We start from the raw sequence: 144,179 nt of genomic DNA on the forward strand, positions 1-144,179 counted from the left end.
CAGTTTTGGGATGCTAGGTGACTGCGGGTAATTGAACCTGTGTCCTCAGCAAAACCAAGTTTCAAAGAATCTGAGTCCCTCTTCTGACTTCCACTGCACCAGGCCTGTGTATGGTACTCAGGTACACATGCAAAACCAATGCTCATACACATGAAATATGAATGAATCTTTTGCAAAAATTGAATAACTCAACATCTTCCATACTCGTCTAAAAGTAAAGATTCTATGCATACTTGACCTTCCAGTTCAGTCCCTACCCCCTCCAAAACTGGCTTTCTGATTCCAAGCCAAATCCAGATGTGCATCTAGTTCCAGATTGAAGTTCCCTTGAATACCCAGTGTTTTCTTGGGAATATGTTTTGAGAAATGTAAGACTACTAAATCAATCCATAGGTGATGAAATAGCCAAGTTTGAAAAGGGCAGGAACAATCCTTGGCCTCTAATCAATAAATGAGAAAACATTCCACAAAGCCTGACAGAGGTAGAGCAGACCCATACGCGAAGAAAAAAAAAATCCACTGAACCCAGAGAGTATATAAAGACAAGCAAAGGAGCTGGGGAGTGGAGTGTAGGCACCATCACCAGAAAGTCGTGGTCCTGACAGACAGACAATTCTACTCCCTACCAAAATGAAGCTGCTGCTGCTGTGTTTGGGACTGATCCTAGTCTGTGTCCATGCAGAAGAAGCTAGTTCTATGGGAAGGAACTTTAATGTAGAAAAGGTATGATCAGTGAATTGTAACTTCTGACTCAGAATGTGCTTTGGGGAACTCTTTGATCCAAGTGGGTCCTTTGAGGGGATGGGTATGGTGCCCCAATCTATTAGACAAATGAATGGCTCCAGACCTTGAAGTAAGACCAGCTACTTAGATCTAAAAATGTTTGAGGACCTCTGTTCTCACTGAGAGGTAGGGACAGCATGGTAAGTATTGTGACAACTGGCATGAGATCTACCCCTGTGTATGCTCAGGCCCTAACCCATAGGCTGGATTTCAGGTGGAAACATGCATGTGGTATCCCTGCTTCTTCTCCCTTAACCATTTGCTTATCTATTACAGATTAATGGGGAGTGGTATACTATTATCCTGGCCTCTGACAAAAGAGCAAAGATAGAAGAACATGGCATCATGAGACTTTTTGTGGAGCACATTCATGTCTTGGAGAATTCCTTAGGTTTTAAATTCCATACTGTGTAAGTGAGATGCTCCTAGCTGACAAACAGGAAAGGAAAACCTGGTATGGTCTCTCACCTACAAACACTCAGATAGGGGGAAGAGATGTGTACACACATACTGAGTCTGTATCTAAAACTAGAATGCTCCATGTGACACTGAAACAAGATCTCATAACCAGTTGTTTTTCAAAAGTCAGAGACAAGAATTGGTGACAGGAATTAATTCACTAGGAGTTCTATAGGGAAGATCAGAGACACTTCTGAAACCACATTAATGAGACAGTATATCACAAGTTAAGATTATGTGATTATGAATTAAGTTTTTATTACAAGTTGTTAGCTAAAGAAATCCACCCCTTTCTACTTGCGTTTTCCTGCAGTAAAGGCTATATTACAGAGTGCTAATTTGAGGCAGATGGTGGAAATCTGGCTGATAATCTACACCAATGCCTGAAGTACGGACTGCTGAAACTAGAAAGTAGTGCAGTTGTTCTAAGGATGAGAAGTGATTGTCGTTTTCTTTTTTCAAAATAATAGGCAAATTTGTGATTGCTAAAGCATCAGATATAAAGGAAATAATGTAAATAAAATCCTTTTGCTAATTTTACAAAAATAGTCAAAAGTTAAATGGAATCAGAAACTGGAGATATGTATAGTGTAGTGGGGCAAGAAGCCAGCCAGTTCAAAATCCCTTACGAACCAGCTCACTCTGTTTTACAGTATAGATGAAGAGTGCTCCGAAATATTTTTGGTTGCTGACAAAACAGAAAAGGCTGGTGAATATTCTGTGACATGTGAGTATATAAAATGTCTATATATCTATCCACAAGATGATTAGTAATCCTTAATATCTTTAGTGTGTGTGTCTCTGTGTGTGTGTGTGTTGCTGGAGTCTGAACACAGGAAAATTGCACCTACTAGTCAAGTGAGCGCCATCTAATAGCTAACACCCTGTGGTTGGCAAGAGGCTTAAGTAGGGGGAGAAGGAATCTATTTGATATTGCCTGTTGGCTAGCACTGTTGCCCAGTGCTCAGGGTGTAGCAGCAGATAATTTGATACAACAAACTACAAACTTATGTAAGATAGAAACATGTTGCTTGAAGTTGCTGAGGGAGGTAGGGAAGCCTAGGAGAGGATGAGAGAGTGGTGCTCCTGTGGCTTACTGTTCACTAGTGGTCTGGACCTCTCAGAGTTCCTTTTCTTAAGAGTTACATCTTGAAGTTCAGAAAGCTAAACACAGAAAGGCTCAGACACTTCACCAATCTCTTCCAGGATATGTATTTTAAAGATTTTGTGTTTTGGGTAGAACAATTAAAGGGTATCCATCATTTCCTGCAGAACAAAGAATTTCTGAGCCGTGTCCCATTTCCTCCACAGATGATGGATTCAAAAAATTTACAGTACTTAAGACAGACTATGATAATTATATTATGTTTCATCTCATTAATGAAATGAATGGGGAAACCTTCCAGCTGATGTCGCTCTATGGTAAAGTATTTTCACACAGACACTGATCTTGGAGTGGGAAAAGAAGAACCTTTAGCTTTAATATGGTCTTCCCAGCTTGGTTCAGCCTCTTTCTCACAACCTTAAGATTGATGCTCACCTCCATCATCCCTCGAGCATAGTGATGGAAGCACTCTGAAATCTCTCAGTGAGACAGAAGTATATTCTATGGATGCCAAATCCAGAATAGATCATACCCATGCCTGTCAATCATGTTGCCAACCATTTTCCCATCCTTATGGGGGAGTCTTTGTCCCCTCATTCAGGCTGTGGTCAATGCACACGATGCAGATGCTACACTCACTGTTGCTCTTCTCACAGGCCGAGAACCAGATTTGAATTCAGATATCAAAGAAAAGTTTGTAAAACTTTGTGAGGAGCATGGAATCATTAGAGAGAATATCATTGACTTCACCAAAACCAGTAAGTCAGGATTCATTTATTTTTCTCATCCTGAATATTTTATAATAGAGGAAACAAACCCAGTTGGCTACCAGTCATTTGTTGAGCACTGGAGAGTCCTATTCTTTCTCTGGTGGAAATAAAGTGGACCTGGTACCTGAACATGCTCTTGTTCTCACACTACAGATCGCTGCCTCCAGGCCCGAGAATGAAGAATGGCCTGAGCCTCCAGGTGGGCAATATCCAATGAGAGCAAGGAGGGGGGTTGTTGGTCATGGAGAGGCCCTTCCATAAGTATTAGCGTTGTGTGCCCAAATGACAAAAAAATAGTTTGATAAGGAATCTTTGAGGAAAGCTTGAAAATTGGCTTTGAATTATCTGGATTTGTGAGCTAGTTCTACTTTGAGCTTTGAAGTAAAGTGACCCAATCACTTAGGCAAGAAAACAAGGATGTGAGTTTTACATAGTTGATGTATGCTTGTGTGAAACAGGCTCAGCAATGGGTTCAATGACATTAACAAACAGAATAGCCGGCTGTGATATAGCTGCTCTTCAGTGTCTGTGGTCCCCCTCCATCCCACTCCAGATAATAACATCTTAATCTGAACTCCGTACAACCTTGGCTTCTTACCTGGGAGTAGATGTAACTTATCACCACTTCTCAACCAGTCTGGAGAGCAGATTCCTCTGGCCCTCCCTTCTCATCTAGTCCAAGACTTCACTCATATAATGTGTGAAGTCTTTAATGTAGCCAAGGCTTTTATCATTATTCCACAATTTACCTAACCTTCTTCAGAGCTTCTTATGACAAAGGTTGTGGAAATAAGCCTCAGATTCCATTATGGTCATTTATTCTGACTTTCATCCCTGTTCTGGCAATTAATTCCAGTTAGATTGCAAGGAATGATCCATTGTTCCATGCCCTTTTTTTCTATATGATAGAATGTCTCTCTGTCCAGAAGCCAATCGAAGAAGTACTTAATGAGTTTCTGTATTCTTTCTTCCTGGCTTACACAGTGTTTAGTGGAGAATTCTCACCAGGACTCCAGAATCATCCCTTACTATCCATACAGCATCCTGTGACAAGTTTCTGAGATCTGCCTTTCATCGTGTCTCACAGAGAAGTGCAATCCTGGTTTCTCCAGCATGTTACCTAGGACAACTCATCAAGAATCAAAGACTTTCTTTAAATTTCTCTTTGGCACACCCATGACTATTCTCCTTGAATTTCTTCTTTTTCCTGTTCAATAAATGATTACACTTGCATTTAAATATATGTCTCTGTGTCCAGAAAAAAATGTGGGGCTGATAATGAGTGAATGAGTGTACTGAGTTCTGATCCTTCCTTCTGGCCCAGAATGTAACCTGAGTTTCAGGACTGCCTGCTCTTTAGCTCTCCTGATTTAGTGCTGTCTGAGGACCATGGAAGCATGACACTTGCTGCATGATTCTTCCATCCATAGTCTCTTTTCCAACAGAGCTTAGGAGAGACAAGGATTTCTAAGGCTATGCTTGCTCAGTATGTTTCATGACATGGCGAGTGGGTGTGCTACAGTCGGAGAGGTTTGGTAATTACAGTCCCATTGGATACAGAGAAAAAGGTGTCTAGCTTCCCATAGCATACTCTGGCCCCTAGATCAAGAGATTAAATTGGTTCAATTAAGGACACATGAAATGAGTTCTTGCTATAGTTTGCTAAAAGATGGCAAAACACTATTGAGAAACCCAAGCTTTTATGATGAAATACCTCCCTCCCCCCAACTGTCCTGATGGTTGGGTCCAAGTCATTCTCTGACCAAAGCCTCCTAAGAGGCTTCAACTATATCCATGTACTACCAGATTTCATTTTTATTCCTGGCAAAAATTTAAGAGACAAAAAAAAAATTGTTCACAAACTAAGCTATCGTTGGGAATCCTTATATAGTTAAGTAACAGTTCCAATACAGTACTCTGTTGAATACACAAAAGGCTTGACAATGCTACCATACCTCAAAAGACCACAACCCAGAGAAAGGTACAGAAAATATTTGGTTATACCCAGGTCAACATGGCAGGTTGTGATCACCCTAAATCCTCTCCCTTTCAACACCCAACTCTTTGTAGGAATGAGACGTGAAATAGTGAAAACATTCAAAGCCAAGGAAGGAATTTGAAACCTCAGACAGAGCAATCCTATTGTAAAGGAAGAAGACAGGGAAGAGGTGAGGGTTGATACAGTAGAACTTTACAATGCTTTGTGATCTGGGAGTAGATTACAGCTAAGGGAACATAGAGGGTTGGGGACAACTGTTACAAAGGTCAAAGAATGCCACTCTAGCATGTACACTCAGAGGAACAAGGGCTGAAGCAGAGTGATTATTTGAGGAAAGATCCCCACTCTTATATGACATCCACCAAGAAGACAACTATCTGTACCTGCAGAAGTGACAGGACCAACCATTCTAAAGTTCAAAGCAGCTGGTAACACCTAAGGACTGGCCTGACTGCTAGATCTAGGAGTTTCCACTTGCAAAAGCTGGCTTGATGCTCATGGTTGGCCCTAATTTCTTATCAGGAATAAATAACCTCACAAAACATCAACATTAGGCACCATCCTCCTGAGATTGCAAACATAGGATCATTTTGCCATCTAAAATGCTGTCTGTCCTCTGGCTAAAATCAGTGACAGGTACTTCTTTACAAATTGCAGAGTTAGCTTTACGTTTGTGTCCACTTATTATAAATAGGATATAATGGGCTATTTAATCACTGAGGTGTAATTTCCAACTGCACCCAACTTAGAGCTTCCTGAGACATCCCTGAACCCTATAGGAGTTCCTTGCTTCATTCCTTTTATAAAGAGTGTCAGGTGTGCACAGGCCCAGACAGCAAAGAGCTGTTCTCTCAGGAGTGCTTTTTATTTATTTTATTTTATTTTTTAATTTTTTATTAGGTATTTTCCTCATTTACATTTCCAATGCTATCCCAAATGTCCCCCATACCCTTCCCCCCAATCCCCTACCCACCCACTCCCCCTTTTTGGCCCTGGCATTCCCCTGTACTGGGGCATATAAAGTTTGCAAGTCCAATGGGCCTCTCTTTGCAGTGATGGCCGACTAGGCCATCTTTTGATACATATGCAGCTAGAGTCAAGAGCTCCCGGGTACTGGTTAGTTCATAATGTTGTTCCACCTATAGGGTTGCAGATCCCTTTAGCTCCTTGGGTACTTTCTCTAGCTCCTCCATTGGGGGCCCTGTGATCCATCCAATAGCTGACTGTGAGCATCCACTTATGTGTTTGCTAGGCCCTGGCATAGTCTCACAAGAGAGAGCTATATCTGGGTCTTTTCATCAAAATCTTGCTAGTGTATTCAATGATGTCAGCGTTTGGAAGCTGATTATGGGATGGATCGCCTGATATGGTAGTCTCTAAATGGTCCATCCTTTCGTCACAGCTCCAACTTTGCCTCTGTAATTCCTTCAATGGGTGTTTTGTTCCCAATTCTAAGTAGGGGCAAAGTTTCCACACTTTGGTCTTCGTTCTTCTTGAGTTTCATGCGTTTAGCAAATTGTATCTTATATCTTGGGTATCCTAAGTTACTGGGCTAATATTCACTTATCAGTGAGTACATATTGTGTGAGTTCCTTTGTGATTGGGTTACCTCACTCAGGATGATGCCCTCCAGGTCCATCCATTTGGCTAGGAATTTCATAAATTCATTCTTTTTAGTAGCTGAGTAGTACTCCATTGTGTAAATGTACCACATTTTCTGTATTCAGGAGTGCTTTTACTCCTCGGCTAGGAGGTGAGAAGAGAGAATCTCAGGTACAGAGATACCATAGAAAACATTGACACAATAGTCAAAGAAAATGCAAAATGCAAAAGATCCTAACTCAAAACATCCAGGAAATCCAAGACACAATGAAAAGACCAAAACTAAGTATAATAAGAATAGAAGAGAGCAAAATTACCAACTCAAAGGGCCAGTAAATATTTTCAAGAAAACTATAAAAGAAGAGTTCTCTGACCTAAAAAATAAAAAGATGCCCATGAATACACAAGAAGCAGATAGAACACCAAATAGATTAGACCAGAAAATAAATTTCTCCTGTTGCATAATAATCAAAACACAAAATGCACAAAACAAAGAAGGAATATTAAAACAGTAAGGGAAAAAGGTCAAGTACCACATAAAGGCAGACCTATCTGAATTACACCAGACTTCTCACCAGAGACTATGAAGGCCAGAAGGTCTTGAGAAGACATCATACAGACCCTAAGAGAACACAAATGCCAACCCAGGCTACTATGCCCAGCAAAACTCTCAATTACCACAGATAGAGAGACCAAGATATTCCATGATAAAAACAAATTTACACAATATCTTTCAAAAAATCCAGCTCTTCAAAGGACAATAATTGGAAAACTCCAACTAAAGGAGGGAAACAACACCCTAGTAAAGTCAAGAAAGTAATCTTTTAACAAACCAGAAAGAAGATAACCATCTCAACATAATTCCACCTCTAACAACAAAAATAACAGGAAGCAACAATCAGTATTCTTTATTACCTCTTAATATCAATGGACTAAATTCCCCAATAAAAAGACTGACAGACTGGATACTTATAAAGGACCCAACATTTTGCTGCATAGAGAAAACCCACATCAGTGACAAACACAGACACTACCTCAGAGTAAAAGGCTGGAAAACAATTCTCCAAGCAAATGGTCCCAAAAAGAAAAAGCTGGAGTAGCCATTCTAATATCAAATAAAATTGACTTTCAAACTAAATTTATCAAAAAAGATAGGAAGGACACTTAATATTCTTCAAATAAAAAAAATCTGCCAAGAAACGTCTCAATTCTGAATTTCTATGCTCCTAATGCAAGGCCACCCACATTCATAAAAGAAACTTTATTAAAGCTCAAGGCACACATTGCAACTCACACAATAATAGTGGGAGACTCTAACACCCCACTCTCATCAATGGACAGATCTTGGAAACAGATACTAAAGAGAGACATAGTGAAATTAACAGAAGTTGTAAACCAAATTGATTTAACATATATCTGTTAAACATTTTATTCTAAAGCTAAAGAATATACCTCCTTCTCAGCACCTCATTGTACCTTCTCCAAAACTGACCATATAATCAATCAAATAAGAGGCCTCAACAGCTACAAGAAGATTGAAATAATCCCTTCCATCCTATCAGGTCATCACGGACTAAGGCTGGTCCTAAATACTAACAAAAACAGTGGAAAGCATACATACACATGGAAGCCGATCAACACTTTACTCAATGATAACTTGGTCATTAGAAAGAAATTAGAGAGTTTTTAGAGTTTAAAGAAAATGAAGCCACAACATAACCAAACTTATGGGACACAGGGAAAGCAGTGTTAATAGGAAAACTCATAGCTCTGAGTGCCTCCAAAAAGAACCTGGAGAGAGCATACACTTCCAGCTTGACAATACCCCTGAAATATCTAGAACAAAAAGAAGCAAATACACCCAAGAGAGTAGACAGCAGGAAATAATCAAAGTCAGGGTTAAAATCAACCAAGTAGAAACAAAAAGAACTATTCAAAAGTCAACCAAACCTAGAGTTGGTTCCTTTAGAAAATCAACATGATAGATAAACCCTTAGCCAGACTAACTAGAGGGCACAGAGACAGTACCCTAATTAACAAAACCAGAAATCAAAAGGGAGACATAACAACTGAAACTGAAGTAATCAAAAAAAATCCTCAGATCCTACTTAAAAAAAAAACCCCTATACTCAACAAAACTGGCAAATCTTGGTCAAATGGATAATATTCTAGACAGATACCAGGTACCAAAGTTAAATCAGGATCAGATAAATGATCTAAACAGTCCCATATGCCCTAAAGAAATAGAAGCAGTCATTAATTGTCTCCCAACCAAAAAAAGCCCAGGACCAGACAGGTTTGGTGGAGAGTTCTATCAGACCTTCAAAGAAAACCTGATATCAATACTCCTTAAAGTATTCCAAAAAATAGAAACAGAAGGAACACTACTCAATTTGTTCCATGGAGCCACAATTACCTTGATATTTAAACCACACAATGATCCAACAAAGAGAGGGAAATTCAGGCCGATGTTCCTTATGAATACTGATGCAAAAAATACTCAATAAAATCTCAAAAACCTAATCCAAGAACACATCAAAATCATCAACCATCAGGATCAAGTAGGCTTCATTCCAGGATGCAGGGATGGTTCAGTACATGGAAATCTATTACGTATTCTACTATATAAACAAACTCAAAGGAAAAAATACACATGATCATTTCATTAGATGCTGAGAAAGCATTTGACAAAGTCCAACACCCCTTCATGATAAAAGTCTTGGAAAGATCAGGAATGCAAGGACCATACCTAAACATAGTAAAAGCAGTAAACAGCAAACCAGTAGCCAAAATTTCATAAATGGAGAGAGACTTGATGTGATCCCACTGAATTCAGAGAGGAGACGTCTCCCCTCTCTCTCCCTACCTATTCAATATAGTGTTCCAAGTCCTAGCAAGGAAATTAGACAACAAAACGAGGTCAAAGGGATGCAAATTGGAAAGGAAGATGTCAATATATCAGTATTTACAGATAATAAGATAGTATGCTTAAGTGACCACCCTCCCCCAAAGCCCCACAAGAATTCTCCTATAGCTGATAAACAACTTCAGCAAAGTGGCTGGATACAAAATTAACTAAAAAAAATCAGTGGCCTTTCTCTACTGAAAGGATAAACAGACTAAGAAAGAAACTAGAAAAACAACACCCTTCACAATAGTCACAAAATATAAAATACCTTGGTGTGACTCTAACTAAGCAAGTGAAAGACCTGTATGACAAGAACTTCAAGTCTCTGAAGAAAGAAATCAAAGATCTCAGATGGAAAGATCTCCCATGCTCATGAATTGGCAGGATTAATACAGTAAAAATGTCCATCTTGCCAAAAACAATCTACAGATTCATTGCAATCCCATCCAAATTCCAACTCAATTCTTCATAGAGTTAGAAACAGCAAGTTGCAAATTCATCTGTAACAACCTGAGAGAACTATGGGAATGAACATCTCTGACCTCAAGGTTTACTACAGAGCAATTGTGATAAAAACTGCATGGTATTGGTACAGTGACAGGCAGGTAGATGAATGGAATAGAATCGAAGACCCAGAAATGAATCCACACATCTATGGTCACTTGATCTAGACAAAGGAGCTAAACCATCTAGTGGAAAAGACAGCATTTTCAACAAACCGGGCTGGTTCACTGGCAGTTAGCATGAAGAAGAATGCAAATCAATCCATTCTTATCTACTTCTACAAAGCTCAAGTCCAAGTTGGTCCAGGACTTCCACAAAAACTAGATACACTGAAACTAATAGAAAAGAAGTGGAGAAGAGCCTCAAGCACATGGTCACTTGGGAAAATTTCCTGAACACAACACACATAGCTTATGCTTTAAGATCAAAAATTGACAATTAGACCTCATACACTTGCAAAGCTTTTGTAAGGCAAATGACACTGTCAATCGGACAAAACAGCAACCAATAGATTGGGAAAAGATCTTTACCAATCCTACATCTGATAGAGGGCTAATATTCAATATATACACAGAACTTAAGAAGTTAGATGCCAGAGAACCAAATAACCCTATTAAAAATGGGATACAGAGCTAAACAAAGAATTCTCAAGTGAGGAATACCTAATGACTGAGGAGCAACTAAAGAATGTTCAACATCCTTAGTCATCAGGGAAATGCAAATGAAAACAACCCTGAGATTCTCACACCACTCAGAATAGCGAAGATCAAAATTTCAGGTGCCAGAAGATGCTGGTGAGGATGTAGAGAAAGAGCAACACTCCTCCACTGCTGGTGGGATAACAAGCTGGTACAACCACTCTGGAACTCACTCTGGAAGTTTCTCAGAAAACTGGACATAGTATTACCTGAGTGCCCAGCTAAACCACTACTGGGCATCTACCCAAAAGATTCTCCAACATAAAACTAGGACACATGTTCCACTACATTCATAACAGTCTTTTTTATAAAAGCCAGAAGCTGGAAAGAACCCAGATGTCCCTCAACAGAGGAATGAATACAGAAAATATGGTACATTAACACAGTGGAGTACTACTCAGCTATTAAAAACAATGAATATGTAATTCTTAGGAAAATGGTTGGAACTAGAAAATATCATCCTAAGTGAGGTAATTCAATCACAAAGGAACACACATAGTATGCACTCACTGATAAGTGGATATTAGCCCAGAAGCTCAAAATACCCAAGATACAATTCACAGAACACATGAAGTTCAAGAAGAAGTAAGACAAAAGTGTGGATACTTTGGCCTTTCTTAGAAGGAGGAACAAAATACCCATAGGAAGAGTTACAGAGACAAAGTGTAGAACAGAGATTGAAGGAAAGGCCATTCAGAGACTGCCTTTCTTGGCATCCGTCCCAAATACAGTCACTAAAACCAGACACTATTGTGGATGCCAACAAGTGTTTGCTGACAGAGGCTCTAACAGTGCCTGACAAATACAGAGTTAGGTGCTCTCAGTCAACCATTGGACTGAGCAGTGTCCCGAATGGAGGAGTTAGAGAAAGGACTGAAGGAGCTAAAGGGGTTTGCAACCTCACAGGAGGAACAACAATATGAAACAACCTGTACCCCAAAGGTCCCAGGAACTAAACTACCAACCAAAGAGTACACATGGAGGGACCCATGGTTCCAGCCTGTATGTAGCAGAGGATGGTCTTGTCAGCCACCAATGGGAGGAGAGGCCCTCGGTTCTGTGAAGGCTCTGTGTCCCAGTGTAGGGGAATGCCAGGGTCAGGAAGCAGGAGTGTGTGGGTTGGTGAGCAGGTGAGAGGGGAGAGGATAGGGGGATTTCAGAAGGGAAACCAGGAAATGGGATACCATTTGAAATATAGATAAAGAAAATACCTAATAAAAAAGAATATACATAGAAAATAAAGTAAAAAAAATAGATTGTCATATGTTTGTGTGTGTGCATACCTGTGTATGCAGGTGCATGTGCACCTGTGCATGTGTATATGTAGAAGCCAGATGTTGATGTCAAGTGTCTTCCTCTCTCATTCTCCCCCTAGTTTTCTGAGACAGAGTCTTTCTGTTCACCAAGAGCTTATGAATGTGGCTAGACCTACTGGCCAGCAAACCCCAGGATCTCCATGTTCCCCAGTGCTGGGATTACAGGACTTTCGTCACTAGCCTTCTTCTGTGGATGCTGGGGATCCAAAGAGAAGACCCCAGGCTTTCATGGAAAACATGTTAGCAACTCAGTTACATTCCCAGCTCAGGTTCTTTCTGAGAGGTCCCATGCTGCCCTCAGGTAGTACTGGTTCCAACATCAGTAGTACTAGTAAACCCAACTTTACTTTACTTACAAATCTGCTCCTCGTGACCTTCCATGGAGTGATAAGAAAATTTGAAGATAAACAAAGATTACTCCATGACTTGGGAGCAACAACCTAAGCCACAAATACAATACTTGGTTTGAGGCTGTAGGTTTAGTAGGGGAGAGAAACAAGGAAGTGTTTACATTAAATCTGAGCTATGAGAGTGAATAAGAGGGTTGTTACATCTCCAAGTCTCTTGGGAGCATAGGGAGGAAGGAAAGGTCCCAGTTTCAAACATTGAAGTATTCAGCTAGACTGACTGCTGTATAAAAAAGGACCCAGGGCTGGGATGACATCTCAACTGGTCAAGAGCTTGCTGTGCAGTGTGAGGTCCTGAGTTTGATCCCCAGATCAAAAAAGGAGTTGAGCTTGGTGGAGCACAGTGGAACATAGTGTCTCATGATTGTAATAGCAGTACTGGGCAGATGGAGACAGGCAGATCTCTAGGGCTCAGCTTGCCAGCTGGTCAGCCCAGCTTTGTGTTTATCCTCCTGGGTTTCAGGCAAAGGACACACCTGGTTTCCAAATACAGTGGACAGACTCTGGCCAAGAACATGAAAGGTTCATATCAGGCCTACACATAAACACACACACACACACACACACACACACACACACACACAGGCACACACAAGCACAGGCACACACAAGCACACACACACAGTCCCAATCATAATCTAATATGGGTCAATGAGGATGAAATTAATTTCTCTTTTCCTATACTCATTCAAACCCTGGTTCTTTTTCCAGTGATCCCTCAGACATGACCCCAGCCACAGTGAAGAGCATGAGAAGATACAATGAAAGATACAATGTTCTTTTCAGTTCACCCTTGGCTCTGAATCCAGGTTCTGCTTCATTTATTATTTCATTTATTATCTTCCATAGCTGATCCCCACTTCCTGTTTGCTCCTATTCAGGGTCAAATGCCTAGTAAAGGGCAGACATGAATTTCTTTTGGCAACACAAATTCTTCTAACACTAACCCTAAGACTAAACCTAAATTTAACCCTAACCCCAAACTCTAACCCTAACCAAACCAAACTTTGTGGAAATTAGATGGGAAATAGTGAAAAAATTCAAAGCCAAGGAAGAAATTAGAAACCTCAGACAGAGCAATCCCTTTGTAAAGGAAGAAGACATGGAAAAGGTGAGGGTTGATACAGTAGAACTGTATAATTCTTTTTGATCTGGGCGTAGATTACAGGTAAGGGAGCATAAAGGGTTGGTGACAACTGTCACAAAGACCCAAGGATGCCACATGAGCATGCACCCTCAGAGGAGCATGGGCTGAAGCAGAGTGATATTGAGGACAGATTCCCAACCTTACATGACATACAGAAAGAACACAACTGCCCTCGGGTTTAGAAGTGACAGGAACACCCATTCTAAATATCAAAGCAGCTGCTGACACCTTAGGGCTGGCCTGACTGCTAGATCTAGCAGTTCCCACTTGCACAAACTGGCCTGATGCTCATGGTTGGTCAGAGTGCCTTATCTGGAACAAATGACCTCACAAAATATGAACATTAGACACCATCATCCTGAGATTGTCATCACAAGATCATTTTGCCATCTAAAATGGTGCCTGTCCTCTGGTTAAAACCAGTGACAGCTACTTCTTTACCAATTGCATAGTTAGCTTTATGTTTCTGTCCACTTATTATAAATGGTATCTATTGGGCTAATAAATCATTGAGGGGTCATTTCCCCATTGCACCCAACCTAGAGCTTCCTGAGACCTCTCTAAATCCTACAGAAGGTTCCTTTCTTCATTCCTTTTATAAAGATTGTCTTGTGTTTGTGTGTGTGTACATTCATGTGTATGCAGGTGCATGTACATTAGTGTACGTGTATATATAGAAACCAGATGTTGATGTCAAGTGTCTTCCCCTCATTCTCCCCCTAGTTTTCTGAGACAGAGTCTTTCTCTTCAACAAGAGCTTATGAATGTGGCTAGACCTACTACTGGCAATCAAACCCCAGGATCTCCCTGCCTCTGTTTCCCAAGTGCTGGGATTATAGGACATACATCACTAGGCCTCTTTTGTGGATCATGGCATCCAAAGAGAGGTTTTCAGGCTTCATGGCAAATACCTTAGTAAGTCAGCTACCTTCACAGCTCAGGTTCCTTCTGAGATGCACCAGGCTGCCTTGAGAGGGTTCTTCCCAACTTCAGTAGTACTAGTAAACCCACAAATGCAGTGCTTGCTTTGGGGCTGTGTATTTGGTAGGGGACAGAACCAAGGAAATGTTTACATTTTAATCTGAGCTATGAGAGAGGATAAGAGAGTCATTATTTCTCTAAGTCTCTTGGGACCTTAGTTTTAGGGAGGAAGGAATGGTCCCAGTTTCAAACATTAAAGTACTCAGCTAGACTGACTGCTGTATCAAAAAGGGTCCAGGGCTGGGACTACAACTCAACTGGTCAAGAGCGTGCTGTGTAGTGTGAGGTACTGAGTTTGATCCCTAGAATCCACATAAATCACAAGAGTTGAGCTTGGTGAAGCACAGTAGAGCGTAGTCTAAATTCTATATAAATCCTAATCTTGTTCTTCTGGTGTGTTGGTGTATCTAGAACTTGCTGTGGTGGGATAACTGGATTAGATATTGAAACTTTAAAACTTTAACTTCTTTACAGAAGGTTGTGAGCCATTGTGTGGGTGCTGAGATTTGAACTCAGGACCTCTGGAAGAGGTCTGCTCTGGAAGAGCAGTCAGAGCTCTTAACCACTGAGCTATCTCTCCAGTCCCAAAAGTTTAACTTCTTAAAAAACAAAGTAGAGGAAAATTGTATCCCTGTGCATACTATTTAGTGCATTCCCATGCACACTGTTTAAATCATACCTTTATATTTCAAATTTTGAAATTTAAATGTCAAAGAATTTAATAAATGCTTTATAGCATCTTAAAAGGATCTACTTATTGGCTTATAGATTGATGCTAAACAGCTACCTTATTAGGGAAGGGAAAATCAGGTTCTCTCCACAGAACACCACAGAAGCATGATGGTTAATTTGTGTGATGAGCTGGCAGGGACATTGACTCAGTGCCCTGATTGAAATGACTAAGAAACTAAATTAGATTTGTGTTTTAGATCCATCCTTGCTTACCATTTTTCCAGTTTAGACTAGCTTCAAGCCTTTTAACTTTATGGCAAAAGAACATCAGAAACTGTATATTCTGATTTAGTAAGATTAGTCATTTAAGAGAGTCATAATGATTTTTCTCTTTTCTTCAGTGTGACCAGTCATTCTAACTCAATCTTAGACTGGTCTAATATTTAGTCCAATATTAGAGATTCCTATTGTAGATAACTACATTCTTAATTACCTAGCAAAGTTAATTCAGAACACATCCCCCACTTCCAGAGAGTCTCTGGCCTTTTTACTATTCTAAAACCAGCCCAGAGACTGAGCTTGAGCCTTGCTAATTTGCAACTGAATAAAGTACCTGAACTTCCCCAAAAGAAGCTTTGTGATGTTACTCTTCTATGTTTAAGATTTTGTTGTTCAAGCAGGTCAATCAACACCTTCAGGGGGACTGCAGTGAGCGTGCATCCCTGCCCCCTAGAGCATGCTCGACGCAGCTGTTATTTTCATTCTAAAGACGTATTGTGGCTTTAGGTCTGATTTGAGATTTAGGTTTAGTACGAGGGCTAAAAAGGCAGAAATTTCAAATATTAGAAGAGATTAGTTTTTATTCTGATAGATGGGCTTAGTCCCTTAGCTGGTCTCTGGTTTTCCACCCTTGCTGTTTTTGCAAGGTCCCCTTAGTTCCTCAGGCTGTGGGAATAACAGAGATGAGGAGGGTGGCCTCCAGCTCCTAATATAGCCTAAGAGCCACAAATTGTGGTGTTACTAGTGACATAATTCTTGTCGAGGCCTTGCTAAATTTGAGGTTGACAATTCTCCTTTAGGAGCTTCACAGTACTCAGAACTGTGCATACTGATTCGTGATCATATGAATACAGTATGGGTACCACTTGGGTGCAGAAATTTACTGTAGGTGAAGGTCCAGCTTGACCATTTCTGGGTTCCCTGTGAGATACACCTGGTTTGGATGGAGGTTGGTATCAAGTTCCAGTTACAACCAAAATATCTTTCTAAGGCTCTGCCTCCCCTCCCCAAAAGATACCAAGAGCCACAAGTGTGGGTCATGTCAGCACCCACGGGAGGAATCAGGTCAATTTCCCCCCAAGCCATGGTTAAAGCCCACTCATCTATGGATGAGAAAGTAATTTGATCACTTCAGTTAAGCGTGGCCTTATTAAACTTAATTAATAGGGTGGGGGGAGACGTTGGAGATTTTACCTTCAGAAGGGTAAGCCCTTCACAGCTTCCCACCCTAAAAAGCCAATTGGCCTTGTACTAGGGAGCCGGTTGTCACCTCCCTCCTCCCTGTTCCCCACCTGTCATCCAAGAATGTGGAGGAAATATCCACAAACTCTCCGTCAGTGTTATTCATAATAAAGTGCCTTTCAATTTCGTACAGTCAGCCTTCGCCTGGGTTCCAATGCCCTGTAGATGACTATATAAAAGTCAACTAAGAAGTTACCTATTCAGTACTAATTAGCATTATAAAGTCAGAGCCTACAGCTCAGGGCTAATCTGCTAGTAGTTTACTAGGACAGAAAGGACAGTCTTATCCAGATATGGTTTACCATAAGAAAAGTTAAGAAATCCCACTGAGACAGGTTTTTTCATTAGGCCCTAAAATTCAGGCAGAACTATAGAGCAGAAATAAATTTTATGCCTCAGCCCAGCCCTTTCTTTTTTATATTAACAACAGGGAGGAGATGTAGCCTCCCCTCCCCAGCCTGAACCTGTTTGCTCAGGTTTCAGTATTAGAGAGCATTGGGGCAGAACTTCTCGCCCTATCGTCCTGCCACTCCCACTGCCGCTGCCTGGCAACTAGCTGTTCTGGACCTATCACGTGTGTACCTGCAACTTTACTTCAAGATGATTTGGCGAGATTTGGTTCCCTTCCCCTGCTTCATAACTGAGTGTCAGAAATAGTAAAATTGAAACTTGAACAGAGCCTTGTCTTGGTTCTGTCTTTCTCTCGTGCCGCCTAGTCCCCCCACCCCTTTCTCTTCCAGGTTTCCAAGATGCCTTTCCAGACTAAAACCCAGACATGTGAGCTGCTGGCCGGACACAACACCAAGTAGCTTTGGTTTCTGTTTTAAGTTGTTGCACTTGCCATTAGCCATCTGGTTATCTCTGGTGTTGGCTGTTCTTGCTGTCTTTGACTGTTGCTTGTCCCTCCTGCAAGTCTGTGTGTTAGTACTCCTGGGAAACCAGTTCTCTCCAGGAGGAATTTGGGTATAGAAAACTGTGACACAGTTTCAGCTTGTGGGTGCAGACAGAAACCAGAAGGATCCTGTCCTCCACCGTTCCATGGTTCCTGTGTCCTGTTGGCTCTGGGTGGGTCCTTCTTGGACCAGGAATTTGAGCAAAACTGTTGGTCTTACCTGTGTTCACAGGTGTGTCAGTATTCCTGGGAGACCAGGTTTCTCCTGGCAGGATTTGGGTATGGAGTGCGGTGGCACAGGGTGAGCTCTGGAGTCTTCTTTTGTTTGGGATGGGAGACTTTTAATGACTGCTTCTATTTCCTAGGGCCTATAGGGTTATTTAAATACTTTACCTAATCTTGATTTAACTTTGATAAGTGATATCTATCTAGAAAGTCATCCATTTCAGTTAGACTTTTCAATTTTATGGAGTACAGGCTTTGTAGGTCTGGCCGAATGATTCTTTGAATTTCTTCAGTGTATGTTGTTTTGTCTCCCTTTTTATTTCTGACTTTGTTAATGTGGATACTGTCTCTTTGCCTCTTAGGTGGTTAGGCTAAGAATTTGTTTATTTTCGTTGAATTTTTCAAAGAACCAGCTTTTGTTTTCCTTGATTCTTTGTATTCTTTTCTTTGTTTCTAACTTATTGATTTCAGCCCTGTTTGATAATCTCTTACCAACTACTCCCTTTGGGTATGCTTGCTTCTCCTTTTTCCATGGAACTTTCAGGTGTATTTTTAAATTGCTAATATGAGAATTCTTTTCTTTATTTCTTCCTTGACTCAAGGATCATTGAGTAGAGAATTGTTCAGTTTCCACGAGTTTGTGGGCTTTCTGTTGTTTCTGTGGTTGAAGTCTAGATTTAATGCATGATAGTCTGATAGGATACTAGGAGTTATTTCAATGTTCTTGTATCTGTTCAGATACTATGTGGTCAGTTTTGGAAAAGATTCAATGAGATGCTAAGAAGAAGGTATATTTTTTTTGTGTTTGGGTGAGATGTTCTCTAGATATGTTTTAGGTCCATTTGATTCATAGCTTCTGTTAGTTTCATTATTTCTTTGCTTACTTTCTATCTCAATGGCCTATCCATTGTTGAGAGTGGGGACCTCTACCTATTTGATTGTATCTTACTGTATTTCCTTAAGGGAATTATTCATTTTTTCTTTAAAGGCCTCTATCATCTTCATAAGATTGAGTGAATGTCATTTTCTTGTGCTTTACTTGTGTTAGGATATCCAGGGTTGCTGTAGTAAGATAGCTATGCTCTGAAAATGGCATATTTCAGTTGATCTTGTTGGTTATGTTCTTATGCTGGCCTTTAGTCATCTGGTTGTCCCTGGATTTTATAGGTGTAGCAGGTATCAGGAGATTTGACCTAACCTGGATATTCCTGGTGCAGCAGGCCTCTGGTGGGTAGCCTTGGACTGAACTATGGAACTCATTGGGCAGGCTCAGAGCAGCTGGTTGTGCCCAAGGTGACATAGAGGGCAGGAGATTTGGGGCAGGATAAAGGGTCTATCCTGTATATTCCAAGTAGAGCAGGTCTGGGTGAGGCCAGTGGAGCAATGGCTGGACAATGGAGCTGGGGTTGGGGTTGGGCGGCACACAGCTCAAGGCAACTGGGTATGCACCAGAGGAGTCCACCTTGTATTTTGTTAAGAATGTGTTTGTACAGATTTTCATGGTTTGTTTCATTGGCATATAATATCAGAACAATTAAAAGATTATCAGTGGTTGTCATATTTAAATTATGAGATATCAAAGAATGTCCCTTGGGTGGACATTATAAAATTTATAATGCATTTATGGTTGTATGAGGGATATTTATATCATGTTGTGCACAATTATGACTCTGTTAAATATATAATGCTTTTGAGATTGTCCATGGGATAGTTATATAGGTACAATTATGACCTGGCTATTATTTCCATTTGGAAGGTAAGCATGACAAAGGGATATATGAATGTGTGTCTAGATGACAAGGGGTGGGCTTGTAATCGCTATTGTTGTTGTTAACCTCATCTGGAATCAACTAAAACTTTAGCAGGTCAGTACACCTTTGAGAGATAATAAATCAATCTCTTTGAGAAATAAAAGTCAATTGAAGATGGAAAGACCCACCTTTAATACAGATTTTTTTGAGGATCGAAGATACACCTAAAACTGGGTCAGACCTTGTTTTGGCAGCCTATACAAAAGACATGGAAGAAGGAAGTTCCCTCTAGAGAGCTTCCCCTTACTCTTGCTAGCAAGTCTATTCCTTCATGAGCATTAGGGCCTACTTTTTTTCTTATTAGATATTTTCTTCATTTACATTTCAAATGCTTTCCCAAAAGTCCCCTATACCCTGTTCATGCTCTGCTCGCCAACCTACCCACTTCTGCATGCTGGCCATAGCATTCCCCTGTACTGGGACATATGATCTTCACAAAACCAAGGGCCTCTCTTCTTATTGATGGCCAACTAGGCCATCGTCTGCTACATATGCAACTAGAGACACAGTTCTGGGAGGTACTGTTTAGTTCATATTGTTGATCCTCCTATAGGGTTGCAGACCCCTTTAGCCCCTTGCTTCCTTTCTCTAGCTCCTTCATTAGGGGCCCTGTTTTCCATCCAATGGGCCTACTTCTTTGGAATTCTGACATATACTGAAAAACAGCTAAGACATCCAACCTTGAGAACTGAACAATTAATTAATTCTTGGTATTTCTGTTAGTAGATTAGCTGAACTATACAGTCTGTAAGCCATTCTAATAAACAATTCACATACACGCTGTAAGGTTTTCTCTTCTAGAGAACCCCACCTAACACAATACCACAGAGGAATTTACATTTGATTTGGAATGGGTAAGAAGTAATGAAGGCATTTGGAAAGGAACTGGAATAGAAAAAATGTGTGATGCCACATAAGATGAGACAAAATGTCTAAACCAAAAGGACCAAGAACAGTTTCCTATGGAGAAAGAGCTCAGACTATCTAAGGTAACTTCAGTAGAAGAATCTAAGCTTGGAGATAGGGCTTTAGCCTGCTGGCAGTGAGTGGTAACTTGGTTACCGTGACACCATAGGTTCAATCCTTAGCACTTGAAGAACAAAAGAATATAACTCATAGGTTAAAAGACTAGTAACCAAAGGTTTTTATTGGAAGGTTAGATTGAAACATTTGTAATGAAAGATGAGACTTTCTTTTAATGTAGATTAACAATGGATCCTTTGGAGCTGGAGTTACGGATGGTTGTGAGCCACCATGTGGGTGCCATAAACCAAACCTAAGTCCTCAGAAGGAACAGCCTGTGCTTTAAACTGATGATTCATCTCTCCAGTCCCCTGATTTGTTATTTATATTTATTTGCTATTTATACATTTTTAGATTTATTTTATGTGTATAAATGTTCTGGCTGCATGTATGTCTGTTCATCATATATATGACTCATGCCTGAGGAGGTCAGAATAAGGTGTCAGACTTTCTGAAACTGGAGGTGTAGATGGTTGTGAGCTATCATGTGTATGCTGGAAACTGAATTCAGGTCATCTGTGAGGGCATCAAGTGCTCTTAAAACTGAGCTACCTCTCCAGACTCAAATTTTTGTATTTTTAAAAGGGACTATAATGAGCACATGTTCTGTGCTATAACTCTCCAGCTACTGGCTTCAAATTATACATACAAATGCAATATACATACAAATGTAATATGTATACATAGAGCACAAACCTAACAGGCACAAACAGAGGATGCCCCTGCAGTGGGGCTGTAGGAGACAGCGCAACACTCAGCTTGGCCAGTAGAGGGCAACCGTGCCTTTGCTACACTTGCAGTGTGAGTGCTCAACCAATTTCTTAAGCTTCATCATAGTCCAGGTGTCTACTGTGGTTAAGTTCTTTCTCTTTCAGACATAGATGAGCTTGACAGAGCTATGCATGCATAGATACAAAGGCCATGGTGTGGTTGTTGTGTCTGTCCCATTATCTCCAGAGTTTCAGTCCTTATCTTTTCAGTTGTATTTGACAGGCACTGTTCATGTCTTTATATATCTAATTACTGCCTAGTGGATGGATCAAACTGCATGAAACTAAGCTGAGTACCACAACCAGGTAGCATGGAATGTCAGACACATTGGAACTTCTCTGCACTATAGAGCTTATTTAGTCTTTTTGTTATTTACAAACAAATGTCTAACACTAGATTTATAGTGTATTTGAATATTGGATTTGGTTGATTCTTTTTAAATATCCATTTCAAGCAGGTCCATTCCCTATAGTCATCCCAAAACTATTTAAATTTTCTTTGCATCTAAATAAAATCAAAGTGATCATCTCTCCAGAAAACCAATTGTCAAGCTTACAAAGAAATTAATTCTGAATTGCTATTTATCAAATTAATTACAAGGGACAAAGTCAGTGATTGCCTTATCATCCACATAGAAGCATATAATAAGTCCATTTTAAGCATTTATTTTGCTGTGTTTTTAAACAATAATTTGTGTGTGTGTGTGTTCATGTGTGTGTATGTGTGTTTGCAGGTGCATGCAGAGGCCTGACAGGGCCCTTGGCTGACAGCTGATAGCTGCTTGACATAGCTGCTGGAAACTTCCGTTCATCTGGTCCTCTGGAAGCATTGTCTGGAGATAGTATTAGTGACTGAGGTGCCTCTCCAGCCCTAAGCACTTCTTTAGCATTCACTTTTAAAGTTTTCACATCCGTGGCTAAAGCATTTTTAGATTCTGTAATTTTAAACCACTAATCATGCTTCAGATAAAAAATAATTTACTCCTATTATCCGTAGGTTTGGTCTTTTCATTGTGTTCTGGATTTCTTGGATGTTTTGAGTTCAGATCTTTTTGCATTTTTCTTTTTCATTGATAGTTCTGTCCTATGGAATCTTCTGCACCTGAGATTCTCTCTTCCATCTCTTTTATTCTGTTTCTGATGCTCACATCTATGGTTCCTGATTTCTTTCCTAGGGTTTCTATCTCCAGAGTTGTCTCCCTTTGGGTTTTCTTCATTGTTTCTACTTCCATTTTTAGATCTTGGATGGTTTTGTTCAATTACATGGCCTGTTTGGTCGTGTTTTCCTGCAATTCTTTAAGGGATTTTTGTGTTTCTTCTACTTGTTTAGCAGTGGTGTTCTCCTGTAATTCCTTGAGGGACTTTTGTACTTCCTTTTTAAGGGCTTCTACCTCTTTAGCACTGTTCTCTTGTATTTCTTTAAGTGAGTTATTAATGCCCTTCTTTAAATCTTCTACCACCATCATGAGATATGATTTTAAATCCATGTCTTGCTTTTCGGGTGTGCTGGGGTATCTGGGACTTGTGGTGGACATACTGGGTTCTGATGATGCCCAGTGTTCTTGGTTTCTGTTAGTTAGATTCTTACCTTTGCCTTACGCCATCTGGAAATCTCTGGTGTTAATGATCAAGCTGTCTCTGGTTGGAGCTTGATCCTTCTGTGATTCTGTTAGCCTCTGTCAGCACTCCTGGGAGTCCAACTCTCACCTGAGTTCCGATGGTCAGAGTACTCTCTGCAGGCAAGCTCTTCCCTTGCAGGGCAGGTGTCTAGCAGTTTGGAGCACTGATACTCCTTCTGAGTTCTGGGGTCAGAACCCTCCCTGTAGGCCAACTCTCCTCTGGCAAGGAATGTGCCCAGGGGTCTGGGTCTCAGCTCTGCCTCCTGGCTGAGGATGAAGGCCTGAGGGGACCTTTACAAAAAGCTCTGTTGCCTCTATCGGCCATGTGCTCTCAGGTGATCAGGAGTTCCTGGGTGTGCTAGGGGTCCTGTTGTGTGGAGAGTCCTCTGGTGCCCTAGATGCCCTTTGCCATGTTCACTCTGAAGATGGTGGGGCTGGCCCTGATCTGAATGGATCCCAGCCTCTGGTCTGGCGGGGTTCTTTAGCCCCTGTTCCTGCAGGTACAAGACCCTCCACGATTCTTTGGAGCTGATGTTGTGTTTCACTCACCCGTTTTCCCGAAGTGATTCCGAGTTCCTGCAGCATGGAGAGCACTCTGGAGCCCTTAGCAGCCTCTGCTGGGCTCAGAAGGAATATTGCTGGGAGTGGCCTCAACCAGAACAGATCCCCGCCTCTGGTCTGGCAGGGTTACTCCGTCCCTTTTCCTGATGGCACAATACCCACTGCGATTCTTTGGAGCTAATGTTGTGTTCCACTCACCCGTGATCCCGAGGTGATCCTGAGGTTCTGAGGTGTGGAGAACACTCTGGAGCCCTTAGTGGCCTCTGCTGGGCTCAGAAGAAAGATGGCTGGAGTGGATAAGAATGGATTGATTTGCATTCTTCTACATGCTAACTGCCAGTTGAACCAGCACCATTTGTTGAAATTGCTGTCTTTTCCACTGGATGGTTTATTTCCTTTGTCAAAGATCACATGACCATAGATGTGTGGGTTCATTTCTGGAATGATAAACGTAATCCACTACATAAACAAACACAAAAATCCCTTAAAGAATTACAGGAAAACACGACCAAACGGGATGAAATTGAACAAAACCATCCAAGATCTAAAAATGGAAGTAGAAACAATGAAGAAAACACAAAGGGAGACAACTCTGGAGATAGAAGCCCTAGGAAAGAAATCAGGAACCATAGATGTGAGCATCAGCAACAGAATACAAGAGATGGAAGTGAGAATCTCAGGTACAGAAAATTCCATAGGACACAACTATCAAAGAACAAGACCCTCTACGATTCTTTGGAGCTGATATTGCGTTCCACTCACCCGTTTTCCGGAAGTGATCTGGAGGTCCTTCGGCATGGAGAACACTCTGGAGACCTTAGCAGCCTCTGCTGGCCTCAGAAGGAATAGTGCTGGGAGTGGCCTCAACCAGAATGGATCCCAGCCTCTGGTCTGGTGGGGTTCCTCCGTCCCTGTTCCTGCTGGCACAAGACCCTCTTCAATTCTTTGGAGCTGATGTTGCATTCCACTCACCCGTGATCCTGAGGTGATACTGAGGTTCTGAGGTTTGGAGAGCACTCTGCAGCCCTTAGCGGCCTCCCTTGGGCTCAGAAGTAAGATGGCTGGAGTGGATAAGAATGGACTAATTTGCATTCTTCTACATGCTAACTGCCAGTTGAACCAGCACCATTTGTTGAAAATGCTGTCTTTTCCACTGGATGGTTTATCTCCTTTGTCAAAGATCAAGTGACCATAGATGTGTGGGTTCATTTCTGGAATGATAAACGTAATCCACTATATAAACAAAGTCAAAGACAAAAATCACATGAACATCTCATTAGATGCTGAGAAAGCATTTGACAAAATCCAACACCCCTTCATGATAAAAGTCTTAGAAAGATCAGGAATTCCAGGCCCATACCTAAACATAATAAAAGCAATATACAGCAAACCAGTAGCCAATATCAAAGTAAATGGTGAGAAGCTTGAAGCAATCCCACTAAAATCAGGGACTAGACAAGGCTGTCCACTCTCTCCCTACCTATTAAACATTGTACTTGAAGTCCTAGCCAGAGCAATTAGACAACAAAAGGAGATCAAGGGGATACAAATTGGAAAGGAAGAAGTCAAATTATCACTTTTTGCAGATGATATGATAGTATATATACATGGCCATAAAAATTCCACCAGAGAACTCCTAAGCCTGATAAACAGCTTCAGTGAAGTAGCTGGATATAAAATTAACTCAAACAAGTCAATGGCCTTTCTGTACACAAAGGACAAACAGGCTGAGAAAGAAATTAGGGAAACAACACCCTTCACAATAGTCACAAATAATATAAAATACCTTGGTGTGACTCTAACTAAAGAAGTGAAAGATCTGTATGACAAGAACTTCAAGTCTCCGAAGAAAGAAATTGAAGAAGTTGTCAGAAGTTGAAAAGATCTCCCATGCTCATGGATTGGCAGGATTAATATAGTAAAAATGGCTATTCTCCCAAAAACAATCCACAGATTCAATGCAATCCCCATGAAAAGTCCAACTCAATTCTTCAATGAGTTAGAAAGGGCAATTTGCAAATTCATCAGGAATAACAAAAAGTCTAGGATAGCAAAAACTATTCTCAACAATAAAAGAACGTCTGGGGGGGAATCGCCATGCTGACCTCAAGCTGTACTACAGAGCAATTGTGATAAAAACTGCACTGTACTGGTACAGTGACAGATAGGTAAATCAATGGATGAGAATTGAAGACCCAGAAATGAACCCACACACCTATGGTCACCTGATCTTTGACAAAGGAGTTAAAACCATCCAGTGAAAAACGACATCATTTTCAACAAATAGTGCTGGCACAACTGGCAGTTATCATGTAGAAGAATGCAAATTGATCCATTCTTATCACCTTGTACAGAGCTCACGTCTAAGTGGATCAAAGACCTCCACATAGAACCAGAGACACTGAAATTTATAGACGAGAAAGTGGGGAAATGCCTCAAAGACTTGGGCACAGGAGAAAAATTCCTAAACAGAACAGCAGTGCCTTGTGCTGTAAGATCAAGAATTGACAAATGGGACCTCATAAAATTGCAAAGCTTCTGTAGGGCAATAGATACTATCAATAAGACAAAAATGCCACCAACAGATTGGGAAAGAATTTTTTCCAACCTAAATCTGATAGGGGACTAATATCCAATATATACAAAGAGCTCAAGAAGCTGAACTGCAGAAATTCAAATAACCATACTAAAATGGGGTACAGAGCTAAATAAAGAATTCTCAACTGAGGAATACCGAAGGACTGAGAAGCACTTGAAAAAATGTTTAACATCCTTAATCAGCAGGTGCCATGGCACTCCGGTGGAGTCAGCCTGTCAGGCAGAAATGCCTAAAAGTTGTTCACGAGGAAAAGAATTTCAAGGAGGCTCTCCTCATGGGGTCTGACGAAAGCCAGCTCTCCAGTTGGGTCATTTTGACAGGCGAAAGCCTGGAAGCTGCCCACGAGGAAAAGAGTTCCACGGAAATTCCCTCCTGGAGTTTAGCGTTTCCCCTAACCCATAAAATTAATTTTCCGCTCCCGCTTTAGTCTAGTGTATGGATCCATGTACTCTCTATTTAGTATTATTTTATTGTAAATGCCTTTTTAAGATTGTATTCTGAATTAGCAAAAGCCTCTCCCAGTGTTCCAAGATCCCAGATAGCAGCAAGGAGTTTAACCTATTCAGTAACTAATTAAGCATCACAATAAATCAGAGCCATTATCTGTCGTAAGAGCCTGGGAGTAAGAGCCTGGGAGTCTCACTGAGATAGAAATCTTTTCCTACAGGCTACATTCCGTGCCAAGAGCAAGTTGATATACTATCCTGATAAAGGGGGAACTCTCTAGACAGGATAAAGTTTTACAAGACCTAAGAATTTAGAGCTCCGTGATAACACATTACTCTTGAGTCCTGTCAAGAGTTAACAACCCCCTGGTGCTATTAACACTAAAGTGTGAAATTCTTGCCTGGCATTAGGCTGATCCTAGGCAGGGCTTGTTATCCCTAATGTAAACATTTAATTAGTCCCTGCAAATTCCTTTCTGCTGTAACTGGTGAATTTCAGTGTATCTTGTGATTTGTAGCTCCTGATAATTCGCTGTAATATGCTCAACCAGAAGATTACATTCAGATCCAACACCTCTCTTGTGTGTGCATCTGTTTGTCAAATCCTACACTTTGCCCATCTGTTCCACGCAGACACAGGGGCCCAGAGGGTCTGTGGCAAGCAGGTAAATGCAAATCAAAACCACCCTAGATTCCACCTCACACCAGTCAGAATGGCTAAGATCAAAAATTTTGGTGACAGCAGATGCTGGCGAGGATGTGGAGAGAGAGGAATACTCCTCCATTGATGGTGGGATTGCAAGCTGGTACAACCACTCTGGAAATCAGTCTGGCGGTTCCTCAGAAAATTGGACATAGTATTACTGGAGGATCCCGCAATACCTCTCCTGGGCATATATCCAGAAGATGTTTTAACTGGTAAGAAGGACACATGCTCCACTATGTTCATAGCAGCCTTATTTGTAATAGCCAAAACCTGGAAAGAACCCAGATGCCCCTCAACAGAGGAATGGATACAGGATATGTGGTACATTTACACAATGGAGTACAACTCAGCTATTAAAAAGAATGAATCTATGAAATTCCTAGGCAAATGTATGGACCTGGAGGGTATCATCCTGAGTGAGGTAACTGAATTACAAAAAAAACTCATATGATATGTACTCACTGATAAGGGAATATTAGCCCAGAAACTTACAATACCCAAGATACAAGTTGCAAAACACACGAAACTCAAGAAGAATGATAATCAAAGTGTGGTCACTTTGCCCCTTCTTAGAATTGGGAACAAAACACCAATGGAAGGAGTTACAGAGACAAAGTTTGGAGCTGAGATGAAAGAATGGACTGCCGCACCCAGGGATCCATCCCATAATCAGCCTCCAAACACTGACAACATTGCATACACCAGCAAGATCTTGCTAAAAGAACCCTGATATAGCTGTCTCTTGTGAGGCTATGCAGGTGCCTGGCAAACACAGAAGTTGATGCTCACAGTCAGCTATTGGATGGAATACAGGGCCCTCAATGGAAGAGCTAGAGAAAGTACCCAAGAGCTAAAGGGGTCTGCAAACCTATAGGTGTAACAACAATATGAACTAACCAGTACCCCCAGAGCTCGTGTCTCTAGCTGCATATGTAGCAAAAGATGTCCCAGTTGGCCATCATTGGGAAGAGAGGCCCCTTGGTCTTGCGAACGTTATATGCCTCAGTACAGGGGAACACCAGGGCCAAGAAGTGGGAGTTGGTGGGTAGGGCAGTGGAAGGGGGGAGGGTATGGGGGACTTTTGGGATAGCACTTGAAATGTAAAATAGAAAATACCTAATTAAAAAAATTCAGGTGACAGGAGATGGTGGCAAAGATGTGGAGAAAGAGGAACACTCCTCCATTGCTGGTGTGATTGCAAGCTTGTACAAACACTCTGGAAATCAGTCTGGCAGTTCTTCAGAAAACTGGACATAGTACTACTGGTAGATCCAGCTATACCACTCCTGGGCATATACCCAGAAGATGTTCCAACTGGTAATAAGGACACATGCTCCCCTATGTTCATAGCAGCCCTATTTATAATAGCCAGAAGCTGGAAAGAACCCAGATGTCCCTCAACAGAGGAATGGATACAGAAAACGTGGTACATTTACACAATGGAGTACTACTCAACTATTAAAAACAATGAATTTATGAAATTCTTGGGAAAATGAAAGTATCTGGAGGATATTATTCTGAGAAAGGTAATCCAATCATAAAAGAAGGCACTAGATATGCATTCACTGATAAGTGGATATTAGCCCAGAAACATAGAACACCCAAGATACAACTTCTAAAACACAAGAAAATCAAGAAGGAAGACCAACTCATGGATACTTCATACCTCCCTAGATTAGGGAATAAAATATCCATAGAAGGAGTTGCAGAGACAAAGTTTAGAGCTAAGACGAAAGGATGGACCATCCAGAGACTGCCCCAACACTATTGCATACACCGGCAAGATTTTGCTGAAAGGACCCTGATATATTCGTCTCCTGTGAGGCTTTGCCAGTGCCTGGCAAATACAGAAGTGGATGCTCACAGTCATCTATAGGTTGGAACACAGGGCACCAAATGTAGGAGCTAGAGAATGTACCCAAGAGCTGAAGGTGTTTGCAACATTATTGGTCTAACAACAATATGAACTAATCAGGACCCCCAGAACTCGTGTTTATAGCTGCATATGTAGCAGAAGATGGCCTAGTTGGCCATCATTGGGAAGAGAGGCCTCTTGGTATTGCAAACTTTATATGCACCAGTACAGGGGAAAGCCAGGGTCAAGAAGTGGGAGTGAGTGGGTAGGGGAGCAGGGTGGTGGGGAGAACATAGGGGACTTTTGGGATAGCATTTGAAATGTAAATGAAGAAAATATCTATTAAAACAAGAAGTATAAAAAAAGAAACTAAAAAAGAATTTACATCCATAGAAGATTCTCCAGTGTTGTGGTGAACTGTATCAACTGCCAGCACAGTCATTTTACATCTATAAAATGGCATTTATATATGGTTCCATTCAATGCATGTCAACGGGGAAGTCCTGAGCATAATATATAAAGCTATTTGCAGCATGACAAACAGAAAATTATGAGTAATTATCCCGAGCTTTTGTCCCCACCGGCAAGAACACACTCAGGACAACCGGAATCTTCTGCGGCAAAAGCTTTATTGCTTACTTCTTCAGGAGCAAGAGGAGAAGAGGGGCGAATGGCAAAACCCTGTCCCTTTTATGGAGGATTGTCCTCTGCCTCGGACGTGTCGCTCCCTGATTGGCTGCAGCCCATCGACCGAGTTGTTGTAATGGGGAAGGCAGAGCACATGGAGTGGAAAATTACCCCGGCACATGCGCAGATTATTTGTTTACTACTTAGAACACAGGATGTTGGCGCCATCTTGTAATGGCGAATGTGAGGGCGGCTCCTCACATCTCCCCTTTTTCTTTTATTTAAGAGCAATATGCCACCCATTCTAATGAGAGTGGAGATAGAGGTCAAATCCCCAGTGTGCAGGTAAAGGAGCCGTACACAAAACCTCCTTCTAGGCTCATCACCGGGAGGGGTCCTGGTCTGTTCCTGTGTCCTTTTTCCTGGGGGAAGGACACTTGGACACTCAACCTTCTTGAAAGATGACATGTCTCCCTAGAATAGGCTCATATATGCCGCAGAGCCCTTCTACTGCAATGCTTAGCCGTGCAACTCTCTCGGGCGGCTGAAGCACACTCACTCTATCCCGTGCAATGAGACCAGTCTCGTGGGAAGCAAGAGCTGAGCGACCAGCGACCTATTGCTTAAGCATAGATAACCATATATCAGGGGAAGCACCATGTTCTAGTGCTGCAAGCGCCTGGGCAATAACCACCTTTTCTCTCCTAGTTTGGGCCTTAAGCCTACAGACCAATCAGAGAAGCAACACTAATCCACAGCAAAGTATAGCTCCAAATAATCCCACCCCCATCCATTCTTTAAAGAAGGAAAATGTTGAGGAGATAATCCTTTGGTCAGGGACAGGTCCAAGTACGTGGAGTTGACCTGAATGATGGCAAGTCTCAATTTTCGAAGGGTCTGTTCAAATTTAGCCGTCCAATTCTGTATCTCCCAACGCTGCTCTCCCTTTGTTGTTGTCGCCCTGGACATCACCAAGACGAGGGACATCAGTATTTCCTTGGTCAATCTGGATTTTTCGGGTGAGTCTTCCTGGTATCCAAAATGGGTTGTCTTCATTCTGTGGAAAAACACAAACAGCTCCCCTGGATCTTATTAAAATAGGATCTAGTCCTTTCCATTTGTTACTTAAAACATCTTTCCATTTAACCGTCTCTTTAGGCCTAGCTGGCTCTGAACAATGACGTTAAGCCGCAGTATGGCCATGAGCATCAAGATTTAAAAAATTGAGTGTAAAGAGTGCCCTAGACACAGACACTCTTGGTACTTGGGGTAGAGCCTCCTCGACTCCCCCTTTCTGTTTTATTAGATAGGATTTGAGGGTGCGATGTGCACAATCAACAATACCCTGTCCTTGAGGGTTGTATGGAAGTCCAGTCAGGTGGGTCACATCCATCTGACGGCAGAACTGCTGGAATTTTTGAGATGTATAAGCTGGTCCATTATCAGTCTTAAGGAGTTTGGGTTTCCCCCAAGCACTCCATGCCTCAAGGCAATGTTGAATCACATGTGAGGCCTTTTCTCCGGTTAAAGGAGAGGCAAACATAATGCCAGAGCATGTGTCAATGGACACATGGAGATATTGAAGTTTTCCAGAGGAAGAAACACGTGTAACATCCATTTGCCAGACCTGTAGAGGTCGAATACCGCGTGGGTTAATTCCCACATGAGGAACTGGCAAGAACTCACAGCAGCTTTGACATTGAGTAACAATGTCACGGGCTTCCTTTCTGGTCAAGGAGAAACAACGGCGTAATGTTTCAGCCGTCACATGAAAATTGTTATGAAAATTTCTTGCAGCCTCTACCGGGGATGATAGGGCAGCAGCCACCACTTTAGTGGCCTTATCTGCCAAATCATTTTCCAGAGCCATGGGGCCAGGTAGGCCTGAATGGGCTCTAACATGAGTAATATAAACAGGAAATCTTCTAGATAACAAAACTAATTGTATCTGCTGAAAAATATTGGCAACTTTACTGGAAGGCTTAATCACTCCAGCCACTTCTAAAAGATTTACTGCATTAACCACATAACAGGAATCTGACACAATATTAAGGGGTTCTAAAAAGGTTTTTAAAACTTCTATAACCACTAAACATTCTACCAATTGAGGTGAATTTTCATTATATTGTTTGGATACTACTTTACCATTAGCCACATAGGCACTTATGCCAGTTTTTGATCCATCAGTATATACCACAACCCCATTTTTAAGTGGGTTTCTTACTGTTATTTGTGGAAACACAACAGATTGATTTTGGGCAAACTGTAAAATTGGATGTTTTAGATAATGGTTATCTATTTGTCCTGAAAAGGAGGTAACTAAAACTGCCCAATCATTATATGTGACTGCCAAGGTTTGAACCTGTGCAGTGGTATAATGTACAATTAAAAGATAGTGACTTCGTCCAAAATGGGTGATTGCTGCTTTTAGGCCTTTAAGGGCAAGCTGTGCAATTGCACCAGGATACCAATCTATTATTTTAGCTGGGGATACATTTGGATGGATCCACAACAATGGCCCATTCTGCCACAAAACTGCGGTTGGCAATTGTGCTGTCTTAAAGACACACAAACTAAAAGGCTGCGAATCCTCAATACGTTGTAATTGTGCATTCTGTAAGGCATTTTCCACCTTTTGTAAGGCCTGGTTAGCAGCTAGAGTAAGAGCCCTAGGGGAGGAGATATGAGAATATCCTTCTAAAATATCAAACAAAGGCCTTAACTCAGCGGAAGGAATCTTCAAAAAAGGTCTGAGCCAATTAATATCTCCCAACATCTTCTGAAAATCATTTAAGGTATGGAGGTGATCTCTTCTTATCTCTACCTTTTGGGGCACAATCTTATTTGGGGACACCACAGAGCCCAAAAATTGTCCTGTATCAGAAATTTGGACCTTTTCTATGGCTATCTGTAAAACCCACTGACTTAAAGTTTTAAGTAGAAAAGGATATGCCTTTTGTAGCTTGGTAAGGTTTTTATGGCACAGGAGGATGTCATCCATGTAATGGAGCAAAATTAAAGAGGGGAATTGTTCCCTCACTGGCAAAAAAGCTTCTTGCACATAAAGTTGGCACATTGTAGGACTATTGGACATTCCCTGTGGTAAGACCTTCCATTGATACCTCTTATCAGGTTCCATGTGATTAATAGAGGGGATGGTAAAGGCAAATCTGGGCCTATCCCTTGGACACAAAGGTCTAGAAAAGGAACAATCTTTAATATCTATAATAATTAAATTCAAGCCACGTGGTAAGGCGGAAAGTACAGGGAGACCCCTCTGTACCAGGCCAAATAAGTTCATTTGCTCATTAATGGCTCTGAGGTCATGGAGCAGTCTCCACTTTCCTGAATTTTTCTTAATTACAAAAATTGGAGTATTCCAAGGTGAGGTAGATGGTTCAATATGGATGGCCTAGTTTTAATTGTTCCTTTACCAGTTGAGTCACAGCTTCCAGTTTTTCAGAGGATAGGGGCCACTGAGGAACTCATACTGGATCCCCTGTTTTTTATGGTATGGGTCGTGCTGCCCCAATGGCCCCTAGAAAAAAACCCAGACCCTGTCTGTCTTGGTTTCCATTAGGTGAGATGGGCTCTATCCTTCCTTGCTCTTGACGTCCTAACCCTTCTCCTTCTTTATAACCCATCTTTGCCATGATATTTTTTGCTTTAGCTGAATACCCTCTTGATGGGGCATTCTCATTGGACAAAATAAGGCCCAAATGCTGCATAATATCCCTTCCCCAGAGGTTAACCGGGAGTGGGAGCACATAAGGTATGAATTTCCCTTGCTGCCACTCGGAGGATTCCCATGTCAAGGCAACGGAGCCTATAGTGGGACACGATTGATATCCTAGGCCCTGTAATGAATGAGATGACTCTGTGGTGGGCCATGCTTTGGGCCACCAATGTGTAGAGATTATACTTTTATCTGCTCTGGTATAAAGGATGCCTTCAAACTCTTTTCCGTTGATCTTAAGGCAGAGCTTAGGTCTATCATTCAAAGATACAACCAAATAGGCAGAATCATTTCCGGAGGAGCCCATTTTCTTTATCTCAGGTCCTGCAGATTTCTCCCTGGTATTATCAGGGAGGAGCAGCAGCTGAGCTATCCTATCTCCTTTGCTAATAGAAAAAAAAAAAACGCCCTTAGGGCTTGAGCACAGGACCTGTATTTCAGGGGAATGTTGACAATCCATAACTCCAGGGTGGAGTACTAAGCCCTGCAAGGTGAGTGAACCCCGGCCGAGAATAAGGCCCAAGGTTCCAGGGGGCAAGGATGGTATAGGCTCCACCAGCACCGGCTGAATACTCATTTGAGGCATTAGTAGGAAGTCGGAGGCGGCACGCAGGTCCACCCTTGTGGGTCTTCCTGGGTCGCCTCTCTGACTGCTTCCTGGGTCCTGACAAACCGATTCCCATATCTTTGAGGGCCCTGGGACCGAGGGCCCGATGGCCCGTTTTTTTGACACATCAGCTGGTTGGTTATCAGGCGGGGAAAGGAGTCTGCCCTTTTTATCCCTCACAGAGTGACACTGGTCAGCTCTATGATAGCCCTTGCCACACTTAGAGCAAAGAGTGAGGGTCCCCCCCCCTTTTGTCTGGAGCTCTGCAATCTTTCTTAAGAGGCCCAAGCTTCCCGCAGTTAAAACATGTCCTCCGATCATTTCTGCCAATGGAGCGTTTTTGGGATTGGAGGATGGTGGCCGTGGCCGCTAAGCCTACATTGGTGAGAGGTCCCCCGAGCTCCTGACAAACCCTGAGCCAGTCTTGTAAGCCTTTGTTCTTTCTTGGGGCTATGGCCGCTCGGCACTCCTGTGTGGCTTGCTCATAAACGAGCTGTTCTACCAGAGGTGCGGCTTGCTCTGAATCTCCAAAAATACGCCCTGCTGCCTCTGTCATTCTGGCCACAAAATCTGAGAAGGACTCCTGTGCACCTTGAGTAATCTTGGTCAAATGCCCACTTGCCTCTCCCTTCTGAGGTAGTGCTTTCCACGCCTTAACAGCGGCAGCTGGGATCTGAGCATATGCTCCCCAATGATAATTTGTCTGGTTAGCAGCGTGTTGTCCCTGACCTGTAAGTAATTCAAAAGTCCATGTTCTTTGATCCCCTTCCATGGTGGCATTGGCCCTTGCCTGCGTCTGGCAGGAGTCCTGCCACAAGGCTTTTGACTCAAGATACATTCCCATACTGGGGGCTACAGCTTTTACTACAGTCTGCCAATCACCAGGAGTCATAGCGTGATTCGCAAGCCTTTCGACTTGTGCTATAGTGAAATTAGCACTGACTCCATAGTTACGGACCGACTTGGCAAGCTCTTTAATCTGTATATACTCTACTGGAGCGTGAACACGCCCTCCCTCGGCTCCTTCAAAAACCGGAAATGCCTGTTGTATTTTCCTTTGTTCCTCCTTTGGAATGAATGAGTCTGCGCATTGCCTCTCTGCCCATTGCCTCTCTGCACAGGGCTGACGCACTACGCAGGGCGGGGGCTCCGCATAGGGCGGAGGTGCACTATGACCTTGAAGCTGACTGCCCGGAGGCCGAGCAGCAAGCTGGCCTTCGCCAGCCGCTTTTGGCTTTTTTCTTGACTGATTAGCTCACATTTTATCTGGCTGGTACGTTACTCTCTCATAACAAGCTGCTTCCTCCTCCAAGTCTGTTTCCTCAGAGAGGCTAATTTCTTCATCTGATTCAGAGCTACTAAGAGCTAGCTCCTTAAACTCATCTTTTTTCTCCTCTTTCCTTCCAATCTCTTCACAGGTATTCTTCCCTGACATTAACTTTTCCTCGGGTTCAAGACCTGTGGAAAGGCCTGTATACTTATTTGGTGCACCATGTTTCCTCTTTGCTCCTACTCTCTCTCCCCGCTTTACTTCTGATAGACTGTCTTGAATTTCGTTCAGAATTCTCTGCCCTGCCTTAACCACTTGTTGACATGTGAAAAGGAACAAAAGGGCTTCTAACACTAGAGAAAGTTCAAGGCCATACATACCTCGTAAAGCTGTAATGTGTCCCGCAGTTCTGGTTCCGCCTTGCGAACGAGGGATCTCCCTTGCGCCGGTGTGATGGTAGTTCCCGGATTTCGGCACCACTTATCCTGAGCTTTTGTCCCCACCAGCAAGAACATGCTCAGGACAACCAGAATCTCCTGCGGCAAAAGCTTTATTGCTTACTTCTTCAGGAGCAAGAGGAGAAGAGGGGCGAATGGCAAAACCCCGTCCCTTTTATGGAGGATTGTCCTTCGCCTCGGACGTGTCGCTCCCTGATTGGCTGCAGCCCATCGACCGAGTTGTCGTCACGGGGAAGGCAGAGCACATGGAGTGGAAATCTACCCCAGCACATGCGCAGTATATTTGTTTACTACTTAGAACACAGGATGTCGGCGCCATCTTGTAATGGCAAATGTGAGGGTGGCTCAACACAAGTAATGAAGAAAGAAGACGAAAAGAAAGACAGAAGCCAGATGTGCCTACATCACAAAGGTTTAAAACAGCATCTTTATGTGTGTATCATAGTGGCAACTCTCATGTATCCAGCATCTGTATATATCAGTCAACAGTACATCAGATGCCTTCATACCCACTTGTACATAGGGATATAGACATCAGGTTTCAAAATATTGGCCAGAGGCGTTATTTTGATTGTTTCTCATGTAGAGTTGTTTTTGTTTTGTCTCCCCCACCCCCAGTATTAGTAAATTTCCTGGGCAATTTTTATTTTTGTTTTTGTTTCAACTTGACACAGGCTAGAGTTATTTGGAAAGAGGCACCCTCAAGTGTGAAAATGCCTCTATAAAACTGATTAAGGAGGGCCCAGCAAACAGTAAAGAATATCCCTCCATGGCCTCTGTATCAGCTCCTGCTTCCTGACCTGCCTGAGTTCCAGTCCTGACTTCCTTCAGTGATGAACAACAGTATGAAAGTGTAAGCTGAACAAACCCTTTCCTCCACAACTTGCTTCTTGGTCATGATGTTTGTACAGGAATAGAAACCCTGACTAAGACAATGTGTATGCTGGAAACTGAATTCAGGTCATCTCTGAGGGCATCAAGTGCTCTTACCACTGAGCTACCTCTCCAGGATCAACTTTACTATTTTTTAAAAAGGATCATAATGAGGACATGTTCGTGCTCTAACTCTCCAGCTAGTGGCTTCAAATTATACATACAAATGTAATATGTATACATAGAGCACAAACCTAAGGAGACCTAACAAGGCACAAAAGAAAGGAAGACCCAGGAGTGTGGCTGTAGGAGACAGAGCAAAACTAAGCTTGGCCAGTAAGGGGAAACCGTGCCCCTAGCTGCACTTGCACTGTGAATGCTCAACACCAATTTCTTGAGCTTCATCAGAGTCCAGGTGTTTACTGCGGTGAAGTTCTTACTCTTTCAGACATAGATGAGCTTAACAGAGCTATGCATGCGTAGTTACAGAGGCCATTGCACGGTTGCTGGGTCTCTCCTATTATCTCCAGATTTCAGTCCTTGTCAGTAGTATTTGACAGGAACCATTCATGTCTTTATATATCTAATTAAAATTTCCTGCCTATTGTATGGGTTAAACTGCATGAAACTAAGCTGAGCACCATAACCAATTAGCATGGAATGTCAGACACATTGGCACTTTTCTGCACTACCAATCTTATTTAGTTATTTTGTTATTTATAAACAAATGTCTGATACTGGATTTATAGTTTATTTGAATATTGGATTTGTTTGATTCTCTTTAAATATCTATGTCAAGCAGGTCCATTCCCTATAGTCATTCAAAAACTATTTAAATTTTCTTTGCATCTAAATAAAATAAAAAAGATCATCTCTTCAGAAAACCAATTGTCAAACTTACAAAGAAATTAATTCTGAATTGCTGTTTACCAAATTAATTACAAGGGATAAAGCCGTATCATCCACATAGAAACATATAATAAGCCCATTTTTGGTTGCGAGCCTAGCCTTTAATGGCTGAGCCATCTCTCTGTGCCTGGACCACTACTAGCGAGAACAATAGCTCGGGACATAATGGCGCCGAAACCCGGGAACGCCTCACCATCGCTGGGCGCCAAGGGGGCCCCCCACTCGTGGGGAAGGATCCAGAACTGCAGGACTTGAAGGTAAGCTCTGAGAGACATGTGCAGCATGTCAGAAACAGAGCGGGGTAAAAGATTAAGAGCTCAGAGAAAATAATTAAGAAATAAGGCCCTTCCAAAGACCTTGGATCCGAGGAACTGAGAGAATTGGGGAAAGTACGCCCCTGAGAGAGGATAAGGAAAAGAAGGAGAAAGCCCAAAAAAGACAAGAGTAGCTGGACACAAAAGTCAGCTCACTGCGCGGTCTCCGGGCCCTCGACTTCTGGGTCCTAGTGCACCTCTGCCCTATGCGGAGAGGTACCATTCAGAGCCCCTCGAGCCAGCTGCCACTCCTGCGGACGTGGGGGAAGAGTGCTGAAAAGAGGGTGGACGGACCTGGGTCCCCCAGCCCCTCCTCGACTTCGCAATGGCTACCAGCCCCACCGACCCCTTGGGGGTGGTGGGGACAAAAGAAGAAATAGCTGTAATGTGGGGGAGGGAGCAGCGAAAGCTTCACACATCCTTTATTACATTTTATGCTAGCGGCGAGTGTGGGCGGCCTCTGAGACAGGACTGGCGGGAGGGAAGTGCCCGACTGGCTTCCTAGAGCAGCCACACTTCATTTGGCTCCTCTCAGAGTCTGCGCACGCTGCCGCCTCCAAGGGCTCGAGCCAAGCCAGGCGGGCGGTTAGTGCAGCAAGCACCGGGGGTCTGTCAAGTGGTTAAGTCGCAGCCTCTGCCACCTTCCCCCTTCCCTGCCAGTGTTTGTGGTTATTAACTGCTTTCACTGTGGGGCGCGTGGGCTGGGCGCGCGGGTGGGTCTGGCAGCAGCCTGGGCGCACTTTAAGATATCTGTGTTCCTTTGAGACACCAAATTATATTCTCTGTCTGTCTATTGTCTATTTGTTGGTGCACCAAACTGTCCTTAGGTCTGTCAATTCATGTTTGTCTTTGTTTTGTTGTATGAATGATGATTGTCCTGTGTTTTATGTTGAAAAATAAAGCTTTATCTGCTGGCTGTCTCAATTTACACAGCAAAAAGCCCTGTGGCTGGGAGTCAGCTACAGCTCTTAAAGGGGCAGGCAGCCTTTTGCTTGTAACAGAAAGTTAGCTTAAAATTGGGAACTCGGGTTGGAGTCATTCTAAACAACAAGAAACAGGTCATGTGCATTAACAGTGTACAAAGGTTAGAAAGATTAGGTTTAAAAAGAAATTACCAGACATTTGCTCAAAATGTGGGAAATGAAGACATTGGGTAAATAAATGCAGATCAACCAGAGTGGTAACAGGAAGGCCAATACCTCAGTTTAAAGTACAACAGCCAAAAAACCCAAATGTATGGGGCACTTCAGACCACAGTGTCCATGAGGCCACCCAAAGACCTAGGAGAGAAGTCCCTTACAGTGGGCCTACTAGTAGTTGGGTAGGTCCTCTTCTGCCTTGAAATACATCCCAGAGTTATAGACTCAGATTATGAGGAACAAGTTAAGATTATGTGTTCTGCACCCCGAGGTATTGTGGAGATTTGGATAATCGTCCCACTTTACAATTACAAATAAAAAGAAAAACCTTTCAAGGTATATAGATACAGGAGCTAATAAAAGCATTGTATCCAGTAAGTGGTGGCCTGTTAATCAATCATCACATAGCTTATAAGGATTAGGATATGAGGCTACCCCAACTATAAGTGCAACATCCTTACAATGAAAAGATATAGAAGAAAGGACAGGGCTTTTTCAATTTTATACTGACTAATGATTACTCTCAGAAAAGCAAGGAAATGATGAAAGAAATGGGATATATACCTGGACTAGGTCTTAGAAACAACTTACAAGGTAGAGTTTCTCCAGTTAAAGCCACAGAAAAAGCAGATAAAAAAGGGCTGGGTTTTTTCTAGGGGCCACTGAAAAGCCTTTGTCCATTCTGTGGCGTGCCTCAGTGACCTTTACCCTCTGAGAAGTTAAAAGCAGCTAAGAGTTAGTACAAAAACAATTAGACCTGGGACATGTGGAACCCACGCAATCACCCTGGAATATCCCTATTTTGTTGTAAAAAAGAAGTCAGGTAAATAGAGATTGTTACTTGACCTAAGAGCTATTAATGCACAAATTTAAGTTATGGGTCCTGTACAAAGAGGACTCCCCCTACTCTCAGCTCTACCTAAGGATTGGAGAATTATAGTGGTGGATGTTGAGGATTGTTTCTTTTCCATTCCATTAAGTGGAAAAGATGAACCTAAATTTGCATTTACCTTGCCTTCTATTAATCATATGAAGCCTAATTAAAGGTATCAATGGTGAGTATTGCCCCAAGGAATGGCGGGTGGCACTGCCATATGTCAGTTATATGTGGGAAAGGCTTTGCAGCCAGTTGGAGATGGTTTCCCCTCTTTAAAGATATGTCACTATATGAATGATATTGTAATTTGTGGACCTAAAGAAGAAAGTATACAGCAAGCTTATGGTTTGCTTAATGTAACTTTAAAAATTAATGGCTTGATTATTGCACCAGAAAAGTACAGCAGTCTAATGTTAGTCATTTTTTTAGGAGCTGCCATTACTTTAAGGTGTGTCAACCCACAAAAGATTAGTATAAGAAAAGATCATCTAAAGACATTAAATGATTTTCAAAAATTATTAGGAGATATAAATTGGATTAGACCTTATTTAAAGATCCCTACTTCAGAATTAAAATCTTTATTTCAAATTTTAGAAGAATCACATATTACCTCATTGAGACAATTAACACCTGAGGCTTCTGATGTTCTTAGGAAGGTAGAAAAAGTGATCCAAACAGCACAGTTACATCGTATAAATGAGCAAGAACCTTTGTGCCTATGCATATTACGCACCATCAATTTGCCAACTGCTGTGTTATGGCAAGATGGTCCTTTAGTATGGATACATCCACATATATCCCCTAATAAGACTATAGAGCATTATCCCACCATGGTAGCAAATATGGCTCACAAAGGTATAAAAACTTCAATTACTCACTTTGGAAAAAATGCCTGATAGCATAATTGTTCCTTATACTGTCGCACAAATGCAAATATTGTGTGCTACTATAGATGAATGGGCCATTTTTAGATGCTGTTACTCTGGTTTAATTAATAGTCATTATCCTAAACATCCTTTATTACATTTTATGCTATTGCATCCAGTGATTTTTCCAAAGGTGACAGATAATACCCCTATAAAGAGAGCTATTGATATTTATACAGATAGATCCAAAACAGGAATTAGAAGTTATGTGATTAATGGAAAAGCTGTAAGGTTGCAATTTACATCAAGAGCCCCTCAATTGATGGAATGTTTGCTAGTTTTAGAAGTTTTTAAAAGGTTCCTTATGCCCATAAATATTATCTCTGATTCTGTTTGTGTAGTTAATGCTGTATTAGCATTAGAGACTGCCAGAAAATTTTAAGCAGTCTAGTTCAGTATCTGAAATTTTGATGAAAATAAAAGATTGTATTTTAATGTGTGAGCATCCCTTTTATGTTCAACATATTAGAGCACATACATCTTTACCTAAACCTATGGTTAAGAGAAATACAATTGCTGATTCAGCCACCAGAGATATGTTTCCTATCACAAAGTTCTATAAAACGTGCTAAGAATTTTCATCAACTTTATCACATCCATGCTTCTACACTGCGACAGAAGTTTAAGCTCACATGAACAGAAGCTCGAGATATTGTCCTACAGTGTGGTAAATGTGTAGAATTTATTAATGCACCTTCCGTGGATGTTAATCCTCGCAGATTGCCACCCCTAGATGTTTGACAGATAGATGTGATGCATATCCCAGGTTTTGGTAAATTACAGTATGTACATGTGTCCATCGATACCAGCTCTGGTGTCCTATATGCCTCTCCCTTGACAGGGAAAAAAGCAGTTCATGTCATATCTCTCTGCTTAGAGGCTTGGGTTACATGGGACAAGCCCCTAGTGCTCAAGACAGACAATGGTCCTGCATATACTTCTTCTAAATTTAGTCAATTTTGCAAACAAATGCAAGTAAAACATATTACTGGATTGCCCTATAATCCACAGGGCCAAAGAGCTCATCATACTTTGAAACAATATTTGCAAAAACAAAGAGGGGGAATAAAGGTTATGATACCAAAGATGGCTCTATCCCTTGCAATATTTACTCTTAATTTCTTAAAATTGGATGATGCTGGGAGATCACCAGCTGAAAGGCACGGACAATGGCTTCAATCGCCCAATGAAATGGTCAAATGGAAAAATGTCCTTGGTAATAAATGGTATGGCCCGGATCCTATCTTAATCAGATCCTGGGGAGCTATTTGTGTTTTTTCCACAGGGTGAAGAAAATCTACTTTGGGTCCTGACCCAACTGACAAGGACCGTGAGAGAGCAAGATGAACCCCAAGATGATCCTGTTTCTCCCAATGATTGAGACCAGGGTAAGTATACCCTTGTGGGCCATAGTAAGATCATGGCCAGTACCTGTACTGGTACATCCCTATTCTTTTACCTTGCCTTTATTTTTTGCAAAGGAATGTTTTTGGATGTGCCTTATGCACGATAAATTCCTCAAGAGCCACGGGTGTATAAGAGTACTAGTTTATAAACCTTTTACACCCTGTATATTTTTAAAGAAAAAGATTATCTCTATTTGGGCAGATCCCATTAACCAAAATAAAGTGAGCTCTGGAGTGTTATTTAATGCTTTAACACAAATTGCTCAAGGAGCACAACCAAGATCAGGTGATATTGTTAATAATGTAACTTCACCTATAAACATCACCACTATTATGATAAAGGGAAATGTGACTATTCCCAAAAGATCATGATAGCCTGTTGGCACTGCTGCTGCTACACACAGCATGCCTTAGTGCCATCCAGACCTTGCATTTCCTATAGTTTTTTCACCTTGTCAATCAAACGTTTTTCCTCAGAAAGAGTTAGCAAAGGGTTTTGTTTTGTCACCACCATTAGATTATGCTGTAATGTATGATAAAGTAGATGCTACAGGGAAAGAAAATATTTGGCCATATTACCAATAGATTTTAAGTAATGAGGCAGGTGCTAATACCAGTTTGTCAGCCTTTGCACTGCTGACTGGAACCTTTCATGAGATATTGAATGTTTCTGCTACACTTTTCAATATCTCTACTCATTTAGATAACATGACATCTAATAGAGTTATCAGAAATATGACTACTCCTCCAGTAGAAGTCTGTGTCAATCCTCCATTTTTCTTTATTTTGGCTGAATTTCAAAATAATACAGAATGGTTAGATTGTACAAATGTCACTTGTTTTTTGACACAATGCTGGAATGGAACTAATTTCTTAGCCTTTGTGGTACATTTATCAACCTTTGTCCCTGTGCCTGTTGAGGCAGATCCAGAGAAGTTCCCAATCATGAGTCTTGTCTGGTGGAAGAGAGATTTTGGAATCACAGCCGCCATTGTTACTGCCATTGCAGTGTCTGCAACATCAGCGCAGAAATTGCTATGGCCTATCAAGTCAATAGTGCTGATACCATGAGTCAGATAACAGAAGATAAGTCTGAGGCATTGCTTACCCTGCAAAGGGTGGATTCTCATATTGCCTCAGGACTAACGTTAGTGAATCAAAGAGTAGATATTTTATAACATAACGTGGAACAGATGATGGATGTCATACAAATGAGTTGTGTGGCATCAACTCTGCATATGTGCATTACTCCTGTTAGGTATATTAATAATTCTTTTATTAAAAGTACAGATTTATCGAATTATCTGAAGGGGAACTGGTCGCAGGAGCTGGAAAGGTTGCAGACGAAGCTGCAGATACAGATCCTGAACCTTAATGGAACCAGAGTGGAACCAGTGACTCTTGGAGACTTCACCTCTTGGCTTACCTCTGCATTTTTCTTACTTCAAAGAATGGTTGGGGGTGGCTCTGTTTGGCGCAGCCCTGTGTTGTGGATTAGAGTTCATGCTATGATTGGTTTGCAAACTCAGATCTCAACATAAACGTGACAAGGTCGCGCTCACTCAAGCACTTGTGGCCATTGAACAAAGGGCCTCCCCTGAAATTTGTTTATCTATTCTAAATCATTTTTTGGCTGGCCTCTTTTGTAGAGTTCGCCCTAGGTCATTTAGCAGTTACTGTCACATGGTACTGTGGTATCCAGAGACGGGCAACTTTCCTCATGCACAGACCAACCTAAGACATGGGGCCCAGTGGCCCAGTGGCGATAGGGTTACCCTATGACGGGTAAGGCTGTGACATTAGAGGAACGACCTAAAACAGGAGCCACAGCAGATGGACATAACTGCAGAGGCCTAGACCAGCCTCGTTTTAATAAAATAAAAAGGGGGAGATGTGGAGAGCCGCAATAACATTTACCATCATAAGATGGCACCAGCTTTGCAGTGCCTTATACCACCTAAACAAAGATCAAGCTATGTGCGCATGTGCAAGGAGTGAAAGCACGCCAAGTCATAAGCCCATCCCCGGGGCGTATGAGATCGTGGGTAAAGCAACCATTTAGGCGTGGACACGCCACACCAGGGGGAATTTAAGCAGTGCCTTTCTAAGGCTTCTTTGTCTTCTTCATCAATATGTAATAATATTTGGCTGCAGAAGGTTTCTTGTGTCCCGTGTGCGTTCTTGCTAGCGAGAACAATAGCTCGGGACAAATGGTGTCATTGTTTGGAGATTGATTATGGGATGGATTCCTGGATATGGCAGTCTCTAGATGGACCATCCTTTTGTCTCAGCTCCAAACTTTGTCTCTGTAACTCCTTCCATGGGTGATTGTTCCCAATTCTAAGAAGGGGCAAAGTGTCCACACTTTGGTCTTCTGAACAACATTTTGAATTGGGCTATTTATATTCCTGGATCCAGCTTCTTGAGCTCTTTGTAGATATTGCATATTATTCCCCTATCAGATTTAGGATTGGTAAAAATCCTTCCCCAACCTGTTGGTGGCCTTTTTGTCTTATTGACAGTGTCTTTTGCCTTACAGAAGATTTGCAATTTTATGAGGTCTCATTTGTCAATTATCGATTTTACAGCACTAACCATTGCTGTTCTGTTTAGGAATTTTCCCCCCTGTGCCCCTATCTTCGGGACTTTTCCCTACCTCCTTCTCTGTTAATTTCAGTGACTCTGGTCTTATGGGGAGGTCTTTGATCCACTTAGACTTGAGCTTTGTACAAGGAGATAAGAATGGATCAGTTCGCATTCTTCTACATGATAACCACCAGTTATGCCAGCACCATTTGTAAATGCTGTTTTTTTTTCCACTGGATGTTTTAGCTCCCTTGTCAAAGATCAAGTGAAAATAGGTATGTAGATTCATTTCTGGGTCTTCAATTCTCATCCATTGATCTACCTGTCTGTCACTGTACCAGTACCATGACTTTTTATCACAATTGCTCTGTAGTACAGCATAATGCCACTCATGTTGTTTCTACCAGAGGTTCTTTCATTGTTGAGAATAGTTTTTGCTATCCTAGGTTTTTTATTTTTCCAGAATAATTTGCAAATTGCCCTTTCTATATCAGTTAAGAATTCAGTTGGAAGTCTGATGGGGATTAAATTGAATCTGTAGATTGCTTTTGGCAGTATAGCCATTTTGACTATATTAATCCTTCCAATCCGTGAGCATGGGAGATCTTTCCATCTTCTGACATCTTCTTCAATTTCTTTCTTCAGAGACTTGAAGTTCTTATCATACAGGTCTTTCACTTTCTCAGTTAAAGTCACACCAAGGTTTTCTATATTATTTGTGAATGTTGTGAAGGATGTTGTTTCCCTAATTTCTTTCTCACTCGGTTTATTATTTGTGTAGAGAAAGGCCATTGATTTTTTTTGAGTTAAATTTATATCCAGCTACATCACTGAAGCTGTTTATCAGGTTTAGGAGTTCTCTGGTGGAATTTTTAGGGTCACTTATATATACTATCATATCATCTGCAAATAGTGATATTTTAACTTCTTCCTTTCCAATTTGTATCCCCTTGATGTCCTTTTATTGTCGAATTTCTCTGGCTAGAACTTCAAGTACTATATTGAATAGGTAGGGAGAAATTGGGCAGCTGTGTCTTCTGTTCTGTTGTTATGTTTCCTTGTTCATTTTTGATTTTGTTAATTAGGATACTGTCCCTGTGCCCTCTAGTTAGTCTTGCTAAGGGTTTATCTATCTTGTTGATTTTCTTAAAGAACCAGCTCCTGGTTTGGTTGATTCTTTGAATAGTTCTTTTTGTTTCCACTTGGTTGATTTCAGTCCTGAGTTTGATTATTTCCTGCTGTCTACTCCTCTTGGGTGAATTTGCTTCCTTTAGTTTTAGAGCTTCTAGGTGTGTTGTCAGGCTGTTAGTGTATGCTTTCTCTAGATTCTTTTTGGAGGCACTCAAGGTTATGAGTTTTCCTCTTAGGACTACCTTCCTTCTATCCCATAAGTTTGGGTATGCTGTGGCTTTATTTTCCTTAAACTCTAAAAAGTCTTTAATTTCTTTCTTTATTTCATTCTTGACCAAGGAATCATTGAGTAGAGTGTTGTTCAGTTTCCACGTGAATGTTGGCTTTCTATTATTTATGTTGTTATTGAAGTTTAGCCTTAGCCCGTGGTGATCAGATAGGATGAATGGAATAATTTCAATATTTTTGTATCTGTTGAGGCCTGTTTTGTGACCAATTATATGGTCAAATTTGGAGGAGGTACCATGTGGTGCTGAAAACATTTTATCCTTATTTTTAGGATAAAATGTTCTGTAGATATCAATTAAATCCATTTGTTTCATAACTTCTGTTAGTGTCCATGTGCCTCTGCTTAGTTTCTGTTTCCAGGATCTGTCCATTGGTGAGAGTGGGGTGTTGAAGTCTCCCACTATTATTGTGTGAGGTGCAATGTGTGCTTTGAGCTTTACTAAAGTTTATTCAATGCATGTGGCTACCCTTGTATTTGGAGCATAGATATTTAGAATTGAGAGTTCATCTTGGTAGATTTTACCTTTGATGAGTATGAAGTGCCCCTTCTTGTCTTTTTTGATAACTTTGGGTTGGAAATCAATTTTATTCGATATTAGAATAGACATTTGGTCCAACTTGTTTCTTCGGACCATTTGCTTGGAATATTGTTTTACAGCCTTTCACTCTGAGATAGTGTCTGCCCTTTTCCTGAGGTGGTTTTCCTGTAGGCAACAAAATGTTGGGTCCTGTTTGTGTAGTGGCCGCAGACCCTCTGGGTCCCTTTGTTTGCTTAGAACAGGTCTCTAGTTGCAGATGGGCAAGGAATCAATGAATGACAGACAGAAGCAACACAAGAGGTTGTGTAGAATCTGAATGTAATTTTTCAAATTGAGCATCAAACTTTTTATACAGAAGAAAATAGGGAAGTTAGGTGACACATCAGCAAGGTACAAATGAGGTTACTGGATGCTTAATGACTCTTACAGTAAACAGAGGAATGTAAACACAAAAACTGGCAGGAACTGGGCAATAAAACAACTGAGACAAAGTCAGCTCTATCTCAGGTTAGCCATAGTCTTACAAGCCAGGTGTGAGATCTTTACACTCCTAGGGCAAGGGCTTTCACACCCAAGTCATGGTTCTAATTAGGGAGTTCCGCTCTAGCTAACCATCTCATGAAAAATGCAATAGTCTAAAACCATACTCCGCTCTACTTCCTGAACCATTGTAAATTCCTGTATATGGGAGTGACTTGGCTTTATTCTACATGATAGTGTAATACTAGAGGCAATTATGAATGTTGCTGAATAGGCAACATTCTTACTGAATTCCAAGCCCATGGTCAGCTCAAGGACTTTCTAGGACGTTGGGACAGTGGCGAAGGCTTGGCTATGTCAGAATTCAATCTTAAAGTCGTGTATATTAAAATAATACTAAAAGAGAGCATGTGGATCCATACACCAGACTAATTCGAGGATAGGGTATGAGTATACAGGTTATGAGAATGCCAAAGTTCTAGGAGCTGAGTTTCTGTGAAACTCTCTGCCTCGTGAGTGCTCCCAGGCCTCTCGTTCTGCCAAGCAAACTTCACTGGATTGTGCGTAGCATGTAGTCAGTCTATTAGTCTATGTCTTTTTATTGGGGAATTGAGTCCATTGATGTTAAGAGAAATTGAAAAGTAATATTTGCTTCCTTTTATTTTTGTTGTTAAATTTGGAGTTCTGTTCTTCTGGCTGTCTTAGGTTTGTTGAAGGATTACTTTCTTGCTTTTCTAGGGTATAGTTTCCATCTTTTGTTGGTGTTTTTCCTTTATTATCCTTTGAAGGTCTGGATTCATGGAAAGATATTGTGAGAATTTACTTTTATCATGGAATACTTTGGTTTCTCCATCTACGGTAATTGAGAGTTTTGCTGGGTACCGTAGCCTGGGCTGGCATTTGTGTTCTCTTAGGTTCTGCATAACATCTGTCCAGGCTCTTCTGGCTTTCATAGTCTCTGGTGAGAAGTCTGGTGTAATTCTAATAGGCCTGCCTTTATATGTTACTTGACTGCTTCCCCTTACTGCTTTTAATATTCTATCTTTATTTAGTGCATTTGTTGTTTTGATTAAAATATTTTGGGAGGAATTTCTTTACTGGTTCTGTCTATTTGGAGTTCTGTAGGCTTCTTGTATGATTATGGGCATGTCTTTCTTTAGGTTTGGGAAGTTTTCTTCTATAATTTTGTTGAAGATATTTGCTGGCCTTTTAAGTTGAAAATCTTCATTCTCATCTACTCCTATTATCTGTAGGTTTGGTCTTCTCATTGTGTCTTGGATTTCCTGGATGTTTTGAGTTAGGACCTTTTTCATTTTCCATTTTCTTTTGTTGTTGTGCCCATATTCTCTATGAAATCTTCTGTACCTGAGATTCTCTCTTCCATCTCTTATATTCTGTTGCTGATGCTCACATCAATGGTTTCAGATTTCTTTCCTAGGGTTTCTATCTCCAGCATTGTCTCTCTTTGGGTTTTCTTTATTGTTTCTACTTTCCTTTTTAGGTCTTGGATAGTTTTGTTCAATTCCATCACCTGTTTGGTTATATTTTCCTGTATTTCTTTAAGGACTTCTACCTTTTTAGCAGTGTTCTCCTGTATTTCCTTAAGTGAGTTATTAAAGTCCTTCTTGATGTCCTCTACCAGCATCATGAGATATGATTTTAAATCTCAGTCTTGCTTTTCGGGTGTTTTGGGGGTATCCAGGACTGGCTGAGGTGGGAGTGCTGGGTTCTGATGATGATGAGTGGTCTTGGTTCCTGTTAGTAAGATTCTTACCTTTGCCTTTCACCATCTGGTAATATCTGGAGTTAGTTGTTATAGTTGTTTCTGGTTGGAGTTTGTTCCTCCTGTGATTCTGTTAGCCTCTGTCAGTAGACCTGGGAGTCTAGTTCTCTCCTGAGTTTCAGTGGTCAGAGTACTCTCTGCAGGCAAGCTCTCCTCTTGAAGGGAAGGTGCAGAGATATCTGACATTCGGACCTGCCTCTTGGCTGAAGATGAAGGCCCGAAACAGGGCCTGTCCCAGAAGCTATGTACACTCTCACTTGTGCAGACTGGTCTCTGAGGGATGGTTTCCCCACCTGCTCTAGCAGAGCATTTCCTGGGGGACACCTCTCCTCTGGCAGGGATGTAGCCCAGATGTCTGGAGCCCAAAACGGGGTCTGTCCCAGAAACTCTGTTGCTTCTGCCTGTCCCAGAAACTGTCACTTCTGTAGTCCTCCCTTTCACCTGTGCAGACTAGTCTCTGAGGGATCCGGGACACAAGATGGCTCCCCCACCTGCTCAGGCAGAGCCCTCCCAGGTGGACACCTCTCCTCTGGCGGGAATGGTGCCTGGAGGTCTGGGGACCAAAACGGGGTCTGTCCCAGAAGCAATGTTGCTTCTGTAGTCTGCACTCTCACCTGTGCAGACTAGTCTCTTCAAATTGTTCCTTTTTTAGATACTGCAAATTCTCAAAATTTGCAACTGTTTATGCACATACAACTCAAGTTAAGAGAAAATACTGTTTCTTTAAAGGAGTGTCCTTGGGGTGAACTCCAAGCTATACTGACTCTTGATGTCTGGCATTCCAATATGCTATTGAACACAGACAGTCTTTTCCTAAGAGGTCTTGATTCCTCTCTTCAATAGGTATCTGTCTTAGAAACATTTCAATATAATGATATTTACCTCAGGGGAACATGTAATCTGAGGTCAACACTATTTGTACACATTACAAATCCTCAGCACTGTCAGCACCTTGGCAGTCACAGAGTTAGCATTCAGTCACTAAATGTTGAATAAGGGAAAGCAGGATGACACGGGAGAGGGAGAGGCTGGAGCGATGACTTCTGGTTAAGAGCAGTTTCCTGTTCTTTTAGAGGACCTGGTTAAATACCCACCACTGACATAGTGGCTCACAGGAATCTATAACTGTAGTTCCAGGGGATCTGACACCCTAGGTGTGCACTGCATATATGGGGCACACAGACATACGCATAAACAAAATACTCACACACATAAATAATCTATTAAAATAGGAAAGAATTAACCAGACAAACAGGAAGTGGGCAGAGGGCTGTCTAGGGCATGGAGAGTGTACACACATGCAAAGGACATGGCAAATAGGAACATAAGTAGTTCAGAGAGCCAAAGGAAACCTTGCAAGAACACATCAAGCACAGGAGTTATAAAGTGAGTGTAGGCTACAAAGGGGTGTGTGTCAGTTTGCTGGGGCTGCCCTTAGGAAGTCGTGCAGTATGGGTTTCTTCAACAGCAAAAATTGAACTTTCTCATTTCTAGCAGCTAGATAGAACTCTGAGAGCAAGGTGTTCAACGTGCCTTGCTTCTTCTGAGATCTTTTTCATTGGTTCAGTCATAACGGAAGGCCCTTGGTCTTGGGAATATAATATGACCCAGTTTAGGGGAATGCCGTGGCCAGCATGCAGAAGTGGGTGGGTTGGGGAGCAGGGCACGAAGAGGGTATAGGGGACTTTTGGGAAAGCATTTCAAATGTAAATGAAGAAAATATTTAATAAAAAAAAGAAGTAGGCCCTAATGTTCATGAGGGAATAGACTTGCTAGCAAGAGAGAGGGGAAGCTCTCCATAAGGAGCTTCCTTCTTCCATGTCTTTTATATAGGCTGCCAACATAAGGTGTGGCCCACTTTAAAGGTGTTTCTTCGATCCTCAACAATATCTGCATTAAAAGTGGGTCTTTCCATCTTCAATTGACTTTTATTTCTCAAAGAGATCGATTTATTATCTCTCAAAGGTGTACTGACCTGCTAAGGTTTTTGTCAATGCCAGATGTAGTTAACAACAAGAATAGTCATTACAAGCCCACCCCTTGTCACCTTGACACAAAATCACATATCCCTTGCTATGCTTATCTTCCAAATAGAAGAAATAGCCAGGTCATAATTATACCTGTATAACTATCCCATGGACAATCTCAAAATCATTGTATATTTAGCAGAGTCATAACTGTGCACAACATGATATAAATATCCCTCATACAACCATGAATGCATTATAAATTTTATAATGTCACCTCAAGGGACAATCTTTGATATCTCAAAATTTAAATATGACAACCACTGATATTCTTTTTATTGTTCTGATATTATGTGACAAAGAAAGAAAACATAAAAATCTGTACAAACTCATTCTTAACAAACTACAAGGTTGTGCATATCCAATTGCCTTGAGCTATGTGCTGTCCTCCCCCTACCACAGCTCCATTGTGCAGCCACTGCTCCCTGGCCTCCACCAGAACTGCTGTACCTGGAATATACAGGTAATAACCTACTTCCTGTCCCCAAATCCCCTGCCCTCTATGTCACCTGGAGCACAACCAGCTCCTCTGAGACTTGTCCAGCTCATGGCTTCCCATAGGAGACCTGCTGCACCAGGAATATCCAGGTTAGGCCCAATTTCCTGATACCTGTTACATCTATAAAATCCAGGGACAACCAGGTGAGTATAAGAACATAACCAATAAGAGCCACTGAAATATGCCATCTTGAGAGCATAGCTATCTCAGTACAGCAACCCTGGTTATCCTAACACAATTAAAGAACAAGAAAATGACATTAAATTCAATCTTGTAAAGATGATAGAGGTCTTTAAAGAAGAAATGAATAAATTCCTTAAAGAAATACAGGAAAATACAATAAAACAGGTAGAGGTCTTCATCTCCCCACTCTCACCAATAGATAGGTCAAATTCCTGGCCCAAGAAGGACCCACCCAGAACCATCAGGACAGAGGAACCAAGGAATGGTGGAGGACAGGGTCCTTCTGGTTTTGGTCTGCACCCCTAATCTGACCCTGTGCCACAGTTCTCCATACCCAAATTCCTCCGGGACAGAACTGGTCTCCCAGGAGTACTGACACACAGACTTGCAGTTGGGACAGGCAACAGTCAAAGACAGCAAGTCCAGCTAACACCACAGATTACCAGATGTCTATTGGGCCTCCCTGCTTTATAAGCACATTCTCTTAGTAGACTCTCGGGCCTTGATCAGAGAAAAATTTATCTTGCCTCGTTCTTTTCTTGCTGTCTAGTCTTTTTCAGCCCCAGCCTGCCTTTCAGGAATACCTGGTTCATGTAAGCCACGGGCGGCTTAGTGTTACAGCTATAGGCAAGTTCAAGAATCTTAAAACAGAAACCAAACATCAGAACCCAGCTCTCCCACCACAGCAAGTTCTAGATACACCAATACAACAAAAAAGTAAGATTAGGATTCAAATAGGATTTAGACTATGGTCTACTGTGCTTCACTAAGCTCAACTCTTTTATTTGCATTCTGGGGATCAAACTCAGGACCTCACACTGCACAGCAAGCTCTTGACCAGTTGAGTTGTTGTCCCAGCCCTTGACCCTTTTTGATACAGCAGTTAGTCTAGCTGAATACTTTAATGTTTGAAATTGGGACCTTTCCTTCCTCCGTAAAAGTATGCTCCAAAAAGACTTGGAGAAATGACAACCCTCTTATTCTCTCTAATAGCTAAGTTTAACATGTAAGCACTTCCTTGGCTCTATCCCCTACCAAATACAGAGCCCCAAACCAAGTATTGGCTTAGGTTGTTGCTCCCAACAACCTAACATGGAGCATCCTCTCTTTGTCTTCAAATTTTAGTATCACCCCATGAAAGGCCACTAGGAGCAGATTTGTAAGTAAAATAAAGTTGGGTTTACTAGTACTACTGATGTTGTGAAGAAATACCTGAGGGCAGCCTGGGGCATCTCAGAAAGAACCTGAGCTGGGGAGGTAGCTGGGTTACTAAGGTGTTTTCCATGAAAGCCTGAGGACCTCTCTTGGATCCCCAGCAACCACAGAAGATGCCTAGTGATGCAAGTCCTGTAATCCCAGCACTGGGGAAACAGAGGCAAGGAGATCCTGGGGTTTGCTTGCCAGTAGGTCTAGCCACATTCATAAGCTCTAGGTGAAGAGAAAGACTCTGCCTCAGAAAACTACGTGGAGAATGAGAGAGGAAGACATTTGACACCAACATCTGGCTTCTACATATACACATGCACAGGTGCATATGAACCTTCACACATATGCACACACACACACACACACACACACACACACACACAAGACAATCTTTATAAAAGGAATGAAGAAAGGAACCTGCTGTAGGATTTAGGGATGTTTCAGGAAGCTCTAGTTTGGGTGCAATGGGGAAATGACCCCTCAATTGTTAAATAGCTCAATAGATCCCATTTATAATAAGTGGACAGAAACATAAAGCTAACTCTGCAATTGATAAAGAAGTAGCTGTCATTGGTTTTAACCAGAGGACAGACACCAATTTAGATGGTAAAATGATCTTGTGATGACAATCTCAGGATGATGGTGCCTAATGTTCATATTTTGTGAAGTCATTCATTCCAGATAAGGCATTCTGGCCAACCATGAGCAACAGGCCAGTTTGTTAAAGTGGGAACTGCTAGTTCTAGCATTCAAGCCAGTCCTAAGGTGTCAGCAGCTGCTTTGATCTTTAGAATGGATGTTCCTCTCACTTCTGCAGCTACAGGCAGTTGTGTTCTTTCTGTATGTCATGTGAGGTTGGGTATCTGTCCTCAAAATCTCTCTGCTTCAGCCCTTGCTCCTCTGAGGATGCTTGCTTATGTGGAATGCTTGGGCTTTTGTGACGGTTGTCCCCAACTCTCTATGCACCCTTAGCTGTAATCTACAACCGGATCACAAAGAATTGTACAGTTCTACTGCATCAACCCTCACTTCTTCCCTGTCTTCTTTCTTTACAAAGTGATTGCTCAGTCTGCGGTTTGAATTTCTTCCTTGGCTTTCAATGTTTCTACTATTTACCATCTAATTTGCACAAAGTTAGGTTGGATTAGGGTTAGAGTTAGGGGTTAGGGTTAGATTTAGGTTTAGGCTTAGGGTTAGTGTTAGAAGATTTTGTGTTGCCAAAAGAAATTTATGTTTGCAATTTACTAAGCATGTGACCCTGAATCAGAACAAACAGGAAGTGGGGATCAGCAGTGGAAGATAATAAGTGAAGCAGAACCTGGGTTCAGAGCTAAGGGTAAACTGAAAAGAATACTGTATTTCTCATTGTATCTTCTCTTCTTGTTAACTGTGGCTGAGGTCATGTCCCGGGAGTCATTGGAAAAGAGCCAGGGTTTGAATGCGTATAGGAAAAGAGAAATTAATTCCATCCTTACTGAAACATATTATATTATGATGGGGACTGTGTGCTTTTGTATGTGTGTGTTTGTATGTACACACATGTGTGGGTGTTTATATGTTTGTGTGTATTCTTGCAGGTGTGTATATTTACGTGTGTGTGTATGTGTGTGTGTGTGTGTGTGTGTGTGTGTGTGTGTGTGTGTGTGTGTGTAGGCCTGATATCAACCTTGCGTGTTCTTTGCCAGAGTCTGTCCACTGTATTTGGAAACCAGGCGTGTTCTTTTCTTGAAACCCAGTAGGATAAGCTATAGGCTGGGCTGGCCGCTGACAAGCTGAGCCCTAGGGATCTGACTGTCTCCATCTGCCCAGGGCTGCTATTAATGCTCCACCAAGCTCAACTCCTTTATTGATCTGGGCATCAAACTCAGGACCTCACACTGCACAGCAAGCTCTTGACCAGATGAGATGTCATCTCAGCCCTGGGCCCTTTTTGATACAGCAGTCATTCTAGCTGAGTACTTTAATGTTTGAAACTGGGACCTTTCCTTCCTCCATAAAACTATGCTCCCAAGATACTTGGAGAAATAACAACCCTCTAATTCTTTCTCATAGCTCAGATTTAATGTAAACATTTCCTTGTTTCTCTCCCCTACTAAACCAACAGCTTCAAACCAAGTATTGCATTTATGATTTAGCTTGTTGGTCCCAAGTCATGGAGTAACCTTTGTTCATTTTCAAATATTAGTATCACAACATGAAAGGATACAAGGAGCAGATTTTTAAGGAAACTAAGGTTGGGTTTACTAGTACTACTAATGTTGGAAAGAAACACCTGAGGGCAGCGTGGGGCATCTCAGAAAGAACTTGAGCTGGGGAGGTAGCTGAGTTACTAAGGCATTTTCCATGAAAAACTGGGGACCTCTCATTGGATCCCCAGCATCCATAGAAGAAGCCTAATGATGCAAGTCCTGTAATCCCAGCACTGGGGAAGAGGGAGATCCTGGGGTTTGCTTGCCAGTAAGTCTAGCCACATTCATAAGCTCTTGGTGAAGAGAAAGACTCTGTCTCTGAAAACTATGTGGAGAATGAGAGAGGAAGACACTTGACATCAACATCTGGCTTCTACATATACACATGCACTGGTACACATGCAACACAGACAAACACAAAACAATCTTTTTTTTGTACTTTATTTTATATGTATTGTCTTTTTTATTAGATATTTTCTTTATTTACATTTCAAATGGTATCCCATTTCCTGGTTTCCCCTCTGAAAACCCCCTATCCCCTCCCGTCTCCTCTGCTCACCAACACACACTCCTGTTTCTTGTTCTTGGCATTCCCTTCCACTGGGGCACAGAGCCTTCCCAGGAACAAGGGCCTCTCCTCCCATTGGTGACTGACAAGACCATCCTCTGCTACAAATGAGGGCTGGAGTTCCATGTGTACTCTTTGGTTGTTGGTTTAGTCCCTGGGAGCCCCGGGGATACAGGTTGATTCATATTGTTGTTCCTCCTGTGAGGTTGCAAACCCCTTTAGCTCCTTCAGTCCTTTCTCTAACTCCTTGATTAGGAACCCTGTGCTCAGTCCAATGGTCACCTGAGAGCATGTACTTCTGTATTTGTCAGGCACTGTTAGAGCCTCTGTCAGCAAGCACTTGTTGGCATCCACAGTAGTGTCTGGTTTTGGTGACTGTATTTGGGATGGATGCCAGGAGGGGCAGTCTCTGAATGGCTTTTCCTTCAATCTCTGTTCTACACTTTGTCTCTGTAACTCCTCCTATGGGTATTTTGTTCCCCCTTCTAAGAAGGGCCAAAACATCCAAACTTTTGTATTACTTCTTCTTGAGCTTCATGTGGTCTGTGAATTGTATCTTGGTTATTTTGACCTTCTGGGCTAATATCCACTTATCAGTGAGTGCCTAATATGTGTGTTCTTTTGTGATTGAATTATCTCACTTAGGATGATATTTTCTAGTTCTAATCATTTTCCTAAGAATTTCATAAATCCATTGTTTTTAATAGCTGAGTAGTCCTCCACTGTGTTAATGTACCACTTTTTCTCTATCCATTCCTCCATTGAGGGACATCTGGGTTCTTTCCAGCTTCTGGCTATTATAATTAAGGCTGTTATGAAAATAGTGGAATATGTGTCCTAGTTATATGTTGGAGCATCTTTTGGGTATATGCCCAGTAGTGGTATAGCTGGGTCCTTACATAATACTATTTCCAGTTTTCTGAGAAACTTCCAGAGTGAGTTTCAGAGTGGTTGTACCAGTTTGAAATCCCACTAGCAATGGAGGAGTAATCCTCTCTCTCTACATCCTCACCAGCATCTGTTGTCACCTGAATTTTGATCTTTGCTGTTCTGTGTGGTGTGAGAATCTCAGGGTTGTTTTGATTTGCATTTACCTGATGACTAAGGATGTTGAACTTTTCTCTAGGTGCTTCTCAGCCATTCGGTATTCCTCAGTTGAGAATTCTTTGTTTAGCTCTGTACCCCACTTTTAATAGGGTTATTTGGTTCTCTGACATATAACTTCTTGAGTTCTGTCTACATATTGAAGCCCTCTGTCAGATGTAGAGTTGGTAAAGATCTTTTCCCAATCTATTGGTTGCTGTTTTGTCCTATTGACCGTGTCATTTGCCTTACAAAAGCTTTGCAATTGTATGAGGTCCCATTTGTTAATTTCTAATCTTAAAGCATAAGCTATGGATGTTCTGTTCAAAAATGTTCCCATGTTCCCATGTGCTCGAGGCTCTTCCCTACTTCTTTTCTATCAGTTTCAGTGTATCTAGTTTTATGAGGAGGTCCTTGATCCACTTGGAATTGAGCTTCGTAGCAGTAGATAAGAATGTATTGATTTTCTTTCTTCTACATGCTAACTGCCAGTTGAGCCAGCACCATTTGTTGAAAATGCTGTATTTTCCACGGGATGGTCTAGCTCCTTTGTCAAAAATCGTGTGACCATAGGTGTGTGGGTTCATTTCTGGGTCTTCAATTCTATTCTATTGATCTATCTTCCTGTCAATGTACCAATACCTTGTAGTTTTGTTTTTGTTTTTGTTTTTTTTTTTAATCAGAATTGCTATGTAGTGCAGCTGGAGGTCAGAGATGTTGATTCCCACATAAGTTCTCTTATTGTTGAGAATAGTTTTTGCCATCCTAGGTTTTTGTTATTATAGATGAATTTGCAAATTGCTCTTTCTAACTCGATGAAGAATTGAGTTGGAATTTTGATGGGTATGCATTGAATTTATAGATTGCTTTTGGCAAGACGTTCATTTTTACTATATTAATCCTGATCATGATCCAATTCATGATCATGGGAGAACTTTCCATCTTCTGAGATCTTTGATTTCTTTCTTCAGAGACTTGAAGTTCTTCTCATATAGATCTTTCACTTGCTTAGTTAGAGTCACACCAAGTTATTTTATATTTTGTGACTATTATGAAAGGGTGTTGTTTCTCAACTTTCTTTCTTAGCCTGTTTATCCTTGGAATAGAGAAAGGCCACTGATTTGTTTGAGCTAATTTTATATCCAGCCACTTTGCTGAAGTTGTATATCAGGTTTAGAACCTCTGTGGTGGAATTCTTGGGGTTAATTAAGTACACTCTCATATCATCTGCAAATAGTGATAGTTTGACTTCTTCCTTTACAATTTGCATCACTTTGACCTCCTTTTGTTGTCTAATTGACCTGGCAAGGACTTCAGGTACTATATTGAATAGGTAAGGAGAGAGAGCGGACCCTTGTCTCATCTCTGATTTCAGGTGGATTGCTTGAAGTCTCTCTCCATTTAGTTTAATGTTGTCTACTGGTTTGCTGTATATTGCTTTTACTATGTTTAGATACGGGCCTTGAATTCCTGATCTTTCTAAGACTTTTATCATGAAGGGGTGTTGGACTTTGTCAAATCCTTTCTTGGCATCTAATGAAATGATCATGTGTATTTTTTTCCTTTGAGTTTGTTTATATAGTGGATTACATTGATGGGTTTCCATAAATGAACCATCCCTGCATCCCTGTGATGAAGTCTACTTGATCCTGATGTTTGATGATTTTGAATTGTTTTTGGATTAGTTTTTCGAGAATTTTATTGGGTAGTTTTGTATCGATATTCCTAAGGAACATTGGCCTGAATTTCTCTTTCTTTGTTGGTTCTTTGTGTGGTTTAAATATGAAAATAATTGTGGCTCTATGGAACAAATTGGGTAGTGTTCCTTCTGTTTCTATTTTTAGGACTACTTTAAGGAGTATTGGTATTAGGTCTTCTTTGAAGGTCTGATAGAACTCTGCACCAAATCCATCTTATCCTGGGCTTTTTTAAGGTGGAAGACAATTAATGGCTGCTTCTATTTCTTTAGGGAATTGAACTGTATAAGATCCTGATTTAACTTTGGTACTTGGTATCTGTCTAGAAAATTGTCCATTTCATCCAGATTTGCCAGTTTTGTTGAGTATAGGTTTTTATTTTTTTAAAGTAAGACATAATGGTTTTTTGTTTTGTTTTGTTTTGTTTTGTTTTTTTTAGAATTTCTTCAGTTTCAGTTGTTATGTCTCCCTTTTCATTTCTGATTTTGTTAATTAGGGTACTGTCTCTGTGCCCTCTAGTTAGTCTGGATAAGTGTTTATGTATCATCTTGTTTTCTCAAGGAACCAACTCTAGGTTTGGTTGACTCTTTGACTAGTTCTTTTTGTTTCTACTTATTTGATTTTAGCCTTGAGTTTGATTATTTCCTCCTGTCTTCTCTCTTGGGTGTATTTGCTTCTTTTTGTTCTAGATCTTTCAGATGTACTGTCAAGCTGGAAGTGTATGCTCTCTCCAGTTTCTTTTTGGAGGCACTCAGAGCTATGAGTTTACCTCGTAGGGTAGGACTGCTTTCATTGTGTCCCATAAGTTTGGTTATGTTGTGGCTTCATTTTCATTAAACCTAAAAATCTCTAATTTCTTTCTTTGTTTCTTCCATGACCAAGTTATCATTGAATAGAGTGTTGGTCAGCTTCCATGTGTGTGTATGCTTTCCATTGTTGATGTTGGTATTTAAGACCAGCCTTAGTACATGGTGATCTGATAGGATGGATAGGATTATTTCAATCTTCTTGTAGATGTTGAGGCCTGTTATTTGACTGGTTATATGGTTAGATTTGGAGAAGGTACTGTGAGGTGTTGAGAAGAAGGTATAATCTTTAGCTTTAGGATAAAATGATCAACAGATATATGTTAAATCAATTTGGTTTATAACATCTGTTAGTTTTACTGTGTCACTGTCTAGTTTCTGTTTCCAGGATCTGTCCATGATGAGAGTGGGGTATTAAAGTCTCCCTCTATTATTGTGTGAGTTGCAATGTGTGCTTTGAGCTTTAGTAAAGTTTCTTTTATGAATGTGGGTGGCCTTGCATTAGGATCATAAAAGTTCAGAATTGGGACTTTTCTTGGTAGATTTTTTTTCTTTGATGAATATGAAGTGTCCTTCCTTATCTTTTTTGATAACTTTAGGATGAAAGTCAATTTTATTTGATATCAGAATGGCTACTCCACCTTGTTTTTTTTTTGAGACCATTTGCTTGAAGAATTGTTTTCCAGCCTTTTACTCTGAGGAAGTGTCTGTGTTTGTCACTGATATGTGTTTTCTGTATGGAGCAAAATGTTTGGTCCTTTTTAAATATCCAGTCTGTTAGTCTATGTCTTTTTATTGGGGGAATTGAGTCCATTGATATTAAGATATATTAAGGAATAGTAACTGTTGCTTCATGTTATTTTTGTTGTTAGAGTTGGAATTATGTTAAGATGGCCTTCTAATTTTTGGTTTGTTAAAAGATTACTGTCTTGAGTTTTCTAGGGTTTAGTTTCACTCCTTTTGTTGCAGTTTTACATTTATTATCCTTTGGTGAGCTGGTTTTCTTGAAAGATACTGTGTAAATTTTTTTTTTTATATCATGGAATATATTGGTCTCTCTGAGGTAATTGAGTATTTTGCTGGGCATAGAAGCCTGGGCTGGCATTTGTGTTTTCTTAGGGTCTGTATGATATATTTCCAGGATCTTCTGGCTCTTATACTCTCTGGTGAGAAGTCTGGTGAAATGCTGAATGGTCTGACTTCATGTGGTACTTGACCTTTTTCCCTTACTGCTTTTAATATTCTTTCTTTGTTTTGTGCATTAGGTGTTTAGATTATTATATGACAGGAGGAATTTCTTTTCTGGTCTAATCTATTTGGTGTTCTCTCTGCTTCCTGTGTGTTCATGGGCCTCTTTTTTTTTTTATTATTTTAGGTCAGGAATGTTTTCTTTTCTAATTTTGTTGAAAATACTTACTGGCCCTTTAAGTTGGGAATTTTTGCTCTTTTCTATACCTGTTATCCTTAGGTTTGTTCTTCTCATTGTGTTCTGGATTGCTTGGATGTTTTGAGTTAGGAAGTTTTTGCATTTTGCACTTTCTTTGACTGTTGTGTCAATGTTTTCTATGGTATCTTCTGTACCTGAAATTCTCTCTTCAATTTCTTGTATTCTTTTGCTGATGCTTGAATCTATGACTTCTGATCTCTTTCCTAGGATTTATATCTCTGAAGTTTTCTCCCATTGTGATTTCTTTATTGTTTCTACTTCCATTTTTAGATCCTGGATAGTTTTGTTCAATTCTTTCACCTGTTTGGTTGTGTTTTCTTGTAATTTTTTAATGGATTTTTGTGTTTTCTCTTTAAAACCTTCTCCCTTTTAAATCTGTTCTCCTGTATTTTTTCAAGGGGGTTATTAATATCTTTCTTAAAATCTTCTATCAGCATCATGAGATGTGATTTTAAATCCAAAACTTGCTTTTCTAGGTGTTGGGGGTATCAAGGACTTGCGGTGGTGGGATAACTGGATTCTGATGATGCCAATTATCGTTGGTTACTGTATGTAAGGTTCTTGCCCCTGCCTTTTGCCATCTGGTTACCTCTGGTGTTAAATGGCCTTGTAGTCTCTGGCTCGAGCTTGTCCCTTCTGTGCATCTGTAAGCCTGTGCCTATACCCCTTGGAGAACGCTCTATCCTGGCTGAACTTGTGTACAGAGGGCTGTGGAACAGCCCAAGCTCTGGGAGTAGATGGTGACTGAAGGGATCCTGTCCCAGCTGCTCCACTGTTTCTGTGCCCTGCACACCCTTGCTGGTCATTCCCTGGAGTGTTAATGGAGAGAAAGTGTCTACTTCACCTCCCAGCCCTTGAGTGAAAGCACTCCTGGGAGAACAGTTCTTTCCTGTGCTGGCCTTTGCACAGCTGATAATCTTTATAAAAGGAATGAAATAAGGAACTCCTATAGGGTTAAGGAATGTCTCAATAAGCTCTAGGTTGGGTGTAATTGGGAAATTACACTTCAGTGATTAAATAGCCCATTATATCCTATTTATAATAAGTGGACACAAACATAAAGCTAACTCTGCTATTGGTAAAGAAGTAGCTGTCACTGATTTTAGCCAGAGGACAGACACCATTTTAGATGGCACAATTATCTTGTGTTTCCAATCTGAGGAGGATGGTGCCTAATGTTGATATTTTGTGAGGTTATTTATTCCTGATAAGACATTTGGGCCAACCATGAGCATCAAGCCAGCTTTTGCAAGTTGAAACTCCTAGATCTAGCAGTCAGACCAGTCCTTAGGTATCAACAACTGCTTTGATATTTAGAATGGTTGGTCCTGTCACAGCAGCTACAGGTATTTGTGTTCTTTCTGTATGTCATGTAAGGTTGGGCATCTGTCTTCAAATTCACCCTGCTTCAGCCCTTGTTATCTGTGGGTACATGCTCATGTGGCATCCTTGGGCTTTTGTGACAGTTTTCCCCAACCCTCTATGTTCCCTTAGCTGTAATGTATTCCCAGATCACAAAGAATTGTACAGTTCTACTGTGTCAACCATCACTTCTTCCCTGTCTTCTTACTTTACAAAGGGATTGCTTGGTCTGAGATTTTGAATTCCTTCCTTGACTTTGAATGTTTTCACTATTTCAACTCTTATTTCTACAAAGTGTTTGGTGTTGAAAGCGAGAGGATTTAGCTTGAACATAACCTGCAGTGTTGGTATGGAATAACCAAAATTTTTTGTACCTTTCTCTGGGTTGTGTTCTTTTGAGGTATGGTAGCATGGTCAAGCCTGTTTTTGTCCTCTTCAGAGTCTTGGATTGGAACTGCTTCTTAACTATAAAAGGATTCCCATTGATAGCTTATTTTGTGAACACTTTTTTTGTCGATTAATTTTTTGTCAATTCTAAAAATGAAAAGCTAGGCATGGTAGTCCATGGATGCAGTTGAAGCCACTTAGGAGGCTTTGATCAGAGAATGATTTGGACCCACAAATCAGGGCAACGGTGGGGCGGGAGGAATTTCATCATAATTGCTTAGGTTTCTCAATAGTGTTTTGCCATCTTTTAGCAAACTACAGGAAGAACTCCTTTCATGTGTCCTGAGTTGAACCAATTTAATCTATTGATCTAGGGTCCAGAGTATTCTATGGAAAGCTAGAAACCTTTTTCTTTTTATCCAATGTTACTCTAATTACCAAACCTCCCCCCTCACTATGTCCTGAAAGTTATTGAGCAGGCATAGCCTTAGAAATATGTGTCTCTCCTTTGCTGTGTTGAAAGAGAAACTATGGATGTAGGAGTCATACAGCAAGTGTCATGCTCCCGAGGTCCTCATAAATCACTAAATCAGGAGAGCTAAAGAGCAGGCAGTACACATCAGGGCTTGGGATTTCTGCAGGAAAGCCAAAATCCAGAAACTCAGGTTACATTTGGGATCCAAAGGAAGGATCTTGGTTACAGGACATAGGAGGTCCCCTCATTCACTCACTATCAGCCCCACATTTTTTCTGGACACAAAGACATATATTTAAGTGCAAGGGTAATCATTTATTGAACAGGAAGAGGAAGAAATTCATGAAAAATTTTCATGGGTGTATCAAAGAGAAATTTAAAGAAGTCTTTGATTCTTGATGAGGTATCCTAGGTAACATGTGGATAGACTGGAATTGGACTTCTCAGTGAGACAGGATGGAATGCAGATCACAGAATTTATACTGGGGATGCTGTATGGATAGGAAGGGATGATGGTGGAGTCCTGGTGAGAAGTCTCCACTCAACACTGTAAGCCAGGAAGAAAGAATACAGAAACTCATTAAACACTTCTTGGGTTGACTTCGGGACAGTGAGACATTCTATTATATAGAACAAAGGGGATGAAGAAATGGATCTTCCCTTGCAATCTAACTGGAATTATTGGCCAGAACACAGGGATGAAAGTCAGAATAAATGACCGTAATGGAAGATCTGAGGCTTGTTTCCACAACCTTTGTCATAAGAAGCTCTGAAGAATGTTAGGTAAATTGTAGAATAATGATAAAAGCCTTGGCTACTTTTAAAGACTTCACACATTATATGAGTGATGTCTTGTACTATGTGAGAAAGGAGGGCCATAGCAATTTGCTCTCCAACCTGGTTGAGAAGTAGTGATCAGGGACCTCCACTCCCAGGTAAGAAGCCAAGGTTGTACAGAGTTCAGATTAAGATGTTATTATCTCGAGTGGGATGGGGGGTTTCCACAGACACTAAAGAACAGTTATACCACAACCTGCCATTCTGTCTGTTAATGATATTGAACCCATCGCTGAGCCATTTTTATACAACCATACATCAACTATGTAAAACTCAAATCCTTATTTTCTTGGCTAAGTCTTGGGTCACATTACTTCCAAGCTCAAAGTAGGACTAGATCACAAATCCAGACAATTCAAAGCCAATTATCAAGCTTTCCTAGAAGATTCTTTATCGAACTATTTTTTAATGTAATTTGGGTGCACAACATTAATACTTTGGGAAGGGCCTCTCCATGAACACCAACCCACTCCTTGCTCTCTTTGGATATTGCCCACCTGGAGGCTCAGGCCATTCTTCATTCTCGGGCCTGGAGGCAGCGATCTGTAGTGTGAGAACAAGAACATGTTCAGGTACCAGGTCCACTTTATTTCCCCAAGAATAAGGATAGGACTCTCCAGCATTCAAAAATGACTGGTAGCCAACTAGGTTTGTTTCCTCTATGATAAAATATTCAGGATGAGAAAAATAACTGAATCCTGACTTACTGGCATTGGATAGGTCAATGATATTTTCTCTAAGGATTCCATGCTTCTCACATAGTTGTGCAAACCTTTCCTTGATGTCTGAACTCAAATCTGGTTCTCGGCCTGTGAGAAGAGCAATAGTGAGTGTAGCAGCTATATTGTGTGCATTGACCACAGCCTGAGTGAGGGGACAGGGACTTCCCCATAAGGATGGGAATATTTTTTGCCAACACAATTGACAGGCATTGGTATGATCTATCCTGGATTTGGCATCCATAGAATATCTTTCAGTCACACTGAGAGATTTCAGAATGCTTCCATTACTATGCTCAAAGGTTGATGGGGAGAGCATCAATCTTCAGGAGGTTACAAAGAGGTAGGCCCAAGCTGGGAAGACCATATTAAAGCTAGAGGTTCTTCGTTCTTTTCCCATCCGAGGATCAGTTTCTGTGTGAAAATACTTTACCATAGAGCCCCATCAGCTGGAAGGTTTCCCCATCCTTTTCGTTAATGAGATGAGCCATAAGAAAGTTATCATAGTCTGTCTTAGGTATAGTAAATGTATTGAATCCATCATCTGTGGAAGAAATGGAACACAGCTCAGAAATTTTTTGTTCTGCAGGAAATTTTGGATACCCTTTTCTTGTTTTACCCCAACATAAAATCAGTAAAATACATATCGTGGAAGAGATGGGTGAAGTGTCTGAGCCTTTCTGTCTTTAGTTTTCTGAACTTCAAGAAGTAACTCCTAAGAAAAGGGACTCTGAGAGGTCCACACCACTAGTGAACAGTCAGCCACAGCAGCACCACTCTCTCATCATCTCCTAGGCTTACCTCCCTCCCTCAGCAGCTTCAAGCAACATGTTTCTATCTTTTATAAGTTTGTTGTATCAAACATCCACTGCTACACCCTAAGCGATTAACACCAGTACTAGCCTCCAGGCAGTATCAGATAGATTCCATCTCCCCCTACTTATTCTACTTTCCTGCCACAGGGTTTTAGCTATAAAGATGGCACCAGTTTTACTAGTAGGTGCAAGTTCCTGAGTTCAAACTGCAGCAAAACACACACAACAATAATAACAACAACAACAACAACAACAACAACAACAAAAACAACACACACACACAGACACACACACTAAAGGTATTAAGGTTTACTAATCATCTTGTGGATAGATATATAGATTTTATGTACTCACACGTCACAGAATATTCACCAGCCTTTTCTGTTTTGTCAGCAACCATAGATAATTCGGAGCACTCTTCATCTCTTCTGTAAAACAGAGTGAGCTGGTTCGTAAGGGATTTTGATCTGGATGGATTCTGGACCCTGTACTCTGTACCTATCTCCAGTTTCTGATTCCATTTAACTTTTGACTGTTTTTGTAAAATTAGCAAAAGGCTTTTATTTACATTAATTCCTTTATATTTCATGCTTTAGCAATCACAAATTTGCCTAGTATTTTAAAAAAAAGAAAACAACAATCCTTATTACAACTGCAACTACCTCCAAGTTTCACCAGTGCCGGGCTTCAGCCAGCGGTGTAGATTATCAGCCAGATTTCCACCATCTGCCTCAAATTAGCACTCTGTAATGTTGCCTGATGTGGTTCCCAGTACCACAGAGGAGAATTATTATTATCGCCTTTACTGCAGGAAAACGGAAGTACAAAGGGGTGGATTTATTTGGCTAACAACTAGAAAGAAAAATTTGATTCATGATCACATAATCTTAACTTGTGATAAACTGGCTCAATAATGTGGTTTCAGAAGTGTCTCTGACCTTTCCTTAAGGAACTCCTAGTGAATTAATTCCTGTCACCAACTCTTGTCTCTGACTTTTGAAAAATCCCTGGTTATGAGATCTTGGTTCAGTGTCAGATGGAGCGTTCTGGTTTAGGATACAGACTTAGTATGTGTGTACAAATGTGCATACTGAGAGGCATCTCTTCCCCCAGTCCCGAGTGTTTGTAGGCATGAGACCATACCAGGTTTCATTTCCTCTTTCTCAGCTAGGAGCATCTCACTTACACAGTATGGACTTTAAGAACTAAGGAATTCTCCAAGACATGGATTTGCTCCAGAAAAAGTCTAAAGTTGCCATTATCTTCTATCTTTTCTCTCTTGTCAGAGGCCAGGATAATAGTATGCCATTCCCCATTAATCTGTAATAGATAAGCAAACGGTTAAGGGAGAAGAAGCAGGGATACCACATGCACATGTGTCCACTTGAACTCCATCCTATGGGTTAGGGCCTGAGCATACACAAGGGTAGATCTCATGCCAGTTGTCACAATACTTAGCATACTGCCCCTGCCTCTCAGTGAGACTAGAGGTCCCCCAACATTGTCAGTTATGAAGAGCTGGTCTTACTTCAAGGTCTGGATCCATTCATTTGTCTAAGAGATTGGGGCACTATACCCATCCCCTCAAAGGACCTACTTGGCTTCAAGAGTTCCCCAAAGCACATTCTGAGTCAGAAGCTACTATTCAGTGATCATACCTTTTCTACATTAAAGTTCCTTCCCGTAGAACTAGCTTCTTCTGCATGGACACACACTAGGGTCAGCCCCAAACACAGCAGCAGCAGCATCTTCATTTTGGTAGGGAATAGGATTGTCTGTCTGTCAGGACCACGTCTTTCTTGTGATCGTGGCTACACTCCACTCCCCAGCCCCTTTGCTTGTCCTTATATACTCTCTGGGTTCAGCGGGTTTTTTTTTTTTTCCCTCTTCCCGTATGGGTCTCCTCTACCTCTGTTAGGCTTTGTGGAATGTTTTCTCATTTATTGATTAGAGGCCAAAAATTGTTCCTTGCCCTTTGCAAACTTGGCAATTTCATAACCTATGGATTGATTTAGTAATCTTATGCTTCTCAAAACATATTCCCAATAAAACAGTGGGTGTTCAAGAGAACTGCCAACTGGAATCAGATGCAACTTTGGATCTGGTTTGGAATCAGAAAGCCAGTTTTGGAGGGAGTACAGACTGAACTGGAAGGACAAGTATGCATAGAATCTTTGCTTTAAGATGAGTATGGAAGAACTTGAGTTACCCAATTTTTGCAAAAGATTCATTTATATTTCATGTGTATGAGCACTGGTTTTTCATGTGTACCTGAGTACCATGTCCAGGCCTGGTGCAGCGGAGGTCAGAAGAAGGAGTCAGATTCTTTGAAACTTGTTTTTACTGAGAACCCAGGTTCAATTACCAGCACTCCCATGGCATCCCAAAACACACTCTAACTTCAGGAACAGGAAATCACATACTTTCGACCCTTGTGGCCTCCTCTACAAATGTGGTGCATACAAACTCATTCAGTCACATGCAAATAAAATAGTAAATCTTAATTTAAAAAATTATCAAGAAAAGTCTTCCAAGGCTATGGGGATAGCTGCCTGAAAGGCTTCATCCTTTGTACAGATAGCACTGACCTCAGAACCAAAGTGGTGTCAGTAGCCAGGTTTCATCAACTGTTTACTTTCGAGAACATTGGACTTCACCTGACAAGACATAATCTCATCATTAATGAAAAATACAAGTGTTGTTCAAAGTCATATTTGGTGATGGATGTCCAAGTAGAAATCATGCTAAAAATCATGTTTCCAAAGACATACAGTTACAAAGGGAACATATTTTGTATCAGTAGACATTTCATTTACACTGGAACTAGAAACATAAACTAGTGTTTGATGTGAGGAAATAAAGACTTCAAGAAGGAGGCAAGTATGTGATATGCTTTGTTTCAACTTTGCTTCAGCTTTATATGGTATGTACTATTTTATTCTTCGTACCATAGTATTAGTTAAGACTCACAAAGATGATGTAACTGTATAATGTCATTTAGCCAATCAACGTGAGAACTTAGATTTATTCCAAGACTCTCTAACTCAGGAGCCTTTGTTCTTATTGACTCTACTACACAGGTCACGATATTTTTACCATGAATGGGGAATGGTTAAACAGGCAAACGAGGAATAAACAGTGTTGGAGAGTTCCAAACAAGTCAGACTGGCTGGTAGTAGCAAAGAAAGTACACATGTGATTCTTTAAAATATGGAGGAGTTGGTGTGGACCGAGAATGAATGAGGTATGGCAACTGACTCTCTCTAGGTCTACAAGTATTTGGAGGAAGCTCTTCTAGGGGATTATCACATTTTTCCTTCCTCCCTTCCTCCTCCTCCTCCTCCTCCTCCTCCTCCTCCTCCTCCTCCTCCTCCTCCCCACCCTCATCTACCTCCTCCTTCTCCTCTTCCCACATTCTTCTTTTTGGTTGATTATGGTGTCTGCACACATGTGCACATGCTTGTGCCTTTGCTGCTATATGCAGAAGTCAGCAAAGGACACCAGTTGTCTCCCTTTATGTCTTTTTAATTCATCCGCTTGAGACAGGGTCTCCCTCTGAATCTGGCAATTAGTGTATTTCAGATAGGCTGGCTGGCCGCTAAGTCCCAGCAATCCTCCAGTCTCAGCCATCTACCTAGTTCTGGGGTTAAAAGCAGCCATGACCAGCTTTTTAATGTGAGCTGAGCTAAGCTTGAGCTTACACTGAGGGTCTGAATGGTCTTAGATCTTTGACTATCCTCCTGCTCCAGCTTCCTGAACTCTGGGATTATGGGTTGTAGCACCTCATCTGGCTATGGATTATTGCTTTTCTAGTAATGAACTAGAAGTTGCTTCTACAGCAGAAAGCAACAATGAGTTCCCCCCACTCCCGGCTTCAACTCAGGCACCTTCCCTGTCACTAAGCATGTTAACACTCCTTAGCATGTGTAGACTGTTTATGTGACTGAAAACCTGAAGTAGTCAAGAAATGACTAGACAAAGTGTGTGGGTAAGGGGTTTAAGGACTTTACGTGAAACCAACTTACATTCCAGTTGTAACTAGCTAGCATTTCTGAAACTAATAGGAAAATGATTTAATCACTTTGATCTTTGTTTCACCCTCAAGTAACTGAACAAATAACTCTTTCAGAAAGCTTGTGGACACATACAAGCCACTTATATGATGCCAGGGTATATTTGGGGCTGAGAAGAACATCAATGAAAACAGGCTTATTTGATTCATGTCCCAGAGAGGAAATATTCTGTTGTCTCTCTAGCAGCCAAAGTGATAGTGCATACAGCTGACCCTGGCTCAACATCAGTTCTGAAACACCTGCTGTGTCAGTGTCAGAGTGATCCCCACCAACCCCCAGCCTTGAGCTGGCTGAACAAGTTTGCAATACTGGAGTCTCCTGTCTTGCTTTAATACAATTATACCATCAGTCAGACAACTGAGAACTGCCAACCCTCAGAGCTGCTGAAGAGCCCACTTTGCAACTCAATCCAAATGAAACAAGCAACAGAACTCAGCTGAAACAAAGGGATGGGACTTTGGGTTTTCCCATATATATCCAGTGCCATACATTAAAGATTGAGCCTTAATTAGAGAACTTTGTCTTGGCTTGTTATTTCTCTTGCTGTCCTTCCCATCCATCCCCAGTTTTCCTTTCAGGAACCCAGTAACCTGTGTCTGCTGTTGGCCACAGGTGACACTGGATTCAGAGACCTGAATATGGAAAAACCTACTGAGGGACACTGTCATGGTGGGGCGCTACAAAAAACGGAAGATGGTATCCTGCATGGTAAGCAACATACAGCTTTAATGTTAGTGCTATAAGTTTTATCTTTTGAAGGCTGTTGATTGCAAGGGTGCAAAAAGGATACAGGCTAGACTGAGTAAGATTGGACCCAACAGTAATATCAGTTAGGGGTTGACAGTGGAAAATGGGTCTGGAAAATTCTAAAAAGGCCTTCGTCCACAGTCAAGAACTGCATCAGAGAAGAGGAGTAGGCTAAAAATAATAAAATAAAATAAAAAGTTGAAAAAACTATACACACAAAAAAGAGAAATGCTAGATATGCAAACGACATGAGAGAGAGAGAGAGAGAGAGAGAGAGAGAGAGAAGGAAAATGGATTTTAGAACTCTCCCAGGGACAGAAGGACATCAGGAGATGTCCTACAGGAGACATCCTTAGTTCTGGTTACACCAAGTTTTCTATCCTCTCTGTATTTTCTGTGTTTCTTGCAACCATCTGTCCACATGTCAACTCATGACTGCTTCTGTTTCGTTGTCTGAATGACTGCTGTTCTTTTGCTTTTTTGTTTGTTTTTTCAAGACAGGGTTTTCTTGTATAGTCCTGGCTGTCCTGGAACTCACTTTGTAGACCAGACTGGCCTTGAACTTAGAAATCTGCCTGCCTCGCCTCCCAAATGCATGACTGTTGTTCTATGTTTTGTGTTGGGAGGAAAAAAATGGTTTAAACTTTATCTGCTGGATCTCCATCTCTTGATTCAGTTTCAGTTTGCACAGTGGTGGCTGATTTAAGTTGCCCTGCACCCTTAGCCAGGAGTCAAGTGCAGCAGGAGAAGCCCTGCTGGAAAGCTGTTTTTTAGAGGGGCCAGCAGCTTCTTAGTTCTAAGGAAAAGAAGCTGATAGGTTTTTTTCCCCAGAAAAAATCTCTGCAATTATGATTACTTGGTTCAGCATATGACAATGTGCTTTTTCTCTTGAAATTATTCCAAGAAAAGTAAAAATTCTTTGATTGGTACAAATGTATAAGATTCAAGAAGCTGCTTCATTTGTTTTCTGATTGGTCTTAATGGTATAAATATACTCTGCATGTCTTGGTCATAGAGTATTGGCTTATAAGTTATTGGGTATGATTTAAAAAGTGTAACACTGGTAACAAGAAAGTTAGCTTAAAACTGGTAACTCAGGGTTGTAGTCATTTTAAACAACATGTGGCATGAATCAGCCCAGGAAATCAGGCCTCTTAAGATACTTCTAAATCGGGATAATATTTTATGTAACTCTTATCCAAGAAACTAGACTCATAAGAGATAAGATTTAAAACAATGTCTCTTCAAAGAAGTATTAAAAGTTGAAATGTCATGCATTCATATATAAGAATTGTTAGCGAAACTTTATAACATGAAAGTAATCCTTTTGGTATTAATTTTAAAGACAATGGATTGCTTCTAGTTGGGGTTTGCTTTCCAAAATTTATGGTTATGCTCTAATATTGAAAAGAACTTAAAAATTATGGTTATAATTGCCAGTGTTCTATTGGCTGCACTTTGCAGTTTGATTGCAAGCTCAGGATTCTTAACTCACCCATATTTTGTAATTAGGATGGATGCAAGAGTAATAAAAGTTAAAAACAGCTGTGGCCAGTATGAACCTGCTGCTCCTTTTACACAGCTTTATTGGATACAGTGGTAGAAGCAAAATTTAAGTCCCCAAGATTGGAAAGGAGATCTAAGTGATAATTTATTTGGTATCAAACAGGTTCCTGATTAACATTTTCATGATTTTGTGGATATGTTACTAAAAACAGCTAGCAGGATTTTTAGAGAGTCTCAATTCAAGCAGGGGTTCCTTTTTTTTTTCTTCTTCTCACAATTGTCTTATGAGAATGCTAATGCAGCTCTCTGTGGATATTCAGCCACATGAAACAAAGACAGACTTATCTGGATATATTTGTCCTTGTGCAGAAAATTGGAGCCTCATATAATCAGTGTTTGCTTATTATTGCTGTCTTGCAGGGGATTATAATACAAGCAATGTTTTCACAACACTAAGATTATAAGGTATGTTTTAAGTATAAATCATCTTAGGAAAGACTGTCCAAAACTTTGAAGCACAAACAGACAGTAGAATTGCTCCCCTGGAATCTTTTTGCTGTAGGAGGGGTAGTCATTGGGCCAGACCACAGGAAAATGGCTCAGATTAAGAAATATTTTCATTTGAGTTAATGAAAAGCTCAGAGCAGCCTTAGTGAGGATTGTGTGGCCTGCCTGCCTTCCTGCCTTCCTGCCTTCCTTCCTTCCTTCCTTCCTTCCTTCCTTCCTTCCTTCCTTCCTTCCTTCCTTCCTTCCTCTCTCTCTCTCTCTCTCTCTCTCTCTCTCTCTCTCTCTCTCTCTCTCTCTTTCTTTTTTTGCAAACCGTCCCCAGGGAAGTTGTTGGGGCCTCACCTCTCCTTGCCTTTAGGGAATGATTTTTAAGCCTAAAGGGCATAATTACAGGCTTATCCAGGTGTTGTTCAAAATAAAGTTTAAACTTAAGATTTATAAAAGGTTAATGAGGCTGTGGAACTACTAAGGGCATTACAATCTGCATTGCCTACTCCATATAGTATTATTATGGTTTTGGAAGTTTGTGTTTTCCTTGCAACCTGATGATTTTAAAGGGTTTGCTTGTAGTGAGCTTGTGATCATTGGAAAGTTTTGCCTCTAGGTATGCCTAATAGCCTTACATTATGTAAATTAAAAAATAATAATTTTTTTGTCTCTGGTTCAATACAAGAAGCTAGGACTTTAAATCTTTGAGTTCATATTGTTTATTATATGGAGAGTATTATATTAACTATTCCATCTTAAGGGAAATTGACTATAAACCTTTGCTCTTACACAATGAGCTTGAAAAATTTTGGAGTAGTTGTCACTCCAGAAAAGATTCAAAAGGCAATATCTTTTTCAATATTTGGGCTCTCAGTTATATCCTAGAAAACTATGGTAGAGAAAATTCAAGAAAGAAAAGATGATTTGCTTCCTTCAAATTATTTTCAAAAGGTTCCAGGAGATGTTAATTGGCTAAGACCTCACTTTAGGCTTACCACAGGAGGACTTAAGCCTTTGTTGGATGTTATCAAGGGAGAAGCAAATTAACTGGTGATAAAATAAAGCTATTCAGAAAATAGAGGAAGCTTTTGTAATCAATTGTTATCAACTGTAATCAATGGTGGTCGAATGATAACTGCTTATTTTAGTTATTGTTACTCAATGAGCCCACAGCAATTCTTTGGTAAAGGAAGTATTAATGTGAAATCATCTTTCTTCATCTCCAAGTAATGTTTTAACATCCTGTTATGAAGCTGTCATGGTGTTAATAAAATATTGTAGGATAGAATCATGAAGGTAGTTTAGAAAAAAAAAAATCTTAAAAACCTGACAAGACATCTATAACTTGTTTCAAATAGCAATTAAATTGTTTTCGCAGAATATTGATATTTGGCCTATTGCATAGTAAACTTTTGCGTAAATTGATAAACATTATCCAAAGACAAGTTAAAATTTACTTCTATGCATGCCTTTGTATTTCCTGTAAATTGATGTATGCATCCCATAAAGAAAACACCTAGTGTATTTATAAACTGTCCGTCTATGGGAGAGAAGTATATGTGATTGGATCACATGTTTATTCTTTTGAGGTTCCTCCTGCTTCAGGACAGATAATTGAATGTGTGCTGTAGCCAGTGTTTTGAAATGTTGGAAAAAAAACCAAGCTTTAATTTTTAATTTTTATTTAATATATATAGGCTAATAGTTTCTTGAAAGAGTTTCTTTTTTAGATACTGCTAATTCTCAAATTTTGCAACTGTTTCTGCACATACATCTCAAGGGAAAATATTGCTCCTTTAAAGGACTCATTGCACCTTTAAGAACTCATTGAGGACTGCCCGGAACAGACCCCTTAAGGCAATGGCACAGCAGATTTTTATCCCAGGAAGATTATAGGCCTTAAACAAGAACAGTTGGCCATATTATCTCATTTTTTTATATCCTCAAAATAGTAATGGCTTGATATAATAATTTGGTATTTTTAGAGAATGCACATGTCAAATTGTAAAGACTTGTTCTCAGAAACCTCAATTTTTATCTGTTCCACCGAATGGTATTAAAATCTCAATGACTTATACTTAATCAATTATTGCAAACTGATACTCATATTTCTGATCTTAGAAAAATAAAATATTTACATGTGACTATTGACACCTGTTCAGGCTTTATGGTTGCAATTTCTTTAACAAGAAAAGCAAATATTAATGTAATTAGTCATTGCCTACATTAACTTTTTTTAATGCTTGGTGTTCCAAATCAGATTAAAACACAAAATGGAAGTAGCTATTACATTCAAGCATTTGAGATGTTTTGGTAACAATTTAATATTACCCTTGATACTGGGATTTTATATAATTCTCAAAGACAAGGCATTGTTGAACTTTCAAACAATATGTTCTTAAAAAACAAAAAATGGGGGAATTGTGGCTGAGTGTGGTGGCACATGCCCTTAATCCCAGCGCTCAGGAGGCAGAGAGGCAGGCAGATTTCTGAGTTCGAGTTCAGTCTGGACTACAAAGTGAGTTCAAGGACAGCCAGGGCTAAACAGAGAAACCCTGTCTCAAAAAAGAAACAGACAAACAAACAAACAAACAAAAAACAAACAAGAGAGGGGGAATTATATCCCTGTGCACATTATTTAAATTATGCAGTTTATTTTTAAAATTTTATATTTTGGATGCCATGGAACTCTTTGCTGAGTGTCTACAGCATCCTAAGGCTAGGCATACTTATGCCTAGGTGAGATGGAAAGATCTACTTATCAGTATAAGGCATGATCCTAATCAGATATTTAATATGAGCAAGAGGGTATGTTTGTATTTATTCTGCCAAATGCTTCATGATCATGCTTGCTGCCAGAGTGATCGGTGTGGCATGAGGACACAAAAGGATAATACTGACCTGTGAGCTTGCTGAGTGCCCTGACAATATAACAGGAAAGCTGTAGTGGGTGTATGTTCTTGACCAACCTTAGCTTGAGTATGTTTCAGAATACACAATCTGCCTGGCTTCAAGTTTTTACACCTGGTGGGACAAAGAACATAGAGACTGTGGAAACTGACTTAGAAAAATTAATTGAAATGAGGAGTTATGATTTTTCTCTTTCCTATAATGTGACCAGTTATTCTGATGCAATGAAAGACTGGCCTAGAAATAAATCCAATTTTGGATATTCTAATTATGAAGATAGCTAAAAAAAATCTTTATCATCCAGCTTACCTGACTCTTAAAACTATTTACCTGAGGAGTAACAGTTTTTTTATTTTTTATTTTTTTTCTGTTGTTTCTCAAAGCCACCTCCCTCACACTAGGAGGCCAGACCCTGGGAAGTATCTTTGCTAATTTGAACTGAATCGAGTGCCTGGGACATCCCCACAGAGAACTTTAATTCTGTTCCTTTTAACTTTTGACTTTGTATTTTAAGCAGGTTGGTTATTTCCATACATTCTCACCTTCAGCAAAGCTCACATATGGCAGTTATTCATCGCTATGAAGAGATGCATTGAGAGCATATTGTGGCTTTGGTCTGAATGGGAAAAAGGCGTGCTATGAGGTCCAGTAGCCAAAGACGGGCCACTGATGAGTCTATGACTCTTATCAACCTAAGGCAGAGGCATGTGCCAAAAGGCCATGTTTGTTCATTATAAACACTGAAAAGCCATGCTTGTGTAAATAAACACAAATTGCACGTGTACTCCAGGGAGGATGAAAAGGAGTCTAGACATTCAGAATCAAGGCAGGCACAGCCACCAGCCACCATTTTTCCCACACAGGGCCATGGAGCATAAGTAAATTCTATGCTTCAGTTCAGCTAATTTTTAATCAAGAAAAATGGAGGAACTGGACTCCCTAAGTCTATGCCACTGGAGCCAGGCATCTGGCTCTATACATTTACATGTTTCTGCTAGAGAACTGAGATCTGCTTGACCACTGAGCAGCTGAAGAGCCTACTTTGCAACTCAATCCAGCTGAAACAAACAACAGAACTTAGCCAAAACCAAGGGACAGGTATTGGGTTTTCTCATATATATTCAGGGACTTACATTAAAGACTGAGTCTTGATCTGAGAACTTTGTCTTGGCTCATTATTTCTCTAGCCATCCTTCCCATCCATCCACAGCTTTCCTTTCAGGAACCAAGGAACCTGTGGCCACTTGTGGCTACATCAAAGGATGCTTGGACTAACTGGAATCTACCTGCTTAGCTCCCCAAACCTATCATGGTCCCCTGAAAGCCAGAGGTAGAGACAGAATTAGGGGGCAAACAGATTATTGGCCAGTAATTCATGAAGGATGAAGGGAGATAGAGGGCAGCAGAATCAACAAAGGGAAGTGGTCCTGTGTTAGTCAGAAATGCTATGACATAGTTTTGTTCATTCATGGGGGAAGGATGGCATACCCCAAATAGGCCAGCATCTCAGCTCAAAGACCAGAGAGTCTACTGAAGAGGTTAACAGCTGGGACTGCTTGCTGTTCCCACCCCTCACAACCAAGCAGTCTTTTCTTCAAGGTTGGGGGTGGACTCCAAACTATACTGACTCTTGATTCTGGCATTCCAATCTGCTATTGAACACAGATAGTCTTTTCCTAAGAGGTCTTGAGTCCTCTCCTCAATAGGTATCTGTCATAGGGACATTGCAATACAAAGTTATTTAACTTAGGGGAATCTATCATCTGAGGTCAAGAACAGTGTTTACACGAAAGGTCAGCACACGGCAGGCACAGAGTAGCAATCAGTCACTAAACGTTGAACAAGGGAAAGCAGGATGACAACAGAGAGGGAGAGGCTGGAGAGATGACTCCTGGATAAGAGCACTTGCCTGTTCTTTCAGAGGTCCTGGGTTAAATATCAACCACTGACATGGTAGCTCACAGGAATCCATAACTGTAGTATCAGGGGTTCTGACACCCTAGGTGTGCACTGCAGGCATGTGATGTACAGACATATGTGCAAGCAAAACACTCACAAACATGAAATAATCTATTAAAATATGAAAGCATTAACCAGACCACCAGGAAGTAGGCAGAGGGCTATCTAGGGCATGGAGAGTGTCCACACATGCAAAGGCCATGACAAATAGGAGCACAAGTAGTTCAGAGAGCCAAAGGAAACCTTGCAGGAGCACAGCAAGCATAGAAGTTATGAAGTGAGTCAAGGCTAGAAAGGGGGTTGTGTCAGTTTGCAGGGTGTGACTTTACGAAATCATGCAGTATGGGTGACTTCAACAGCAAGAATTGAACTCTCTCATTTCTGGCAGCTAGAACTCTGAGAGTAAGGTGTTCAATGGGGCTAGACCCCTATCTCCAAACTTAGATTCTTCTACTGAAGTTATTTTATATAGTCTGAGCTCTTTCTCCATAGGAAGCTGTTCTTGGTCCTTTTGTGTTAGACAGTTGTTCTCAGCTTATATGGCATCACATATTTTTCCTATTTTAGTTCCTTTCTAAATGCCTTCATTACTTTTTACCCAATCCAAATCAAATGTAAATGCCTCTGTGGTATTTTGTTAGGTGGGGTTTTTTAGAGGAATAAAACCTACAGCATGTAAGTGATTTGTTTGTTAGAATGGCTTACAGACTGTGTAGTTCAGCTAATCTACTAACAGAAATTCCAGGGATTCTTTAATTGTTCATTCCTCAAGGTTGGATGTCTTAGCTTTTTTTCAGCCACCTCCATGAACAGCCAGGGCCACACACACAGGCAGACAGACAGACAGGCCTGTGTAGCCAGGCCTGGAGCACAAGGAGCCACCTCCATGCGCAGCCAGGGCCACAGAGACAGCCAGCCAGCCAGCCAGACACTTAGATCTTAAATAAAGACAGTTAAAGCTCCTAGGACGCTTTGCTGGCTGTGTGTGTGTGTGTGTGTGTGTGTGTGTGTGTGTATGTGTGTGTGATTGTGTGTGTGTGTGTCTATGTGCAGAGGCAGAGGCATAGAGATGTCTGAGTTCTAGCACAGCCTGGGTCACACAGTGAGCTCCAGGACAGACAGACAGACAGACAGACAGACAGACAGACAGCACTGTGTAGCCAGGCTTGGAGTTCAAGGAGCCACAGCCATGCACAAATAGCGCCATAAAGACAGACAGCCAGACAACCAGACAGCCAGACAGCCAGACAGCCAGACAGCCAGACAGCCAGTCTCATGTAGCCAGGCCTGGAACATAAGGAGCCATCTCCATGCACAGCCAGGGCTACACAGACAGACAGATAGACACTGAGATCTGAAATAAATACATTTAAAGCTCCCAAGATGCTTTTCTGGCTCTGTGTTTGTATGTGTGTGTGTGTGTGTGTGTGTGTGTGTGTGTGTGTGTGTTTGTGTGTGTGTGTGTGTGTGTCTGTGTGCAGAGGCAGAGGCAGAGGCAGAGGCAGAGGCAGAGGCAGAGGCAGAGGCAGAGGCAGAGGCAGAGGCAGAGGCAGAGGCAGAGGCAGAGGCAGAGGCAGAGGCAGAGTCAGAGGCAGAGGCAGAGGCAGAGGCAGAGGCAGAGGCAGAGGCAGAGGCAGAGGCAGAGGCAGGGCGATTTCTTAGTTCAGAGCCAGCATGGTGCACACAGTGAGGGTCACAGGAAGTGTTTATGGGGAGAGGGGTTTCATGGCTCTAGTGTGTTGTGTGAAACAGCTACACGAATCTTATAAATTTATACCAATTAAAGAATTTTTACTTTTCTAGGTATAATTTCAAGAGAAAAAGCAATTTGTCATTTGCTGAACCCAGTAATCATAATTGCAGAGTTTTTTTTTTTTTTAGGAAAAAAAACCAAACCTATCAGCTTATTTGCCTTAGAACTAAGAAGCAGCTGGCCCCTCTAAAAAACAGCTTTCAGCAGGGCCTCTCCTGCTGCACTTGACTCCTGGCTAAGGGTGATGGGCAACTTAAATCAGCCACCACTGTGCAACTGAGACTGAATCAAGGATGGATAGCCAGCAGATAAAGTTTTAACCAGGTTTTTCTTTTCAACATGAAACACAGAACGACAGTCATTCAGACAACAAAACAAAAACAGACATGAGTTGACACGTGGACAGATTGGTGCACCAAACACAGACAATACAGAGAGGGTAGAAAACTTGATGTAACCAGAACTAAGGATGTCTACTGTAGGGACCAGAAAGCAGAAGCAGGACATCTCTTGATGTCCTTCTATCCCTGGGAGAGCTTAAAATCCATTTTCCTTCTCTCTCTCTCTCTCTCTCTCTCTCTGTCTCTCTCTCTCTCTCTGTCTCTCTCATATCATTTGTATATCTTGCATCTCCCTTTTGTGTGTATTCAGTATTTATTTTATTTTATTTGTTTTAATTAGGTTTTATTTTATTTTATTATTTTAAGCCCTACTTCTCTTCCCTGATGTAGGTTTTGACTGTGGACAAATGTCTGTTTAGACATTTCCAGTCACATTTTCCACTGTCAACCCCTAACTGATATCAGTGTTGGGACAACTCTTACTCAGTCTATCCTATATCCTTTTTGCAACCTTGCAGTCAACAGCCTTCAAAAGATAATACTTATAGCACTAACATTAATGCTGTATGTTGCTTCCCATGCAGGATACCATCTTCCATTTTCTGTGCAGCCCCACCAAGACTGTGTCCGTCAGTCTTTCCGTATTTAGGTCCCTTGTTCAGGCGCCAACTGCACTGACAACAGTCACAGGTTACTGGGTGCCTGAAAGGAAAACTTGTGGTGGATTGGAAGTTCAGTGAGAGAAATAACAAGCCAAGACAAAGTTCTCTGATCAAGGATCAATCTTTAATGTAGGGCACTGGATATATATGTGAAAACCCAAGGACCTATCCCTTTGTTTAGGCTGGGTTCTGTTGCTTGTTTCAGTTAGATTGAGTTGCAAAGTAGCTCTTCAGCAGCTCAGCGGGTGGGCAGTTTTCAGTTGTCTGACAGGAAGATATAATTGTAGCAAAGCAAGACATGTAGCTCCAGTGTCAGAGACTTGTTCAGCCAGCTCAATGCTGGGGGTGGGGGATGTCAGGAGTCAGACACTGACACTGACACAGCAGGTGTTTCAGAACTGATGTTGAGCTAGGGTCAGCAGTATGAACTCTCACTCTGGCTGCTAGAGAAACTACAGAATATTATCTCTCTGGGACAGGAATCAAATAAGCCTGCTTTCATAGATGTTCTTCTTGGCCCCAAATATACCCTGGCATCATATAAGTGGCTTGAATGTGTCCATAGGCTTTCTGAATGAGCTATTTGTTCAATTAGTTGAGGGTAAGACACAGGTTAAAGTGATTAAATCATTTTCCTATTGGTCAGTTTCAGAAATGCTAGCTAGTTACAACTGGGATGTATGTTGGTTACATGTAAAGTCCTTAAACTCCTTACCCACACACTTTTTCTAGTCATTTCTTGACTACTTCAGGTTTTCAGTCAAGAGTGTTAACATGCTTAGTGACAGGGAAGGTGCCTGAGCTGAAGTTGGGAGTGGGGGGAACTCATTGTTGCCTTCTGCTGTAGAAGCAACTTCTAGTTCATTACTAGAAAAACAATAGTCCATAGCCAGATGAAGTGCTACAACCCATAATCCCAGAGTTCAGGAGGGTGGAGCAGAAGGATAGCCAGAGATAGAAGACCATTCAAATCTCAGTGTAAGCTCCAAGCCCACCTCAGCTCACATTAAAAAGCTGGTCATGTCTGCTTTTAACCCCAACACTAAGTAGATGGCAGAGACTGGAGCATTGCTGAGACCTAGTGGATAGGCAGCCTATCTGAAACACACTAATTCCCAGATTCAGAGGGAGACCCTGTCTCAAGGGGATGAAGTAAAAAGAGATAGAGGGATATATTGGTTTCCTGTTCTGACTTCTGCATATACTAGCAAAGGCATAAGCATGTGAACAGGTGGGCAGACACCATAATCAACAACAACCAAAAAAAGAATGAGGGAAAGAAGAGAAGAAGGAGGAGAAAATGGTTAGGAAAAGAAGGAGGAGGAGAAGGAGGAGAAGTAAGAGGAGGGAAGATCCTGATATTCCCCTAGTATCCAGCAAACACTTGTAGACCAAGAGAGAGACAGTTGTCATGCCTCATTCAGTCTTGGACCACACCAATGCCTCCATATTTTAAAGAAACCCATGTGCAGTTTCTTTGCTAGTACCGGCCAGTCCAAAATGTCTGAAGCTGTACAGCAGTGTTTATTCTTCTTTCTCCTATTAATCATCCCCCTTTCATGGTAAAAAACATCCGGACCTGTATAGTGGCATCAATAAGAACAAAGGCTACTGAGTTAGAGAGTCTTGGGTTTAAATCTAAGTTCTCACATTGACTGACTATATAACCTTATACAGTTACTTAATCTTTCTGAGTCTTAACTAATACTATGGTAAGAAAAATAAAATAGTACATACCATATAAAGCTGATGTAAAGTTGAAATGAAGCGTATCGAGTACTTGCCTCCTTCTTGAATTCTTTATATCCCCACATCAAACACTAGTTTATGTTTCTAGTTCCAGGGTAAATGAAATGTCTACTGATACAAAATATGTTCCCATTGTAAGTGTATGTTTTTGGAAATATGATTTTTGGCATGATTTCTACTTGGACATCCATCAGCAAATATGACTTTGAACAATACTTGTATTTTTCATTAATGGTGAGATTATGTCTTGTCAGTTGAAGTCCAATGTTCTCAAAAGTAAACAGTTGATGAAACCTGGCTACTGACACCACTTTGGATTCTGAGGTCAGTGCTATCTGTACAAAGGTTGAAGCCTTTTTGGCAGCTATCCCCATAGCCTTGGAAGAATTTTCTTGATAAGTTTTTTAAGTTAACATTTACTGTTTTTATGTGTATGTGCCTGAATGAGTTTATATGCACCACTTGTGTACAGGAGGCAACAGGGATCAAAAGAAAGTGTATGGTTTCCTGTTACTGAAGATAGAGTCAGTTTTAGGATGCCAGGTAAGTGAGGTAATTGAACCTGTGTCCTCAGCAAAAGCAAGTTTCAAAGAATCTGATTCCTTCTTTGACCTCCACTGCACCAGACCTGTGCATGGTACTCAGGTACACATGCAAAACCAATGCTCATACACATGAAATATGAATGAATCTTTTGCAAAAGTTGAGTCATTCAACTTCTTCCATACTCACCTTAAAGCAAATATTCTATACATACTTGTCCTTCCAGTTCATTTCCCATCCCCTCCAAAACTGTCTTTCTGATTCAAGGCCAGATTCAAAGGTGCCTCTAGTTCCAGATCACAGTTCCCTTGAACACCCACTGTTTTCTTGGGAATATGTTTTGAGAAATGTAAGACTACTAAATCAATCCATAGGTGATGATATTGCCAAGTTTGAAAATGGCAGGAACAATCCTTGGCCTCTCATCAATAAATGAGAAAATATTCCACAAAGCCTGACAGAGGTAGAGTCGACCCATACAGGAAGAAAAAAAAAACCCACCACATCACCAGAAAGACGTGGTCCTGACACACAGATAATTCTATTTCAGACCAAATGCAGCTGCTGCTGCTGCTGCTGTGTTTGGGACTAACCCTAGTCTGTGTCCATGCAGAAGAAGCTAGGTCTATGTGAAGGAACTTTAATATAGAAAAAGTACGATCAGTGAATTGTATGTATGATCAGAATGTGCTTTGGGGAAATGTTTTAGCCAAGTGGGTCCTTTGAGGGAATGGTTATAGTGCCACAATGTATTAGACAAATGAATGGCTCCAGACCTTGAAGTAAGACCAGCTACTCAGATCTAACAATGTTTGGGGACCTCTGTTCTCACTGAGAGGTAGGGACACTATGCTAAGTATTGTGGCAACTGGCATGAGATATACCCCTGTGTATGCTCAGGCCCTAATGCATAGGCTGGAGTTCAAGTGGAAACATGTACATGTGGTATCCCTGCTTCTTCTCTCTTAACGATTTGCTTATCTACTACAGATTAATGGGGAATGGTACACTATTATCCTGCCTTCTGACAAAAGAGAAAACATAGAAGAACATGGCAGCATGAGACTTTTTGTGGAGCACATTCATGTCTTGGAGAATTCCTTAGCTTTTAAACTCCATACTGTGTAAGTGAGATGCTCCTAGCTGAGAAACATGAATGGAAAACCTGGTATGGTCTCATGCCTACAAACACTTGGGATTGGGGGAAGAGATGCCTCTCAGTATGTACATGTGTACACACATACTAAGTCTGTATCCAAATCTAGAATGCTTCGTGTGACACTGATCCAGGATCTCATAACAGGTTGTTTTTCAAAAGTCAGAGACAGGAGTTGGTGACAGGAATTAATTCACTCCGAGTTCTATAAGGGTAGATCAGAGATACTTCTGAAGCCACATTAATGAGACAGTATATCACAAGTTAAGATTATGTGATTATGAATTAAGTTTTTATTAGTAGTTGTTAGCCAAATAAATCCACCCCTTTGTACTTCCGTTTTCCTGCAGTAAAGGCGATAATAATAATTCTCCTCTGTGGTACTGGGAACCATATCAGGCAACATTACAGAGTGCTAATTTGAGGCAGATGGAGGAAATCTTGCTGATAATCTACACCACTGGCGGAAGTCCAGCATTGGTGAAACTTAGAAGTAGTTGCAGTTGTTCTAAGGATGAGAAGTGATTGTCGTTTTCTAGTTTTAAAATAATAGGCAATTTGTGATTGCTAAAGCATCAGATATAAAGGAAATAATGTAAATAAAATCCTTTAGCTAATTTTTCCAAAATAGTCAAAAGCAAAATGGAATAAGAAACTGGAGATATGTATAGTGTAGTGGGGCATGAAGCCAGCCAGCTCAAAATACCTTACTCACTCACCAGTTCACTCTGTTTTACAGTATAGATTAAGAGTGCCTCAAAGTATTTTTGGTTGTTGACAATATAGAAAAGGCTGGTAATATTCTGTGACATGTGTTTATATAAAATGTCTATCCACAAGATGATTAGTAAACCTTAATACCTTTAGTGTGTGTGTGTGTGTGTGTGTGTGTGTGTGTGTGTGTGTTGCTTTAGTCTGAACTCAGGAACTTGAACCTACTAGTCAAATGAGCACCATCTAATAGCTAACACCCTGTGGCCTGCAAGTGGGATAAGTAGGGGGATATAGAATCTATTTGATGCTGCCTGGTGGCTAGCACTGTTGCGCATCGCTCAGGGTTTAGCAGCAGATAATTTGATAAAACAAACTTACGAAAGATAGAAACATGTTGCTTGAAGCTGCTGAAGGAGGTAGGTAAGCCTAGGAGAGGATGAGAGAGTGGTGCTGCTGTGGCTTACTGTTCACTAGTGGTCTGGACCTCTCAGAGTCCCTTTTCTTAGATATTACTTCTTGAAGTTCAGAAAGCTAAACACAGAAAGGCACAGACAGTTTACCAATCTCTTCTAGGATATGTAATTTAATGATTTTGTGTTTGGGGTAGAACAAGAAGAGTGTATCCATTAATTCCTGCAGAACAAAGAATTTCTGAGCCATGTCCCATTTCCTCCACAGATGATGGATTCAATACATTTACTATACTGAAGACAGAATATGATAATTATATTATGTTTCATCTCATTAACGAAATGAATAGGGAACCCTTCCAGCTGATGTTGCTTTATGGTAAAGTATTTTCACACAGACACTGATCTTGGAGTGGGAAAAGAAGAAAGAACCTCTAGCTTTAATATGGTCTTCCCAGCTTGGTCCTGCCTCTTTCTCATGTACTTAAGATTGATGCTCACCTCAATCATCCTTCAAGCATAGTGATGGAAGCACTCTGAAATCTCTCAGTGTGACAGAAGGATATTCTATGGATGCCAAATACAGGATAGATCATACCAATGCCTGTCAATCATGTTGCCAACCATTTCCACATCCTTACGGAAAGTCCCTGTCCCCTCACTCAGGCTGTGGTCAATGCACAAAATACAGCTGCTACACTCACTATTGCTCTTCTCACAGACCTAGAACCAGATTTGAGTTCAGACATCAAGGAAGAGTTTGCAAAACTATTTGAGGAGCATGGAATCGTTAGAGAAAATAGCATTGACCTATCTAATGCCAGTAAGTCAGGATTCATTTATTTTTCTCATTGTGAATATTTTATCATAGATGAAACAATCTCAGTTTGCTACCAGACATATTTGAAAGCTGGAGAGTCCTATCCTTTCTCTTGGGGAAATAAAGTGGACCTGGTACCTGAACATGTTCTTGTTCTCACACTACAGATCACTGCCTCCAGGCCCTAGAATGAAGATTGGCCTGAGCCTCCAGGCGGGCAATATCAAATGAGAGCAAGGAGTGGGTTGGTGGTCATAGAGAGGCCCTTCCAAAAGTATTAGCATTGTGCACTGAAATTACAATAAAAATAGTTTGATAAGGAAACTTTGAAGAAAGCTTGTAAATTGGCTTTGAATTGTCTGGATTTGTGTCCTAGTCCTACTTTGAGCTTTGAAGTAAAGTGACTCAAGCACTTAGGCAAGAAAAGAAGGATTTGAGTTTTGCATGACTGATGTATGCTTGTGTGAAACAGGCTCAGCAATGGGTTCAATATCATTAAAAGACAGAGTAGCCCGATGTGGTATAGCTGCTCTTCAGTGGTCCTCCTCCATCCCACTCGAGATAATAACATCTTAATCTGAACTCCATACAACCTTGGCTTCTTACCTGGGAGTGGATGTACCTGATCACTACTTCTCAACCAGTCTGGAGAGCAGACTCCTCTGGCCCTCCCTTCTCATCTAGTCCAAGACTTCACTCATATAATGTGTGAAGTCTTTAATGTAGCCAAGGCTTTTTTCATTATTCCACAATTTACCTAACCTTCTTCAGAGCTTCTTATGACAAAGGTTGTGGAAATAAGCCTCTGATTCCATTATGGTCATTTATTCTGACCTTCATCCCTGTGTTCTGGCAAATAATTCCAGTTAGATTGCAAGGGAAGATCCATTTCTTCATCCCATTTTTCCTATATAATAGAATGTCTCTCTGTCCAGAGGTCAATCTAAAAAGTACTTAATGAGTTTCTGTATTCTTTCTTTCTGGCTTACACAGTGTTGAGTGGAGACTTCTCACCAGGACTCCAGCATCATCCCTTCCTATCCATACAGCATCCGTGACAAGTTCTGTGATCTGCTTTCCATCATGTCTCACAGAGAATTGCAATCCCTGTCTCTCCAGCATGCTGCTAGGATAACTCATCAAGAATCAAAGTCTTTCTTTAAATTTCTCTTTGATACACCCATGACAATTATCCTTGAATTTCTTCTTCTTCCTGATCAAAAAATGATTACACTTGCATTTAAATATATGTCTCTGTGTCCAGAAAAAATGTGGGGTTGACAATGAGTGAATATGTGGACCTCCTGAGTTCTGATCCTTCCTTTTGGTCCAGAATGTAACCTGAGTTTCAGGATTTTGCCTCCACTGCAACAATTCCAAGCCCTGATGAGTACTGCCTGCTTTTTAGTTCTCCTGCTTTAGTTCTGTCTGAGGACCATGGAAGCATGACACTTCCTGCATGATTCTTCCAAGCATAGTCTTTTTTCTAACAGAGCTTAGGAGAGACATGGATTTCTAAGGCTATGCCTGCTAAGTATGTTTCATGACATGGTGAGTGGGTGTGCTACAGTGGGAGAGGTTTGGTAATTACAGTCCCATTGGATACAGAGAAAAAGCATACTCTGGCCCCTAGATCAAAAGATTAAATTGGTTCAACTAAGGACACATGAAAGGAGTTCTTGCTGTAGTTTGCTAAAAGATGGCAAAACACTATTGAGAAACCTAGGCTTTTATGATGAAATACCTCCCTTCCCCCAAATGCCCTGAGGTTGGGTCCAAGTCATTCTTTGACCAAAGCCTCCTAAGTGGCTTCAAGTACATCTATGGACTACCATGCCCAGATTTCATTTTTAGTCTTGGTAAAAATTTGAGACAAAAAAAAATTGTTCGCAAACTAAGCTATCATTGGGAATCCTTATATAATTAAGTAACAGTTCCAAACAAAGACTCTGTTGAATACATAAAAGGCTTGACAATGCTACCATACCTCAAAAGACAACAACCCAGAGAAAGGTACATAAACTATTTAGTTATTCCCAGGTCAACATGAGAGCTTGAGGTCACCCTAAATCCTCTCCCTTTCAACACCCAACTCTTTGTAGAAATGAGACGTGAATAAATTTGCAACCTCAGACAGAGCAATCCTATTGTAAAGAAAGAAGACAGGAAGAGGTGAGGGTTGATACAGTAGAACTTTACAATGCTTTGTGATCTGGGAGTAGATTATAGCTAAGGGAACATAGAGGGTTGGGGACAACTGTTACAAAGGCAAAAGAATGCCACTTTAGCATGTACACTAAGAGGAACAAGGGCAGAAGCACAATTATTATGTAAGGAAAGATCCCCACCCTTACATGACATCTACCAAGAAGACAACTATCTGTACCTGCAGAAGTGACACGACCAACCATTCTAAAGTTCAAAGAAGCTGGTGACATGTAAGGACTGGCCTGACTGGTAGATCTAGGAGTTTTCACTTGCAAAAGCTGGCTTGATGCTCATGGTTGGCCCTAATGTCTTATCAGGAATAAATAACCTCACAAAATATCAACATTAGTCACCATCCTCTTGAGATTGCAAACACAGGATCATTTTGCCATCTAAAATGGTGTCTCTCTTCTGGTTAAAATCAGTGACAGGTACTTCTTTACAAATTGCAGAGTTAGGTTTATGTTTCTGTCCACATATTATAAATAGGATATAATGGGCTATTTAATCACTGAGGTGTAATTCCCCAGATGCACCCAACTTAGAGCTTCCTGAGACATCCCTGAACCCTATAGGAGTTCCTTGCTTCATTCCTTTAATAAAGAGTGTCAGGTATGCACAGGCCCAGACAGCAAAGAGCTGTTCTCTCAGAAGTGCTTTTACTCCTGGGCTGGGAGGTGAGAAGAGAGAATTTCAGGTACAGAGATACCATAGAAAACATTGACACAATAGTCAAAGGACATGCTAAATGCAAAAGATTCTAACTCAAAACATCCAGGAAATCCAAGACAGAATGAAAAGACCAAAACTATGAATAATAAGATTGGAAGAGAGCAAAAATTACCAACTTAAAGGGCCAGTAAATATTTTCAAGAAAATTATAAAAGAAGACTTCCCTAACCCAAAAAATAAAAAGATGCCCATGAATAAACAGGAAGCAGACAGAACACCAAATAGATTAGATCAGAAAAGAAATTCCTCCTGTCACATAATAATCAAAACAGCAAATGCACAAAACAAAGAAAGAATATTAAAATAGTAAGGGAAAAAGGTCAAGTACCACATGAAGGCAGACCTATCAGAATTACAGCAGGCTATGAGAATTACACCAGACTTCTCACCAGAGACTATAAAAGCCTGAAGATCCTGGTAAGACATAATACAGATCCTAAGAGAACACAAATGCCAACCCAGGCTACTATGCCCAGCAAAACTCCCAATTACCACAGATAGAGAGACCAAGATATTCCATGATAAAAACAAATTTACACAATATCTTTCAACAAATCCAGCTCTTCAAAGGATAAATAAGTGGAAAACTAAAACAAAAAAGGAAACTATACCCTAGAAACGTCAAGAAAGGAATCTTTTAACAAACCAGAAGGAAGATAGCCATCTTAACATAATTCCACCTCTAACAACAAAAATAACAGTAATAATAGTCTTTATTACCTCTTAATATCAATGGACTAAATTCCTCAATAAAAAGATATAGACTAACAGACTGGATACTTATAAAGGACCCAACATTTTGCTGCATAGAGAAAAATCCCACATCAGTGACAAACACAGACACTATCTCAGAGTAAAAGGCTGGAAAACAATTCTCCAAGCCAATGGTCCCAAAAAGAAAAAGCTGGAGTAGCCATTCTAACATCAAATAGAATTGACTTTCTTCCTAAAGTTATCAAAAAAGATAAGGAAGGACATTTCATATTCATCAAAGAAAAAATCTGCCAAGAAACGTCTCAATTCTGAACATCTATGCTCCTAATGCAAGGCCACCCACATTCATAAAAGAAACTTTACTAAACCTCAAAGCACACATTGCAACTCACATAATAAGAGTGGGAGACTTTAACGCCCCACTCTCATCAATGGACAGATCTTGGAAATAGATACTAAAGAGAGACACAGTGAAACTTACAGAAGTGATAAACCGAATTGATTTAACATATATCTGTTAAACATTTCATTCTAAAGCTAAAGAATATACCTTCTTCTCAGCACTTCATTGTACCTTCTCCAAAACTGACTATATAATGCATCAAATAACAGGCCTCAACAGCTACAAGAAGACTGAAATAATCCCATTCATCCTATCAGATCGCCATGGACTAAGGCTGGTCAAAATACCAAGAAAAACGTTGGAAAGCATACATACACATGGAAGCTGAACAACACTCTACTCAATGATAACTTGGTAATGGAAGAAACAAAGAAAGAAATTAGAGAGTTTTTAGAGTTTAAAGAAAATGAAGCCACAACATAACCAAACTTATGGGATACAATGAAAGCAGTGCTAAGAGGAAAACTCATAGCTCTGAGTGCCTCAAAAGTGAACCTGGAGAGAGCATACACTTCCAGTTTGACAATACACCTGAAATATCTAGAACAAAAAGAAGCAAATACACCCAAGAGGGTAGACAGCAGGAAATAATCAAACTCAGGGCTAAAATCAACCAAGTAGAAACAAAAAGAACTATTCAAAAGTCAACCAAACCTAGAGTTGGTTCCTTGTGAAAAATCAACATCATAGATAAACCCTTAGCCAGACTAACTAGAGGGCACAGAGACAGTACCTTAATTAACAAAACCAGAAATCAAAAGGGAGGCATAACAACTGAAACTGAAGTAATCCAAAAAAATCCTCAGATCCTACTTAAAAAAAAAGAAACAAAAAACAAAAAACCTATACTCAACAAAACTGGCAAATCTTGGTCAAATGGACAATTTTCTAGACAGATACCATATAGCAAAGTTAAATCAGGATCAGATAAATGATCTAAACAGTCCCATATGCCCTAAAGAAATAGAAGCAGTCATTAATTGTCTCCCAACCAAAAGAAGCCCAGGACCAGACTGGATTGGTGGAGAGTTCTATCAGACCTTCAAAGAAAACCTGATATCAATACTCCTTAAAGTATTCCAAAAAATAGAAACAGAAGGAACGCTACTCAATTTGTTTCATAGAGCCACAGTTACCTTGATAGTTAAACCACACAATGATCCAACAAAGAGAGGGAAATTCAGGCCAATGTTCCTTATAAATATCGATGCAGAAAATACTCAATGAAATTCTCAAAAACCTAATCCAAGAACACATCAAAATCATCAACAATCAGGATCAACTACGCTTCATCCCAGGGATGCAGGGATGGTTTACTATATGGAAATCTATGACATATTCTATTATCTAAACAAAGTCAAAGGAAAAAACTACACATGATCATTTCATTAGATGCTGAGAAAGCATTTGACAAAGTCTAACACCCCCTCATGATAAAAGTCTTAGAAAGATCAGGAATTCAAGGCCCATACCTAAACATATTAAAAGCAGTATACTTCAAACTAGTAGCCAAAATTTAATAAATGGAGAGAGACTTGATGTGATCCCACTGAACTCAGAGAGGAGACAAGTCTCCCCTCTCTCTCCCTACCTATTCAATATGGTGTTCCAAATTCCTAGAAAGGGAAATTAGACAACAAAAGGAGGTTAAAGGGATGCAAATTGGAAAGGAAGATGTCAATATATCAGTATTTACAGATAATAAAACAGTATGCTTAAGTGCTCCCCCCCAAAACCCCACAAGAGTTCTCCTATAGCTGATAAACAACTTCAGCAAAGTGGGTGGATACAAAATTGACTCAAAGAAATCAGTGGCCTTTCTCTACTGAAAGGATAAACAGCCTGAGAAAGAAAGTAGAAAAACAACACCCTTAACAATAGTCACAAAATATAAAATACCTTGGTGTGACTCTTACTAAGCAAGTGAAAGACCTGTATGACAAGAACTTCAAGTCTCTGAAGAAAGAAATTAAAGATCTCTGAAGATGGAAAGATCTCCCATGCTCATGTATTAGCAGGATTAATATAGTAAAAATGGCCTTCTTGCAAAAAGCAATCTACAGATTCAATGCAATCCCATCCAAATTCCAACTCAATTCTTCATAGAGTTAGAAACAGTAAGTTTCAAATTCATCTGTAACAACCTGAGAGAACTTCTATGGGAATGAACATCTCTGACCTCAAGGTTTACTACAGAGCAATTGTGATTAAAACTGCATGATATTATTATAGTGACAAGCAGGTAGATGAATAGAATAGAATTGAAGACCCAGAAATAAATCCACACATCTATGGTCACTTGATCTAGACAAAGGAGCTAAACCATCCAGTGGAAAAGTCAGCATTTTCAACAAATTGTGCTGGTACAACTGGCAGTTAGCATGAAGAAGAATGCAAATCAATCCATTCTTATCTACTTCTACAAAGCTCAAGTCCAAGTGGATTCAGGACTTCCACAAAAACTAGATACACTGAAACTAATAGAAAAGAAGTGGGGAAGAGCTTCAAAGCACATGGTCACTCAGGAAAATTTCCTGAACAGTACACCAGTAGCTTATGCTTTAAGACCAAAAATTGACAAATAGACCTCATACACTTGCAAAGCTTTTGCAAGGCAAATGACATTGTCAATCAGACAAAACAGCAACCAATAGATTGGGGAAAGATCTTTACCAACCCTACATCTGATAGAGGGCTAATATTCAATATATATACAGAACTCAAGAAGTTAGATGCCAGAGAACCAAATAACCCTATTAAAAATGGGGTACAGAGCTAAACAAAGAATTCTCAAGTGAGGAATACCTAATGACTGAGGAGCAACTAAAGAATGTTCAACATCCTTAGTCATCAGGGAAATGCAAATGAAAACAACCCTGAGATTCTCACACCACTCAGAATAGCGAAGATCAAAATTTTAGGTGCCAGCAGATGCTGGTGAGGATGTAGAGAAAGAGCAACACTCCTCCACTGCTGGTGGGATTGCAAGCTGGTACAACCACTCTGGAACTCACTCTGGAAGTTTCTCAGAAAACTGGACATAGCATTACCTGAGGACTCAGCTAAAACACTACTGGGCACCTACCCAAAAGATTCTCCAACATAAAACTAGGACACATGTTCCACTACATTAATAACAGTCTTTTTTTATAAAAGCCAGAAGCTGGAAAGAACCCAGTTGTCCCTCAACAGAGGAATGAATACAGAAAATATGGTACATTAACACATTGGAGTACTACTCAGATATTAAAAACAATGAATATATAATTCTTAGGAAAATGGTTGGAACTAGAAAATATCATCCTAAGTGAGGTAATTCAATCACAATAGAACACATATAGTATGCACTCACTGATAATTGGATAGTAGCCCAGAAGCTCAAAATATCCAAGTTACAATTCACAGACCACATGAAGCTCAAGAAGAAGTAAGACTAAAGTGTGGATACTTTGGCCCTTCTTAGAAGGGGGAACAAAAGATTCATAGGAGGAGTTACAGAGACAAAGTGTAGAACAGAGATTGAAGGAAAGGCCATTCAGAGACTGCCCCTCCTGGCATCCATCCCAAATACAGTCACCAAATCCAGACACTACTGTGGATGCCAACAAGTGTTTGCTGACAGAGGCTCTAACAGTGCCTGACAAATACAGAATTAGGTGCTCTCAGTCAACCATTGGACTGAACACAGTGTCCTGAATGGAGGAGTTAGAGAAAGTACAAAGGGAGCTGAAGGGGTTTGCAACCTCACAGGAGGAACAACAATATGAAACAATGTGTACCCCAGAGGTCATAGGAACTAAACCACCAACCAAAGAGTACACATGGAGGGAGCCATGGTTCCAGCCCATATGTAGCAGAGGATGGTCTCGCCAGTCACCAATGGGAGGAGAGGCCCTTGATCCTGTGAAGGCTCTGTGTCCCATTGTAGGGGATTCTCAGGGAAAGAAACAGGAGTGTGTGGTTTGGTGAGCAGGCGTGAGGGGAGAGGATAGGGGGATTTCAGAAGCAAAACCAGGAAATGGGATACCATTTTAAATATAAATAAAGAAAATATCTAATAAAAAAGAATATACATACAAAATAATGTACAGAAAAAGATTGTCATATGCTTGTGTGTGTACACGCCTGTGTATGTAGGTTCATATGCACCTGTGCATGTGTATATGTAGAAGCCAGATGTTGATGTCAAGTGTCTTCCTCTCTCATTCTCCCCCTAGTTTTCTGAGACAGAGTCTTTCTCTTCACCAAGAGCTTATGAATGTGGCTAGACCTACTGGCAAGCAAACCCCAGGATCTCCATGTTCCCCAGTGCTGGGATTACAGGACTTGCTTCACTAGCCTTCTTCTGTGGATGCTGTGGATCCAAAGAGACGACCCCAGGCTTTCATGGAAAACATGTTAGCAACTCAGTTACATTCCCAGCTCAGGTTCTTTCTGAGAGGTCCCAGGCTGTCCTCAGGTAGTACTGGTTCCAACATCAGTAGTACTAGTAAACCCAACCTTACTTTACTTACAAATCTGCTCCTCATGGCCTTCCAAGGAGTGATAAGAAACTTTGAAGATAAACAAAGATTACTCCATGACTTGGGAGCAACAACCTAAGCCACAAATACAATACTTGGTGTGAGGCTGTAGGTTTAGTAGGGGAGAGAAACAAGGAAGTGTTTACATTAAATCTGAGCTATGAGAGCGAATAAAAGGGTTGTTATATCTCCAAGTCTCTTGGGAGCATAGGGAGGAAGGAAAGGTCCCAGTTTCAAACATTAAAGTATTCAGTTAGACTGACTGCTGTATAAAAAAGGACCCAGGGCTGGGATGACAACTCAACTTGTCAAGAGCTTGCTGTGCAGTGTGAGGTCCTGAGTTTGAGCCCCAGATCAAAAAAGGAGTTGAGCTTGGTGGAGCACAGTGGAACATAGTGTCTCATGATTGTAATAGCAGTACTGGGCAGATGGAGACAGGCAGAACCCTAGGGCTCAGCTTGCCAGCTGGTCAGCCCAGCCTCTTGCTTATCCTACTGGGTTCCAGGCAAAGGAAACACCTGGTTTCCAAATACAGTGGACAGACTCTGGCAAAGAACATTAAAGGTCCATATCAGGCCTACACACACAAACACACACACACACACACAAGGACACACACACAGTCACAATCATAATCTAATATTGCTCAGTGAGGATGAAATTAATTTCTCTTTTCCTATACACATTCAAACCCTGGTTCTTTTTCCAATGATCCTAGGAAATGTCCTCAACCACAATGAAAAGCATGAGAAGATACAATGAAAGATACAATGTTCTTTTCAGTTCACCCGTGGCTCTGAATCCAGGTTCTGCTTCCTTTATTATCTCAATTATTATCTTCCATAGCTGATCCCCACTTCCTGTTTGCTCCTATTCAGGGTCACATGCTTAGTAAAGGGCAGACATGAATTTCTTTTGGCAACACAAATTCTTGTAACACTAACCTAAGCCTAAACCTAAATTTAACCCTACCCCCTCACTCTCACCCTAACCCAACCTAACTTTGTGGAAATTAGATGGGAAATAGTGAAAAAATTCAAAGCCAAGGAAGAAATTAGAAACCTCAGACAGAGCAATTCCTTTGTAAAGGAAGAAGACATGGAACAGGTGAGGGTTGATACCGTAAAACTGTACAATTCTTTGTGATCTGGGTGTAGATTACAGCTAAGGGAGCATAAAGGGTTGGTCACAACTGTCACAAAGACCCAAGGATGCCACATGAGCATGGACCCTCAGAGAAGCACGGGGTGATATTGAGGACAGATTCCCAACCTTACATGACATACAGAAAAAACACAACTGCCTGTGGGTTCAGAAGTGACAGGAACACCCATTCTAAATATCAAAGCAGCTGCTGACACCTTGGGGCTGGCCTGAGTGCTAGAACTAGCAGTTCCCACTTGCACAAACTGGCCTGATGCACATGGTTGGCCAGAATGCCTTATCTGGAATGAATGACCTCACAAAATATGAACATTAGACACCATCATCCTGAGATTGTCATCACAAGATCATTTTGCCATCTAAAATGGTGCCTGTCCTCTGGTTAAAACCAGTGACAGCTACTTCATTACCAGTTGCAGAGTTAGCTTTATGTTTCTGTCCACTTATTATCAATGGGATCTATTGGGCTATTTAATAATTGAGGGGTCATTTCCCCATTGCACCCAACATAGAGCTTCCTGAGACCTCCCTAAATCCTAAAGAAGGTTCCTTTCTTCATTCCTTTTATAAAGATTGGCTTGTGTTTGTGTGTATGTGTGTGTGTGAGTGTGTGTGTGTGTGTGTGTGTGTGTGTGTATGTGAGTGTGTATGTATGTGTGTGTGTGTGTGTGTGTGTGTGTGTGTGCATGAGTGTGCAGGTTCTTGTGCACCTGTGTGTGTGAATATGTAGAAGCCAGATGTTGATGTCAAGTGTCTTCCTCTCTCATTCTCCCCCTAGTTTTCTGAGACAGAGTCGTTCTCTTCACCAAGAGCTTATGCATGTGGCTAGACCTACTACTGGCAATCAAACCCCAGGATCTCCCAGCCTCTGCCTCCCCAGAGCTGGAATTATAGGACATACATCACTAGGTCTCTTTTGTGGATCATGGCATCCAAAGAGCTTTTCATGTTTCATGGAAAATACCTTAGTAAGTCAGCTACCTTCATGGCTCAGGTTCTTTCTTTGATGCACCAGGCTGCCTTGAGAGGGTTCTTCCCAACTTCAGTAGTACTAGTAAACCCACAAATGCAGTGCTTGCTTTGGGGCTGTGTATTTGGTAGGGGACAGAACCAAGGAAATGTTTACATTTTAATCTGAGCTATGAGAGAGGATAAGAGAGTCTTTATTTCTCTAAGTCTCTTGGGACATTAGTTTTAGGGAGGAAGGAATGGTCCCAGTTTCAAACATTAAAGTATTCAGCTCGACTGACTGCTGTATCAAAAAGGGCCCAGGGCTGGGACTACAACTCAACTGGTCAAGAGCTTGCTGTGCAGTGTGAGGTACTGAGTTTGATCTCCAGAATCCACATAAATCACAAGAGTTGAGCTTTTTGAAGCACAGTAGAGCATAGTCTAAATCCTTTATAAATCCTAATCTTGTTCTTCTGGTGTGTTGGTGTATCTCGAACTTGCTGTGGTGGAATAACTGTATTAGATATTGAAACTTTATAACTTTAACTTCTTAAAAGACAAAGAAGAGGAAAATTGTATCCCTGTACATACTATTTAGTGCATTCCTATGCACACTATTTAAATCATACCTTTATTTTCAAATTTTGAAATTTAAATGGCAAAGAATTTAATAAATGCTTTATAGTATCTTAAAAGGATCTTCTTATTGGCTTATAGTTTGATCCTAAACAGCTACCTTATTAGGGAAGGGAAAATCAGGTTCTCTCCACAGAAGGCCACAGAAGCATGATGGTTAATTTGTGTGACAAGCTGGCAGGTAAGTTGACTCAGTGCCATGATTGAAATGACTAAGAAACTAAATTAGATTCATGTTTTAGATCACTCCTTGCTTACCATTTTTCCAGTTTAGACTAGCTTCAAGCCTTTTAACTTTATGGCAAAAGAACATCAGAGACTGTATATTCTGACTTAGTAAGATTAGTCATTTAATAGAGTCATAATGATTTTTCTCTTTTCTTCAGTGTGACAAGTCTTTCTAACTCAATCTTAGACTGGTCTAATATTTAGTCCAACATTAGAGATTCCTATTGTAGATAACTATATTCTTAATTACCTAGCAAAGTTAATTCAGAGCACATCCCCCACTTCCAGAGAGTCTCTGGCCTTTTTACTATTCTAAAACTAGCCCAGAGACTGAGCTTGAGCCTTGCTAATTCGCAACTGAATAAAGTACCTGAACTTCCCCAAAAGAAGCTTTGTGATGTCACTCTTCTATGTTTAAGATTTTGTTTTTCAAGCAGGTCAATCAACACCTTCAGCCAGACTGCAGTGGGCATGCATCCCTGCACCCTAGAGCATGCTAGAGGCAGCTGTTATTTTCATTCTAAAGAGGTATTGTGGCTTTAGGTCTGATTTGAGATTTAGGTTTACTACGAGGGCTAAAAAGGCAGAAATTTCAAATATTAGAAGAGATTGGTTTTTATTCTGATAGATAGGCTTAGTCCCTTAGCTGGTCTCTGGTTTTCCACCCTTGCAGTTTTTGCAAGGTCCCCTTAGTTCCTCAGGCTGTGGGAATAACAGAGATGAGGAGGGTGGCCTCCAGCTCCTAATATAGCCTAAGAGCCACAAATTGTGGTATTACTAGTGACATAATTCTTGTCGAGGCCTTGCTAAATCTGAGGTTGACAATTCTTCTTTAGGAGCTGCACAGTACTCAGAACTGTGCATACTGATTCGTGATCATATGAATACAGTACGGGTACTGCTTGGGTGCAGAAATTTACTCTAGGTGAAGGTCCAGCTTGACCATTTCTGGGTTCCCTGTGAGATACACCTGGTTTGGATGGAGGTTGGTATCTAGTTCCAGTTACAACCAAAATATCTTTCTAAGGCTCTGCCTCCCCTCCCCAAAAGATACCAAGAGCCACAAGTGTGGGTCATGACAGCACCCACGGGAGGAATCGGGTCATTCCACTACATAAACAAACTCAAAGACAAAAATCACATGAACATCTCGTTAGATGCTGAGAAAGCATTTGACAAAATCCAACACTCTTTCATGATAAAAGTCTTAGAAAGATCAGGAATTCAAGGCCCATGCCTAAACATGATAAAAGCAATCTAAAGCAAACCAGTAGTCAACATCAAAGTCAATGGTGAGAAGCTGGAAGCAATCCCACTAATACCAGGGACTAGACAAGTCTGCCCACTTTCTCCCTACCTATTCAACATTGTACTTGACGTCCTAGCCAGAGCAATTCGTCAACAAAAGGAGATCAAGGGGATACAAATTTGAAAGGAAGAAGTGAAAATATCACGTTTTGCAGATGATATGATAGTATATATAAGTGACCCTAAAACTTCCACCAGAGAACTCCTAAACCTGATTAACATCTTCAGTGCAGTGGCTGGATATAAAATTAACTCAAACAAGTCAGTGACCTTTCTGTACACAAAGGATAAACAGGCTGAGAAATAAATTATGGAAACAACACCCTTCACAATAGTCACAAATAATATAAAATTGAAGATGTCAGAAGATGGAAAGATCTCCCATGCTCATGGATTGACAGGATAAATACAGTAAAAATGGCTATCCTGCCGAAAGCAATGTACAGATTCAATGCAATCCCCATGAAAATTCCAACTCAATTCTTCAACGAATTAGAAAGGGCAATTTGCAAATTCATCTGGAATAACAAAAAGCGTAGGATAGCAAAAACTATTCTTAACAATAAAAGAATCTCTGGGGGGAATCACCATGCCTGACTTCAAGCTGTACTACAGAGCTATTGTGATAAAAACTGCATGATACTGGTACAGAGATAAATAGGTAGATCAATGGATGAGATCTGAAGACCCAGAAATGAACCCACACACCTAGGGGTCACCTGATCTTTGACAAGGGAGCTAAAACCATCCCGTGGAAAAACGACATCATTTTCAACAAATAGTGCTGGCACAACAAGCAGTTATCATGTAGAAGAATTCAAATTGATCCATTCTTATCACCTTGTACAGAGCTCAAGTCTAAGTGGATCAAAGACCTCCACATACAACCAGAGACACTGAAATTTATAGAGGAGCAAGTGGGGAAATGCCTCAAAGATATGGGCACAGGAGAAAAATTCCTAAACAGAACAGCAATGGCTTTCGCTGTAAGATCAAGAATTGACAAATGGGACCTCATAAAATTGCAAAGCTTCTGTAGGGCAATAGATACTGTCAATAAGACAAAAAGGCCACCAACAAATTGGGTAAAGATCTTTACTCATCCTAAATCTGATAGGGGACTAATATTCAATATATACAAAGAGCATAAGAAGCTGAACTCCAGAAATTCAAATAACCATATTAAAATGGGGTACAGAGCTAAACAAAGCATTCTCAACCGAGGAATACCAAAGGACTGAGAAGCACTAGAAAAAATGTTTAACATCCTTAATCATCAGGGAAATGCAAATCAAAACCACCCTGAGATTCCACCTCACACCAGTCAGAATGGCTAAGATCAAAAATTTTGTTGACAGCAGATGCTGGCAAGGATGTGGAGAGAGAGGAACACTCCTCCATTGATGCTAGGATTGCAAGCTGGTACAACCACTATGGAAATCTGTCTGGCAGTTCCTCAGAAAATTGGACATAGTATTACCAGAGGATCCTGCAATACCTCTCCTGGGCATATATCCAGAAGATGTTTTAAGTGGTAAGAAGGACAGATGCTTCACTATGTTCATAGCAGCCTTATTTATAATAGCCATAAGCTGGAAAGTACCCAGATGCCCCCTACCCCCCCAACAGAGGAATGGATACAGAAAATGTGGTATATTTACACAATGGTGTACTACTCAGGTGCAGCATGTGCAGGCCCGCACTTTCGCCACGGTAGCACAGGCTTTTGCCACAGTGGAGGCGGGACAATCTCCTCAGATTCGGTTTGCCACTGTAAGGAAATAATGCTGCGTTATGCCATAGGTTGCGAGGCTAAGCACTGCACAGAGGATAGCTTGCTGTTGGCATCCTGTGGAAGGCACATCTGATTGCATGAAGGTTCAGTGTCCTAGTTCCCTTCCCCCAAGAAAAACGACACGGGAGCTGGCCAAGACCTCTCTGGGTGATGAGCCCAAGCAATGGTTTTGTGTAGGGCCCCCATGCATGCACACTGGGGATCAGACCTCTACCTTCACCCATGAGGCTTGCTTGCATCAATCAAGATCTGGCCATAGATTAATCAGCATCCTGGCCTTCTGATGCACTTGCCGCATGCAAACAGGACAATCTCCCCAAGTGTGGCTTGGCATGATAGAGAAGTAGTCAGTGACGGATAAGACTCCCTGGGCATGTCACCAACCTAAGACAGGGATCAAACCAATGCTGTTTGTCTGCCAAGGACGGGTAAGGGGCATTGCTGCAGGGGGCAATATAAGACAGACATTCTCTCTGCCAAAAAAGAAAAAAGGGGGAAATGTGAGGAGTGGGTGTGGCAGCAGTCCCAAGAAGGCACCAGGGACTGCAGCTAAGTATTATGACTTGCACCTGACTTCCTCATACACCTGAAAGTAAGCTACAACCATCATGAGACCTGTGCAGGTACACCAGGATACTGGCGAATCTATTTTTGTGGAGACATGCCCCTGCTTCCCTGATTAGTTGAAGCTGCGTGCCTGGTGAGGTGATGTGGCCTGCCATGAGTGGATGAGGGCTGAGAGTATATAAGAGTGAGAGGCCCGGGTCAGAGAGAGAGAAAGAAGGAAGAATGAAAAAGATGAGAGAGAAAGTTGAAGCGAGAGAGATTAAGACTGAAGTGGTCCTGTCGTTCTTGGTGGTCGAGAGCAGACTCAACACCTCAGTACAGGGGAAACCAGGGCCAAGAAGTGGGAGTGAGGGTGGGGGGAGGGTATAGGGGACTTTTGGGATAGCATTTGAAATGTAAATAAAGAAAATATCCATTAAAAACAAGAAGTATGGGGCTGGTGAGATGGCTCAGCAGGTAAGAGCACCTGACTGCTCTTCCAAAGGTCCAGAGTTCAAATCCCAGCAACCACATGGTGGCTCACAACCATCCGTAACGAGATCTGACTCCCCCTTCTGGAGTGTCTGAAGACAGCTACAGTGTACTTACATATAATAAATAATAAAAATAAAATCTTAAAAAAAAACAAGAAGTATAAAAAAAGAAACTAAAAAAGAGTTTACATCCATAGAAGAATCCCCAACATTGAGGTGAACTTTATAAACTGCCAGCACAGTCATTTTACACCTATAAAATGGCAGTTATAGATGGTTCCATTCAATGCATGTCACGGGGGAAGTCCTGAGCCTAATATATTAAGCTATTTGCAGCATGACACACAGAAAATTATGAGTAATGAAGAAAGAGGAAGGAAAGAAAGACAGAAGCCAGATGTGCCTACATCACAAAAGTTCAAAACAGCATCTTTATGTGTGTATCATAGGGCAACTCTCATGCATCCAGCATCTGTATATATCAGTCAACAGCAGTTCAGATGCCTTCATACCCACTTGTACGGAGGGATACAGACATCAGGTTCCAAAGCATTGCCCAGAGGCGTTATTTTTATTGTTTCTCATGTAGAGTTTTTTTTCCTTTTGTCTCCCCCCGAGTATTTGTAACTTTCCTGGGCCATTTTTATTTTTGTTTCAACTTGACACAGGCTAGAGTTATTTGGAAAGAGGGACCCTCAAGTGAGAAAATGCCTCTATGAAACTGATTCACGAGGGCCCAGCAAACAGTAAAGAATATCCCTCCATGGCCTCTGCATCAGCTCCTGCTTCCTGACCTGCCTGAGTTCCAGTCCTGACTTCCTTCAGTGATGAACAACAGTATGGAAGTGTAAGCCGAATAAACCCTCTCCTCCACAACTTGCTTCTTGTTCATGATGTTTGTACAGGAATAGAAACCCTGACTAAGACAATGTGTATGTTAGAAACTGAATATAGGTCGTCTCTGAGGGCATTAAGTGCTCTTATCACTGAGTTATCTCTCCAGACTCAACTTTACTATTTTTAAAAGGAATATAATGAACACATGTTCTGTGCTGTAACTCTCCAGCTACTGGCTTCAAATTATACATACAAATGTAATATGTATACACAGAGCACAAACCTAAGGAGACCTAACAAGGCACAAAAGAAAAGAAGCCCCAGGAGTGTGGCTGTAGGAGACAGAGCAAAACTAAGCTTGGCCAGTAGGGGGCAACTGTGCCCCTAGCTGCACTTGCACTGTGAATGCTCAACACCAATTTTTTGAGCTTCATCAGAGTCCAGGTGTTTACTGTGGTGAAGTTCTTCCTCTTTCAGGCATAGATGAGCTTAACAGAGCTACGCATGCGTATTTACAACGGCCATGGCGTGGTTGCTGTGTCTGTCCTATTATCTCCAGAGTTTCAGTCCTTATTTTGTCAGTTGTATTTGACAGGCACCCTTCATGTTTTTATATATCTAATTAAATTTTCCTGCCTACTGTATGGATTAAACTGCATGAAACTAAGCTGAGCACCATAACCAATTAGCATGGAATGTCAGACACATTGGAACTTCTCTGCACTACAAAGCTTATTTAGTTATTTTGTTATTTATAAACAAATATCTGATACTGGATTTATAGTTTATTTGAATATTGGATTTGTTTGATTTTTTAAAAATATCTATGTCAAGCAGGTCCATTCCCTATAGTCATTCAAAAACTATTTAAATTTTCTTTGCATCTAAATAAAATCAAAGTGGTCATCTCTTCAGAAAACCAATTGTCAAACTTACAAAGAAATTAATTCTGAATTGCTGTTTACCAAATTAATTACAAGGGATAAAGCAAGTGATTGCCGTATCATCCACATAGAAGCATACAATAAGACCATTTTTAGCTTTTCTTATCTGTTTTTTGAAAAGATTAATTTTAATGTGTGTGTGTGGGCGTTTGTGTACAGGTGCACACTGACAGGGGCACTTGGCTGACAGGCACTTGTGAGCTTCTTTACATGGCTGCTGGAAACTTCCATTCATCTGGAAGCATTGTCTAGAATTAGTATTAATGACTGAGGCGCCTCTCCAGCCTTAAGCACATCTTTGGGCATTCAGTTTTAAGGTTTTCACATCTCTGTCTACAGTATTTTTACCTTCTGAAAATTAAAACCACTAGTCAGGTTTCAGATAAAAAAGATTTACATCCACAGAAGGATCACAACCATTGAGGCGAACTGTATCAACTGCCAGCACAGTCATTTTATACCTATAAAATGGCAGTTATATATGGTTCCATTCAATGCATGTCAAGGGGGAAGTCCTGAGCATAATTTATAAAGCTATTTGCAACTTGACACACCCGGGAAATTATGAGTAATGAAGAAAGAAGAAGAAAAGAAAGACAGAAGCCAGACGTACCTACATCACAAAAGTTCAAAACAGCATCTTTATGTGTGTATCATAGGGCAACTCTCATGTATCCAGCATCTGTATCTATCAGTCAACAGTACATCAGATGTCTTCATACCAACTTGGACATACGGATACAGACATCAGGCTTCAAAACATTGGCCAGAGGCATTAATTTCATTGTTTCTCATGTAGAATTGGTTTTTGTTTGGTTAAGTATTTTTGTTTTGTCTTTTTCTTATCTCATTAGCTTTCCTGGTCATTGTTTTTATTTTTGTTTATGTTTCAACTTAACACATGCTAGAGTTGTATGGAAAGAGGCACCTTCAAGTGAGAAAATGCCTCTATAAAACTGATTCAGGAGGGCCCAACTCCTGAAATATGGAATTTCCACCCTTGGCAGGGGGTAATAAGTTATATAAGAAGGTAGGATCACAATCCACAGGGAATGAGTGAGGAAGCAACATTCCCCTAGGGACTCTGCTTCAGTAATTGCCTCTGAGTTCTCACATAAGAGTTACCCCCCTCCTTTTGCCCCGCACACCCAGCTCCCCTCATAATGGACTGTAAGCGAAAATAAACCCTTTCCTCCTCAGGTTGATTTTCTCATGATAGCAGTCAAAATAACTCTAACATTTATCTATCTAAAGGTACAGAAAATACCAATTTGTTCTTGGAAGTTCGCATTTGCAAAGCACCATGTAGTTTCTCTATAAATGTCACTCTTTTTCCAGCTATCTTGAGAGTAAGCTTAGAAGATCTCTTGCCAGTGCGTTCCAGTCACTTTCCTCATGATCTACTAGCCTGGAGGTTCTCATCCTTCCCAATGCTATGATCCTTTAATACAGCTTCTTCAGGTTGTGGTGACCTCCAACCATATAATAATTTCCTAGGTAGTTCATAATGGTTATTTTCCTTCTGTTATGAATTTTTTAATTAGGTATTTTCTTCATTTACATTTCAAATGCTATCCCAAAAGTCCCCCCTCCCTCACCCCCCCATTTCCCCTTCCACTCCCACTTCTTGGCCCTGACGTTCCCCTGTACTGAGCCATATAAAGTTTGCAAGACCAATGGGCCTCTCTTCCTAATGATGGCCAACTAGGACATCTTATGCTACATATGCAGCTAGAGACACAAGCTCCAAGAGGTACTGGTTAGTTCATGCTGTTGTTCCACCTATAGGGTTGCAGACCCCTTTAGCTCCTTGGGTACTTTCTCTGCTCCTCCATTGGGGGCCCTGTGTTCCATCCAATAGCTGACTGTGAGCATCGACTTATGTTTTTGCTAGGCCCCGGCATAGCCTCATAAGAGACAGCTATATCAGGGTCCTTTCAGCAAAATCTTGCTGGTGTATACAATGGTGCCAGTGTTTGGAGGCTGATCATGGGATGGATGCCCGGGTGTGGCAGTCTCTAGATGGTCCATCCTTTCATCTCAGCTTCAAACTTTGTCTCTATAACTCCTTCCATGGCGTTTTGTTCCCAATTCTAAGAAGCGGCAAAGTGTCCACACTTTTTTGGTCTTTGTTCTTCTTGAGATTCATGTGTTTTACAAATTATATCTTGTATCTTGGGTATTCTAAGTTTCTGGGCTAATATCCACTTATCAGTGAGTACATATCATGTGTGTTCTTTTGTGATTGTGTTACCTCACTGAGGATGATACCCTCCAGGTCCATCCATTTGCCTATGAATGTCATTCTTTTTAATAGCTGAGTAGTACCCCATTGTGGAAATGTACCACATTTCCTGTATCCATTTCTCTGTTGAGGGACATCTGGGTTCTTTCCAGGTTTTGGCTATTATAAATAAGGCTGCTAAGAACATAGTGGAGCATGTGTCCTTCTTACCAGTTGGAACATCTTCTGGATATATGCCCAGGAGAGGTATTGAGGAATCCTCTGGTAGTACTATGTCCAATTTTCTGAGGAATCTCCAGACTGACTTCCAGAGTGGTTGTACAAGCTTGCAATCCCACCAACAATGGAGGAGTGTTCCTCTTTCTCCACATCTTTGCCAGCATCTGCTGTCACCTGAATTTTTGATCTTAGCCATTCTGAATGGTGTGAGGTGGAATCTCAGGGTTGTTTTGATTTGCATTTCCCTGATGATTAAGTATGTTGAACATTTTTTTCTAGTGCTTCTCAGCCATTCAGTATTCCTCAGATGAGAATTCTTTGCTTATCTCTGAATGCCATTTTTATTTATTTTTTATTATTATTAAATTTTAAATTTTTTATTACGTATTTTCCTCAATTACATTTCCAATGCTATCCCAAAAGTCCCCCATACCCTCCCCCCCACCCCCCTACCCACCCATTCCCACTTTTTTGTCCTGGCATTCCCCTGTACTGGGGCATACAAAGTTTACATGTCCAATGGGCCTCTCTTTCCAGTGATGGCCGACTAGGTCATCTTTTGATACATATGCAGCTAGAGTCAAGAGCTCTTGGGTACTGGTTAGTTCATAATGTTGTTGCACCTACAGGGTTGCAGATCTCTTTAGCTCCTTGGGTACTTTCTCTAGCTCCTCCATTGGGGGCTCTGTGATCCATCCAATATCTGACTGTGAGCATCCACTTATGTGTTTGCTAGGTCCAGGCGTAGTCTCACAAGAGACAGCTATATCAGGGCAGTTTCAGCAAACTCTTGCTAGTGTATGCAATGGTTGTGGAGAGCCGCAATACATTTACCATCATAAGATGGTGCCAGCTTCCGCAGTGCGTTATGCCACCTAAACAAAGATCAAGCTATGTGCGCATGTGCAAGGAGTGAAAGCACACCAAGTCACAAGCCCACCCCCGGGGCGTATGAGATCGTGGGTAAAGCAACCATTCAGGCATGGACATGCCACACCAGGGGGTATTTAAGCAGCGCCTTTCTGAGGCTTATTTGTCTTCCTCATCAATATGTAATAAAGTTTGGCTGCAGAAAGATTCTTGTGTCCCGTGTGCGTTCTTGCTAGCGAGAACAATAGCTCGGGACATAATGGCGCCGAAACCCGGGAACGCCTCACCATCGCTGGGTGCCAAGGGGGCCCCCCACTCGTGGGGAGGGATCCAGAACTGCAGGACTTGAAGGTAAGCTCTGAGAGACATGTGAAGCATGTCAGAAACAGAGCGGGGTAAAAGATTAAGAGCTCAGAGAAAATAATTAAGAAATAAGGCCCTTCCAAAGACCTTGGATCCGAGGAAGTGAGAGAATTGGGGAAAGGACGCCCCTGAGAGAGGATAAGGAAAAGAAGGAGAAAGCCCCCAAAAAAGACAAGAGTAGCTGGACACAAAAGTCAGCTCGCTGCGCAGTCACCTGACCCTCGACTTCTGGGTCCTAGTGCACCTCTGCCCTATGCGGATAGGTACCATTCAGAGCCCCTCGAGCGAGCTGCCACTCCTGCGGACGTGGGGGAAGAGGGCTGAATAGAGGGTGGACGGACCTGGGTCCCCCAGCCCCTCCTCGACCTCGCAATGGCTAACAGCCCCACCGACCCCTTGAGGGTGGTGGGGACAAAAGAAGAAATAGCTGTAATGTGGGGGAGGGAGTGGCAAAAGCTTCACACATTCTTTATTACATTTTACTCTAACAGCGAGTGTGGGCGGCCTCTGAGACAGGACTGGCGGGAGGGAAGTGCCCGCCTGGCTTCCTAGAGCAGCCACACTTCATTTGGCTCCTCTCAGAGTCTGTGCACGCTGCCGCCTCCAAGGGCTCAGGACGAGCCAGGCAGGCGGGTAGTGCAGCAAGCACCGGGGGTCTGTCTAGTGGTTAAGTCGCAGCCTCTGCCACCTTCCCCCTTCCCTGCCAGTGTTTGTGGTTATTAACTGCTTTCACTGTGGGGCGCGTGGGCTGGGCGCGCGGGTGGGTCCGGCAGCAGCCTGGGCGCACTTTAAGATATCTGTGTTCCTTTGAGACACCAAATTATATTCTCTGTCTGTCTATTGTCTATTTGTTGGTGCACCAAACTGTCCTTAGGTCTGTCAATTCATGTTTGTCTTTGTTTTGTTGTATGAATGATGATTGTCCTGTGTTTCATGTTGAAAAATAAAGCTTTATCTGCTGGCACTCTCAATTTACACAGCAAAAAGCCCTGTGGCTGGGAGTCAGCTACAGCTCTTAAAGGGGCAGGCAGCCTTTTGCTTGTAACAGAAAGTTAGCTTAAAATTGGGAACTCGGGTTGGAGTCATTCTAAACAACAAGAAACAGGTCATGTGCATTAACAGTGTACAAAGGTTAGAAAGAATAGGTTTAAAAAGAAATTACCAGACATTTGCTCAAAATGTGGGAAATGAAGACATTGGGTAAATAAATGCATACCAACCAGAGTGGTAACAGGAAGGCCAATACCTCAGTTTAAAGTGCAACAGCCAAAAAACCCAAATGTATGGAGCACTTCAGACCACAGTGTCCATGAGGCCACCCAAACACCTAGGAGAGAAGTCCCTTACAGTGGGCCTACTAGTAGTTGGGTAGGTCCTCTTCTGCCTTGAAATACATCCCAGAGTTATAGACTCAGATTATGAGGAACAAGTTAAGATTATGTGTTCTGCACCCCGAGGTATTGTGGAGATTTGGATAATCGTCCCACTTTACAATTACAAATAAAAAGAAAAACCTTTCAAGGTATATAGATACAGGAGCTAATAAAAGCATTGTATCCAGTAAGTGGTGACCTGTTAATCAATCATCACATAGCTTACAAGGATTAGGATATGAGGCTACCCCAACTATAAGTGCAACATCCTTACAATGAAAAGATATAGAAGAAAGGACAGGGCTTTTTCAGTTTTATACTGACTAATGATTACTCTCAGAAAAGCAAGGAAATGATGAAAGAAATGGGATATATACCTGGACTAGGTCTTAGAAAGAACTTACAAGGTAGAGTTTCTCCAGTTAAAGCCACAGAAAAAGCAGATAAAAAAGGGCTGGGTTTTTTCTAGGGGCCACTGAAAAGCCTTTGTCCATTCCATGGCGTGCCTAAGTGACTTTTACCCTCTTAGAAGTTAAAAGCAGCTAAAAATTAGTACAAAAACAATTAGACCTGGGACATGTGGAACCCACGCAATCAACCTGGAATACCCCTATTTTGTTGTAAAAAAGAAGTCAGGTAAATAGAGATTGTTACTTGACCTAAGAGCTATTAATGCACAAATGTAAGTTATGGGTCCTGTACAAAGAGGATTCCCCCTACTCTCAGCTCTACCTAAGGATTGGAGAATTATAGTGGTGGATGTTGAGGATTGTTTCTTTTCCATTCCATTAAGTGGAAAAGATGAACCTAAATTTGCATTTACCTTGCCTTCTATTAATCATATGAAGCCTAATTAAAGGTATCAATGGTGAGTATTGCCCCAAGGAATGGCGGGTGGCGTTGCCATATGTCAGTTATATGTGGGAAAGGCTTTGCAGCCAGTTGGAGATGGTTTCCCCTCTTTAAAGATATGAATGATATTGTAATTTGTGACCTAAAGAAGAAAGTATACAGCAAGCTTATGGTTTGCTTAATGTAACTTTAAAAAATAATGGCTTGATTATTGCACCAGAAAAGTACAGCAGTCTAATGTTAGTCATTTTTTTAGGAGCCACCATTACTTTAAGGTGTGTCAACCCACAAAAGATTAGTATAAGAAAAGATCATCTAAAGACATTAAATGATTTTCAAAAATTATTAGGAGATATAAATTGGATTAGACCTTATTTAAAGATCCCTACTTCAGAATTAAAATCTTTATTTCAAATTTTAGAAGAATCACATATTACCTCATTGAGACAATTAACACCTGAGGCTTCTGATGTTCTTAGGAAGGTAGAAAAAGCGATCCAAACAGCACAGTTACATCGTATAAATGAGCAAGAACCTTTGTGCCTATGCATATTACGCACCATCAATTTGCCAACTGCTGTGTTATGGCAAGATGGTCCTTTAGTATGGATACATCCACATCTATCCCCTAATAAGACTATAGAGCATTATCACACCATGGTAGCAAATATGGCTTACAAAGGTATAAAAACTTCAATTACTCACTTTGGAAAAAATGCCTGATAGCATAATTGTTCCTTATACTGTCGCACAAATGCAAATATTGTGTGCTACTATAGATGAATGGGCCATTCTTAGATGCAGTTACTCTGGTTTAATTAATAGTCATTATCCTAAACATCCTTTATTACATTTTATGCTATTGCATCCAGTGATTTTTCCAAAGGTGACAGATAATACCCCTATAAAGAGAGCTATTGATATTTATACAGATAGATCCAAAACAGGAATTAGAAGTTATGTGATTAATGGAAAAGCTGTAAGGTCGCAATTTCCATCAAGAGCCCCTCAATTGATGGAATGTTTGCTAGTTTTAGAAGTTTTTAAAAGGTTCCTTATGCCCATAAATATTATCTCTGATTCTGTTTGTGTAGTTAATGCTGTATTAGCATTAGAGACTGCCAGAAATTTTAAGCAGTCTAGTTCAGTATCTGAAATTTTTATGAAAATAAAAGATTGTATTTTAATGCGTGAGCATCCCTTTTATGTTCAACATATTAGAGCACATACATCTTTACCTAAACCTATGGTTAAGAGAAATACAATTGCTGATTCAGCCACCAGAGATATGGATTTCCTATCACAAAGTTCTATAAAAGGTGCTAAGAATTTTCATCAACTTTATCACGTCCATGCTTCTACTCTGCGACAGAAGTTTAAGCTCACATAAACAGAAGTTTGAGATATTGTCCTACAGTGTGGTAAATGTGTAGAATTTATTAATGCACCTTCCGTGGATGTTAATCCTCGCAGATTGCCACCCCTAGATGTTTGACAGATAGATGTGATGCATATCCCAGGTTTTGGTAAATTACAGTATGTACATGTGTCCATCGATACCAGCTCTGGTGTCCTATATGCCTCTCCCTTGACAGGGAAAAAAGCAGTTCATGTCATATCTCTCTGCTTAGAGGCTTGGGTTACATGGGACAAGCCCCTAGTGCTGAAGACAGACAATGGTCCTGCATATACTTCTTCTAAATTTAGTCAATTTTGCAAACAAATGCACGTAAAACATATTACTGCATTGCCCTATAATCCACAGGGCCAAAGAGCTCATCCTACTTTGAAACAATATTTGCAAAAACAAAGAGGGGGAATAAAGGTTATGATACCAAAGATGGCTCTATCCCTTGCAATATTTACTCTTAATTTCTTAAAATTGGATGATGCTGGGAGATCACCAGCTGAAAGGCACGGACAATGGCTTCAATCGCCCAATGAAATGGTCAAATGGAAAAATGTCCTTGGTAATAAATGGTATGGCCCGGATCCTATCTTAATCAGATCCTGGGGAGCTATTTGTGTTTTTTCCACAGGGTGAAGAAAATCTACTTTGGGTCCTGACCGGACTGACAAGGACCGTGAGAGAACAAGATGAACCCCAAGATGATCCTGTTTCTCCCAATGATTGAGACCAGGGTAAGTATACCCTTGTGGGCCATAGTAAGATCATGGCCAGTACCTGTACTGGTACATCCCAATTCTTTTACCTTGCCTTTATTTTTTGCAAAGGAATGTTTTTTGGATGTGCCTTATGCATGACAAATTCCTCAAGAGCCACGGGTGTATAAGAGTACTAGTTTATAAACCTTTTACACCCTGTATATTTTTAAAGAAAAAGATTATCTCTATTTGGGCAGATCCCATTAACCAAAATAAAGTGAGCTCTCTAGTGTTATTTAATGCTTTAACACAAATTGCTCAAGGAGCACAACCAAGATCAGGTGATATTGGAAATAATGTAACTTCACCTATAAACATCACCACTATTATGATAAAGGGAAATGTGATTATTCCCAAAAGATCATGATAGCCTGCTGGCACTGCTGCTGCTATACACAGCATGCCTTAGTGCCATCCAGACCTTGCATTTCCTATAGTTTTTTCACCTTGTCAATCAAATGTTTTTCCTCAGAAAGAATTAGCAAAGGGTTTTGTTTTGTCACCACCATTAGATTATGCTGTAATGTATGATAAAGGAGATGCTACAGGGAAATAAAATATTTGGCCATATTACCAATGGATTTTAAGTAATGAGGCAGATGCTAATACCAGTTTGTCAGCCTTTGCACTGCTGACTGGAACCTTTCATGAGATATTGAATGTTTCTGCCACACTTTTCAATATCTCTACTCATTTAGATAACATGACATCTAATAGAGTTATCAGAAATATGACTACTCCTTCAGTAGAAGTCTGTGTCAATCCTCCATTTTTCTTTATTTTGGCTGAATTTCAAAATAATACAGAATGGTTAGATTGTACAAATGTCACTTGTTTTTTGACACAATGCTGGAATGGAACTAATTTCTTAGCCTTAGTGGTACATTTATCAACCTTTGTCCCTGTGTCTGTTGAGGCAGATCCAGAGAAGTTCCCAATCATGAGTCTTGTCTGGTGGAAGAGAGATTTTGGAATCACAGCCGCCATTGTTACTGCCATTGCAGTGTCTGCAACATCAGCGCAGAAATTGCTATGGCCTATCAAGTCAATAGTGCTGATACCATAAGTCAGATAACAGAAAATACGTCTGAGGCATTGCTTACCCTGCAAAGGGTGGATTCTCATATTGCTTCAGGACTAACGTTAGTGAATCAAAGAGTAGGTATTTTACAACATAACGTGGAACAGATGATGGATGTCATACAAATGAGTTGTGTGGCATCAACTCTGCATATGTGCATTACTCCTGTTAGGTATATTAATAATTCTTTTATTAAAAGTACAGATTTATCGAATTATCTGAAGGGGAACTGGTCGCAGGAGCTGGAAAGGTTGTAGACGAAGCTGCAGATACAGATCCTGAACCTTAATGGAACCAGAGTGGAACCAGTGACTCTTGGAGACTTCACCTCTTGGCTTACCTCTGCATTTTTCTTACTTCAAAGAATGGGTGGGGGTGGCTCTGTTTGGCACAGCCCTGTGTTGTGGATTAGTGTTCATGCTATGATTGGTTTGCAAACTCAGATCTCAACATAAACGTGAAAAGGTCGCGCTCACTCAAGCACTTGTGGCCATTGAACAAAGGGCCTCCCCTGAAATTTGTTTATCTATTCTAAATCATTTTTTGGCTGGCCTCTTTTGTAGAGTTCGCCCTAGGTCATTTAGCAGTTACTGTCACATGGTACTGTGGTATCCAGAGACGGGCAACTTTCCTCATGCACAGACCAACCTAAGACATGGGGCCCAGTGGCCCAGTGGTGATAGGGTTACCCTATGACGGGTAAGGCTGTGACATTAGAGGAACGACCTAAAACAGGAGCCACAGCAGATGGACATAACTGCAGAGGCCTAGACCAGCCTCGTTTTAATAAAATAAAATGGGGGAGATGTGGAGAGCCGCAATAACATTTACCATCATAAGATGGCACCAGCTTTGCAGTGCCTTATACCACCTAAACAAAGATCAAGCTATGTGCGCATGTGCAAGGAGTGAAAGCACGCCAAGTCATAAGCCCACCCCCGGGGCGTATGAGAACGTGGGTAAAGCAACCATTCAGGCGTGGACACGCCACACCAGGGGGAATTTAAGCAGTGCCTTTCTAAGGCTTCTTTGTCTTCTTCATCAATATGTAATAAAGTTTGGCTGCAGAAAGATTCTTGTGTCCCGTGTGCATTCTTGCTAGCGAGAACAATATCTCGGGACAAATGGTGTCATCGTTTGGAGATTGATTATGGGATGGATCCCTGGATATGGCAGTCTCTAGATGGACCATTCTTTTGTCTCAGCTCCAAACTTTGTCCCTGTAACTCCTTCCATGTGTGATTGTTCCCAATTCTAAGAACGGGCAAAGTGTCCACACTTTGGTCTTCTGAACAACATTTTGAATTGGGCTATTTATATTCCTGGATCCAGCTTCTTGAGCTCTTTGTAGATATTGCATATTATTCCCCTATCAGATTTAGGATTGTTAAAAATCCTTCCCCAATCTGTTGGTGGCCTTTTTGTCTTATTGACAGTCTCTTTTGCCTTACAGAAGCTTTGCAATTTTATGAGGTCTCATTTGTCAATTATCGATTTTACAGCACAAGCCATTGCTGTTCTGTTTAGGAATTTTCCCCCCTGTGCCCCTATCTTCGGGACTTTTCCCTACCTCCTTCTCTGTTAATTTCAGTGACTCTGGTCTTATGGGGAGGTCTTTGATCCACTTAGACTTGAGCTTTGTACAAGGAGATAAGAATGGATCAGTTCGCATTCTTCTACATGATAACCACCAGTTATGCCAGCACCATTTGTTGTAAATGCTGTCTTTTTTCCACTGGATGGTTTTAGCTCCCTTGTCAAAGATCAAGTGACAATAGTTGTGTAGATTCATTTCTGGGTCTTCAATTCTCATCCATTGATCTACCTGTCTGTCACTGTACCAGTACCATGACTTTTTATCACAATTGCTCTGTAGTACAGCTTAATGCCACACATGTTGATTCTACCAGAGTTTCTTTCATTGTTGAGAATAGTTTTTGCTATCCTAGGTTTTTTATTTTTCCAGAATAATTTGCAAATTGCCCTTTCTATATCAGTTAAGAATTCAGTTGGAAGTTTGATGGGGATTAAATTGAATCTGTAGATTGCTTTCGGCAGTATAGCCATTTTTACTATATTAATCCTTCCAATCCGTGAGCATGGGAGATCTTTCCATCTTCTGACATCTTCTTCAATTTCTTTCTTCAGAGACTTGAAGTTCTTATCATACAGGTGTTTCACTTTCTCAGTTAAAGTCACACCAAGGTTTTCTATATTATTTGTGAATGTTGTGAAGGATGTTGTTTCCCTAATTTCTTTCTCACTCGGTTTATTATTTGTGTAGAGAAAGGCCATTGATTTTTTTGAGTTAAATTTATATCCAGCTACATCACTGAAGCTGTTTATCAGGTTTAGGAGTTCTCTGGTGGAATTTTTAGGGTCACTTATATATACTATCATATCATCTGCAAATAGTGATATTTTAACTTCTTCCTTTCCAATTTGTATCCCCTTGATGTCCTTTTTTTGTCGAATTGCTCTGGCTAGAACTTCAAGTACTATATTGAATAGGTAGGGAGAAATTGGGCAGCTGTGTCTTCTGTTCTGTTGTTATGTTTCCTTTTTCCTTTTTGATTTTGTTAATTAGGATACTGTCCCTGTGCCCTCTAGTTAGTCTTGCTAAGGGTTTATCTATCTTGTTGATTTTCTTAAAGAACCAGCTCCTGGTTTGGTTGATTCTTTGAATAGTTCTTTTTGTTTCCACTTGGTTGATTTCAGTCCTGAGTTTGATTATTTCCTGCTTTCTACTCCTCTTGGGTGAATTTGCTTCCTTTAGTTCTAGAGCTTCTAGGTGTGTTGTCAGGCTGCTAGTGTATGCTCTCTCTAGATTCTTTTTGGAGGCACTCAAGGTTCTGAGTTTTCCTCTTAGGACTACCTTCCTTTTGTCCCATAAGTTTGGGTATGCTGTGGCTTTATTTTCCTTAAACTCTAAAAAGTCTTTAATTTCTTTCTTTATTTCATTCTTGACCAAGGAATCATTGAGTAGAGTGTTGTTCAGTTTCCACGTGAATGTTGGCTTTCTATTATTTATGTTGTTATTGAAGATTAGCCTTAGCCCGTGGTGATCAGATAGGATGAATGGGATAATTTCAATATTTTTGTATCTGTTGAGGCCTGTTTTGTGACCAATTGTATGCTCAATTTTGGAGGAGGTACCATGTGGTGCTGAGAACATTTTATCCTTTTGTTTTAGGATAAAATGTTCTGTAGATATCAATTAAATCCATTTGTTTCATAACTTCTGTTAGTGTCCATGTGTCAATGCTTAGTTTCTGTTTCCAGGATCTGTCCATTGGTGAGAGTGGGGTGTTGAAGTCTCCCACTATTATTGTGTGAGGTGCAATGTGTGCTTTGAGCTTTACTAAAGTTTATTCAACGAATGTGGCTACCCTTGTATTTGGAGCATAGATATTTAGAATTGAGAGTTCATCTTGGTAGATTTTACCTTTGATGAGTATGAAGTGCCTCTTCTTGTCTTTTTTGATAACTTTGGGCTGGAAATCAATTTTATTCGATATTAGAATAGACATTTGGTCCAACTTGTTTCTTCAGACCATTTGCTTGGAATATTGTTTTACAGCCTTTCACTCTCAGATAGTGTCTGCCCTTTTCCTGAGGTGGGTTTCCTGTAGGCAACAAAATGTTGGGTCCTGTTTGTGTAGTGGCCACAGACCCTCTGGGTCCCTTTGTTTGCTTAGAACAGGTCTCTAGTTGCAGATGGGCAAGGAATCAATGAATGACAGACAGAAGCAACACAAGAGGTTGTATAGAATCTGAATGTGATTTTTCAAATTGAGCATCAAACTTTTTATACAGAAGAAAATAGGGAAGTTAGGTGACACATCAGAAAGGTACAAATGAGGTTACTGGATGCTTAATGACTCTTACAGTAAACAGAGGAATGTAAACACAAAGACTGGCAGGAACTGGGCAATAAAACAACTGAGACAAAGTCAGCTCTATCTCAGGTTAGCCATAGTCTTACAAGCCAGGTGTGAGATCTTTACACTCCTAGGGCAAGGGCTTTCATACCCAAGTCATGGTTCTAATTAGGGAGTTCCGCTCTAGCTAACCATCTCATGAAAAATGCAACAGTCTAAAACCATACTCTGATCTACTTCCTGAACCATTGTAAATTCCTGTATATGGGAGTGACTTGGCTTTATTCTACATGATAGTGTAATACTAGAGGCAATTATGAATGTCACTGAATAGGCAACATTCTTACTGAATTCCAAGCCCATGGTCAGCTCAAGGACTTTCTAGGATGTTGGAACAGTGGCGAAGGCTTGGCTATGTCAGAATTCAATCTTAAAGTCGTATATATTAAAATAATACTAAAAGAGAGCATGTGGATCCATACACCAGACTAATTCGACGATGGGGTATGAGTATACAGGTTATGAGAATGCCAAAGTTCCAGGAGCTGAGTTTCTGTGAAACTCAATGCCTCGTGAGTGCTCCCAGGCCTCTCGTTCTGCCAAGCAAACTTCACTGGATTGTGCTTAGCATGTAGTCTGTCTATTAGTCTATGTCTTTTTATTGGGGAATTGAGTCCATTGATGTTAAGAGAAATTGAAAAGTAATTTTTGCTTCCTTTTATTTTTGTTGTTAAATTTGGGGTTTTGTTCTTCTGGCTGTCTTAGGTTTGTTGAAGGATTACTTTCTTGCTTTTCTAGGGTATAGTTTCCATCTTTTGTTGGTGTTTTTCCTTTATTATCCTTTGAAGGTCTGGATTCATGGAAAGATATTGTGTGAATTTAGTTTTATCATGGAATACTTTGGTTTTTCCATCTACGGTAATTGAGAGTTTTGCTGGGTACCGTAGCCTGGGCTGGCATTTGTGTTCTCTTAGATTCTACATAACATCTATCCAGGCTCTTCTGGCTTTCATAGTCTCTGGTGAGAAGTCTGGTGAAATTCTAATAGGCCTACCTTTATGTGTTACTTGACTGCTTCCCCTTACTGCTTTTAATATTCTATCTTTATTTAGTGCATTTGTTGTTCTGATTAAAATATTTCGGGAGGAATTTCTTTACTGGTTCTGTCTATTTGGAGTTCTGTAGGCTTCTTGTATGGTTATGGGCACCTCTTTCTTTAGGTTTGGGAAGTTTTCTTCTATAATTTTGTTGAAGATATTTGCTGGCCTTTTAAGTTGAATATCTTCATTCTCATCTACTCCTATTATCTGTAGGTTTGGTCTTCTCATTGTGTCTTGGATTTCCTGGATGTTTTGAGTTAGGACCTTTTTCATTTTCCATTTTCTTTTGTTGCTGTGCCCATATTCTCTATGAAATCTTCTGTACCTGAGATTCTCTCTTCCATCTCTTATATTCTGTTGCTGATGCTCACATCAATGGTTTCAAATTTTTTTCCTAGGGTTTCTATCTCCAGCATTGTCTCTCTTTGAGTTTTCTTTATTGTTTGTACTTTTCTTTTTAGGTCTTGTATGATTTTGTTCAATTCCATCACCTGTTGGGTTGTATTTTCCTGTATTTCTTTAAGGACTTCTACTTTTTTAGCAGTGTTCTCCTGTATTTCCTTAAGTGAGTTATTAAAGACCTTCTTGATGTCCTCTACCAGCATCATGAGATATGATTTTAAATCTCAGTCATGCTTTTCGGGTGTTTTGGGATATCCAGGACTGGCTGAGGTGGGAGTGCTGCGTTCTGATGATGATGAGTGGTCTTGGTTCCTGTTAGTAAGATTCTTACCTTTGCCTTTCACCATCTGGTAATATCTGAGTTAGTTGTTATAGTTGTTTCTGGTTGGAGCTTGTTCCTCCTGTGATTCTGTTAGCCTCTGTCAGTAGACCTGGGCGTCTAGTTCTCTCCTGAGTTTCAGTGGTCAGAGTACTCTCTGCAGGCAAGCTCTCCTCTTGAAGGGAAGGTGTAGAGATATCTGACATTCGGACCTGCCTCTTGGCTGAAGATGAAGGCCCGAAACAGGGCCTGTCCCAGAAGCTATGTACACTCTCACTTGTGCAGACTGGTCTCTGAGGGATGGTTTCCCCACCTGCTCTAGCAGAGCATTTCCTGGTGGACACCTCTCCTCTGGCAGGGATGTAGCCCAGATGTCTGGAGCCCAAAACGGGGTCTATCCCAGAAACTCTGTTGCTTCTGCCTGTCCCAGAAACTTTGTCACTTCTGTAGTCCTCACTTTCACCTGCGCCGACTAGTCTCTGAGGGATCCGGGATACAAGATGGCTCCCTAACCTGCTCAGGCAGAGCCCTCCCAGGTGAACACCTCTCCTCTGGCGGGAATGGTGCCTGGAGGTCTGGGGACCAAAATGGGGTCTGTCCCAGAAGCAATGTTGCTTCTGTAGTCTGCACTCTCACCTGTGCTGACTAGTCTCTCCAAATTGTTCCTTTTTAAGATACTGCTAATTCTCAAAAATTTGCAACTGTTTATGCACATATAACTCAAGTTAAGAGAAAATACTGTTTCTTTAAAGGAGTGTCCTTGGGGTGGACTCCAAGCTATACTGACTCTTGATGTCTGGCATTCCAATATGCTATTGAACACAGATAGTCTTTTCCTAAGAGGTCTTGATTCCTCTCTTCAATAGGTATCTGTCTTAGAAACATTTCAATATAATGATATTTAGCTCAGGGGAACATGTAATCTGAGGTCAACACTATTTGTACACACTACAAATCCTCAGCACTGTCAGCACCTTGGCAGGCACAGAGTTAGCATTCAGTCACTAAATGTTGAATAAGGGAAAGCAGGATGACACGGGAGAGGGAGAGGCTGGAGCGATGACTTCTGGTTAAGAGCAGTTTCCTGTTCTTTTAGAGGACCTGGTTAAATACCCACCACTAACATAGTGGCTCACAGGAATCTATAACTGTAGTTCCAGGGATCTGACACCCTAGGTGTGCACTGCATACATGGGGCACACAGACATATGCATAAACAAAATACTCACACACATAAATAATCTATTAAAATAGGAAAGAATTAACCAGACCAACAGGAAGTGGGCAGAGGGCTATCTAGGGCATGGAGAGTGTACACACATGCAAAGGACATGGAAAATAGGAACATAAGTAGTTCAGAGAGCCAAAGGAAACCTTGCAAGAACACATCAAGCACAGGAGTTATAAGGTGAGTGGAGGCTACAAAGGGGTGTGTGTCAGTTTGCTGGGGCTGCCCTTAGGAAGTCATGCAGTATGGGTGACTTCAACAGCAAAAATTGAACTTTCTCATTTCTAGCAGCTAGATAGAACTCTGAGAGCAAGTTGTTCAACGTGCCTTGCTTCTTCTGAGATCTTTTTCATTCGTTGAATCATAATGGAAGGCCCTTGGTCTTGGGAAGATAATATGACCCAGTTCAGGGGAATGCTGTGGCCAGCATGCAGAAGTGGGTGGGTTGGGGAGCAGGGCACGAAGAGGGTATAGGGGACTTTTGGGAAAGCATTTCAAATGTAAATGAAGAAAATATTTAATAAAAAAAGAAGTAGGCCCTAATGATCATGAGGGAATAGACTTGCTAGCAAGAATGAGGGGAAGCTCTCTATAGGGAGCTTCCTTCTTCCATGTCTTTTATATAGGCTGCCAACATAAGGTGTGGCCCACTTTAAATGTGTTTCTTTGATCCTCAACAATATCTGGATTAAAAGTGTGTCTTTCCATCTTCAATTGACTTTTATTTCTCAAAGAGATCGGTTTATTATCTCTCAAAGGTGTACTGAACTGCTATGGTTTTTGTCAATTCCAGATGTAGTTAACAACAAGAATAGTCATTACAAGCACACCCCTTGTCACCTTGACACGAAATCACATATCCCTTGTTATGCTTATCTTCCAAATAGAAGAAATAGCCAGGTCATAATTGTACCTGTATAACTATCCCATGGACAATCTCAAAATCATTGTATATTTAGCAGAGTCATAATTGTGCACAACATGATATAAATATCCCTCATACAACCATGAATGCATTATAAATTTTATAATGTCACCTCAAGGGACATTCTTTGATATCTCAAAATTTAAATATGACAACCACTGATATTCTTTTTATTGTTCTGATATTATATGACAAAGAAAGAAAACATAAAAATCTGTACAAACTCATTCTTAACAAACTACAAGGTTGTGCATATCCAGTTGCCTTGAGCTATGTGCTGCCCACCCCCTACCACAGCTTCATTGTCCAGCCACTTCTCCCTGGCCTCCACCAGAAATGCTGTACCTGGAATATACAGGTAATAACCTACTTCCTGCCCCCAAATCCCCTGCCTCTATGTCACCTGGAGCACAACCAGCTCCACTGAGACTTGTCCAGCTCAAGGCTTCCCATAGGAGGCCTGCTGCACCAGGAATATCCAGGTTAGGCCCAATTTCCTGATACCTGTTACATCTATAAAATCCAGGGACAACCAGGTGAGTATAAGAACATAACCAATAAGAGCCACTGAAATATGCCATCTTGAGAGCATAGCTATTTCAGTACAGCAACCCTGGTTATCCTAACACAATTAAAGAACAAGAAAATGACATTAAATTCAATCTTCTAAAGATGATAGAAGTCTTTAAAGAATAAATGAATAAATTCCTTAAAGAAAACCAGGAAAATACAATAAAACAGGTAGAGGTCTTCATCTCCCCACTCTCACCAATAGATAGGTCATTGAGATAGAAAGTAAGCAAAGAAAATTTGAAACTAACAAAAGTTATGAATTAAATATACCTAACACATATCTAGAGAACATCTCACCCAAACACAAAAGAATATACCTTCTTCTTAGCATCTCATCGAATCTTTTCTAAAACTGACCACATAGTTGGTCACAAAGCAGCTGGTCTTGTTATCTCAACAGATAGAAGAACATTGAAATAACTCCTAGTATCCTCTCATACTATCATGCATTAAATCTAGAGTTCAACAATAGAAACAACCTAAAGGCCACAAACTCATGGAAAATGAACAGTTCTCTACTCAATGATCCTTGAGTCAAGGAAGAAATAAAGAAAATAATTCTCATACTACTAATTTAAAAGTACACCTGAAAGCTCCAGGGAAAAAGGAGAAGAAAGCATACCCAAGGGGAGTAGTTGGTAGGAGATTATCAAACAAGGCAGGAATCAATAAGTTAGAAACAAAGAATAGAATACAGAGAATCAAGGAAACCAAGAGCTGGTTCCTTGAAAAATTCAACAAAATAAACAAATCTTTATCCTAACCACCTAAGAGGCAAAGATACAGTATCTACATAAACAAAATCAGAAATGAGAAGTGAGACATAACCATATACACTTTGGAAATTCAAAGAATCATTTGGCCCAACCTACAAAGCCTGTACTCCATCCATAAAATTGAAAAATCTATCTGAAATGGATGGCTTTCTAGATAGATTCCACTTATCAAAGTTAAATCAAGATCAGGGAAAGTATTTAAATAACTCTATAATCCCTAAGGAAATAGAAGCAGTCATTAAAAGTCTCCCATCCCAAACAAAAGAAGGCTCCAGAGCTCACCCTGTGCCACTGCTCTCCATACCCAAATTCTGCTATGAGAGAGCTGGTCTCCCAGGAGTGCTGACACACCTGTGAACACTGGTAAGGACCACCAGTTTTGGTCAAATTCCTGGCCCAAGAAGGACCCACCCAGAACCATCAGGACAGAGGAACCAAGGAATGGTGGAGGACAGGGTCCTTCTGGTTTCTGTCTGCACCCCTAGTCTGAACCTGTGCCACAGTTCTCCATACCCAAATTCTTCCTGGAGAGAACTGGTCTCCCAGGAGTACTGACACACAGACTTGCAGTTGGGACAGGCAACAGTCAAAGACAGCAAGTCCAGCTAACACCACAGATTACCAGATGTCTATTGGGCCTCCCTGCTTTATAAGCACAGTCTCTTAGTAGACTCTCGGGCCTTGATCAGAGAAAAATTTATCTTGCCTCATTCTTTTCTTGCTGTCTAGTCTTTTTCAGCCCCAGCCTGCCTTTCAGGAGTACCTGGTTCATGTAAGCCACGGGCGGCTTAGAGTTACAGCTATAAGCAAGTTCAAGAATCTTAAAACAGAAACCAAAGTTATTTGGCAACATCAGAACCAAGCTCTCCCACCACAGCAAGTTCTAGATACACCAACACAACAAAAAAGTAAGATTAGGATTCAAATAGGATTTAGATTATGGTCTACTGTGCTTCACTAAGCTCAACTCTTTTATTTGCATTCTGGGGATCAAACTCAGGACCTCACACTGCACAGCAAGCTCTTGACCAGTTGAGTTGTTGTCCCAGCCCTTGACCCTTTTTGATACAGCAGTTAGTCTAGCTGAATACTTTAATGTTTGAAATTGGGACCTTTCCTTCCTCCGTAAAAGTATGCTCCAAAAAGACTTGGAGAAATGACAACCCTCTTATTCTCTCTAATAGCTAAGTTTAACATGTAAGCACTTCCTTGGCTCTATCCCCTACCAAATACAGAGCCCCAAACCAAGTATTGGCTTAGGTCGTTGCTCCCAACAACCTAACATGGAGCATCCTCTCTTTGTCTTCAAATTTTAGTATCACCCCATGAAAGGCCACTAGGAGCAGATTTGTAAGTAAAATAAAGTTGGGTTTACTAGTACTACTGATGTTGTGAAGAAATACCTGAGGGCAGCCTGGGGCATCTCAGAAAGAACCTGAGCTGGGGAGGTAGCTGGGTTACTAAGGTGTTTTCCATGAAAGCCTGAGGACCTCTCTTGGATCCCCAGCAACCACAGAAGATGCCTAGTGATGCAAGTCCTGTAATCCCAGCACTGGGGAAACAGAGGCAAGGAGATCCTGGGGTTTGCTTGCCAGTAGGTCTAGCCACATTCATAAGCTCTAGTTGAAGAGAAAGACTCTGCCTCAGAAAACTACGTGGAGAATGAGAGAGGAAGACATTTGACACCAACATCTGGCTTCTACATATACACATGCACAGGTGCATATGAACCTTCACACACATGCACACACACACACACACACACACACACACACACACACACACACAAGACAATCTTTATAAAAGGAATGAAGAAAGGAACCTGCTGTAGGATTTAGGGATGTTTCAGGAAGCTCTAGGTTGGGTGCAATGGGGAAATGACCCCTCAATTGTTAAATAGCTCAATAGATCCCATTTATAATAAGTGGACAGAAACATAAAGCTAACTCTGCAATTGATAAAGAAGTAGCTGTCACTGGTTTTAACCAGAGGACAGACACCAATTTAGATGGCAAAATGATCTTGTGATGACAATCTCAGGATGATGGTGCCTAATGTTCATATTTTGTGAAGTCATTCATTCCAGATAAGGCATTCTGGCCAACCATGAGCAACAGGCCAGTTTGTTAAAGTGGGAACTGCTAGTTCTAGCATTCAAGCCAGTCCTAAGGTGTCAGCAGCTGCTTTGATCTTTAGAATGGATGTTCCTCTCACTTCTGCAGCTACAGGCAGTTGTGTTCTTTCTGTACGTCATGTGAGGTTGGGTATCTGTCCTCAAAATCTCTCTGCTTCAGCCCTTGATCCTCTGAGGATGCTTGCTTATGTGGAATGCTTGGGCTTTTGTGACGGTTGTCCCCAACTCTCTATGCACCCTTAGCTGTAATCTACAACCGGATCACAAAGAATTGTACAGTTCTACTGCATCAACCCTCACTTCTTCCCTGTCTTCTTTCTTTACAAAGTGATTGCTCAGTCTGCGGTTTGAATTTCTTCCTTGGCTTTCAATGTTTCTACTATTTACCATCTAATTTGCACAAAGTTAGGTTGAATTAGGGTTAGAGTTAGGGGTTAGGGTTAGATTTAGGTTTAGGCTTAGGGTTAGTGTTAGAAGATTTTGTGTTGCCAAAAGAAATTTATGTTTGCAATTTACTAAGCATGTGACCCTGAATCAGAACAAACAGGAAGTGGGGATCAGCAATGGAAGATAATAAATGAGGCAGAACCTGGGTTCAGAGCTAAGGGTAAACTGAAAAGAATACTGTATTTCTCATTGTATCTTCTCTTCTTGTTAACTGTGGCTAAGGTCATGTCCCGGGAGTCATTGGAAAAGAGTCAGGGTTTGAATGCGTATAGGAAAAGAGAAATTAATTCCATCCTTACTGAAACATATTATATTATGATGGGGACTGTGTGTTTTTATATGTGTGTGTTTGTATGTACACACATGTGTGGGTGTTCATATGTTTGTGTGTATTCTTGCAGGTGTGTATATTTACGTGTGTGTGTGTGTGTGTGTGTGTGTGTGTGTGTGTGTGTGAGTGTGTGTGTGTGTGTGTGTGTGTATAGGCCTGATATCAACCTTTCGTGTTCTTTGCCAGAGTCTGTCCACTTTATTTGGAAACCAGGCGTGTTCTTTTCTTGAAACCCTGTAGGATAAGCTATAGGCTGGGCTGGCCGCTGACAAGCTGAGCCCTAGGGATCTGACTGTCTCCATCTGCCCAGGGCTGCTATTAATGCTCCACCAAGCTCAACTCCTTTATTGATCTGGGCATCAAACTCAGGACCTCACACTGCACAGCAAGCTCTTGACCAGATGAGATGTCATCTCAGCCCTGGGCCCTTTTTGATACAGCAGTCATTCTAGCTGAGTACTTTAATGTTTGAAACTGGGACCTTTCCTTCCTCCATAAAACTATGCTCCCAAGATACTTGGAGAAATAACAAATCTCTAATTCTTTCTCATAGCTCAGATTTAATGTAAACATTTCCTTGTTTCTCTCCCCTACTAAACCCACAGCTTTAATCCAAGTATTGCATTTATGATTTAGCTTGTTGGTCCCAAGTCATGGAGTAACCTTTGTTCATTTTCAAATATTAGTATCACAACATGAAAGGATATAAGGAGCAGATTTTTAAGGAAACTAAGGTTGGGTTTACTAGTACTACTAATGTTGGAAAGAAACACCTGAGGGCAGCGTGGGGCATCTCAGAAAGAACTTGAGCTGGGGAGGTAGCTGAGTTACTAAGGCATTTTCCATGAAAAACTGGGGACCTCTCATTGGATCCCCAGCATCCATAGAAGAAGCCTAATGATGCAAGTCCTGTAATCCCAGCACTGGGGAAGAGGGAGATCCTGGGGTTTGCTTGCCAGTAAGTCTAGCCACATTCATAAGCTCTTGGTGAAGAGAAAGACTCTGTCTCTGAAAACTATGTGGAGAATGAGAGAGGAAGACACTTGACATCAACATCTGGCTTCTACATATACACATGCACTGGTACACATGCATGCACAGACAAACACAAAACAATCCTTTTTTTGTACTTTATTTTATATGTATTTTCTTTTTTATTAGATATTTTCTTTATTTACATTTCAAATGGTATCCCATTTCCTGGTTTCCCCTCTGAAAACCCCCTATCCCCTCCCGTCTCCTCTGCTCACTAACACACACTCCTGTTTCTTGTTCTTGGCATTCCCCTCCACTGGGGCACAGAGCCTTCCCAGGAACAAGGGCCTCTCCTCCCATTGGTGACTGACAAGACCATCCTCTGCTACAAATGGGGGCTGGAGTTCCATGTGTACTCTTTGGTTGTTGGTTTAGTCCCTGGGAGCCCCGGGGATACAGGTTGATTCATATTGTTGTTCCTCCTGTGAGGTTGGAAACCCCTTTAGCTCCTTCAGTCCTTTCTCTAACTCCTTGATTAGGAACCCTGTGCTCAGTCCAATGGTCACCTGAGAGCATGTACTTCTGTATTTGTCAGGCACTGTTAGAGCCTCTGTCAGCAAACACTTGTTGGCATCCACAGTAGTGTCTGGTTTTGGTGACTGTATTTGGGATGGATGCCAGGAGGGGCAGTCTCTGAATGGCTTTTCCTTCAATCTCTGTTCTACACTTTGTCTCTGTAACTCCTCCTATGGGTATTTTGTTCCCCCTTCTAAGAACTTTTATATTACTTCTTCTTGAGCTTTATGTGGTCTGTGAATTGTATCTTGGTTATTTTGAGCTTCTGGGCTAATATCCACTTATCAGTGAGTGCATACTATGTGTGTTCTTTTGTGATTGAATTATCTCACTTAGGATGATATTTTCTAGTTCTAATCATTTTCCTAAGAATTTCATAAATTCATTGTTTTTAATAGCTGAGTAGTACTCCACTGTGTTAATGTACCACTTTTTCTCTGTCCATTCCTCCATTGAGGGACATCTGGGTTCTTTCCAGCTTCTGGCTATTATAATTAAGGCTGTTATGAAAATAGTGGAATATGTGTCCTAGTTATATGTTGGAGCATCTTTTGGGTATATGCCCAGTAGTGGTATAGCTGGGTCCTTACATAATACTATTTCCAGTTTTCTGAGAAACTTCCAGAGTGAGTTTCAGAGTGGTTGTACCAGTTTGAAATCCCACTAGCAATGGAGGAGTGTTCCTCTCTCTCTACATCCTCACCAGCATCTGCTGTCACCTGAATTTTGATCTTTGCTGTTCTGTGTGGTGTGAGAATCTCAGGGTTGTTTTGATTTGCATTTACCTGATGACTAAGGATGTTGAACTTTTCTCTAGGTGCTTCTCGGCCATTCGGTATTCCTCAGTTGAGAATTCTTTGTTTAGCTCTGTACCCCACTTTTAATAGGGTTATTTGGTTCTCTGACATATAACTTCTTGAGTTCTGTCTATATATTGAAGCCCTCTATCAGATGTAGAGTTGGTAAAGATATTTTCCCAATCTATTGGTTGCTGTTTTGTCCTATTGACAGTGTCATTTGCCTTACAAAAGCTTCGCAATTGTATGAGGTCCCAATTGTCAATTTCTAATCTTAAAGCATAAGCTATGGATGTTCTGTTCAAAAATGTTCCCATGTTCCCATGTGCTCGAGGCTCCTCCCTACTTCTTTTCTATCAGTTTCAGTGTATCTAGTTTTATGAGGAGGTCCTTGATCCACTTGGAATTGAGCTTCGTAGCAGTAGATAAGAATGCATTGATTTTCTTTCTTCTACATGCTAACTGCCAGTTGAGCCAGCACCATTTGTTGAAAATGCTGTATTTTCCACGAGATGGTCTAGCTCCTTTGTCAAAAATCGTGTGACCATAGGTGTGTGGGTTCATTTCTGGGTCTTCAATTCTATTCTATTGATCTATCTTCCTGTCAATGTACCAATACCTTGCAGGTTTTTTTTATAATCACAATTGCTGTGTAGTGCAGCTTGAGGTCAGAGATGTTGATTCCCACATAAGTTCTCTTATTGTTGAGAAAAGTTTTTGCCATCCTAGGTTTTTGTTATTATAGATGAATTTTCAAATTGCTCTTTCTAACTCGATGAAGAATTCAGTTGGAATTTTGATGGGTATGCATTGAATTTATAGATTGCTTTTGGCAAGACGTTCATTTTTACTATATTAATCCTGATCATGATCCAGTTCATGATCATGGGAGAACTTTCCATCTTCTGAGATCTTTGACTTCTTTCTTCAGAGACTTGAAGTTCTTCTCATACAGATCTTTCACTTGCTTAGTTAGAGTCACACCAAGTTATTTTATATTTTGTGCCTATTATGAAAGGGTGTTGTTTCTCAACTTTCTTTCTCAGCCTGTTTATTCTTGGAATAGAGAAAGGCCACTGATTTGTTTGAGTTAATTTTATATCCAGCCACTTTGCTGAAGTTGTATATCAGGTTTAGAAGCTCTGTGGTGGAATTCTTGGGGTTAATTAAGTACACTCTCATATCATCTGCAAATAGTGATAGTTTGACTTCTTCCTTTACAATTTGCATCACTTTGACCTCCTTTTGTTGTCTAATTGACCTGGCAAGGACTTCAAGTACTATATTGAATAGGTAAGGAGAGAGAGGGGACCCTTGTCTCATCTCTGATTTCAGTAGGTTTGCCTGAAGTCTCTCTCCATTTAGTTTAATGTTGTCTACTGTTTTGCTGTATATTGCTTTTACTATGTTTAGATACGGGCCTTGAATTCCTGATCTTTCTAAGACTTTTATCATGAAGGGGTGTTGGACTTTGGAAATCCTTTCTTGGCATCTAATGAAATGATCATGTGTATTTTTTTCCTTTGAGTTTGTTTATATAGTGGATTACATTGATGGGTTTCCATAAATGAACCATCCCTGCATCCCTGTGATGAAGTCTACTTGATCCTGATGTTTGATGATTTTGAATTGTTTTTGGATTAGTTTTTCGAGAATTTTATTGGGTAGTTTTTGTATCGATATTCCTAAGGAACATTGGCCTGAATTTCTCTTTCTTTGTTGGTTCTTTGTGTGGTTTAAATATGAAAATAATTGTGGTTCTATGGAACAAATTGGGTAGTGTTCCTTCTGTTTCTATTTTTAGGACTACTTTAAGGAGTATTGGTATTAGGTCTTCTTTGAAGGTCTGATAGAACTCTGCACCAAATCCATCTCATCCTGGGCTTTTTTAAGGTGGAAGACAATTAGTGGCTGCTTCTATTTCTTTAGGGAATTGAACTGTATAAGATCCTGATTTAACTTTGGTACTTGGTATCTGTCTAGAAAATTGTCCATTTCATCCAGATTTGCCAGTTTTGTTGAGTATAGGTTTTTATTTTTTTAAAGTAAGACATAATGGTTTTTTGTTTTGTTTTATTTTGTTTTTTTGTATTTCTTCAGTTTCAGTTGTTATGTCTCCCTTTTCATTTCTGATTTTGTTAATTAGGATACTGTCTCTGTGCCCTCTAGTTATTCTAGATAAGTGTTTATCTATCATCTTGTTTTCTCAAGGAACCAACTCTAGGTTTGGTTGACTCTTTGACTAGTTCTTTTTGTTTCTACTTATTTGATTTTAGCCCTGAGTTTGATTATTTCCTGCTGTCTTCTCTCTTGTGTGTATTTGCTTCTTTTTGTTCTAGATCTTTCAGATGTACTGTCAATCTGGAAGTGTATGCTCTCTCCAGTTTCTTTTTGGAGGTACTCAGAGCTATGAGTTTACCTCGTAGGGTAGGACTGCTTTCATTGTGTCCCATAAGTTTGGTTATGTTGTGGCTTCATTTTCATTAAACCTAAATATCTCTAATTTCTTTCTTTGTTTCTTCCATGACCAAGTTATCATTGAGTAGAGTGTTGGTCAGCTTCCATGTGTATGTATGCTTTCCATTGTTGATGTTGGTATTTAAGACCAGCCTTAGTACATGGTGATCTGATAGGATGGATAGGATTATTTAAATCTTCTTGTAGATGTTGAGGCCTGTTATTTGACTGGATATATGGTTAGTTTTGGAGAAGGTACTGTGAGGTGTTGAGAAGAAGGTATATTCTTTAGCTTTAGGATAAAATGATCAACATATATATGTTAAATCAATTTGTTTTATAACATCTGTTAGTTTTACTGTGTCACTGTCTAGTTTCTGTTTCCAGGATCTGTCCATGATGAGAGTGGGGTATTAAAGTCTCCCACTATTATTGTGTGAGTTGCAATGTGTGCTTTGAACTTTAGTAAAGTTTCTTTTATGAATGTGGGTGGCCTTGCATTAGGAGCATAAAAGTTCAGAATTGGGACTTTTCTTGGTAGATTTTTTTTTCTTTGATGAATATGAAGTGCCCTTCCTTATCTTTTTTGATAACTTTAGGATGAAAGTCAATTTTATTTGATATTAGAATGGCTACTCCACCTTATTTTTTTTTTTTGGGGGGGGTGGACCATTTGCTTGAAGAATTGTTTTCCAGCCTTTTACTCTGAGGAAGTGTCTGTGTTTGTCACTGATGTGTGTTTTCTGTATGGAGCAAAAGGTTTGGTCCTTTTTAAATATCCAGTCTGTTAGTCTATGTCTTTTTATTGGGGGAATTGAGTCCATTGATATTAAGATGTATTAAGGAATAGTAACTGTTGCTTCATGTTATTTTTGTTGTTAGAGTTGGAATTATGTTAAGATGGCCTTCTAATTTTTTGGTTTGTTAAAAGATTACTGTCTTGAGTTTTCTAGGGTTTAGTTTCACTCCTTTTGTTGTAGTTTTACATTTATTATCCTTTGGTGAGCTGGTTTTCTTGAAAGATATTTTGTAAATTTTTTTTATATCATGGAATATATTGGTCTCTCTAAGGTAATTGAGTGTTTTGCTGGGCATAGAAGCCTGGGCTGGCATTTGTGTTCTCTTAGGGTCTGTATGATATATTTCCAGGATCTTCTGGCTCTTATACTCTCTGGTGCGAAGTCTGGTGAAATGCTGAATGGTCTGACTTCATGTGGTACTTGACCTTTTTCCCTTACTGCTTTTAATATTCTTTCTTTGTTTTGTGCATTAGGTGTTTAGATTATTATATGACAGGAGGAATTTCTTTTCTGGTCTAATCTATTTGGTGTTCTCTCTGCTTCCTGTGTGTTCATGGGCCTCTTTTTTTTTTTTTTATTTTAGGTCAGGAATGTTTTCTTTTCAAATTTTGTTGAAAATATTTACTGGCCCTTTAAGTTGGGAATTTTTGCTCTTTTCTATACCTGTTATCCTTAGGTTTGTTCTTCTCATTGTGTTCTGGATTGCTTGGATGTTTTGAGTTAGGAAGCTTTTGCATTTTGCACTTTCTTTGACTGTTGTGTCAATGTTTTCTATGGTATCTTCTGTACATGAAATTCTCTCTTCAATTTCTTGTATTCTTTTGCTGATGCTTGAATCTATGACTTCTGATCTCTTTCCTAGGATTTATATCTCTGACGTTTTCTCCCATTGTGATTTCTTTATTGTTTCTACTTCCATTTTTAGATCCTGGATAGTTTTGTTCAATTCCTTCACCTGTTTGGTTGTGTTTTCTTGTAATTTTTTAATGGATTTTTGTGTTTTCTCTTTAAAACCCTCTCCCTTTTAAATCTGTTCTCCTGTATTTTTTCAAGGGAGTTATTAATATCTTTCTTAAAATCTTCTATCAGCATCATGAGATGTGATTTTAAATCCAAAACTTGCTTTTCCAGTTGTTGGGGGTATCAAGGACTTGCAGTGGTGGGATAACTGGATTCTGATGATGCCAAGTATCATTGGTTACTGTATGTAAGGTTCTTGCCCCTGCCTTTTGCCATCTGGTTACCTCTGGTGTTAAATGGCCTTGTAGTCTCTGGCTCGAGCTTGTCCCTTCTGTGCATCTGTAAGCCTGTGCCTATACTCCTTGGAGAACGCTCTATCCTGGATGAACTTGTGTACAGAGGGCTGTGGAACAGCCCAAGCTCCGGGAGTAGATGGTGACTGAAGGGATCCTGTCCCAGCTGCTCCACTGTTTCTGTGCCCTGCACACCCTTGCTGGTCATTCCCTGGAGTGTTAATGGAGAGAAAGTGTCTACTTCACCTCCCAGCCCTCGAGTGAAAGCACTCCTGGGAGAACAGTTCTTTCCTGTCCTGGCCTTTGCACAGCTGATAATCTTTATAAAAGGAATGAAATAAGGAACTCCTATAGGGTTAAGGAATGTCTCAATAAGCTCTAGGTTGGGTGTAATTGGGAAATTACACTTCAGTGATTAAATAGCCCATTATATCCTATTTCTAATAAGTGGACACAAACATAAAGCTAACTCTGCTATTGGTAAAGAAGTAGCTGTCACTGATTTTAGCCAGAGGACAGACACCATTTTAGATGGCACAATTATCTTGTGTTTCCAATCTCAGGAGGATGGTGCCTAATGTTGATATTTTGTGAGGTTATTTATTCCTGATAAGACATTTGGGCCAACCATGAGCATCAAGCCAGCTTTTGCAAGTTGAAACTCCTAGATCTAGCAGTCAGACCAGTCCTTAGGTATCAACAGCTGCTTTGATATTTAGAATGGTTGGTCCTGTCACAGCAGCTACAGGTATTTGTGTTCTTTCTGTATGTCATGTAAGGTTGGGCATCTGTCTTCAAATTCACCCTGCTTCAGCCCTTGTTATCTGAGGGTACATGCTCATGTGGCATCCTTGGGCTTTTGTGACAGTTTTCCCCAACCCTCTATGTTCCCTTAGCTGTAATGTATTCCCAGATCACAAAGAATTGTACAGTTCTACAGTGTCAACCGTCACATCTTCCCTGTCTTCTTACTTTACAAAGGGATTGCTTGGTCTGAGATTTTGAATTCCTTCCTTGACTTTGAATGTTTTCACTATTTCAAATCTTATTTCTACAAAGTGTTTGGTGTTGAAAGCGAGAGGATTTAGCTTGAGCTCAACCTGCAGTGTTGGTATGGAATAACCAAAATTTTTTGTACCTTTCTCTGGGTTGTGTTCTTTTGAGGTATGGTCGCATGGTCAAGCCTTTTTTTGTCTTCTACAGAGTCTTGGATTGGAACTACTTCTTAACTATATAAGGATTCCCATTGATAGCTTATTTTGTGAACACTTATTTTGTCGATTAATTTTTTTGTCAATTCTAAAAATGAAAAGCTAGGCATGGAAGTCCATGGATGTAGTTGAAGCCACTTAGGAGGCTTTGGTCAGAGAATGATTTGGACCCACAAATCAGGGCAATTGTGGGGAGGGAGCTATTTCATCATAATTAGTTAGGGTTCTCAATAGTGTTTTGCCATCTTTTAGCAAACTACAGGAAGAACTCCTTTCATGTGTCCTGAGTTGAACCAATTTAATCTATTGATCTAGGGTCCAGAGTATTCTATGGAAAGCTAGAAACCTTTTTCTTTTTATCCAATGTTACTCTAATTACCAAACCTCCCCCCTCACTATGTCCTGAAAGTTATTGAGCAGGCATAGCCTTAGAAATATGTGTCTCTCCTTTGCTGTGTTGAAAGAGAAACTATGGATGTAGGAGTCATACAGCAAGTGTCATGCTCCCGAGGTCCTCATAAATCACTAAATCAGGAGAGCTAAAGAGCAGGCAGTACACATCAGGGCTTGGGATTTCTGCAGAGGAGCCAAAATCCAGAAACTCAGGTTACATTTGGGGTCATAAGGAAGGATCTTGGTTACAGGACCCAGGAGGTCCCCTCATTCACTCACTATCAGCCCCACATTTTTTCTGGACATAGAGACATATATTTAAGTGCAAGGGTAATCATTTATTGAACAGGAAGAGGAAGAAATTCATGAAAAATTGTCATGGGTATATCAAAGAGAAATTTAAAGAAGTCTTTGATTCTTGATGAGGTATCCTAGGTAACATGTGGATAGACTGGAATTGGACTTCTCAGTGAGACAGGATGGAATGCAGATCACAGAATTTATACTGGGGATGCTGTATGGATAGGAAGGGATGATGGTGGAGTCCTGGTGAGAAGTCTCCACTCAACACTGTAAGCCAGGAAGAAAGAATATAGAAACTCATTAAACACTTCTTGGATTGACTTCGGGACAGTGAGACATTCTATTATATAGAACAAAGGGGATGAAGAAATGGATCTTCCCTTGCAATCTAACTGGAATTATTTGCCAGAACACAGGGATGAAAGTCAGAATAAATGACCGTAATGGAAGATCTGAGGCTTGTTTCCACAACCTTTGTTATAAGAAGCTCTGAAGAATGTTAGGTAAATTGTAGAATAATGATAAAAGCCTTGGCTACTTTTAAAGACTTCACACATTATATGAGTGATGTCTTGTACTACATGAGAAAGGAGGGCCATAGCAATTTGCTCTCCAACCTGTTCGAGAAGTAGTGATCAGGGACCTCCACTCCCAGGTAAGAAGCCAAGGTTGTACAGAGTTCAGATTAAGATGTTATTATCTCGAGTGGGATGGGGGGGGGGGTCCACAGACACTAAAGAACAGTTATACCACAACCTTCCATTCTGTGTCTTAATGATATTGAACCCATCGCTGAGCCATTTTTATACAACCATACATCAAATATGTAAAACTCAAATCCTTGTTACATTGCCAAAGTCTTGGGTCACATTACTTCCAAGCTCAAAGTAGGACTAGATCACAAATCCAGACAATTCAAAGCCAATCTTCAAGCTTTCCTAGAAGATTCTTTATCGAACTATTTTTTAATGTAATTTGGGTGCACAACATTAATACTTTGGGAAGGGCCTCTCCATGACGACCAACCCCCTCCTTGCTCTCTTTGGATATTGCCCACCTGGAGGCTCAGGCCATTCTTCATTCTCGGGCCTGGAGGCAGCGATCTGTAGTGTGAGAACAAGAACATGTTCAGGTACCAGGTCCACTTTATTTCCCCAAGAATAAGGATAGGACTCTCCAGCATTCAAAAATGACTGGTAGCCAACTAGGTTTGTTTCCTCTATGATAAATATTCAGGATGAGAAAAATAACTGAATCCTGACTTACTGGCATTGGATAGGTCAATGATATTTTCTCTAAGGATTCCATGCTCCTCACATAGTTGTGCAAACCTTTCCTTGATGTCTGAACTCAAATCTGGTTCTCGGCCTGTGAGAAGAGCAATAGTGAGTGTAGCAGTTATATTGTGTGCATTGACCACAGCCTGAGTGAGTGGACAGGGACTTCCCCATAAGGATGGGAGTATGTTTGCCAACACAATTGACAGGCATTGGTATGATCTATCCTGGATTTGGCATCCATAGAATATCCTTCAGTCACACTGAGAGATTTCAGAATGCTTCCATTACTATGCTCAAGGGTTGATGGGGAGAGCATCAATCATCAGGAGGTTACAAAGAGGTAGGCCCAAGCTGGGAAGACCATATTAAAGCTAGAGTTTTTCGTTCTTTTCCCATCCGAGGATCAGTTTCTGTGTGAAAATACTTTACCATAGAGCCCCATCAGCTGGAAGGTTTCCCCATCCTTTTCGTTAATGAGATGAGCCATAAGAAAGTTATCATAGTCTGTCTTAGGTATAGTAAATGTATTGAATCCATCATCTGTGGAAGAAATGGAACACAGCTCAGAAATTTTTTGTTCTGCAGGAAATTTTGGATACCCTTTTCTTGTTCTACCCCAACATAAAATAAGTAAAATACATATCGTGGAAGAGATGGGTGAAGTGTCAGAGCCTTTCTGTCTTCAGTTTTCTGAACTTAAAGAAGTAACTCCTAAGAAAAGGGACTCTGAGAGGTCCACACCACTAGTAAACAGTCAGCCATAGCAGCACCACTCTCTCATCATCTCCTAGGCTTACCTCCCTCCCTCAGCAGCTTCAAGCAACATGTTTCTATCTTTTATAAGTTTGTTGTATCAAACATCCACTGCTACACCCTAAGCGATTAACACCAGTGCTAGCCTCCAGGCAGTATCAGATAGATTCCATCTCCCCCTACTTAGCCTACTTTCCTGCCACAGGGTGTTAGCTATAAGATGGCACCAGTTTTACTAGTAGGTGCAATTTCCTGAGTTCAAACTCCAGCAAAACACACACAACAATAACAAAAACAACAACAACAACAGCAACAAACACACACACACACACACACACACACACACACACACACACACACACACAGACACACACACTAAAGGTGTTAAGTTTTACTAATCATCTTGTGGATAGATATATAGATTTTATGTACTCACACGTCACAGAATATTCACCAGCCTTTTCTGTTTTGTCAGCAACCATAGATAATTCCGAGCACTCTTCATCTCTTCTGTAAAACAGAGTGAGCTGGTTCGTAAGGGATTTTGATCTGGATGGATTCTGGACCCTGTACTCTGTACCTATCTCCAGTTTCTGATTCCATTTAACTTTTGACTGTTTTTGTAAAATTAGCAAAAGGCGTTTATTTACATTAATTCCTTAGTATTTCATGCTTTAGCAATCACAAATTTGCCTAGTATTTAAAAAAAAAGAAAACAACAATCACTTCTCATCCTTATTACAACTGCAACTACCTCCAAGTTTCACCAGTGCCGGGCTTCAGCCAGCGGTGTAGATTATCAGCCAGATTTCCACCATCTGCCTCAAATTAGCACTCTGTAATGTGGTTCCCAGTACCACAGAGGAGAATTATTATTATCGCCTTTACTGCAGGAAAACGGAAGTACAAAGGGGTGGATTTATTTGGCTAACAACTACAAAGAAAAATTTGATTCATGATCACATAATCTTAACTTGTGATAAACTGGCTCAATAATGTGGTTTCAGAAGTGTCTCTGACCTTTCCTTAAGGAACTCCTAGTGAATTAATTCCTGTCACCAACTCTTGTCTCTGACTTTTGAAAAATCCCTGGTTATGAGATCTTGGTTCAGTGTCAGATGGAGCGTTCTGGTTTAGGATACAGACTTAGTATGTGTGTACAAATGTACATACTGAGAGGCATCTCTTCCCCCAGTCCCGAGTGTTTGTAGGCGTGAGACCATACCAGGTTTCATTTCCTCTTTCTCAGCTAAGAGCATCTCACTTACACAGTATGGAATTTAAGAACTAAGGAATTCTCCAAGACATGGATTTGCTCCAGAAAAAGTCTAAAGTTGCCATTATCTTCTATCTTTTCTCTTTTGTCAGAGGCCAGGATAATAGTATGCCATTCCCCATTAATCTGTAATAGATAAGCAAATGGTTAAGGGAGAAGAAGCAGGGATACCACATGCACATGTGTCCACTTGAACTCCATCCTATGGGTTAGGGCCTGAGCATACACAAGGGTAGATCTCATGCCAGTTGTCACAATACTTAGCATACTGCCCCTGCCTCTCAGTGAGACTAGAGGTCCCCCAACATTTTCAGTTATGAAGAGCTGGTCTTACTTCAAGGTCTGGATCCATTCATTTGTCTAAGAGATTGGGGCACTATACCCATCCCCTCAAAGGACCTACTTGGCTTCAAGAGTTCCCCAAAGCACATTCTGAGTCAGAAGCTACTATTCAGTGATCATACCTTTTGTACATTAAAGTTCCTTCCCGTAGAACTAGCTTCTTCTGCATGGACACAGACTAGGGTCAGTCCCAAACACAGCAGCAGCAGCATCTTCATTTTGGTAGGGAATAGGATTGTCTGTCTGTCAGGACCACGTCTTTCTTGTGATCGTGGCTACACTCCACTCCCCAGCCCCTTTGCTTGTCCTTATATACTCTCTGGGTTCAGCGGGTTTTTTTTTTGTTGTTGTTGTTGTTTGTTTTGTTTTTTTTTTCCCTCTTCCCGTATGGGTCTCCTCTACCTCTGTCAGGGTTTGTGGAATGTTTTCTCATTTATTGATTAGAGGCCAAGAATTGTTCCTTGCCCTTTGCAAACTTGGCAATTTCATAACCTATGGATTGATTTAGTAATCTTATGTTTCTCAAAACATATTCCCAATAAAACAGTGGGTGTTCAAGAGAACTGCCAACTGGAACCAGATGCAACTTTGGATCTGGTTTGGAATCAGAAAGCCAGTTTTGGAGGGAGTACAGACTGAACTGGAAGGACAAGTATGCATAGAATCTTTGCTTTAAGATGAGTATGGAAGAACTTGAGTTACCCAATTTTTGCAAAAGATTCATTTATATTTCATGTGTATGAGCACTGGTTTTTCATGTGTACCTGAGTACCATGTCCAGACCTGGTGCAGCAGAGGTCAGATGAAGGAGTCAGATTCTTTGAAACTTGTTTTTACTGAGAACCCAGGTTCAATTACCAGCACTCCCATGGCATCCCAAAACACACTCTAACTTCAGGAACAGGAAATCACATACTTTCAACCCTTGTGACCTCCTCTACAAATGTGGTGCATACAAACTCATTCAGTCACATGCAAATAAAATAGTAAATCTTAATTTAAAAAATTATCAAGAAAAGTCTTCCAAGGCTAAGCTGATAGCTGCCTGAAAGGCTTCAACCTTTGTACAGATAGCACTGACCTCAGAATCCAAAGTGGTGTCAGTAGCAAGGTTTCATGAACTGTTTACTTTCGAGAACATTGGACTTCACCTGACAAGACATAATAAAATAAAAATAAAAGACTTCAAGAATGAGGCAAGTACGTGATATGCTTTGTTTCAACTTTGCTTCAGCTTTATATGGTATGTACTATTTTATTCTTCGTACCATAGTATTAGTTAAGACTCACAAAGATGATGTAACCGTATAATGTCATTTAGTCAATCAACGTGAGAACTTAGATTTATTCCAAGACTCTCTAACTCAGGAGCCTTTTTTCTTATTGACTCTACTACACAGGTCACAATATTTTTACCATGAATGGGGAATGGTTAAACAGTCAAAGGAGAAATAAACAGTGTTGGAGAGTTATAAACAAGTCAGACTGGCAGGTAGTAGCAAAGAAAGTGCACATGTGTTTCTTTAAAATATGGAGGAGTTGGTGTGGACCGAGAATGAATGAGGTATGACAACTGACTCTCTCTAGGTCTACAAGTGTTTGGAGGAAGCTCTTCTAGGGGATTATCACATTTTTCCTTCCTCCTCCTCCTCCTCCTCCTCCTCCTCCTTCTCCTCCCCATCCTCATCTACCTCCTCCTTCTCCTCTTCCCACATTCTTCTTTTTGGTTGATTATGGTGTCTGCACACATGTGCACATGCTTGTACCTTTGCTAGTATATGCAGAAGTCAGCACAGGACACCAGTCATCTCCCTTTATGTCTTTTTACTTCATCCCCTTGAGACAGGGTCTCCCTCTGAATCTGCAATTAGTGTATTTCAGATAGGCTGGCTGGCTACTAAGTCCCAGGAATCCTCAATTCTCAGCCATCTACCCACTTCTGGGGTTAAAAGCAGCCATGACCAGCTTTTTAATGTGAGCTCTGTGCTGGACTTGAGCTTACACTGAGGGTCTGAATGGTCTTAGATCTTTGACTATCCTCCTGCTCCAGCTTCCTGAACTCTGGGATTATGGGTTGTAGCACCTCATTTGGCTATGGACTATTGTTTTTCTAGTAATGAACTAGAAGTTGCTTCTACAGCAGAAAGCAACAATGAGTTCACCCAACTCCCGGCTTCATCTCAGGCACATTCCCTGTCACTAAGCATGTTAACACTCCTTAGCATGTGTAGACTGTTTATGTGACTGAAAACCTGAAGTAGTCAAGAAATGACTAGACAAAGTATGTGGGTAAGGGGTTTAAGGACTTTACATGAAACCAACTTACATCCCAGTTGTAACTAGCTAGCATTTCTGAAACTAATAGGAAAATGATTAATCACTTTGACCTTTGTTTCACCCTCAAGTAATTGAACAAATAACTCTTTCAGAAAGCTTGTGGACACATACAAGCCACTTATATGATACCAGGGTATATTTGTGGCCAAAAAGAACATCAATAAAAACAGGCTTATTTGATTCATGTCCCAGAGAGGAAATATTCTGTTGTCTCTCTAGCAGCCAAAGTGATAGTTCATACAGCTGACCCTGGCTCAACATCAGTTCTGAAACACCTGCTGTGTCAGTGTCAGAGTGATCCCCACCAACCCCCAGCCTTGAGCTGGCTGAACAAGTTTGCAATACTGGAGTCTCCTGTCTTGCTTTAATACAATTATATCATCTGTCAGACAACTGAGAACTGCCAACCCTCAGAGCTGCTGAAGAGCCTACTTTGCAACTCAATCCAAATGAAACAAGCAACAGAACTCAGCTGAAACAAAGGGATGGGACTTTGGGTTTTCCCATATATATCCAGTGCCATACATTAAAGATTGAGCCTTAATTAGAGAACTTTGTCTTGGCTTGTTATTTCTCTTGCTGTCCTTCCCATCCATCCCCAGTTTTCCTTTCAGGAACCCAGTAACCTGTGTCTGCTGTTGGCCACAGGTGACACTGGATTCAGAGACCTGAATAGGGAAAAACCGACTGAGGGAAACTGCCGTGGTGGAGCACTACAAAAAATGGAAGATGGTATCCTGCATGGTAAGCAACATACAGCATTAATGTTAGTGCTATAATTTTTATCTTTTGAAGGCTGTTGATTGCAAGGGTGTAAAAAGGATACAGGCTAGACTGAGTAAGATTGGACCCAACAGTGATATCAGTTAGGGGTTGACAGTGGAAAATGGGTCTGAAAAATTCTAAAAGGGCATTTTTCTCAGTCAAGAACTGCATCAGAGAAGAGGAGTAGGCTAAAAATAATAAAATAACATAAAATAAAAGTTGAAAAAACTATACACACAAAAAAGAGAAATGCTAGATATACAAATGACATTAGAGAGAGAGAGAGAGAGAGAGAGAGAGAGAGAGAGAGAGAGAAGGAAAATGGATTTTAGAACTCTCCCAGGGACAGAAGGACATCAGGAGATGTCCTACAGGAGACATCCTTAGTTCTGGTTATACCAAGTTTTCTATCCTCTCTGTATTTTCTGTGTTTCTTCCAACAATCTCTCCACATGTCAACTCATGACTGCTTTTGTTTTGGTGTCTGAATGACTGTTGTTCTTTTTTGTTTGTTTGTTTGTTTGTTTGTTTTTTCAAGACAGGGTTTTCTTGTATAGTCCTGGCTGTCCTGGAACTCACTTTGTAGACCAGAATGGCCTTGAACTTAGAAATATGCCTGCCTCGCCTCCCGAATGCATGACTGTTGTTCTATGTTTTCTGTTGGAAGGAAAAAAATGGTTTAAACTTTATCTGCTGGATCTCCATCTCTTGATTCAGTTTCAGTTTGCACAGTGGTGGCTGATTTAAGTTGCCAGGAGTCAAGTGCAGCAGGAGAAGGCCTGCTGGAAAGCTGTTTTTTAGAGGGGCCAGCAGATTCTTAGTTCTAAGGCAAAGAAGCTGATAGGTTTTTTCCCCCCAAAAAATCTCTGCAATTATGATTACTTGGTTCAGCATATGACAATGTGCTTTTTCTCTTGAAATTATTCCAAGAAAAGTAAAAATTCTTTGATTGGTACAAATGTATAAGATTCACGAAGCTGCTTCATTTGTTTTCTGATTGGTCTTAATGGTATAAATATACTCTGCATGTCTTGGTTATAGAGTATTGGCTTATAAGTTATTGGGTATGATTTAAAAAGTGTAACACTGGTAACAAGTAAGTTAGCTTAAAACTGGTAACTCAGGGTTGTAGTCATTTTAAACAACATGTGGCATGAACCAGCCCAGGAAATCAGGCCTCTTAAGATACTTCTAAATCGGGATAATATTTTATGTAACTCTTATCCAAGAAACTAGACTCATAAGAGATAAGATTTAAAACAATGTCTCTTCAAAGAAGTATTAAAAGTTGAAATGTCATGCATTCATATATAAGAATTGTTAGCCAAACTTTGTAACATGAAAGTAATCCTTTTGGTATTAATTTTAAAGAGAATGGATTGCTTCTAGTTGGGGTTTGCTTTCCAAAATTTATGGTTATGCTCTAATATTGAAAAGAACTTAAAAAATTATGGTTATAATTGCCAGTGTTCTATTGGCTGCACTTTGCAGTTTGATTGGAAGCTGAGGATTCTTAACTCACCCATATTTTTTAATTAGGATTGATGCAAGAGTAATAAAAGTTAAAAACAGCTGTGGCCAGTATGAACCTGCTGCTCCTTTTACACAGCTTTATTGGATACAGTGGTAGAAGCAAAATTTAAGTCCCCAAGATTGGAAAGGAGATCTAAGTGATAATTTATTTGGTATAAAACAGGTTCCTGATTAATATTTTCATGATTTTGTGGATATGTTACTAAAAACAGCTAGCAGGATTTTTAGAGAGTCTCAATTCAAGCAGGGGTTCCTTTTTTTTCTTCTTCTCACAATTGTCTTATGAGAATGCTAATGCGGCTCTCTGTGGATATTCAGCCACATGAAACAAAGACAGACTTATCTGGATATATTTTTCCTTGTACAGAAAATTGGAGCCTCATATCATCAGTGTTTGCTTATTATTGTTGTCTTGCAGGGGATTATAGTACTTACAAGCAATGTTTTCACAACACTAAGATTATAAGGAATGTTTTAAGTATAAATCATCTTAGGAAAGACTGTCCAAAACTTTGAAGCACAAACAGACAGTAGAATTGCTCCCCTGGAATCTTTTGCTGCAGGAGGGGTAGTCATTGGGCCAGACCTCAGGAAAAAGGCTCAGATTAAGAAATATTTTCATTTGAGTTAATGCAAATCTCAGAGCAGCCTTAGCGAGAATTGTGTGGCCTTTCTTTTTTTTTTTTCTTTCTTTCTTTCTTTCTTTCTTTCTTTCTTTCTTTCTTTCTTTCTTTCTTTCTTTCTTTCTTTCTTTCTCTCTCTCTCTCTCTCTCTCTCTCTCTCTCTCTCTCTCTCTCTCTCTTTATCTTTTTGCAAACCCTCCCCAGGGAAGTTGTTGGGGCCTCACCTCTCCTTGCCTTTAGGGAATGATTTTTAAACCTAAAGGGCATCATTACAGGCCTATCCAGGTGTTATTCAAAATAAAGTTTAAACTTAAGATTTATAAAAGGTTAATGAGGCTGTGGAACTACTAAGGGCATTACAATCTGCATTGCCTACTCCATATAGTATTATTATGGTTTTGGAAGTTTGTGTTTTCCTTGCAACCTGATGATTTTAAAGGATTTGCTTCTAGTGAGCTTGTGATCATTGGAAAGTTTTGCCTCTAGGTATGCCTAATAGCCTTACATTATGTAAATTAAAAAATAATAAATTTTTTGTCTCTGGTTCAATACAAGAAGCTAGAACTTTAAATCTTTGAGTTTATATTGTTTATTATGTGGAGAGTATTATATTAACTATTCCATCTTAAGGGAAATTTACTGTAAACCTTTGCTCTTACACAATGAGCTTGAAAAATTTTGGAGTAGTTGTCACTCCAGAAAAGATTCAAAAGGCAATATCTTTTTCAATATTTGGGCTCTCAGTTATATCCTAGAAAACTATGGTAGAGAAAATTCAAGAAAGAAAAGATGATTTGCTTCCTTCAAATTATTTTCAAAAGGTACCAGGAGATGTTAATTTGCTAAGACCTCACTTTAGGCTTACCACAGGAGGGCTTAAGCCTTTGTTGGATGTTATCAAGGGAGATGCAAATTAACTGGTGATAAAAAAAAAGCTATTCAGAAAATAGAGGAAGCTTTTGTAATCAATTGTAATTAACTGTAATCAATGGTAGTCGAATGATAACTGCTTATTTTAGTTATTGTTACTCAGTGAGCCCACAGCAATTCTTTGGAAATGAAGTATTAATGTGAAATCATCTTTCTTCATCTCCAAGTATTGTTTTAACATCCTGTAATGAAGCTGTCATGGTGTTAATAAAATATTGTAGCATAGAATCATGAAGGTAGTTTAGAAAAAAAAATCTTAAAAACCTGACAAGACATCTATAACTTGTTTCAAATAGCAATTAAATTGTTTTCACAGAATATTGATATTTGGCCTATTGCATAGTAAACTTTTGGGTAAATTGATAATCATTATCCAAAGACAAGTTAAAATTTACTTCTATGCATGCCTTTGTATTTCCTGTAAATTGATGTATGCATCCCATAAAGAAAACACCTACTGTATTTATGAACTGTCCATCTATGGGAGAGAAGTATATGTGATTGGATCACATGTTTATTCTTTTGAGGTTCCTCCTGCTTCAGGACAGATAATTGAATGTGTGCTGTAGTCAGTGTTTTGAAATGTTGGAAAAAAAAAACCCAAGCTTTAATTTGTATACTGATACCATATATATATATATATATATATATATTGGCTAATAGTTGCTTGAAAGAGTTTCTTTTTTAGATACTGCTAATTCTCAAATTTTGCAACTGTTTCTGCACATACATCGCAAGGGAAAATATTGCTCCTTTAAAGGACTCATTGCACCTTTAAGAACTCATTGTGGACTGCCCGGAACAGACCCCTTAAGGCAATGGCACAGCAGATTTTTATCCCAGGAAGATTATAGACCTTAAACAAGAAGAGTTGGCCATATTATCTTGTTTTTTTTTTTTTGTTTGTTTGTTTACATCCTCAAAGTAGTAATGGCTTGATATAATAATTTGGTATTTTTAGAGAATGCACATGTCAAATTGTAAAGACTTGTTCTTAGAAACCTCAATTTTTATCTGTTCCACCGAATGGTATTAAAATCTCAATGACTTTTACTTAATCAATTATTGCAAACTGATACTCATATTTCTGATCTTAGAAAAATAAAATATTTACATGTGACTATTGACACCTGTTCAGGCTTTATGGTTGCAATTTCTTTAACAAGAGAAGCAAATATTAATGTAATTAGTCATTGCCTACATTAACTTTTTTTAATGCTTGGTGTTCCAAATCAGATTAAAACACAAAATGGAACTGGCTATTACATTCAAGCATTTGAGATGTTTTGTTAACAATTTAGTATTACCCATGATACTGGGATTTTATATAATTCTCAAAGA

General features: G+C 40.5%; 3 protein-coding genes and 1 pseudogene across 8 annotated transcripts; 2 read left to right on the forward strand and 2 right to left on the reverse strand.

Annotated features, from left to right (window-relative positions):
* The first annotated feature begins 562 nt into the window (after nt 1–562).
* Mup6 (major urinary protein 6) lies at nt 563–4,356 on the forward strand. Of its 2 annotated transcripts, NM_001081285.2 has the most exons (7): nt 563–723; nt 1,060–1,193; nt 1,896–1,969; nt 2,554–2,664; nt 3,004–3,105; nt 3,271–3,316; nt 4,102–4,356. In NM_001081285.2, exons 1-6 carry the CDS (start codon nt 631–633, stop codon nt 3,294–3,296), a joined length of 540 nt encoding a protein of 179 aa, NP_001074754.1. In that variant the 5' UTR covers nt 563–630; the 3' UTR covers nt 3,297–3,316; nt 4,102–4,356. The 2 variants fall into 2 exon arrangements, with proteins under 2 accessions (NP_001074754.1, XP_011248383.1); XM_011250081.2 differs by lacking the exons at nt 3,271–3,316; nt 4,102–4,356 and having other exon boundaries at nt 3,004–3,227.
* Nucleotides 38,391–103,925, forward strand: Mup-ps1 (major urinary protein, pseudogene 1; annotated as a pseudogene).
* Nucleotides 63,551–67,557, reverse strand: Mup7 (major urinary protein 7). 2 transcript variants are annotated; one of them, NM_001347129.1, is made up of 7 exons: nt 67,287–67,557; nt 66,815–66,948; nt 65,983–66,056; nt 65,247–65,357; nt 64,802–64,903; nt 64,592–64,637; nt 63,551–63,804 (listed from the first exon to the last, which is right to left on the reverse strand). In NM_001347129.1, the coding sequence occupies exons 1-6, from the start codon at nt 67,380–67,382 to the stop codon at nt 64,612–64,614; spliced, it is 543 nt and encodes a 180-aa protein (NP_001334058.1). In that variant the 5' UTR covers nt 67,383–67,557; the 3' UTR covers nt 63,551–63,804; nt 64,592–64,611. The 2 variants fall into 2 exon arrangements, with proteins under 2 accessions (NP_001334058.1, XP_030108860.1); XM_030253000.1 differs by having other exon boundaries at nt 63,552–63,804; nt 64,592–64,678; nt 67,287–67,555.
* On the reverse strand, nt 132,995–137,059 carry Mup2 (major urinary protein 2). Of its 4 annotated transcripts, none has more exons than NM_008647.4 (7): nt 136,773–136,938; nt 136,301–136,434; nt 135,469–135,542; nt 134,709–134,819; nt 134,266–134,367; nt 134,057–134,102; nt 132,995–133,266 (listed from the first exon to the last, which is right to left on the reverse strand). In NM_008647.4, exons 1-6 carry the CDS (start codon nt 136,866–136,868, stop codon nt 134,077–134,079), a joined length of 543 nt encoding a protein of 180 aa, NP_032673.3. In that variant the 5' UTR covers nt 136,869–136,938; the 3' UTR covers nt 132,995–133,266; nt 134,057–134,076. The 4 variants fall into 4 exon arrangements, with proteins under 4 accessions (NP_032673.3, NP_001273025.1, XP_006537714.1 ...); XM_006537651.3 differs by having other exon boundaries at nt 133,014–133,266; nt 134,057–134,143; nt 136,773–137,059; NM_001286096.1 differs by lacking the exon at nt 136,301–136,434.
* Nucleotides 137,060–144,179: the final 7,120 nt, after the last annotated feature.

This window comes from Mus musculus, chromosome 4, assembly GCF_000001635.26.
Source record: "Mus musculus strain C57BL/6J chromosome 4, GRCm38.p6 C57BL/6J".
Taxonomy (NCBI): domain Eukaryota; kingdom Metazoa; phylum Chordata; class Mammalia; order Rodentia; family Muridae; genus Mus; species Mus musculus.

Coding starts and splice junctions, on each gene's coding strand:
- Mup6 (XM_011250081.2), top strand. CDS start 631: ATGAAGCTGCTGCTGCTGTGTTTGGGACTGATCCTAGTCTGTGTCCAT. Junction 724..1,059: donor GGAACTTTAATGTAGAAAAG/GTATGATCAGTG, acceptor TATCTATTACAG/ATTAATGGGGAGTGGTATAC. Junction 1,970..2,553: donor TGGTGAATATTCTGTGACAT/GTGAGTATATAA, acceptor TTTCCTCCACAG/ATGATGGATTCAAAAAATTT.
- Mup7 (XM_030253000.1), bottom strand. CDS start 67,382: ATGAAGATGCTGCTGCTGCTGTGTTTGGGGCTGACCCTAGTGTGTGTC. Junction 66,057..66,814: donor GTTCTTAAAGTCCATACTGT/GTAAGTGAGATG, acceptor TCTGTTTTACAG/AAGAGATGAAGAGTGCTCCG. Junction 64,904..65,246: donor CCAGCTGATGGGGCTCTATG/GTAAAGTATTTT, acceptor CTCTTCTCACAG/GCCGAGAACCAGATTTGAGT.
- Mup2 (XM_006537651.3), bottom strand. CDS start 136,868: ATGAAGATGCTGCTGCTGCTGTGTTTGGGACTGACCCTAGTCTGTGTC. Junction 136,435..136,772: donor GGAACTTTAATGTACAAAAG/GTATGATCACTG, acceptor TATCTATTACAG/ATTAATGGGGAATGGCATAC. Junction 135,543..136,300: donor GTTCTTAAATTCCATACTGT/GTAAGTGAGATG, acceptor TCTGTTTTACAG/AAGAGATGAAGAGTGCTCGG.